Raw genomic sequence first — 120,481 nt, 5'->3', positions numbered from 1 at the left:
AATGTGAGAATTCGAACTCTCACTAACAAGGTGAAAATACAGGTAGTCAACCAATTGAGCTACTAAGTCCCTACAATACTGAGAATCTTAGGTACCACTAGAGCTCTTGAATAAATCTTTGTAAAGACCAGAGGAAATAGGGGTCAGCAAGCCTCACATATATTGGAAATACCTTAGCCATCAAGAGATCGTGCAATATTAAAACCAAACAAAGTTAATTATGGAGCTCTTCCATCAAGTAAATTGCATTAACAAAGTTTTGATAACGGAAACCCCAATTAACCAAATACTCCGTAATATTTATTTATTTTCTTCATCTGTCAGAATATCAAAGAAACAAGCAAACCATTAAATTTAACTGCCAGTATTAATAATATAAAATAACTATTTTTTTTTAGGGATAAGGCATTGAAACACACCTAAACTATGGTGAAATTGCCGGCCAACTATACACCTAAACTATTTGGGGGTCATCTGACCCCCCCGAATTTATTTTTTCGTATTATTTACCATCGTTCCTCGAAATATTTCACATTACCCCATATATTGGAAGAATATATTATGTTTTTGTCTTACTTCTACTAAACAGTAACGCATCAACAAGGTCTTATTCACCCAGCTATCTTCTACGTTGCATAGATTACTAAATGCTTGAACGGTGTGTTCAGCAAAATCCAGAGAAGCATATAAGATGGGAAGCAAATAACTAGTATTACATATACTAGATAAAAATTGGAAGGCAATATACTTCAATTAATACCCGAAAGTGCTACCTTAAGTATAAGGCCGAAGAAGCTCATCTATGAGTCACACAAACATTAGGGAAACTAAGAAAGGTAAACCTGCAAATCTGAATACCATAATATTGGAATTTCTTAATCCCACGGAATCTTCAAGGAGACTAAACTTTCCACATACAAAGTATTGTTGCCCAAATTTTGCGGAATTTCTTTCAGGTTAAATTCAGTGTATTCATTTTTCAGTGCATTGTACTCAATAAATCGATCACCATGCTTTCTCCATAATACATTTCTGTTCTTCTTAATACACATGATGTTACCTATGTTTCGGTACTCCTTAACAAATATGGCGTCACCTGAGTACAGACGCTTTGCGATCACTGTGCCTAAAACGGGAAACTTCGTTATGTCATTCTCGAGCGACCAAATCGAAATTTCCTTGCCAACAGTCCCCATTAAACAGACGCGATTACCAAAAAGCATGTAATTTCAAATGTTTCCCACATTCACTTGGGACTGGCGTTACAATAAATTTTTCATCTGATAGGTGGAAGGATATAACCGAGTGTTCAAATTCCGCTCCGTTGCCTTCACCTGAAATTGCCATTATGTAAATGGCACCGTTTAATAAAATTGGATCGTTGAGCGAGCACAATGGAAAATCAGTGGGAACGGGAAAAATGTTGTCAATTGTTCTCCAAGATTGATTTTTAACCGAGTATATTTCAACAAAGTAACGTGGATACGTCTTACCGAGATCATGTACACATAAGATCTTGTAATCCTCGGCCAAAAAATCATAAGCAAGACCAAAAGTTGAATGCATAACCAAACCAGGTTGCTGTTGTGACAGATAAGGCTTTGGAATCATTTTGTATTTTTCGAATTGCAGGATTCATAATATCATACTGTCGCCAAGATGGTAAATAAAGACCAAGCCACAGCACGAACACACTTGTAAATAATGAACTTTACCATAGAATCCTGCGATATTGGGCTGATCCAGCGACACAACTTTGGAATCAGCACTAATTGATGCTTCTGTTGATAGGACTTTAAATGAAAAATTGTGACGTATCTTTCCTTCAACAACAATTAAAAAGAGAAATTTTTGACGACTAATATCAGTAGATGACTTATGTAGATGCAACTTCATAAACTCGGGGTCAGCGATGGAACAACACCATGATTTGCAGCAACTTTTAAACCGTAAAAGGGATTTCACAGGAAGCTATGGAGTTAAAAATATCTTCAGGCAAATTGGGATTTTTTGTGCGGCTACCCATTGGATATTAGGGTGTGTTCAGTATGGAGGAAAATGTTTTCCTAGAAAATAAGTGAATTTTCACTTATTTTCTCATGTTCGTTTGGGTAGTAGAAAATAAGTGAATTTCGTCTTTTTCGTGCACGTTCGTTTGGTTGATAAACGTTTTCCGGAAAATACTCATCCAAGCCTCACCAAATCCAACCCAACCCTATACCCCCACCCCACCCCCCTCCAAAAAAATTTTCTTTTGATTTTTTTGTTTTGTTTTTGCACCTCCACCCCAACCCTCACCAACTCCAACCCAATCCCGCCCACCCCTCACCCCCCCACCCCCTCCCACACACCCACCCACCCCTACGCCCACACCCCCCTCCATTTTTTTTGCACCCCCCACCCCCCAACCACTCACGTAACCCATACACCACTCCCTTCCCCCGCACCCACCCACTCCCTCACAACATTTTTTTTGAAGTTTTTATTTTTTTTTCAAAATTTTCTACCCGACCACATCCCCTATCACCCCCTCCCCTTGCGTGGAACTCCATACCACACCGCGCACCCCCCCCCCCCCCCCAAAAAAAAAACCCCAACATTTTTTTTGAAGTTTTTTATTGTCTTTTGCGGGTCTCTACACCCCAGACACCCCCTACCCCAAAAAAAAAAAAATCTTTTCACCATCCACCCCCACCCCCCCAAATACCCTATCACCTCCTCCAAAAGTCTTAATTTTTAACCACGCAAACATTCAATTTTTATAATTGTCAACTTTTTTTCAATTTTTTTTGGACGGGGGTGGGGTGGCATGGGGTGCAAAAAACCAAAACAAATGTCAAAACTTTTTTTTTCAAAAAAAATATTTTTTTGGGGGGGGGGGGGTGTATAGGGTGCGGGGTAGGGATAGGGGTAGGGGGGTGCAAAAACTAAAAAAAATGCCAAAACTATTTTTTCAAAAATATTAATATTTATTACGGGGGGGGGGTGGTAGGGGTGCGGGGTGGGGTGGGGGTGCAAAAAAATGTCAAAACTTTTTTTTTGAAAAAATAATAATTTTTTTTGTGTGTGGGGGGGGGGGGGGTAGGGGTGCGGGTAGGGGTGCGGGGGTGGAGGGGTAGGGGTGCGGGGTGGGGTGGGGGTTGGGGGTGCAAAAAATAAAAAAAAATGTCAACTCTTTTTTAAAAAAAAAATAATTTTTTTGTGGGGGGGGGGGGGGGGGGGTAGGGGTGCGGGGTGGGGGTCGGCTGCTGGGTGGGGTGGGGTGGGGGTTGGGGGTGCAAAAAACCAAAAAAAAATGTCAAAACTTTTTTTTTCAAAAAAAATAATTTTTTTGTTGGGGAGGGGAGTAGGGTGCGGGCTTTGCTTGGGGGTGGGGTAGGGGGGGGTGGGGTGGGGCAAAAACCAAAACAAATGTCAAAACTTTTTTTTCAAAAAAATATTTTGGAGGGGAGTGTCTTTGGGTGGGGTGGGGGTAGTGGTGTTGGGTGGAGTGGGGGTAGGGTGCAGGGTGGGGTGGGGGTTGGGGGTGCAAAAAACCAAAAAAAAAATGTCAATTTTTTTTTTCAAAAATATTAATTTTTTTTTGTGGTGCGTGGGGTAGGGGTGCGGGAGTGGGGGAGGGGTAGGGTGTGGGGTGGGGTGGGGGTGCAAAAAAAAAGTCAAAACTTTTTTTTTCAAAAAAAAAATAATTTTTTTGTGGGTGGGGGAGGGGGTAGGGTGCGGGGTTTGGGTGGGGGGGGGGTGCAAAAAGCCAAAAATAATGTCAAAACTTTTTATTTAAAAAAAAAAATTATTTTTGGGCGGGGTGGGGGAGGGATGGGGTGGTGGGTGGGGGTGGGGTGGGGTGGATGGGGGTGTTGGGTGTGGTTGGTGGAATGAACTTGTGAATTTGTTTTCCCTAATTTTATTAGGGAAGTCATTTTCCCCAATTTTAGGGAAAATGTTTTCCAAAAGAAAATGTTTTTCAAAAAAAAAAATTTTTTTAAAATTTTTGACCAAACAAACATGAGAAAGTTGAAAAATATTTTCCTCTATACCGAACACACCCTTAGTGTCTGCTACTTTAGGTTTTCTTTGGGTTGTTTCTGAGATTTAGTGATGCTATATAAATAACCATGTGCTAATAAGATTTAATCCTAATTCTACTCGGTTACAATTAAATGGAACACTTAAAAAATAAACAAAATTAGAAAATATGTGGAAAGAATAGCGGATTGAAAATAACCGGAAAACTTCTTGAATACTACTCCCTCCGTTTAAAAAAAGGGGTCTTTTTTTTTTTTAAACATATTTGACCATTTGGCCAAAAAAAAATTACAACGCTAGTCAATATATAAAAATATACATTAATTATGTATAAAATAAGTATTATAGAAGATATACATTTGCTGCCTATTATTTTAAGGGGAAATTTCAATTATGTACAATCCAACATAAGAAAATACATCCACGTAGCCATATTTTTAAGGGAAAATGCTAAAATTTGCAATCGAACTATCCGAATGTTACACCTCGTGAATTTTCGAGTCGTCGTAAGCAAACTAGCGTGAGTTTAGAGAGGCTATGATACCCCTATAAGGTCAAGGAAGACTTTTAATAAGTGTTAGACAAGTATTTAAAGGTTTCGGGATCAAGCGAATCGAAGAAATTAGGTTCGTTGAAAATTTGGAAAAACTTGGCGGAATTTTGGACAGAAATTTTGGTCCAACTTGAGAGCGGTATATCTCCTAGAATATGAGGAGTTACGGAATCCATAACCTATGTAAATTGAAGTTCAGCGAGTCTTCTTTTCAATGCAACTGATAGATCGCATTTCCGTGAAGTACGGAGGAAAGTACGGCCCGTACAATAAAGTACGTCTCGTACTTTTTGGGCGTATTTTTGCAAAAATTTCCAGAAAGTTAAAAAATTTGCCTCCAAAGTACGGGATGAACAGTATAACATACTTTGAAGTACGTGATGAACAGTAACACGTACTTTTCCTGAGATTTCTAGAAATTTGAGGTGGTGGAATTTTTTTCCCAAGCTTTTAAATACCCATTTCCACGACTTGGGCCTCATTTTCCGCCCAAAATCAATCCCTAATTTCTCTCTAAGCTCCCTTTAACACCCATAAACACACCAAATCATTCCAAATCAAGTCAAGAGAAGATCAACATTGCAGACCTAGTTAATTTATGTAAGTTGGATGTTCTTGCTTTCACTTAGTGTTGTGGTGAACTTGGCCTTGGAATAAGTTGTGTGAGTTGAAGTTCTTCAAATACAAGGTATGTTCTTCACCCTATTTGTATAGTTGAGTTGATTTAAAAGTTTAATACCCTTTAGAAGGGAAAAGAATTAAAGTGGAGAAACTATGAATGTTGTAGTGAAGAAGGTGACTATGAGGTGAACTCAAAAAGAGGAATTGGTTAAATTTGAGACTAATTCAAATGTAACTTCTTGATTATGATATTATGGATGATGTTATTGTTGTTTGGGGGTTGTTTTGCAATATGGTGGAAGTTGATAAAATAGGGGGAGTGCTGCCCAAATTTCGTTAGTTCGTAATTATGTTAGTTTGAACTTAAGAAGATTTTCAAGACCTAACCTTAGTGTAAATCCTCTTAAATGTAGTTTTCGCGGATGTTGGAGGAGAACGTTAAGTAAATAGAAGCCGTAAAGGTATATAAGGCTACCCTTTTCTTTCAAAAGGCATGAATCCTATGTTATGATCCCCTATATGCTATCTATGTTACCTTTACTCCTAGAAGTTCTAGTGAACTTTAACTATCAAGAGTCTTATGATATGATTGAGCTTACCATGAAATTCTTGACTACGCTCATAATAGTTGGTCTCATCTTATGTTGTTATTCCCTCAAAGCAAGACAAGATGGTGATGATGCTTATGATGATGATTTCCGTCCTAGAAAGGCTAAAGCTTAAAGTTCTCAATGTTTTCATGATACTAATGAGTTTGTCACATGTTTATTGATTTTATTCATTATTGATGATCTCACCTTATGATCATTGTTCCTCGAGGTGAGATGTAGCGACGATTAATGTTCCATAATATAATCGGAGGTTACTGATCTTACGTCACTCCGATAGAGTTGTAGCTTTTAATTGGGCTCTCATGCATGCTTATTTTTATATATGATTACACCAGGCCTAGTTGGCCGGTCAGACACCACTTCGGTGGGTGGCTTATGGATGATGATATTTACATCGTGCCTAGTTGGCTGGGCAGTCACCACTAGTGGGCGGCGTGAGATGATCACCCCGGACGCGGGCTAGTGATGATATTATGTTATGTATGTATGAAAAATGTTTTCTTAAACGGGCTAAGCATGCATGGTATTAGCCTTAAGAGGCAGTTTGATATACATGTTATCTCTTTCCCTCATGTTTCCTTATTGCTTTATTACATTATTGTTCATGCTTTACATACTCAGTACATTGTTTGTACTAACGTCCTTTCTTTTGTGGACGCTGCGTTCATGCCCACAGGTAGACAGGGAGACGAACCTGATCCCGAGGAGCTTTATCAGCAGAGTTAAGGAGCACTCCACTACTTCAGAGTCGCGGTCTATTGGTACCCTTCTTTTGTGTATATATTGGGCATGGCGGGGTCCTGTCCCGTCCTTATGATTACAGTACTCCAGCTAGAGGCTCGTAGATACATATGTGTGGGTAATAGATGTTATGTGACCTCCTTAATGTACGTTTTGTACATCATTTTTGTAGCCTTATGGGCCTATGTTTATATATATGTTTTCGGGAGGAATTTAGTGATCATTCATAGTAATTCTTGATTTGAGAAATTATATATATATATATATATATATATGTGTGTGTGTGTGTTCAGGTTGGGTATGATAGTTAGCATTATGAGTGGTGCTCGGTAGCCAGCTCCGTGTACTCGTCATGGCCCACTAGTTGGGTCGTGACACCGAAAAAGCTCATTAATGCGATTCGTTAATAGTTGGGCTAAAAAATGTCACGCATTACCATTTTGGGTACTCTATCAGATTTGGCCACGTGACATTATCTAAACCTTTCATTTTACGAGTGACATATATGAGTCATTTATGAATCTAATCTTATTCTTTATCATTCACACTTTTCAAGTACTTATGACTATTTAAAAAGATCTAAAAAAAAAAACATTAATTTGTTTAGGAAAAAAATAGAGACGAGTTTAAAAGAGAGTACACTAATGAGATGGGTATGAAGAGTTGTATTATGAGCGAAATTTGGCGTGTTAATAGTTGTTGGGAGAAGACTCAAACTTGTCACACTCATATGTATTTTTCATACCCAACCTATCTCACCTCATTAGTGTACTCTTTTTTAACCCGTCTCTGCTTTTTCTTAAATGAATTTATGTTTTTTAAGATCTTTTTAAAGAATCATAAAGAACATGAAAAGTGTGAATGATATAGAATAAGATTATATTCATAATATAACTAAACAAGAGCATATATAGTTTTTCATTGTAAAATAATAATATTATTAGTATAAGAGATAAACTTGTTACATAAAAATTAGAAAAGATGGAGATATAGGAATTAGGAAAAGGCTCAAATATGTCATTGAACTACAAAATGACTCATCTATGCCACTCGTAAAATGAAGGGTTTAGATAATGCCACATGACAAAATATGATAGTAGTAGAGTTCTGTTAGTGAGTAATGGCATATACGACCCAAAATGGTGATTAATGGTGGTGGCATTTTTTAGCCCAACTATTAACGAGTGACATGAATGAGCCTTTTCTAATAGTTTGATGTCATATTTGAGCCTTTTTTCCTATTTTTAATTTACATTCCCGTAGCCACTTTTTCACGGTATATTATAATATACAGAAATATATAACTTTATAGACCTACTGTAGACAATGTCTCAACCTTGTATAAAAGTGTGTAACAATGTATAAGAGGTGTTTATACACACCTTTGAACTGGTATATAATATTATACAAACAAATACAAGAGGTGTTTATTCACACTTTTATGTTGTGTAAAATTGTATAATAATGGAGATCATGTCGAGATCTGGCGGTACATGGTAGAGGATGAAGGAGACGACCTCTCCGGTGGAGATCTGGTGGTACATGGGAGAGGATGAAGGAGACGACCTCGCCGGTGGAGATCCGGTGGTACAACGAAGAGGATGAAGGTGACGACTCTCCAGTGACCTCTCTACCGGCTACAACGGGTAAAAAAATTTGGTTAAAACGGGTAATTGTTTTACCCTAATTGGTATAGAGTGTAAAAATCCCTTATTTTAATGGGCCGCTATACAGTGATTATGATTTTAATGGGTTTCAATTTTATTTGGAATGGGTTTTAATTTTATTTGGGCTGGTCTTATTTGGCGACATGGACCTCTAATTGGAGGCCACATGTCAAATATGATTTTATGAAAATCAGTCATTTGAGTTGTTAACGGCAGGTGGCATGAATGAGTCATTTCTAACACGGCAATGGCATAAATGAGCCCAACTATTAACGAGTGGCATAAATGAGCCATTTCGAAAAGTTGAATGGCTTATTTGAGCTTTTTCCCTATTAAAATTAAACCAAGGGATCTGTTTGTATTTTGGAATAGCAGGATTCCATAAGATCATACGTATATGATTTTTCATAAAGACCAAGCCATCGCACGAACACATTTTAAAAAAAGGAGCACGCAACGCCTTCGAGGAATCATGGATTGGGATAGGCGGGTCGAGCAACGTAACTTTGGAATCAACGTTAATTGATGCTTCTGTTGATAGGCGGAAGCAAGTCATGTCCAACTGTTGGTGTTTCTTCATAAGTGACAGAGAAATTTTTGAAGACTAAATACTGGCATGTGATTTATGTAGATGCGCCTTTATAAACTCAGGATCATCGATGGAATGACACCATGATTTGCAGCTACTTTTGAACCGTAAAGGAGACTTATAGGCAGCTCTAACAGGATGGAGTTAAGGATATCTTAAGGCAAACTAGGGATTTTTCAGCAGAGTTCCATTGAATAACAAGGGTGGTCTATGCAACTTAGGTTTTTAAGGTTTCTCATGTCAATTAACTCTAAACTAAATGAAAGGAACACAAATAATTCTTGAAATACTAATGGACCTTTACGGTACTTTTGGTTAATTTTATCTAACTGTGAACAAAATCAGCATCTACTCAATTAAATTATACAATTAAAAACTTATTGTTGTTAATTTATAAATAAGAAGCATATTCAGTAAAAGAGATGGAAAATTCCAACAATGCAAAATATGATAACATTTTACCAAATGTAGGGATCTTAGTAGCTCAGTTGGTTGGTTGTGGACTTCCACCTAGTTGGTGAGGGTTCTGATAAAACCTATGCATCCGCCAGGTTGTCTACCGCCTTCCCTCAGACGGTGCAGTAAATAAATAACACGGATATTCACGTGGAAAACTTCTTGCGCAAGGGATTAAAAATCACGACCTACCACGTAGGATTTCAACTCCACTACACTAAGTAACTTCAGATTACAATCTGTTGCAATCTAGGAATTAAACCCTTAGTCCCTCACCTTTACAATAACCCTATTGTAAGCTACACGCTACGACTAACTCTAGCCATGCACTCAATTAAGTTTAACCACCTCTAGCCAAACCAACTAGCACACCTAGACTAACTATAGCCAAGGGTACCACTCAATAGATTGAATAGGTAAACTGCCTACAAACAACTACTGAGAATTTAAGCTGCCTACAACAGCTTCTTTAAAGAAGAGTAGGTTTACAAGTTAAAGAACATAAACAAAGCTCAAAACAAACTAAGAGACATTGACATCTTCAGTTGTTGGGATTTGGTCCTTCAGTTTGTGGTCAGCTTTATTTTGAACACTTGGAGAATCTCGGGACGGCGGCACTATAAAGTGATTCTAGGTTTTCCAATTGATACTTAATGTGTTGTAACATGTTGTATATATATGGGGGAGCATGTGGGATGAGATAGAGACCACTCATCCTACGTTTGACTTAAAGCACGGCCGCAGAAGCTCTGTTATAGTTGTGTGCAGTGAGCAGTGCAGTTTTACAGCTGTTGTTATTGACTGTACGATGTACAGAGAGAACACATAGTAGACCAGGTCCCTCTCTGGTTCTCCAACTGTTTGACAAATCATCAAAACATAGAATGTAATACAACTTATCAATTTTCCCTTTTTGATGATGACAAACGCAGAATTGATGTCCCCCCTCCCCTCCCGAGAACCAATTCCCCTTGCAAAACAGACCATTTTAAAGCAAGTAACATGTTATCAAACAACGCATTTATTTCATCTTCCCCTTACATATGACACATATCGTCTTCCCTTTACATATGACGCATATCATCTTCCCCCTTACACTTATCATCTTCCCTTTCCTTTACACATCATCTACCCTCCTCCGACCATCCTCATTTTCCCCTTTTTGGCATCATCAAAAAGAAATAAAGTTGACAAGTAAAAAGAAGTTCAATAGCATTAACTCAAAGCCACTTGGGCAACACGACATGAACAGTTTATGAACAAGCAAGCAAGTAACACTTCACAAGCCAGAGTAACTCCCAAAACAACAGAGATGGTAAACAAGAGATAGCAGTCAGATTAATATAGTGCATAAAAATTAAATTGTACAGTGCCAAATCATACAGAAGAGAAAAGAAGACAGATAGCATAAAGGCTGGCTTAAGGAAGAGAGAGAATCGGTTTTTTAAAATCAAGAAGGAGAGGGTGATGAGAATGGAGGGATAAAAGCCTTCAGGAGTTTATCAATGCACTCATTATTGGTGCGCTCATCTTGCATCATTTGGTCACGAATGGCATCAAACTTCTACTTAAGCCATTAATTTACGGCCTTCAATCGCACAATTTCAGCGTTGGTAGCCTCCAAAGCACTAGAAGAGCTAGACTCCTATGGTATTTCAGATAGCTTGGCTTTGAGAAGATCGTTTTCAGCAGTAACCTAAGAATTGAGCTTCAAGAAGCGTAGAGATGGTAGAGATGTCACCAACACCCTCTTTCTTCGGCACATATTCGCATTCCTCTAAGGTTGCTGCTGTGAACATGTGCTTTTTAGACCCCTTGGTGACCTTGCCATGCTAAATGTGGAAATGCGCCATGTTTTTGGTCAAGAGGAAACTATAAAGGAGCCCATGTTGCCCTTCCCGTGCATTTAACATCTTGATAATATGCTTGATCATGATGGCTGGAAAATAGATGAGCTGAAAGGTGAACAGAGCTTCAAGAAGAACTAGATCTATTACTGATGTAATAGTGCGACCTTCAGATCGCGGTAGAAGCACTTTGTTGACTAATTCGAACCCAAGCTGGTACTCAGGTTTTAGCTCTTTCTTGTGAAATCTCGCCATTGGCATACCGTCTGCTCGTTTGGTGACTATACCTTTGAAGCTATCTAATGCCTCTTCTTCAGCTATGAACTTAATCCCTTCGGTAGGAACCCCCAGTATTTTGCCAAGTGTCTCCTCATCAAGCTCGAAAGCAGAATCATTTACTGATGCAATTCGTGTGCGATCATCAGTGTAGCACAGATTTGCATAAAACTCAGCCACATCAGCCTCGGATACAGCAGGTACAGGTGGAACAAATAGGTGACTCCGTATCTGGAAGTCAACTACCTCAAGCAACTCCTTCATACCATATTGATCAGTAATAGCAGGATCAAATACACTTCCTAACAATACCTTTTGACCCCTTAAATTTTCTTTTCGTTCCCTTTCAAGTTGAGTAGCACTTTTGCCACTTCGTTAGTGCTTAGAGAGACCCAATTCCCTTCAACTGCTACTTGTTCTGTTCAGTGAGGAACGAGGTCTAGTAACTCGTGGCTCGATGATGAGTGAGTCGTTGTCATTTTCAGTAGGTCTCCCCGTACTTTTTGTTTTCTGTGACTTCCTTTTCAGAAGCACACCTTCAACAATATCATCACCGTCAGAAATCTCAATATCTTCATCCAACACGATGTCTCCATCATCCACCCTATGAGACACAATTTGTCATTTAGTATGCCTAGTACCCTTAGCTTTATTGGCCTTTAGAGCATTGTACAAGGCAAGTTCGACTGCCAGTCTGCTTTGCCTGGTTCTCGATGCTTTGGTAGGGATGCTATTTACAATGGTGGGCAAGCTCTGTCCTTAGGCATCTCATGCGTATGAGTTCTTTTTCTCCGAAAGATTATACGTATGTCATCTCCCTCGGACTCAATAGTGTGACTAAAGGACCCAAGTTCTTTCTCAGGAGACATGTCACCCAAAGGTACAATAATCATGGATATAGGTTCAAGGTTGACCACGAATTCGAAATCTACCTTTGAGGAACCAAGTGTTGCATCCCAGATGGAAGGCATACTGAGTGCAGGAGACTCAGATTCCTCTTGGGCCGAGGGATCTGGTCCCTCTTTCGAGTCCCTTGTTACTTCACAGACCCAAACTTCAAATTACCGATGACACTCTCACGTTTTTCATAGCTTGCAAGGTTTGTGCAAAATCAGCCAAAATCTCAGCTTCGCTGAGTAGGATATTTGATCCACCCTTTTTCTTCATAGAAATACACCCATCTAACTTTATGGACGAGTCATCTATTCCCTTGTTACTTGCAAAGGAAAGTGAATTACCTCGAGATGCTGTGGAAACAAGGCCATCCTTGTTCACTAGTTTGTCCATTTCAACTCTGTCAGACTCACCTTCTTTCATATTGATAGCAACTCTATTTGCGGCTTCCTGACCTTGTACTTCAGTCTCTTTGGCAGGGTGACTCGTAACCTCGAGTTCACTATCTCTTTCCTCCAATTTATCTGTGTTTTTGAAAAACTTTGAGACTGACATAGTATGCTCACTACCAATAAAGTCGAGCTGTTAAAAATGGTCAGAAATTGGCAAGAAGGCTACAATTTTTCTTGGAGTTTGATTCTTATGAATTCTAGAGGGTCCAGAGATTTAGGATCTTGGGGAGGAAACATGTAGGTTGTTGTCTGTAGAGCTTGGAGATTTGGTCGCAGGGGTAGAAGATGTGGATATGATGGTGTTGAAGTGCAGAAAGTTTTAGCCATGATGGACATACTTGATTCTGGATTATTTATGGAGAATTCAGTGTTGAAGACGAATTTAGAGTGATGGAGAGAGAGCTATTGAAGACGAATCTAGAGTGATGGAGAGAGAGAGAGGAGGGGAGTAAAGTAGGTTTGTAGACTTGAGCAAGGAGAGAGAAATGAAGAACATGAATTTATGGGAAGATTTAAGCAATTGAGTGGGTCGATTCAGAGATGACATGGCACTATAACAATTTCAAATTTATACATGCATTGAAAAGAATACTAAGCTGAGTCACGAGGAGCAGGTCCCTTGACTTTTTTATGGAAGGCTTCGGCAGAGACTCTGGGATCTGCACTGTCACATATGTTTGTGTTGTTTTTTGAGACTGTCATGCGTGTATACTTGTAACAGTATGAGATGAGTTAGATGCCATCGAAAATCACTTTATTACATTGTAACTTTTCTCTTAACATAGCCAATTTATAAAGGAAAATCAGTTAGGCTTGATCAAGCCTAACTCTAGACGATTTCTTTCAAAATGCTCCCTGCTCAAAGCCTTTATGAAGATATCAACAACTTGGTCTTTTGTCTTGCATAAATTCATGCATACTAGATCTTTTTCAACGTTATCCCTTAGGAAATGGTGTCTGACATCAATGTGCTTGGTTCTTTTGTGATGCACTAGATTCTTTGCCATGTTGAGTGCACTTTTATTGTCACATAGCAAGGGTATACAATCAGTGAGAACACCAAAATCTTCAAGTTTTTGCTTGATCCATAGCAATTGAGCACCACAAGAAGCAGTAGCAACATATTCAGCTTCGGCAGTAGAGAGAGCCACTGAGTTTTGTTTCTTCGTATCCCAAGATATCAGGCATGATCCCAGAAAATGTGTCATTATAGATGTGCTCTTTCTATCAAACAAATAACCAGCATAGTTAGCATCTGCATATCCAACCAAATCAAAATTGTCTCCTGATAGATAATAAAGGACTAAGTCTAGAGTCCCCTTGAGATATCTCAAGATTTTTTTGCAGCCTTCAAGTGAGATTCTTTGGGACATGATTGAAATCTCGCACACAACCTGACACTAAAAACTATATCAGGCCTGCCAGCCGTTAAGTACAATAGAGATCCTATGATGCCCCTAACATGGTCTCATTTACTAGAGCACCAGGTTCGTCCATGTCAAGTCGAGTGGCAGTAGCTATAGGAGTATCAATAGGCTTAGAATTTTCCATTTCGAATCTCTTGAGTAGCTTCTTGATGTACATCTGTTGACTGATCATAGTGCCCTTTGAGGATCGTTTTATTTGCAAACCAAGGAAGAAGTTTAGGCTCCTCATTATTTTATTTCGAATTCGCCACCTAATTGATTTTAGGGTGAATTTGCAAATTCTTCACACCGTGAATCATTCATGGCACTAAAGATGATATCATCAACATAAACTTAGGGTTCTATAATCCTAAAGGGAAGGGATTTCTTTCCTTTTCCGTTAAAATAAAGTGTTGTCGATCTTTAAGGTTAAAGCCATTTTCAAGAAATTTTTTTAACAATCTTTCATATCATGCTCGAGGAGCTTATTTTAGATCATATAAGGCTTGGTCAAGCTTGAACACATGCTCTGGATGTTCATAATTCTCAAAGCTAGGGTTTGCTTGACAAAGACTTCCTCCTTGAGATACTCATTCAAGAAAAGCACTTTTGATGTCCATTTGGAACAATTTGAATTCCATATGAGATGCAAAGGATATAAGAATCTTGATTGCCTCCTTTCTAGCCACAAGAGAAAACGTGTCATCATAACATATTCCTTCTTCTTGATTGTACCCTTAAACTACGAACCTAGCCTTATTTCTGGTGGTGTTGCCCAGCTCATCAAGTTTGTTACGAAAAACCCATCTAGTCCCTATTACTGTTCTATCTGATGGTCTGGGGACCAGGTGCCACACCTTGTTTCTTTCAATTTAGTGAAGCTCTTCTTGTATATCAGTTATCCAGTCAGCATCCTTCAAGGCTTTTTTGATATTTTTCGGCTTAATTTGGGATAGGAAGGTGAAAAGTGTAAACATATTTCTCGCCTTAAATCTGGTTTGAATACCTGAGTCCAAGGAAGTAATCACATTGTGAAGAGGATGAGATCCTCTGTGCTTCCAGTTAGAGGCTTGAATCGCAGAAGTGGACGGACCACTTTCCTTAGTGTTGCATACATCATTAGCATTGACTGATACATGGCTTCCACCTCCTTGATCAGCTTCAGGAGCACCTGAGACAACATCTGCCACTCTATGTTCTTCTTCAAGCTTATTCACTTAAACACTGTAGTAATCCGAGAATCTAATGGTTTCTCCGCACCTTGAACAAAAGGACTATCAACATCTTCTTCATCAACTTGTTTAATTTGATTCATCAACTCCGTCTTTCTATTTGAGATCTCAATGGCTTCATTTGATACTTTTGGAAAGACTCCATCTTTATCTTCATCATTTGGAGCCCTGTCATTTCCTTAGGAATTTGACTCATAGAAGATCACGTGCACATTTTCCCCTACACATTGGGTCCTTTTGTTGTAGACTTTGTATGCTTTGTTTTGGGATGAGTAACCAAGGAAGATACCTTCATCACTTTTAGCATCAAATTTTTCCAGTGGCTTCAGATGAAGAGACACTCGCCGTTGTTTAGGACAAACATTTGCGCCCAAATGCTCGTAATGTATGTACAACACCTTTCTTCCATTTAACTGATCATAAGGAGTCTTTTCAAGTAGAGACCTAATCATGCATTTGTTTAGTACATGACAAGCTGTGTTGACGACACACCACTCGCTATTAACATTGTTCAGGCCATATCTTCAAGCGTTCTCTTTTTCCGCTCCACAACACTATTTTGTTAAGGTGTTCTAGAGGCAGAAAAGTTGTGAGTGATACCATTTTTAGCACAAAGCTCTTCAAAGTTAGTATTTGCGAATTCAGTACCTTGATCAGATCTAATACTTACAATGTGCGTGCCAAGTTTTACTTGGATCTGTTTTACTAAGGCATAAAAAACATGGAATGTTTCATCCTTGCTTTTCAAGAACAGAATCCATGTAAATTTTGAAATAGTCATCCACAATCACAAAAATGTATTTCTTTCCTCCTCTGCTCTGTATTCTCATCGGTCCACACATATCCCTGTGAAGAAGTTCGAGTGGCCTTAAGGTACTTACTTCTTTCTTTGGTTTGAAGGAAGATCTCACTTGTTTCCCTTTTATGCAAGAGTCACAAGTCTTGTGATCTTTAAATTTTTCTTTTGGTAGTCCACGAATGGGATAGGAAGGGTGAAAAGTTGTTCACATCGATCAAGTTTGTTTAGTAATGAAAAGCTTGCAGATGGGAGAATTGTTCCGTACCAAAGCTCGCAGTCATCCTCCATCGCACTTAGACAAATCCGAACTTGTGTGTGTCATTTTCATTTTGAGAGCTAAAGTCTATAACATATACATTCTTGAATCTTTTAACAAGTCGAGCTTACCACATTTCACCATTATGAGGAATTTATGCACATTTTCTAGGTGCAAGAGTATGATAGGAACTTTACTTCATTCCCTTTGTCACAGGTTTGGGACACACTTAACAAGCTATATTTCAGAACATTTACGTAGTACACATTTTCAATAGCATGAGAAAGTGTCTTTCCTATTAACATTTTACCATAAAGCTCTTCTCTAAGAAAAAACGATTTTGTTTGTGTTCCAAAGGGCACACTAAGAAAACAAGATTTTGAGTGAAAGAAAATTATCCTTTTTACATTGGTCCACGATAAAAAGACGATCAAGGAAACATAAATTTTGAAATAGTCATCCACTTTTAAAATGCCTCCGTTCACCTCTTACTTCATTATTTTGTTCATTGTCTTTACCATCTGCATCAAAGTTGTTCACAGTGGGGAATGAAAGTCTGTACCAAAGGATTGACTCATATTCATTTCATTTGATCATTTTGAAAAGAGAAGACATATACTTTCCGGAGCGAAGAAGTTCTTCTCGGAAGTTTCCGATTATTTTAACCATCCTTTGGAATCTGGGAGTAAGCTATTCTATGTTTGGTTCATCATTGCCTGATGCACACCATCTACAATACTTTCCACTAGCCACGATCCTAATTTTGAATCGATTGTCCTTCAACGAACTTAAGCTATGAGTGCAAGGAACTCATATTTATGATTTGAATGACTTTTCTAGGTGTTAACCTTTTACAAGGCACCTACTCGATTCGCAAACAATATACTTGGTCTTGTAAGTGTTGTCTAAGCGTGGAACAATATTATCCCTATGCGAAGGTAAACGATTGCTGATTAAGTAAATAACATAGATATTCACGCGGAAAACTCCCTGTTCAAGGATTAAAAATCATGACCTATCACGATGATAATAATAATAATAATAACAAGGATTTCAACTCCACTACACCTAATAATTATAGTTTAGATTACAACCTGTTATAACCTAGGAATTAAACCCTTAATCTCTCACCCTTACAATAACCCTATTGTAAGCTACACACTATGACTAACTTTTGCCACGCACTCAACTAAGTTTGACTACCTCTAGCCAAACCAACACCTTGACTAACTCTAGCCAAGGGCACTATTCAATAGATTGAATAGGAACTGTCAACAACTACTGAGAATTTAAGCTACCTACAACAACTTTCTTCGAGTTGGTTTAGTAGTTAAAGAACATAAACAAAGCTTCAAAAAAATCGTACTAAGAGACGTTGATCATCTTGAATGATCTGGTCCTTCAATTTGTGGTCAGCTTTGTTTTGAACACTTAGAGAATCTCGTGACGGTTGCACTTTAAAGTGATTCTAGGTTTTGCAAGTGATACTTAATGCGTTGTAACATGCTGTATATATATATTTGGGAGCATGTGGGATGAGATAGAGACCACTCGTCCCACAAGGTAGCCTTATTTGGTGGTGACTCATCAAGTTTGTTACGAAAATTCCATCTCGTCGACAATGTACAAGAGAGAGAACACATAGTCTTTCAAAGTCCCTCTTAGGTTATAAATTCGTTTGACAAAATCATCAAAACATAAAATGTAACACGTGTTCCAATCCCCTCCCCCATTCTCCCCTACCCCCCATGCAATAATTTAAAAAAAAAAGATTTAACCAAATTTTGGCTCGATCTCTTTCCATATTTATTAAAGTTGAAAATTGAAACTCAATAAAAAAAAAATCAGTTCATTTCATTTTTTTTTTCGTTTCAGTGCAATATGATTATTTCAAAGAATTTTTACAGGATAGCTTTCTTAAGTACTGTTGTTTAACTTTTAACTCTACTTAAAAAAATTGTGCAAATATAAATTTCCATTAGGACTTCTCCACCTTTTTCTCATTCTTCTTTTTCCAATAATTTACAAACACAGAACTAAAATTGAAAAAGAATGAGATATGTGATGTAGAAAATTGAAGACTTATTGTTTATTTGTGATTTTGTGGTTGGACATGAGTGGGTTCAAATGAATTTAAGTTGTCTATTCCTAATTAATGATTCAGATTAATTTGTTGAAGAAAATTGAAAACGACCATTTTTGGGTTTTGTTGAACTTGAAAAAATTTGTTGAAGAAGTGGGTTTATTAATTTTTGAATGTTGGGCTTGAATGATGAATCTTACTTTTGAAAATTGTTGGGATAGGTATTAGAAGCTTGGATATCAAATTCGGAAAAGGCTCAAAACATGTCATCAAATTATCGAAAATGGCTCATTTATGTCACTTATCAATAGTTTGGCTCATTTAGGTACTTACTTCAAAATGCTCATCCATGCCATTTTTTTATCAACGTCCGCTTATCTTTTAGATATAACTTTTTGGTAGTCGAATTAGAGGTTCAAGTTTGTTTAATTAAACAAACCCAATTATAAATGAATAAAGCTCACCCAACCCATTTTCAAATTTTGAGACAATAATCTATTTCCATCTACATTCGTTCATTATACGATTAAAAAATAGACCTCTTAGAGTTTTTTTTAATCGTATAATGACGAATGCATGAGAGAAATACGATTATGGTTTGTTAAAAGGTTTGGGACACACTTCAAGGATTTTTTAATTAACGTTGGGATTTAAAATTGGGTCAAGAAGTCTTTGAATTAAACAAGAATGGACCTAATTCTTTCCAAAGGCCACGTGTCGCATCGGTATTGTAAAATTGGCGTTAATGAAAAATTGCATGAACGAGTCATTTTGATAACGACGATAGCATAAACAAGCCAAACTATTGATGAGTGGCATAAATAAGCCATTTTCGATAGTTCGATGACATATTTAAGCCTTTTCCGTATCAAATTTGAAGTCATTTGAATTTGATTTGGATCAATTTCACAAAACCATCCTGGGTGAAAATGGAAATGCTATTCTATGGGATTTGTGGCAATCGGGCAATTGGTCACAAATTTCCAAATTCGGTGGTTCGTCATGATATGCGACAAGTTTTGCCTATAATTTGAAATCCGTTCGGTTTTGTGGAAGACTCTGGTGATCCATCAGATTCGGGTGGCCAATCTGTTCGGATTTTTGGCCAAATTCTAGCGATCTGTGAGAAATATCTAGGTGGTCCGTCATGATTTGTGACAAGACCAAGCTTTGCCCATAAATTAATTCCAGAATGTCCTAGAGAATTCACACAATCCATCCCGAACTGGTGGTTAAACTCCTCTGCCGGTGTTATTGGAGGGCGAAAAATAGTTTCGACGCAAGATGGCAAAATAACACCTCTCATTTTTATTACTTTTTCAATATGAAAACGAAAAAAAAATGAAAAATCAAAAGGTCGTTTTATTCAAAACGCCAATCGTGACATCCCTTCTCTCCCACTTCACACCTTTAACGTGAAATTCCTGAGGACCCCGTATATACAATTCATCACGATTTGGATGGTGAATCTGTTAGAATTTGTGAACAATGCAATTTATTGATAAATTTGAAAATATGGCTATTTGTCAGGATATTTACTTGTCGAGAATCTATTTTTGCAAAATTCAAAACATAAAAGTAGACAAAATTTAAACGTGGTGACACTAATACCCCCCATACAATATAGTTTTCCAAATTTTGATCCGATCTAAATTGGGTCTATGAAATAATATAACTTCAAAATTATAGAAATTGTACATTTAGATGTTTTATAGCTCCAAAGGTCATATTGTTGTTTAATATATTGGTGGCCTTGTTGTTTATTTTGAGCTCTTGATACTTTACTGTTAGCCTTACCGGCTTTATGATATACGTTATGTTGTGGCGCCTTGTCGGTCCGCATATGAACATATGTGCTGAATGATCGGATATTCACTATGTCGTTAGGCCTTTCTCGTACGCAGTGTTCTTTGAGTTATGGTTTATAATGTTCAAAGTAACATATAAGTCGAGGTAGCCCCGGTTACGGGGTGTTCCCGCCATACTCTGTAGGGTGTGACATACACTCCCCAACTTTGGTTTGAAAATCAAACTCCCCCCTCAACTTTGAAGAATAGACACTCTCCCCCCTTTATCCTATGCATGCAATGACTATTTCACCCTTATTTTTTTTCAATCCTCCATTTATGTAATACATTTTTATTTATATATAATATTTATTTATTTATTTATTTAATCTAGGTATTTATAGATTCTTATTTTAAGTTTATTAACATTATAAGTAGAATAATACTTTTATGAATTTGTAACAAAAATATAATGCTATTTTTTATGATTGTTATTTCAATATTATATGCAGTAAGTATGTATGTATATGCATGTATGTATATTTAAGTTTCACTTCTCTCTTATTCTCTATTATTTATATAAATAAACAAGTTTTGGTTGTCTCCAATGGAATATTTCTTAAATTATAATAAAATTCATTTACAGTATAAATAAATAAATTTTAAAAATTTACCTCTATTTTTTTAATTGTTTTTTGCATTACCTATATAGAAATATATTTATAAAGTTATTATGACCTGTTATATTTCATTTGTATAAATAAATATTAAAGTTTTGATTATTTTTAATAAAATTAATTTTTTTTTATTCTGCTAATTTATTTTATTATAGAACATCATTAACTTACATACTCAATTAATATTTCTCAATTTTTACTTCGCGTAGAAGATAATATTAAGTTTTTATAATAAATTTGTTACATAAATTAAAAAATAAAAAATAACATAATTTTAAAGAAGTAAAAAAAGAAAACATAAGTTAATATTGTAAGGATAAAATAGGCATTTTAAAAAGTCAATTAGAATAAAGGGGGGAAGAATGTCTATTGTTCAAAGTTAATGGGGGAGTTTGGTTTTTAAAGCAAAGTTAGGGGCGTAAATGATTTTCACCCATATAATATATCATTCATTCAAACCAAACCAGATTATCAAAATCTATAATATATAATTCAATCAAACCAAACCAGATTATCATAATCTTACTGGTCAAATGTTTGAGACAGATAAGCAAGCTGGAGCCATCCACGAGGTGTATATATATAGTACTAATATGGAAGAGAAAAAAACCTAAAACCCTAAAACCCAAAGCAAACACAAAGTCCAATGAGTTATCACTTAAGAAAAAACTCCAACTCCTTCCTCAATTTGGCTGATGATGTGATCACTCACATCCTGTCAAAACTCCCAGTTGAATCTCTTCAACGTTTTAAAATTGTATGCAAACGTTGGTGTTCAACCATAAAGGACCCTAAATTCATCAAGTCTCAAATCGACGAATCGTCGTCCAATATTAATCATCAAAAAATTCTCTTGATTTCATCGAAAATAGCTCCATCGCCTTGTTTGGAGTATAACATGTTGGCGTTTAACATCGGTTCGACATATGCATCATCGCTTAGCATTAATTCTCAAGTTGTTTCTCTCCAACCACCAAGCTTTTTTATGTCCCAAGATGTTTCTTATCCATCGGTGAGTTCTTGTAACGGCTTGTTATGTATGGTGTATAGCTTCAAAATATTTTTATGGAATCCCGTGATCGGGAAATATAAAATTGTTGACAAGCCCGATCATTACGTGTTGAAACGTGTTAATTGTTACGAATCAGCGCTATATGGTTTTGCGTATGATTCTGTTACTGATGATTATAAGATAGCCGCTACATTTGTGATTAAAGCAAAGAATAGCCGTTACATTGTTGGAATATACTCAGTGAATAGTGAGTCTTGGAAAAAGATTCGCACTATTCCTGCTGGCTATCGCTTGTTCGATCAAAATCCAGTCTCATTAGATGGTACTATTAACATGATGGCAACTAGAAATGATGGTAGCGCATTTGATAAGTTTGCGATTATTTCTTTATTGGTGTCTGATGAGAAATTTGTTGTAACGCCCGTCCCATTGCAATACTGTGGGAATCATATGAAATTGTCTAATTTTGCTAATCATCTCTATCTTTCGGTGTTTGTTGAGATGGATTTTTTGGTGTGTTCCTTGGAGAAAGAAGGAGAATGGTGGACATGGACTAATGTCATGAAAATTCCTACATTAGGCTCACTCATTGGAATTGGAAATCACAATTGCTACTTGGATGATATTATATGTTTGAAGGAAAATGGAAATATCTTATGGAGGAAAACGGATGGTGGTTTTCTGGAGTACAATGTGCAGAATGAAGAAGTAACTGAGTTTACCCTGAATCAAATTCCGCCAACTACTGATGTATCCATCTTGTTCACTGAAAGTTTTGCTTCCTTGAAAGTTCCGTGGGACTAGAAAATTTGACTATCAAACTATATTTTGTTGTATTAAATTTGCATTGTATTACCCTGATTTTTGCGTGATCATTAATGAGATTCTTATGCTCTCTGACGCTCGGATTGTTGTGTTGCAGTTAGTAATTTTTGTTGTGGTTTGTTAAAGTTATACATTTGACTGTAGCCCCTTTCCATTATCGAATGATTATGTTATCTTGTCAAATGGTGTTAATTATTAGAAATGTTGCAACTTTTCAAGAAAGGATGTCTCTTTTGGCAAAAGAAGACCCGTCAAGAATGGGCACCTTTAATTTGTTGCTCTATAAACAGGAGGACCAGCTGAAATTTTCAATATGACATTGAAAAAAGAGTTTACCTAATATCGTTTTCAGATTTACAAAGTGAATTCCGAACTTAGAATGAGAGTTCTAAGGAATTCTGCAATATTACTAGTTGTGGAATTCACAAAGCTTTTCGGTATTCTGGAGAGTGTTTGCTATTAACTTGATAACAGCAAACATTGTGTGGAATAAATAGTTCTCTGAGGATAGCAATTCATTTGCGCCCTCAAAGACCTACCTATCTTGTACTTCTATTAGTTCATTACACTGGTATGTTGTTGTTGCCGTTGTTGTTGCTGCTTTTTCTATCAAGATTCTATCAGAAACTTTTCTTGGAAGGTTATACAACTCAAGAGTATGGTCTTATTTTACCAATTCATTTGGTTTAAGACTATATTTCAGTAAACTCAACGGACTCTCATATATGGAACTGGTGGAGAAAAACCAGGCTACTAATAATACAATGTGGTCCCTTCTTATTAGGATTTTTATTCCTGGGAGCTATGGAAAAAAACGGTGTAGTCAAGTATGAAACAGTAGCTAATGTTTTTTAAAGGCGGAATGGCTTGGTAGGCCCTGTACTTGTTCATTTTTGTCATTCCAATGTCCGTACTTACGACCTTGCCAACCAAACATTCTACCCTTTAAAACTAAGCATTTTAAACTCTTTTTCGGCCAGGTCATGGTGCGTGTAATACAACCGTTTACACGTCTTTTTAAAACGCCACATAGAAATTCCAATTTTTTTTTTTTTTTTAAAAGGAAAAGGTTGGCATCTTCAAATCAGTATTTTCCGGTGGTATTGTACCCTTGTCGCCTCCCTTATTATGTCCGTTCTCTTCGTCAACTAGCTTGTATGTTTCCTACATTCTCATCTCAAAAGTTCGTCTTTTTAATTGATTTACTGATTGAAATGACTGTAAAAAGAAATGGATTTAAAGGATTCATGTAGTCGGCGTAGAAGGGTTTAGTTGGCAAATTTGTACGTACGAACACCAGATGACAAAAATGGACAAGTACAGGGGCCTACCAAGCTATTCCGTTTTATCTAAATTAATATTCATAGCTAGGTTATACCTGTTTCACGTGTATTATAATACACAGTTTAAAAATACAGTCAATTAAATTCAACTATATTTTACCTGCTTCGCGTATATTCAGGTGTATTCAAAAACATAATTTTTCCTTCAGAAACACAAAAAACAAGCGAATAAAAAATATACACTGTATTTACACTCAAAATATGAAGAAACGGCCAAATCCGGCCAAATATCCAAAGAAAATACAAAATAAATTGTATTTAAAAATGGAGAATACAATCAAATCCGATCGAATCTCCGGCGAAATATAAAATACATTGTATTTAAACTAAAAAATAGAGAATACACTCAAATCCATTTAAGAATACACTGTATTTACTGGAAAAAATTATATACAAACAACAAAATTTCATATGGACTGGCCTTTAATTTTTGGCCCTCAAGTGGTGGCCTTTAATTTTTGTCACTACTTCTTATTTAATGATAACTTGTGGGACAAAGTATCCTTATTCGCTGGTCAATGGAACCAGAGATTCCAGTTCGAACCCCAGCAGAGGTACAAAAATTGCACAGAATTTCGTAGCAAATTAGGCCTAGTCGTGCAAAAATTATGCTTTAAGGCCTGACGTCTGTAGAATCCTATAGAACTATGCTGGACAAGAGGTAAAGTTATGCCTTAAGGCAAGGCATACCTTCTATGTAGAAACTATGCCTTAAGTCATATTTCTGTAGGATAACTTAATTTCTACAAAAACTATGCCTTAAGGCATAACTTTACCCCGAATAGGCATAGTTTGCTATGGAACCTTGCCTTATGAATTATTATTTTTACTCTACTAGGTTTCTACAGAAGTTAGTCATAATTTGCTACGAAATTCTGTCTTGCAACTTTTTTTTATACTCTGCTGGAGTTCAAACCCAGAATCTCAAGGGTATTTTTGGCCACTTAAAGTGTCGATGGGCTAAAATTGAAGACCGGTAATTTGAGGGGCAAAACTAAAGACCACCCGAAATAGGGCATTTGTGTGAAGGATCCTATAAAAATCCAATCAAGAAGCTACTTATTGTGGAAAAAGAGTTCAAGAATGAATTCAAAAATTATGGTGAAAGATGGGCTAAGTGCTACACATATTTTAAGGTTCAAGCCCATAAAAGCTGAAAATCAAGCCAAGGAGGGGCTAAGATCGCGCCCAAAAGGGCTGAATTTTTTATTTTATTTTTTTGTTCAAAGAAAGTCCACTGTCATGAAACTGACTTGCGATATTATATTACTTTATGTTAACATTTTCATGATTTAATGAAATATTGGTGTTTTTTAGGGAAAGAACGTTGCTGTCCTTGAAAAAACAAAATTCGTTAGGATTTGTGGCCGAATTTTGGGGAGGCCAAATCCCGGTGGAATCTTGGCAATTCGTTAGTATTTTGCCGCAAGTCTAATTTAGCAAAACTTTTTAAAATGAGGTCAAAATTTAAAGGATGGAACTCAAAAATCCTATTTTGTGCAAAATTCCCAACAAATGAAGTCATTTCACCGGGGGGAAAAACAAATAATGTTGATTCTGTTTTTTTTAAGCATTTAAATAACTTTAAATTAATAACTCAAGCTCGGTTAGTGAATTTGAATGGATGGCTCAACTTAATTTATGGCAAAAAGAAAATAATTAATGAATTTGACAAGAACTATTTCATTCTAAATTTTGCCATCACGGGTCACGTCAGGTCAAAGCACTACGAGTTCTATTGGGATTGAGCTGAAAAGTCTCAATCAGTACTCAGAAACCCTTGGTAACATATTATTAAAAAAATCATTACTCAGAAACCCATGGTAACATATTATTAAAAAATCATTACTCATAAACCCTTGGTAACATATTATTACCTAACTCAATGGCTCGCCGCGCGAAAATCCCCACCTTGCCTGACGATATTGTTGATTCCATTCTGTTAGAGTTGCCAGTGAAATCTCTTTTACGGTTCAAAAGAATTTGCAAATCATGGTGTCGTTCCATCGATGATCCCGAGTTTGTAAAGTCACATCTACATAAGTCATTTGTTGATACTAATCGTCAAAAAATTCTCTTTATTAGTTTTGAAAAATTTAAACCCTTGGGGTTTACGGCTAAAATCCGATCAACAGAAACATCACTTGGTGTTGATTCCAAATTTACTTTGCTCGACCCACCCATCCCAGGATTCCTCAATGATACTTATCTTGGTTTAAAAGTGTCTTTGTGCAATGGCTTGGTCTTTTTGAAAAATTATACAAGCATGATGTTATGGAATCCTGCAATTCGAAAATACAAACTGATCCCTAGTTATGATATGCCGCCACTTTGTTGGACATACTCGCTATTTGGTATTGCCTATGATTCTGTGGCTGAGGATTACATGATAGTACATGTAAAGGTGACCGATGAAATTAATCGGGACCATATCATTGAAATATATTCAGTTATTAATCAATCTTGGAGAAGGATGGAGGATATTAGGGTTCCCGTTGGATTCCGTTCCATCTACCAACATCCAGTTTCATTAAACGGTACCATTAACCTTATTGCCACTTCAACTCGAGACAAATCTGAATGCTTTGTTATATCTTTCTACTTAGCGGACGAAAAATTTATTGTAACTCCATTCCCGAGAAAGGACTGGAAATTTTTTAGTTGGAGATTGCGTACTTTTGCCAATCGTGTCTGTATTTCCGCGACTTTTGAGGAGAAATTTTCGATGTGGGCACTGGAGAAAGATGGGAAAACTGGCTTATTGACCTGGAATAACATCACGGCGATTCTAGCTTCAGACTCATCGATTCACAAATTCCCCGGGGGCCTTCTTGACTTCATATGTGTTAAGGAGAACGGAAATATATTGTGGAGATATTGTAACGACGAAAAAGGTCATTTTATTGAGTACGATGTGCGGAGAAAAGAAGTCACTGAATTTAAGTTAGAATTAGAAATTCTACTAAATAGACATTTACCACTTTTGCATGTGGAAAGTTTAGTTTCCTCGAAGTGGGATTAACAAGTCCCTATTTAATGATATTCAAGAGTTTCATTTTTCCTTTTTTTTTTTTTTTTTTTTAGCTCCCCCTAATCGTTTTGGATTTTTTTGAGGATATGCTAAGTCTTTGTCTAATTCGATTGTTTTCTGATTATTCCAGAAATAATTTTTGTTACGCTAGTTTCTTTTTAAATTTAGCCACTTCGTTTGGTGAAAGTATTGTCATTTTGTTGAAGTAGCTTAATTTGTCCAGTTGCGCATACCTTTGTTTTCAATTGATTTGTGAATAAGGTTTCTTGTAGTTATGACCATTGACTACTTAAAAAGGTGATTAATCCTACAGGTTTTAGATGTTTGAAGGGTAATTAAACTGTGTTCATCAATTTGAAAATTGCATATTTAATTTGTGTACAATGGGATGTGTGCTTACATTCTTTTACCCTACTTGTTACTGTTATAAGCAACGCTGAATTACTTCTTCAATTTGGGGTGGTTGGTAGAACCGTAGTTATCTGGAAGTGCCCCAAAAAGACCGCACTAATCACATATATTCTTGTGTTATCGAACAGAACACACCCTTAGTTTCAATATTTTGGTGAAACTCAATTCTTTCAACAATAAGATCGCTCTGGTCATGAAGGCACTCAATCTCCACACATATCGTGCTTCTGCTTCTCCATCATCACCTTCCTCATTTAGAACTTTACCAATGGTAATTTCATCCATTCATCGCTCGTATCTTTGCATATTTTTTTCCATACAGTTGAGCAGTTTTGTGCTTAGGAAAGAATCTTTGATATACTTGGAATCATGCGGCTTTATTCTCACTCTCATGATTGACAATTCTTATCACTGTCTTCGACGTTTTAATGCCATATGTCTCATTGTATATGCTGTGTAGTTTGTCCTTGGAGAGAGCGTTAAGAGTTCCTATCTTCCCTCTAATATCCAACTAAGGTGCAAATTTATAGCTCAATCTCCTTCGGTAAAATAGCATGCTTACTATTTTTCACTACAAGGAAAATACTTACTCGCAAGTCGCAACCAATGTTTACAGAAACCAAGCAACCTAACTTTAGTAGTAACGTGAAAATACATAGCTTAACCATACTAAGAAACTCATAAATTTTTCAATTGAAGTGGTTTTAATTAGTTCGATCTGCATAAATGAACTAAAGTGGTTTTAGTTGGCGAAAATACATAGCTTTCACCATACAAAGAAAACCAAGGAGACAACTTTATCGACAACCAGAAGACAAAACCTAAGACATGAAATGTCTAAGACCATATATCTGCCGTTAAATAAGCTAAAAATTCTAGAAAACACTATTATGAATTTCCACCGGTCGAACCTAAGAAATTAATTTCCGGAGCAATATTTTCAAATCTCTGATCATCGAGACGCACTAGACAACAAATAAAAGGCACACAAGTGCTCATCAGTCACCAACAATAACAAACAATAGTAAACCGCTCTTTTTTATCTGATGAAACAAAAGAATAGTTAACTACAATGAATAAAAACAAACAGAAAAATAACTTAAACTTCCAATATAGTAGCATCCGGATAGACTAAAGTCTCTGCATATGTATGATCGATGAAAAGTGAAACTTGAGGCCCAACAAATTTAAATTCTTTCAGCTTTCGTTTTGCTTCAATCCCATCAGCAACTTCATTAAACTCTCGTGTTTTGGAATCATAAACGACGTATTCATTCTTATCCCTCCTATAAAACATAAAATCTAAATTACCTTTCTTACCCTTCTTAAGGAACACAGGCCCCTGTTCTTCGATTTCCAACATTTTTCCCCACTATCCATTTTTCTTTAAACTCTGAACTTCCAAACCGTATATCTGATTACAAGGTGTATCTGTAAAAGGGACTATCAAAGGTTTAGCCTTATAAATGCGTTCTCCTAGATTAACTTGTATCGTATTTGATATCGGACAAGGGATTTTTGTTGATTCGCTGAGGTCCTCGGGGTTCCAAAAAACAATTTTGTCGGACAATGGTAAAGCTAGAAGAACTAAACCGTTGATGGGAGTATTCAAAAAATTTGAGCATAATTGATGACTTATTACTGAAGGAGGTTTAATAATTGGATCGTCAATGGAGCAGACAATGGCCTTTTCGAGGGCCTGTAAGATTTGGTTAAGGTAATAGTGGTTCTTGACAAATTGAGGATCTTCAATTAGAGAACGCCATGATTTGCAAACGCTTTTGAATTTGAGAAGTGATTTTTGTGGAAGATTTAGCAGTATATCAATGGTGATATCGTTGGGTAAGTTATTAGTATTAGACATTATGATGGTTTTTTGGCTTTGAGCTGACGTTTTTTGAGAGAATGTTTAAGGACGTAGGGTTTAATATCACTGAAGCAAATTCAAGAAAGGAAAAAAAAAAAAAAAAAAGGCAGAGTTTGTATGGGAAAAGGATTTATAAGAAACTGACCTCTTATAGTCTTAACTCTTAAGTCGTTTGGTTTGGGTAGAAAAAGTTTGGTTGGAATTTGGTTTAGAGGGATTTTAAGGTATTACGCCAATAATTAATCCTATCACAGAAATCTCACATAACATAATTCAATATTTTGTTAGCACTATTGAATGATACCCATATTTATTTTCTATTTGGATAATAAACCCACTGCTAAATTTCTTTAATTTATGGTCGTTGGTAGAACCGCCGAATTAGTGATTTAGCGGCAGTTACTTGGAAAAAAAAAAAACGCTAAGTACATACTAGGTTTTTTTTTTTTTTTGTAGTGGATTGAACCAAAATGATTTTTAGGTTTGTTTCTTCCGTATGAACCAATAACTGGACCGAATAATTTCATATAAAGAATCGAAAAAGTATTGAACCCAACCTACTTAATATTTATTTATAAAAGTATCAAACATGTACATTCAATTAGTTATTTATATGGATGACATAAATATTATCATAATTTATTCAAGCTTTCTCAAAACAAAGTGAACACATGGAACTTAACTTCACAGCATCCACAATAAAGTATGGTACACCATGACATTTTGCAGCAGGCAAGCAACTGTGAAGACCGAGATGTGTTAACATATATTCAGAATTTAAAGAATCAATAGATTATATCTCAATTCCAAATTAGTTAGAGATCAACTATATAAATTATTTGCATTCATTAAAAAAAAAAAAAATCATCAGCTAATAGTATAGCTAGCTAGACTTCCCCAATTTCATTAGCTTCTAATTTTGAGGTGAAAGCCTGGCTCGATGGCTTTAATAAGGAAAAAATGCAATTGGGCGGCCCTGAGACCAGGCATTGCCACAAGAATCAAAATGGAGTAGCAGACTTACTAACGAAAGAAGAAGCAACAACAACTTTTTGATAAGATACATCTACTAGCAGTTCCTCCCATGTTTGTTAGTACAGCCGTATGGTTAGACATATTACTCCTTTTGTACGTAATATATCAGCTAGTTTGTAGTAATCTTATAACTGTGATAGCAATGTACATAGCTTGTGATTCCACTGTCCACGACCACGAGGACCCTACGTTTTGTAATGATGCACTTTAGTTATATATAATATATTACTCCCTCCGGATCAAAAAAAAATTAAAACTTTCTTACACCCTTTAAGAAAATACTAACTCCTAAACAAAAATAGGTAATTTGACTAAACTACCCCTAATTAAATAGGCATTGGGATTTGATCACTACCCCTAATTAAATAGGCATTGGGATTTGATCACATAACACTTAATAGGGGCAAATATGAAAAAACAAGGTTAATTCTTTCTTGATTTGCTAAGTGGACTCTTTTTTTATCTAAGAAAAAAAAGACTAAGTGGACTCTTTTTTTTTATCCGGAGAGAGTATCCTTTTAAACCAAAAAAAAAAAAAATGGGGACTTACCAATTATTAATGCTCAGCTGTTATGAAGAAACCCTCAACTGCAATATTCTAACTTATGCTTCTAATCAAAGTCACTAAGAGAAGTAAACTTCTATAGCAGGAGTTCAATATACTGTTTAATCTTCTAGCTTAACATCTCCAAATTATAAGATTCCCCTGGATTTGTTACATTATCTATCAAAGTGCTTCAGAAATAAATATGAAACCAAAACTATAAAGAACAGATTCAGAGTGCAATCTCTGTTTTCTCTGCAACGAAGTTCACTAAACTAATTAGGTCTATATTATTACATGAACCAAAGTACTAACAATCACATCACTTGTACAAGACACATTCAAAATAGTGTTGTATTGAAATTGAGCTAATTGTCCCAAGGAAACTAAACTTTCAACATGCAAAACTGATAAATCTACAAATCGCGGAACTTGGTCGAGGTTATACCTTGTGAGTTCATCTTTCCGCACATTGTACTCTAAAACATGATCACGTTGTATATCAAAACTTACATATAATATATTTCCATTCTCCGTAACGCATAAGAAGTCACCACTTCTTCTCCGTGCCCAAATCAAAATTTTATGCTCTGCAAGCAATAATGAGCCTGAAGTTGGAATGTCCATGATGTTGTTCCAAGTCATTAAGCCAGTTTCCCCGTCTTTCTCTAATGCCCAAATCGAAAATTTCCCCTCGATAATCCTAGAAAGGCATACACGATTAGCATATGTGCACAATTTCATACGACTCCCGTTGTTACTTGGAACTGGCGTTACAATAAATTTTTCATCCGCTAAGAATAATGATACAACTAAGTACTCCTTTCCTCTTTTTACCAGAATGTTAATTTTTCCGTTTAATGAAACTAGATTTTGCTAGGACATAGCAAAACCAAAGGGAACAGGAATATTGTCAATTGTTGTCCAAGATTGATTAATAACTGAGAATATTCTACCAATTACATGCTCTTTATTAATCCTCTTTAGACATACTACTTTGCAATCATCAGCCACAAAATCATAAGCGAAACCAATTAGTGATTTTCTCCAACTGGACCCTGATTGCGACATATCAGGCTTGGGGATCAGTTTGTATTTTCGAGTTGCAGGATTCCATAAGATCATTCTGCTATTATTGTATATCAATACCAAGCCATTGCATGAATGCACGTTTATAAAAGCACCATCGTCGCGGTAGAATTCTGGGAAGGACGGGTCAAGCAACGTAACTTGGAATTAACATTAAGTGATCCTTCTGTTGATAGGAATTTAGCATGACCTAGAGTTTTTTGAGTACCAACGAGAGGATCTTTTGACGGCTTATATCGATAGATGCAACTTGACGAACATGGGGTCATTGATGGAACAACACCATGATTTGCACGTACTTTTGAACCTTAAAAGAGATTTTATTGGAAGCTTTAAGAGGATGGATTGACAATATCTTCAGGTACGATGACAGTTCTTGAGAAGCAACGTCCCATTGAAAATCACGCTACTTAAGGTTTTGTCGTTGTCTTACTTGACTTATTTATAAATAAGACGGAAAAGAGTCAATATGCCCTTAAAGCACGTGAAATTGAGTAGTTATACCCTTCGCAAGCTCACTAATGCCCTTACAGTTCAATAGTTGATCCAAACATGCCTTTAATTTAACTAGAGCCCTCAATTAACCTAATTAGCTCATTAATAAGCGAAGAAGGGCCATAAGAGCCTTGAACTATCGGAAATAAATCACTTATACCCTCCGTTATGTTGTGGTATCAAAATTACCCTCGCGTCCTTGGAATTAACCAAGTTAAAAAATATAGTTTTTTCGCTTGCATGGAGCTATCCAGCTTGGACAACCCCCTCCCAACTCCTCATTCTTTATAACAGCATTTCTCCGCTGAAAAAACTACTCTTGAGGATCGTTGTTATTCTGGAAAAGCTCATAATTCATTCTCTATTATTATTCATTCTCTATTAACTTGAAAGCAATTGAATACTATGAAAAATGAAAGTAACCAATAAGTTCTACTTTCAAATTAACTTGAATTACAACACTAATAAAACCCTTGTTATTTATAAATAAATAGAACTAATTTGTCTTGGATAATTGATAATACCAAAAATTGATTGCGAACAAATTATGAACAAGTACTAAAAGACGTATAGTAACATTACCCACCTAACTAAAAAACAATATTGTCTAGACAATAAGTTTTAATAAATCTCTGTAAATCCTAAGTATCTCTTTCCCCTCTTCTTGAACTCATTTCAGTTTTTTAAAATCTAAAACCAACAAGAGTTGATGGGGGCTATGCTAAGACCCCTTACTACGATCCTGGATAGCCCGTTATCTAGCAAGCCATTGACTCACTTCAAGTCCAAGAACGTCCAACGAATGCATGCTAGTGAATTGAATAATCTTCAAGAATATATAATTAACTAAAAGGTGTTTAGAGAGTCATCAAAACTTTGATGATTCATGCAGCAAAAAAACTTGGAGATTGTGAAGATCAAGCTAGTTACACTACAGAAAAGGTTGGAGAGCAAAAGGTGCTAGAAATGGTTTAAGAGGGATATAAATTAAAAAGCTAAAGAACACTTTCCTGGGAGCACACAATTGTGCACATTTGACAAACACATTTTCTTAGTTGAGCTAGTGTAGGATTATTTTTCTTCGGAGATTAGGAAACTCATAAGAGAGAATTGGGACCTCATGGTTCACATTCAACTTTAGATTACATTTTTTTCGACAATTGGAACTCTGGACGGTAATCTTGTTCTTTAGTTTTTATTTTTATTTTTTTTCTTTTTTTTAATCTCGAGTTCTATTTTATCGTTCCTTGGAGGCGATCAAACTCGTAAGTCAATAGTAGCGTAAGACATGACATTCATCTAGGTATCTAGATTCTTCTGGTTAACATCATATAGACAAAAAAGAAATAACCATATTTACTAAGGAATGGAAAATTTGTTGGTAAATATCCGACGAATTACCAACAGAACTTTTTCGTAACTAAAATTGCTATTGATTATAAAGATTTTTTTACGACATTTACCACCAGACTACCACGGAATATGAATGATGAAGAACCAAATGTACTAATCCATTTTTTATCCGTTAGTAAATTTACCGAGTCCGGAGCCAAAATGGCTTATTTTTGCAGCCATTAGACAAAAATGGTATGCTTTTTTTTTTTAAGACCAAAATGGGTATTTCGTTGGATAACCAACGAAATACCCACACAGCTCTTGTTCATGGCCGAATCAATTTCAATCAATTTTTTTTTTTTTTTTTTTTTTGCATTTCATGAAATTACTTAACGAAATAGCATTAATTTTTTTTTTTTTAATTTGGTTCATAAAAAAACGAAATTAAAAAAATTAAAATTTTTGTCCTATTTCGTTGGTAGATACAAAAATGAAATAGGAAAATATAATAATTTTTTTTTTGTTTTTGTAGTTCGTGATACTACTAACGAAATAGCATTAAAAAAAAAAAAAATTTATTTGGCTCATACAAAAAACGAAATTAAAAAAATTAAAAATTTTGCACTATTTCGTTGGTAGTCCAACGAAATAGGGCAAAATTTTTAATTTTTTTAATTTCGTTTTTTTGTATAAACGAAATATTTTTTTTTTATTTCGTTTATATAAAAACGAAATAGGAAAATATAATATATTTTTTTTTGCATTTCGTTTATATTCATCGTATTCGATTATCTAAATCTCAAACTAACTAACTTCATTAATGTCTAAAAAACCTTTTTTCAGCGGATGGTTTTAAAAAAAACATAAAGGAGAGGGGAGTTGGACTACGACACTGTGAACTGTGGGGCTTGAACTACGACGCTCTCGGATGGGAGGGGGGAAATCGCTCACTCGATAATGAAGATGGACGAGATGGAGAGGAAGATGAAGATGAATACGATAGCATTAGCGTCATTCCTGAGACTGACGAAGATTAGAATATTTACATTAATAAGATATTGTTTATATTTTTAATGAAGTCGGATTTATTAAGTGGAAATTCAAATTAAAATAACATTGAAAAATGAAAAAGGTACAAATACAACACTTAACTAGCCGACATAACAACAGAAAATGCTTATGGAAAATCATCTTCATCGGACATTTCGCGATCCGAGTTCCAATCGTGGGTAACATATAACCAATCTGTGTCCCTCCAAACGCAACCATCGCAAACGCATCCTATTATTTTCTTCGCGAATGCGGTTCAAAGCAAGATTCAATTCTTGGGGTGATGTGAGCGGCATGCCTATTGCACGGCGTTTTAATTTGGACGATGTAGGCCACGACTTCTTAAATCGGTCTCAATATTATGAGCTTCATCCAGGCGGTAGTTCCATTCTCTCCTCATCTTGCTAATGTATTGTCTATTGTAGCGCTCGCTCGGATTAAGCGAGTACTCAAATTCACGTTCCAAAACCCATTTCCTACCCATTGACTCAAAAATGTCACCTGGGTGATATGTCATTGGGCCGCGTTGCCAGAAGAATGGATTCCACGATGACATTTTGAAAGAGTTTGTTTTAGCGTAGTGAGATGAATGAGGTATTATGGAAGACTATTTATAGAAAAATACATGGTGCAGAAAGGTCTAAACCCCACATGCAATTTTCGTATTTATTAAAAAAACAATTCATATAGAAGTCTAATTAGTCGAAAAACACCATAATTCATATTGATGAGAATATATGTCGCTATAGTAAGTCATATATAAGTCTAAATAGTCATAGATACACAATAAATATTTTTCTTCATTTCTATTGGTTCAATCAGTTTCAGACGAGCATCGAATAGTTGTCAAAATAATATCTTTTACATTTCGTGACTTAATTTGCGAAATTTTTTACATTTCTCCGTTTATAAATATTGTCCTATCTTTACCTATGGTATATCCTTCGTCTTTCAATTTTCTTTTATCCATCTCATATCTTTCATCTATTGTTTTTCTCTTATCCGTTTCATATCCTTCAACTTTTATTTTTTCTCTCATATATTTCATAAAAGATGACGGAAACTCATGTTAAAGTGTATTTATTTTGGGGTGGTGAAGTTGTGTATGAAGCAGGTTCGGTTAGATACAGCCGTGGTCCTGAAATAGGACAAAGGTTTCCAATTTCCCTAAAATATGATCGTCTGCAACGCGTCTTAAGGAGTAAAATGTTCGTAAATGATCCTGAACTATCGGTGGTTATAACCGGACGATGTCCAAGTTCATTTATACCGATGGTTCACCAATTTATGGTGAGATGCCAATTACGGACGATGAATCTTTATCGTCATTTCTTCGTTGTCCCGAGATTTTTAAAAATCACATATGCATAGCGGCGCTTGACATGTACGCCGCGGTTCAACGCTCTACCTGTGTCGAAGTACCGACCGACAATGAGTTCGATTTTGGAGGTACTACCTATCTCCCAAGTTTGAATATTGGTTTTTCAAGGGGTGTAGTTCAACAACAAACAATTGTAGGATTTGGTAGTCAGTCAAATGATACAACTAATTATGGTACACAAGATGATGGTATGGCTTCAACGCACGATCATAACTTTGATTGGAGTGGACGGAATTGTGAGACGGGTGGACAAATAATGCTACTACGCGATTGCATAATTTGAATTGTAATGTACGACACTCTTCACATCCTGGCCCAAGTGAATTGGACAGTGATAGGTAAATATAATCATATTTTATTCACTTTATTCATGGATTGTATAATTGTATTTGACTTGTAAATTCTATGAATTTTTCTTATTTATAGGCATAACAATTTTGAAGATAACCCCACGTTGACTCAGCTCACACAAATTGTGAGCAATAATGATTTAGCTAATGATATAATAAATGAGTCGGATAGCGATAGTCCATTAGATCATGAAGGGACGGACGATGATCAATCGTCTGCTGACGGTGACGATTCTGATGAAGATGTTGCGGCCCCCAGTAATGTTTAGTGTAAATTATCATTCAAACGTGATCCCATATTTGGATAATACAGAAGAAGTAGAACCGGAAGATTTTGCATACATGAGATTAGAACATTCAAGCAATTTCCTTCCTTCTAAATACACAAAATTTCTTCATTTCCAAATCGTGCAAATGAAGAATCAAAAATACTCAATAGTAGAAAGTGTATCATGACCAAATCCTTGCTAGAAGCACTTTCTTTTTTATTCAGTTCCAAAGCATAACAAGAACATGCTACAATGGATTTTGATGGAAATAAAAACAAAATAAAATAGTTTAGTAACCTTCTAGCCATTAAAACAAACCTAGACAAAATACTAATTATGCTAAAAGAAGAAAAGCTAATAAAAAATATCACAACCGGTAGCAAGTTGTAGCAAATTAGCTATAACAAATTAAAACAAAATCAACCCATTATCACAATACGAGTTAGCAAAAAATGAACAAATCTATAAAAACTCTATTGTTGTTATATTTTTCACATTTCTTATCAAAAAAAATTAAAAGGAAAAATACCTGATCATCAGTTAGGTTGTCTAAAACATCTCTACAAATTACTAGCACAGCTCGTGCCTCGCTTTCACGAACTCCACGCCGAGTCCACTTCTGCGCAAATACAATATCTCGTTCGTTTATTCTTGGAGGACGAAGTAATGGCTGCATCGGGATTATTCGCTCCCAAGCCCAAACCTGTATAAGTAAATTTAAATATATAAATATTTTTTGAATTAAATAAAATAACCCAAAAAATACACATGAAAATTGTGTTGTTATGGTTGGGTTCCGAGAATGCTCTAATATTGTCGTGCAAGCCATTCGACAATATTATAATTTTTAATGATTTATTATACAAATTATAACACTAGAAAATCTAAAATATTATTTAAAAGATAGCAGAGAAGTTGACTATATAAACGTGTATCAAGCAATACTTTTAAATTGTTAGCGTGATAACTCAAGGAAATATGGTTAGCTGACATTTATATATATATATACAAATATTAATAATCCAGATTGCATTATGTATAGTGGTACATTTAGTGTTTATAATAAAGCTCAACTTTCGGTTCCTAATTTCATTTTTCAAAATTTGGGTAATGGTGGTTATAAGAATCTTCGCTTGATCTCTTATTTCTACTGAAGTAGAGCAATATAATATTGAAATTCACGTACCTGTAACAAAGCAATAAATTCACAAACATCACGGCTATTAGACATCGAAGCACGGCATAGACAACTGTACAAGTATGATAATGCAGCTGCTCCCCAAGCTTTACCGCCTATTGCATCAAGGTCTACTATGTCAAGCAAAAAGTGTAAACTAAGCTTTGAACCAGAATTATCAGGGAATATAGAGCCACCACTCAACCAAAGCAGGTACAACCTGACCCTCTTTTGTACCTCAGCCTCATCAGTGTGTTCATCAATAATATCATTCCCGGCAATCAAGGTTTCCAAATGATTAGATAATTGTGTTATTACCAACAAGCTATTACCTAAAATTGCTTCTTCTCCGGCAACCAACTTGAAGGTCGTACATCAATTCCCGCCACGCTCGATTTAGTTATATTTTTAACATTACTCGCACCAATGGGTGGCCATCCACGGGAATGCCATATAACACCTCGACATCTGCAAGTGTGATGATACATTCGCCGATCCCGCATATGAAATGTATGCGTCTCCGGACGCCATCTCTCAATAAGTGCGGGATGATTCCTTCATCATACTGCACATTACCTACTGCTAAAACTCCCCCAAATCCACACCTCTCAAAGTAATTAAGGATGCGATTATGTAAAGGGTATTGCCTCACGTGATTCCAGAATTCATGATCCGCACGACGTATAATTAAACACGCGTTCCGTCCAGTCAATGTTCCATCCCACACCCTGGGATCGATGTTGTTCTTCGGAGTGTTAATAAATCATAGTTTTCGGACTGGATGTACGGTGACTACTGTGGCGATCCATATCTATAACATTGCAACACCAAGCCACTACTGTTAGAATAATTGACAACACCTTACACAATTTTTTACTATATATTCAATAGGAAAGTCAACAAAGGTCAAACTATAACATATATTATCACGTGAGAAAAGAAAAAAAATTAATAAGAGTACAACTGTCAAAAAATAATTGCATTTCCCTATGGGGTCAACGAAATGTAATTAAACTTTTGGTTAAGCTCATAATTAATTTCCATAATAGTATTCATCTTACATATAACTACTTCTTTTCTATTTAAAACAAACCATATGACTGGAGAGGGGATGCAAGGACAATTAAATTTTTTTTTACCGGATCAGAACAGTATTTCGTTAGTTATCCAACGAAATACCCATTTTGGTATTAAAAAAAAAAAAAGTCATGCTATTTTTCTCTATTATCTTCATAAACAAGTCCAACTTCCTCACGTTTCTTGATCTTATACTTTTAATTTGAAAAGTAAAAATTCTTCATGCTTATCACAAAGAAATAATCTCCAACGACTAATTACAATTTGAACATAGAAAATGACCCAACAAATGATACAAATATCTTTATGTTATATTTAACAATCTTACTTTCCTCACAATTTCTTTATCTTTTTTTTAACTGTTGTTCTATGAAAATGACTAACTAAAAGAACATTTTATAATATAAATTTATACCTTTTTAATCAGTAACTTCGACGATATTTTTAGTATTTTAATTGTAGTTCGTTGACCAATAAACTCTACTAACATTTTTTAAAGCTTTTTTTAATTGAAGCAACGACTGAAATTACCAATTATTGATTAATTAAACTTGTAACTTTTGTTTTCTTTATTATAGTCTACTACACTAAGTACTAAATCAAAAAATATATGTAAAAACTTATAAAATTAAGAAATTACCTCAATTTGAAGAAGATTATAGAGCAAAAGTTGAGGAATCCTTGTGATAGGATTAGTAGAAAAAGAAGAAAAGAATGAAGAACGGAAGAAGAGAAAGAATGGAGGAAGAGGAAGAAGGGAGAATGGAGAATGGAGAAGGTCAATGAACAAAATATAAAAAACCTTAGCTTCCGTATGCAATGTATACAAAAGTGCAAAGTATGCAACGAAATATATGCAACGAAATATAAAAGAAGAAAATCAATTTTTTAGCTTTGCATTTCGCAAAGTATGCAACGAAATATTAAAGTGCAACAATGCTTCTTCCAAGTCAAAAAAAAATTGAAAGCTATTCACTAGCTTCTTTTTTAGCTTCTGACTTGGAAGCAATTCTTTTGACAAGATTCCTGAAAATAATTGAAAGCTATTGTCTCTATAAAAAACAGTGAACAATGGAATTCGTTTCCACCAATTTTTTAACTTTGCATTTCGCAAAGTATGCAACGAAATATTAAAGTGCAACAATGCTTCTTCCAAGTCAAAAAAAAAAATTGAAAGCTATTCACTAGCTTCTTTTTTAGCTTCTGACTTGGAAGCAATTCTTCTGACAAGATTCTTAAAAATAATTGAAAGCTATTGTCCCTATAAAAAACAGTGAACAATGGAATCCGTTTCCACCAATTTTTTAACTTTGCATTTCGCAAAGTATGCAGCGAAATATAAAAGTGCAACAATGCTTCTTCCAAGTCAAAAAAAAAATTGAAAGTTAGTTAGTTTGAGATTTAGATAATCGAATACGATGAATATAAACGAAATGCAAAAAAAAAAAAAAAAATTATTTTCCTATTTCGTTTTTATATAAACGAAATACAAAAAAAAAAAAATATTTTCCTATTTCGTTTTTGTATAAACGAAATAAAAAAAAAATTATTTCGTTTACACAAAAAACGAAATAAAAAAAATTGATTGAAATTGATTCGGTCATGAACAGTAAGCTGTTTGGGTATTTCGTTGGTTATCCAACGAAATACCCATTTTGGTCTTAAAAAAAAAAAAGCATACCATTTTTGTCTAATGGCTGCAAAAATAAGTCATTTTGGCTCCGGGCTCTAAATTTACCAATGGAATTATAGAGCCAAGTTTCAAAAATTACCTTTGGAGTTTACCAACCAGGTTTTAGTTTGTAATTTTACAAACGAATTCAAATTTGTTGGTAAAACTTACCAACGAGCCTTTTAGCTAAGGATCAATAGTCATTGGTTATACGTTGGCAACTTATTTGCGACCGGATTTACCAACGAATTTTTTTATTGGTAATTCCCTTTTTTTGTAGTGATCTACTAAAATAATTAATTCCTAACCGAAGATAGAGGAATGTAAGGCTAACTATACCTGTCAAAAAAGCAGAAGAGTCAACAAAAGGTTTATTTTTCCTTTCAGTTGTGCCCATTTTCCATAGATGAATATAATAGGCAATGCAAAACGTACAGGAAAATATACACTTGTATAAATTGGACAGAAGAATAGCTAATCCTATATAGCATTAGGAGAGATTAGTGTCTCAACATATGGTACAGCACGATGGATGAGAAGTGGTGCTTGAGGCCAAACAATTTTTAATTGTTTCAACTTTCTTCTCGCTTCGAGACCTTTGACCTCACAAACTTTAAATTCTTCAAACTTTTGACTTTTGAAATCGTAACACATGTATCCACCTTTATCCCAACTGAAAAACAACATATCTTCATCCGCCCTAAAACTCACAGGCCCAGGCTCAGTAATAGCCAATATTTTACTCCAACTCATTAATCCATCCTTTTTCAAACACCAAACCTCGAAATCAACAATATTCTCGAAATCAACAACATTCTCTTTAAAAAATTTGGTCCAAAACATAGCCAAAAGGCTTTCTCCTACAGCATACAAAGATACATTTTCCGCTACTAGATCCGAATGTGGAAACAATATTTCCTCAAAATTTTCATTTTTCGAACACAGACATATAATCATGCTCCTACTAGAAGACCAGGTGGGTGGCTGCCGTGGCTGCCGAAGGATAATATAAGCAATTCCATCAGCTACAACTATGCGTCCAATAGAAGCCTCAATGTTTAGAGGTAACTTGCCTACCAATTTCCACGAGTCACTCTTTGTCGAAAATATTTGAACAGGATGGCGACAGTAACCTACCCTAACTATTTTGTAATCGTTCAAAGAAGAAACGTAGCCTAAACCATATTTAGAATAGGACCTGTAGTTGCCCTCAATAGGGATCGGACGAGGGATTATTCTTGATTCTCTGAGGGCCGGGTTCCACAGAACGATTTTGCTAGTTTCTCTCAGGGCGGGGTAGTACAGAAAATTATGGTTTTTAGGAGGGAAAACAAGAAGAAATAAACCGTTGCAAGAATTAACGAATTTACTAATGAACAAATGATTGAATCCTGGAGGAGGTTCAATAGGAGAGACAGCGGAATCATGTTGAAGTGGAGCGTCTATAGAGTAGTATCGGTCCTTCCAGCATGCCAGAAAGATTTTTTAGTAATATTGTTGCTTGATGAATTGCGGATCTTCAGTTAGAGAACACCATGATGTGCAAACGCTTTTGAATCTGAGAAGTGATTTGACAGGAAGTTTTAGCAGTATATCAATGACGATATCATGGGGAAAGTTATTAGGCATTGTTTCGGATATCTAAAAGATTTTGGGTTTGAGCTTTTGTTTCTGCTTCTGCTATGAAAGAATTAATACCTAGGGTTAGGGTTTAATATATGTGAAGCAAGCAAACTATTTTTGTCATGCTGCCTATCATTGTGCAAATATTTCTTCTCACTGAAATCTGAAACAGTTGCTGATTTTATTTCGTAATTTGCTTTAATAGGACAGAAAGTTATCAAAAATATCACAGGAAATAATCATGAAGATATCAAAAATATTACTATATGATAATTTATTCAAACTTTGTCGAAACAAAATGTCACGTTTTGAGACTGTTAGGAGTTTTAATTATTTACATAAAAGTCCCTTAGGTTCTAGAATTGCTAATTAACTCCTTTAGTGGGTTAGTTGTCTTTATATTTCAGTAGCAAAGGTAATCTTGTATGCTATGTTGAATGAGAAATATCTTTACTTCTTTCTCTTTCTCCCTCTCTTCTTCTTTCTCTAATTTCCCCATTGCTGAGCTCACTAGAGCTCTTCATATCGTTACACAAAAGTAAAAATGGAACTTCACTCAAGTATGGTGCATCTCGACTTCAATGCATTGAGGGGCTGTTTGGCTTCAGAGGGATTAAGTGAATTATCCCGTGATATAAACTTAGGACTAAATCTATCCTATGTTTGGTTTAGACTTGAGGGTATTAGCTAAAACCAGAATAAATTTTATACTACAATCATTGGACCCATATAAAAGGTGGGTTAATTTATCCTAGTTATAATCCAAAATTATAATCACTAGATAATCTGGTTTTGAACCAAAACGACCCCTTTACTTCTCTAGCAGGCACGCAAACATGAAAACATACAAGATATGTGTTAATAAGTATGCAGAAGTTGCAGAACATTTAATCAATACTACATCACATTTCCAAATTAGTTGAGTCCCTTAAATAATTTTTTTGTATTTATTACGTTTTATTTAAACCAAATTCACATAAATGATATTGATAATACAGCTTGAAAAAATGCAAAAGTGGACAATTTGAGGAGCATCAGAAACTATTAAAGATATCTTTCCATTATAATTTTGTACAGCATTTAATGCATTGACAATTTTTTTTGGCATGAAATACATGGTGGTAGTTCTGCTTTCTTCGACCCTAGAAGCATATTGATCTACATTTTAACTGCTATGTTAAAAAAAAATACAACATTTGTATAATTACATATAGCACTTATATCACTTCAGAAATTCACGAATTCTTACTGGTCTCTTGACTGCATTGGTGTACCCCTGCACAGAATGAAAAAAACAAAATGCTGAAATCAATTGACATTCACTTTCTTCACTATCCAAAAGTCAAGTCTATCGTGTTCGTGTATATGATCATATAGTAGCATTGCTAAAGCTAGATGGCAGCAGTACAAGTTAAGAGGAGATACTCTATTTGAGCTCAAGGATATGAAAAGAATGGTACCATGTTTTAGGTTCACAACAGTAAATTTAGATTGATTAAATACCTCGTTAAATTTAAACAACAAAGGCCGTGAATCCCTCTCCTCCAAGTTTTGTCCAGGTTTAGCATTGTTGTTATCTTGAGCATCTTTGCCACTTGGCTTCCTAAACCTGATTAACAGAAAATCATCATGAGTAGATGCATTTACCGATCAATGAAATGCCAGAACATGCTTCTCAGCTGACTCTATAGTTTCCCAAAAGCTCATCAAGTAGAATGAGGAGGGAGCATTGTTCCTCAGCAGTTAACGAGTACTCAAAGCAAAGACATAAATCTCAATTCACAAAAAAGAAAAAGAAAAAAGGAAAAAAACATTTGCAAATAATGACCATGAGATACTGTGAACTAAGGATAAGACAAACATGAGATGAATCAAAACACACTGAAGTTAGGCATAACATATTGCAAAAGATATTGATCCTTTAAGCTCTCCGTTGCGCAGGTGAAGAGACCAACCACAGCACATAAATTAGCAAAAGGTTTTAAGAACAGACTTTCATGATTTTCCATGTGTAAGCAAGCTAGACATGATAGATATTCCCAACTCTGTCCACACAATTAAGACTTGCCTCCTCTTATCCTTCTATCCGAATTTCCAAAGGTACTGAGGCTTTGCTTTTTAATAATAATTATTGACTTGAATACTTCTGCATCATTCTGATTGATTCTCCTTCTTTACACAGCATATGAGGTAATCGAAAGAAGACGAGTTTGGTGACCAATGAGTGACTATTTTTAGGAATCACATGCTTAGGCAATGAGCTTCACTTGGGATTTTGGGTCAGATATTCGCTTAAATAGGATCTTTCTATGTGGTTTTTATTGTTTTCCACTCTAAATGTGTTAGTTTAACTACTTGATTGATTTTGTTCTTTAAAAACCCGTGTGAAACAGAAACAACAAGGAGAGCCTATCCTGCCTCGAATTTACCGTAACATAATTGATTCCAACAGACGATAGAGGAATGTAAGGCTAGCTAACGCTAACAATACCTGTCAAAAAAGGAACGAGAATCGACAAACGGTTTCTTCTTTCTTTCAGGCAAGCCCATTTTCCCGCTAGCTGTGGTACCTCCACCAGATCTTTTATTCTGACTAGAAGAGCTAGGCAAGTCATATTGCTTTTGTCTAGAGGTATCTCTGAAATGTATTGTTTTATCTGAAGAAGCCGATGCTTTAGACAGTGTACTGCTATTCTCGCACCTCAAAATGTCCTGGCTTTCCACACCAGTGGATGGTGAGCGAAGGTAGCTACTTCCTTGCAAAATTTTTTGCTTTTCCGCCTAAAATAATGTTTGACATACATGAACATATGACATGAAAAAGTTCCCATAATGCACCACAAAGCAACATAATCTAGAAATAGGATCTTTGGAGAATCACACGGGAATGCCAGTGACAACGAAGAAAGTCACATGGAAACTAGATAGGCACACATGCACATACATCCAAAAGAGGGAGAGGGTGACAAAAAAAAAATACGACAAGGTTGAGGGTTCGCTCGGCGAGTGCCAGGCTCGTCGGTGCTAGTCACAGACCACTAATTCAAGTCGTGACAAAGCCATCCAACGACTATTTAATGCTGACAATCTCCAGCACACCACAAAGAAAATGACACACCACGTGTAAACGTTGGTGTCCACCTGTGTGTGTAAGTATGTGTGTTATATACATTTTTGAGACATAATATAAATTAAATAATTAAAATTGTGCTCTCCATGACAGGTTATAACATGTTAAGCTTTCTGATGAGATGGTCAAACACTTTAATACACACACATATATATGAACTCCTCCCTAAAGATCCAACCAATGTTCACTAATGCAGGACTAGTTTGGGTTCTATATACGTGCCTAAAGTGAATCAACTTGGTTTTGTTTTTCAGCAACAGAGTGCATTAAAATTCACAAGCAAAGAGTTGAGTGCTCCTCTACTTACCTCATGTACCAAGAACACTTTCACAGCCGATGCCAGAACAAGATGACAGGAATCATAACCCTGCCCAAAAGCATCAAGTCAAAGCGAATAGATGAAATCTTCAGTTCATATCAGTTTGATACGATGATAGGATATATAGACTATTCAGATCTAATTTCCTTCCGTGGGTGCAGTTGACCATGCTAACCTTGAAGTTTATAAATTGACCAATTGGGGGATCCAATGAAAGCATTGATGCATCTGAAGCACCATGTTGCATACCCAGTAAAGGATCAGATTTTATGTTCTTGTACGTCATGGCATAGGACACCATTGTATTTACTAACTGAGCCAAATCAGCTTTTTCTTTCTCTGAGAGCATATGCAATGCTACCTGCAAAAGGAAGAATACATTTCCAATTATCACCAATAGGTGAACCCAAGTTCTCACAGCAACATTCGCAAAGGATTAACCAACTTAGCCTAGATTCAATACTAACACCAGCCTAAGCATAACTAAAAAAGATTAAGCAGAAGAATAGTGACCCAAAAGAGGCAGTAACCGCAAAATCATTTCTAATGAGTAAAACGTTTTCTTTCCCAATATGGTGAATATCTTTTCAGAACTCAAATTCACTAGGTTTATACACTTGCAACCTTTACAAATGATAAGTAGACAGAGCCTGGGTGAAATTCTTTTCCAAAGATGCATAATTGGACAAAACTCTAGACAACACAATCTGGTAGTCCAAGCCAAAAGTGATTTATGTGTAATTAAAACGCTAAAGGAAACCTGAATGCAACTAAACCAACAGATAATTCAACAAGAATTACCGGTTTCAGTGTTGATGGGGACAGAATATGTAGGAATGGAGAAATCAAGTCTTCCACAAAGGATTTAGTTGAGAGATGCCTAGAGATGCAGGGTGATATCTTGTTCTTCCATGAGTGTAAGATTTCCTTCTTTTCTATTGACATTGTTCGATATCTGCAATTTGTGGTGAGAAGAACCAACAGTCACCACTGTTAATATTCAGAATGAGTATCCAGGAATTTAGCACTACCTTTGGAAAGACTTAGGCCATTCAATATTTGGTTTTCCAATTTGAGCTATGAGCCCATGTATAGATATTGCAAGAGGAGGCTGATAAACTGCAGTAAGAAAAAATATAGAATAATGCTTAGAAAAATATTAAGTTTCAAGCAAGTAGATGGTATCATTTCATTTACCTTGAAGGGAGAGATGTTGAGTGCGCATGGTGTATTGATGAAATATATCCGAGCAACCAAGAATCTCTAAGCATTTGACCTTCAAGAGTAATTAGAATATGAGATACTGCCCAAACTAGACGCGGAAGATCAGATGAAGTAAAAAAGAAGAAGGAAAAACAATTGCGGTGCTCGATGAACTTACTGTCTTTTGCATCACAGGGTCCGTATAATGGAGTTGCAAAAAGTTCTCATGGATCCCATCCAAAATTAAGTCATAGTCACCACTGAAGAATCATCAAAGATTAAACTAGATAATCCAGAACTTCAAACAAAAGTATTCCAATTTTTCACGTACCGATGAGATATTAGAGAGTGCAGTGTCTCAAAGTCACTGGACATACTGCTGAAGCAATTAAAAGATTTCTTTGTCTGCTTTACTTTCCTCTTTTGCAAAACCTTCAAATATCAAACAATAGTAATAAGCAGAGAGAGGGTGAAAAGAAGGATCATGAAGAAGAAAAGACAAAAATAATATAGCTAGAAGTTAGATAGAAGTAGAACTTGAAGATATCGGCAGTTTGCTTACTTCTTTCCAAATATCAAAAGCACTTCTTGCTGCATCCTTCCGCCCAACAACTTGAGAACTGAGCTCCAACTTTAGAAAGAATGTATCATTCATCAAACCAGAGGAAATAGAAGGATGCACAAAAGAAAAGCTTGTATAACACATAAGGGACTATGTCCCTAAGACCCCAACTACAGTGAAATTCATCTTAAGTCAATTGCAAATTTCAGTCATGATATAATGTAACTGGTCCGTCTTGAAAGTATAACTTGTTTTCTAATAGAATTTGACATTTTTTTCAGAAGTTGAATGCACCTGCAGCAAAACAAATTATACTCTACAAAAGTCTTTAAAGATATCACAATGGCTCCATAGAAATTAAATAATGGCAGTGGATGAACCATGAACTAGTATTCCTAGAATTCACATGATAAGTGAAGGGTTGGATAAGTCAAAAAACAAACAGATCCAGATTTAGACAGTTAGCAGTTGTTACACGTCGTTCACACGATGTGACTCAGGGATGGTAGAGGCAATATTTTATCTGATAAGCACTTTCAACCGCTTGACGGAAAGATAGTTGCAAGCAAACTGATCTTACAAATCATAATACTAGACTTTTGACGAATTCTCGAATTCTCAACCGTTTTCCTCTATTGGACTAATACCACAAAAAGAAATGTATGATAACTATAAATCCATACCACATTAAGAGTCTCCATCTTCTTGTTAAGAAACTGAAGGGTGTTCAGGCACGATCTTATGTCACATTCTGGAAAAATAATTTCAGAAAACAAATTCAGGTTACTGATTAACAGGAAAACATACTTAGCAAGATGTAACAATTGAAAGCACAAAAAAAGGAAAAATGCTGGACATTGGATAAATAAGCAATTAGAGCAGCTGAATAAAGATCCAACAAGAAACTTGTCACTGATACGAAAAAAGCTTTGCAGTCTATATCATTTCCCCCTCAAGAACAACAAATTATTTTTATGATATGATCAGTAAAGTAAGAATACTGTCTGTAGAGCGAGAACCAAGATGATGCATAGCAAGGTAACAAAGGTTAAGAAGGAATATGCAACAAACGGCAAAAACTAAGGTGTGCTAGAAATTGCAAAAGCTCTTCAACCTTGCTGGACTTTCTTCCATACATCAAGAGGTGTATTTAAGTATTTGGTGTCAGCATGCGTCTGGTGTCTTCACATTTTCAGAGGACAATTCTATCATAAAATATGGTGAGGCACGGGTTCCCTAATCTTTGATTTATCAACTCCCATCAAATAAATCATCTCATATGGGTGGTATAATCCACTGAATCCCAAAAAATATAGAAAATAAACCAGGGTCCTTTACACCATTTAGGAGGGCAAAAAGACGCAACTGAACAGACTCCCTGCTCATTGCCTTTACCAAACTGCATGTTCCCTCCCATCTAACTGGAGCTTATATCAAAGTGTGAACAAGCACAATCTGTGTGGATTATAATCATTACTAGCTATGCTAGAGACATCTGCAGTCACTGTCATTACTGTTGGACATAACTGCAGATCAAGGCATTATTCTCAACAAATTAAAATTTCTGCAGGAAACGTCTCTTAAAAAGATTGCCAGTCCAGAGATCACCACAAAACTTAACAAAGCAGCCATCCTAAAAGAAGGATGGCAGACTTAGGTTCCTCCTCCCGTTATCCACCTTTCTCATGAGCCAACCACCTTAACCATTTTCCCAGAAAATATTGAGTTGGTTTCTTCAGATCCTTCATACCAAAGCCACACTGGCTGATAGGTTTAAATATATAATTCCCTCCTCACTTTATCAAGTCTCCAATAACTGATGTAGGTAGTGTAAAAAGAGAGGAAGTAGCAATACTGCTGAGAGCACTGCTAATGTGAGTGATTATGCCTCCTTTAGAAGCCACCGTCTCTTCCACTAATCTTTCTCAAACTAATTAACATCAAACATACAAATTTAATCCCTGAATACAGACCCAAAAAGGTTGGCCCAAATAGGTATATTTACGATAGTGCATGCAGGTACTTGTTTACATGAGTAAGCAAGTGTATACATCACTTCAATAGTCCTTTTGGCAGCCTCTCCACTTGCAATAATTTATCATGCATCAGGTACTCCAAAAAGCTTTTTGTTTCAAAGGTTTTAATGACAATCGGACTTTTTCTTGCCACAGCTACACGATATTTATAGTTCCGGAGGCCGGCCAATAGGCAGGTAAAAGTGCTGAAGTGCCCTGACAATCAGTAAGCTAAATGCTTGGTTCTAGCACTTTATACATGTTACTTTTGCATGTTTTGACTCAATATATAAATATCAATCATAAGTTACATGGCTTACATTGTTCCTTTTAACAGATTTTCGGTGACAAAGCAAATGAAATATTTTACTAACAGTTCCTATACTACTACTAAAATTTCAAGTAACTTCTCAAATAAATTTAGATTCAGATGAATCGAAGGAATGGCACTCACCAGTATACTCTGCTAGAGCAGTAAGAGCGATGGAGCTTGTCTTAACTCTTTCTTTGTTACAAATGTATTTGAGCCTACAATTGCGCAGTAAATTAGGTTTGTTAGACTTAGAAATATCTTGTGAAGATACTAGCACTGCTAATAAACAGATTGTTCTATGATAGATCTAAATTAATGCAAGGTCCTAACAACTGAAAATTGGAACAAGTTTCCTGCTTCTTACCAATATGTGCATACTTCTTAAAACACAAAGGATTCATGGAGTACATGAAAGTGTCAATACTTTTTGAGGTGTAATATGGAAATGCCAATCACCCATTTGATCATATCCAAGAAAAAAGAAGACAAAACAAAAGTGAATTGCCGGAATGTGTTTGATGCTTTATCAGATTATGTCAATCACCTTGTCTTTTTTCTTTTTCTTTTTTTTCTTTTTTTTTATGTCAATCACGTTGTCAGCCAAGATATAACTTTCCAATAGTATCAACTGGAAGAGTTGTACAAGTCATTATATAGCATGACTTTGAGAGAACTACACCAAATAGAGTTCTCATTTTTCAATACGATAGGCTAAGAAGCCCTCGGAAATATAGCACTCTCAAAATAAAACTTGTAAACTCTACATGTTTGATAATAGCATACATATAGCAGAAAACATTCTGAATTGGTATCTTAAACTCCATTCGAGTGAAACTTGAAATCCTTTTATAAGCCTTAAAATTCAATAAGATGCAAATCCTTTTGTTAATGTCTAAGATTTTTGTAATGATAATCTATACATTCAAATACCCTCAATTTTAACTGACTCAAAATCCTTCTTTTTTGTGACTGTGACTAACAGTCATTGAATTTAATTATTTTATCTGGTCAACTTGGACAAACTATTACACTTTGGTAAGATAAAAGTTACAAAATCTCCAGGATTTGAAATCACTCAATCCACTTGAAGCTTTGCATTACTTAAATCTGAAAGATGGCTTATGTTTGGAGGTTAATCCAGTATCCATGTGGGTTTTCCTTATACTCTACCAAACAGTTAATCATGCAAAAAATGGAAAACATATTTTTGAGGATTCATCTGATAATTTAGTAGTAAGTACCTGTTAACAACACGACTTACAGTTGGTTGGACAAAGATATGAACCCTGCAATTCCAACCACATAAACAAGTACTTCGTTAGTTGTGTGATTATATATAATATAGAGAAATGTGTGAAATTGTCCAACAGAAAATTATTAACATTTGCTAAAAAGGGAATCCGGATCATTCACAAATAGACTTCATCCATTACCAGAAGAACTGAAAGGATCACATACAACAACAACAACATACCTAGTGTGATCCCACAATTGTGAAAAGATCACACAAGGTCTATAAAGTTACACCAGGAGAAGCCCTAATTGCCCAACATAGATTGCTGGTCCAGATGTGAAGCAAAAAAGGAGAAAAGTAGCAATAAGAATTTGATGATGGACATTAAAAGGTAAGAACCAAAAGCATTTAACGACAAACTATTGAAGGCACCATATGGGAGTTACAAGCTAGCACAGATACCTAGGGGAATGAAATAATGAGTTGCACTAAGAAAATAACAAGTGAAGCTCTAAGCATGTCTAAAACCTATGACTTCGACCACGAAAAATCATGGTTGTGGAATGAGAAGGAGCAACAAGCTATCAAAGCAAAATGGGAGTGGACAGTAAGTTATCATCAGCAGAAGATAAAAAGCTTTTGAATAGTATAAGAGAACAAAGAGAGGAGCTAAGCAGACTATTAACAAAACTAGAGACAAAGCCTTACACAACCTGTACCAAAAGTTAGGACGCAGATAGGAAAAAAGAAATGTTTAAGCTATTCGAGCGAAGAGAGAAGAGGAGTAAATACGTGAACCAAGTCAACTGAACTAAAGATCTCCACAAGTTTAAGAGATAGTGAGATCAAAGAGAGATGGAGATGCTACTTCAATCAATTGCTTAACACAAATCACAAAGGTAACTACATAGATCTTCATACATCCACAACAGACAAAAAACTTTGCTGCACACGTGAAATTAGGAGGGTGTTTGGATTGGCTTATTTTAAGTGCTTTTTGGCTTTTAAGCTCTTTATTATGATTGGGAAAAATAAAAAGTGCTTTTAGGCACTTACTTTTAGGCCAAAAAAGTACAAAAATAAGCTAAAAGCCAAAAGTTGAGTATTCCTAACTTATGGCTTTTAGCTTTTAGCTTATAAGCTATTTTTGAAAAGCCAATCCAAACACCCACTAGGTACAGTGAAATAAAAGTTACTGCAAAGAATATGAGTTACAAAGATTATTCCGCAGATAATATCCCAATAGAAGTTTGGATGTACCTTGAAGAGGTAGAAGTGGTATGGCTAACCAAACTAATCCATTTAAGAAGTGAACAGATTCCAATGTATAAGAATAAATGTGACATTCAAAAGCGAACTATTGTGGATGTATTAAACTTAGTCAAGCATGAAATTCTAGGAAAGAGTGGTAGAGTATAGACTCTCATCACAAGGTTGACACAGAACCAACTGGATTTATGCCTGGTAGATCTACGACAAAGGCTCTCCCATTTTATTCATCTACCTAGAGAAGGCATATAACAACTGGGTAAGTAAAGTCTTTGGATGCTTGAGAAGAAAGAGTTCATCTCAAATATACAAATAAAATAAAAGGATATTTATGAGGGAGTGGGCACACGTGTGAAAACAATGGCCAGAGATACCACATGAGTTCTCTATAACTATGGGGTAACACTAACAATCGAGCTTGACCTACACTTCTTTCCCTAGTTAAGGATGAGTTCACCACTAGTATACAGGCTGAGGTTAAATTCTGCTTTCCACTTGCAGAGTGTTAATTGATGAAACAAACAACCAAAAGATGGAAATACTAAGAAACAGCTCTATAGAGTAAAAGTTTTAGAAAAAGTAGAAGCAAGAACACAACGCAGATTTACACGCCGCATAAGAAGAACAAAGTTGAACAGAGATTAAACAAGTGTGTGTGACTAAACTTAGACAATTCAGATATCTATGTTAAGTTGTTCAGGAGTATGGAATGATAGATGAAGATTTAACATAGAACTAGAATAGGACAACTGAAGGTAAGCACGAGAATGCAAGGCAATAAGAACCCTATCAAACTCAAAATCAAGTTCTATAGAATCATCGTGAGACCAGCAAATGTCATATGAAAATGATTGTTGAGTCTATGGCTTTCTTCATGGACCTAGCATTAAGATCTCTAGATGCTAATCTATGTACTTCAATCTGATGTCTTGCAAAATTTAAGCAATACTTACTTTGCTACCTGACGCAAAGGCCTTAAGGCAGGAGCATAAAGGTCATTACAAATGCAAATAACCTGCGAATGAAACACACAAGTTGAGATTTGAGAATGACATGCCTAGTTAATATACAAATGAACATATTTAGACAAATTCACTCTTACAGGTCTTAGCAAAGATGCTTTTTGATGCCTCTTTTTTGATGACTTCTGCCCAGCATTTCCTCCCTCGGATTCATTTTCTTTGCCTGCACGCAATTTTCTGTCAGCAGAAACCTGCATTGCTAAAGCACACATTGTTATTCTATCAGAAACATACATACTGTCAAGAAAAAAGATATAGGTCCAACCAAAGGTTGAAATTCACTTCATAATTACTATGAAAAATATATGGTGCCACAAAGTACTCCATATTACTGATATTATCTTTCCCTCAAGTTCCTGCAGACCAACTAATTTACTAAGCAAGTACCAAGTGCAAGTTTTTTCAAAGGTCTTTAAGAATGTCCGGCCCTTCCCCGGACACCGCGCATAGCGGGAGCTTAGTGCACCAGGCTGCCCTTTTTTTTTAAGGATTTGTGAGTCATAAGCTGCATTAACTAATAAAGCTAGGGCTAGAAATCTTACATTTCAATAAATTTGTTTATCTTTGAAGGTGCACCCAAAACAAAAAGGATGGCTCGACTCCCAACAACTTACTGTAGTAAGCAAGTACCAAGTGCAAGTTTTTTCAAAGACCTTCAATGATTTACGAGTCATAATCTGCATTAACTAATAAAGCTAGTGCTAGAAATCTTACATGTCAATGAATTGCTTTATCTTTGAAGACCAAAAATAAAATCAGATGGCTCGACTCCCCACTTTTGGAGTGACTAGTTGATTTATAAAGTTGAACATATATGTATTATTCAAGCTGTAAAGTAGAAAGCTAGCAAAATATACACTCCATTGAAAATTAATCAGCAGTAGGTACAGACGGCCTTAAAATCAATCTGTGCATGTCCAAATTAAAATTCTTCACAAATCTTAAGTTCTTTTTACTTCTCGTTTATGAGACAAGCAAGAGGGGTGCGAGGTGCTGAAATGGCACAAATGACTCTTCAGGAGCCAGTACATAAAGTTTTCTTACAGCCATAAGTTATTACCCGTCATAATGGGATTACTAAAATTACCAGGGCGAAACAAATCAAAAGCAAATATGTATATTACCAATTTTAGGATGACCTCAACAGCTCCCTTTCCATCATTAAGAGCACCATCTATTTCATCAATAACCTAGAACGGCAAAAAATGAACCAAGGTTCACAAATAAAATCGTAAGTTCTGCTGAAAAAGATTTAAAACTGAAATCACAACTATATTCTGACTAAATATTTGGGCTTTGAATCATCAGAGGAAGATTAAAAACAAAAATTTAGAACTTAAAACTGACCAAACATTTGGGCTTTGAATCAGCATTTATAGAGTTCATTTGAACCACATCATGTATTTTAGCTTCAATGCTGGAGGATGATCGATCATCACTTGCATTAATCTGCAAAGGAAACATTTCAATCAACAGATAAACAGACATCTATTACTCCACATTAATTTTATCCAGAGGATATTCAGGATTGGAGGTAGGTATAAAGGCATTTTGAGATTGTGTAGCTCATATTCAGCAGGGAAATCAAATTTTGTCATCAACTTATCCATGAAACTTGAGAAAAGCCAAGCATACACTAGAATGTTGGCACAGCAGAGGGCGTCCGTCCGTTTCGGGCTTCTAATATGTAGGTCGAGTTGAATTGCACATGCTTTTTTTCATCTGAACTGATTTAAAGAAAATACAATTCCCGGAAAATTTCTTATTCAAAATAAGAGACATAAACCACTAGCACCCAGGGATTAGACATATGTAGAATTTAAGTGTGGAGTCAAGTATACTTGTTATTCTAGCACATACTAAACAACAACACCATAACCAGTATAATCCCACAAAGTGATTCTAGCACATACTAAAGAGTAGAATAAATTAAATAACTTTTTCAAATCCTTCATGGTAACAAAATAATTCATAATGTGACTTGCAATGTGCTAACAATCTCTTGCCAGATCTCTTTCACAATGATTGCGATAATAAGATAAAAAGGAGATAAAAGTTTAAATGAACAACTATATGGGACTGTTTGAAATGAGTAGGTTACAAGACCTCAACCACTCGATACCCACAATGCTGAGCAGCAACATGTGCAAGTGTTGTTTTCCCTAGCCCCGGAGGACCACAAAGCAAAAGAATCTGCAAGCAATTGGGTTCTCACAATTTAGTAAAATTAGAATAAAAATGAGAAAGAAATAAGGAACTAATAAACAGAGGACAAACAGGTGATAAGTATAAAACTTACATTATTTCTATATATGCAATATGTACCATAGAGGATTGGTGAGAACAGTGATCAACTTCACATAATAGGGATATGACCAGAGATGCAAAATGATGGAAGTCCATAATGAGGTATAATCTGGCATCCGGACCACTAATCTAGGACTGCATTGAGAAGTAGATGGTAGAGGAAGACTATTCAAGGCTTTCAAGCACCATTGTCTGCCTTCTCAAAAATAGCAGTCTTGGTCCATACTAATCCATAATAACAGTCTTGGTCCAGATTTTTTTACGGCCTGGTTTAACATTATCATCACTCTAGAACCAGTGGTTATAATGGTGAAATCATAATTGTTTCTAAGATCATTGTCCAAAGTAGCTGAGTAGTATGAGCAAATATGACTTGGCATGGCTGACATACAAACATCAAATATGACGCCAGTCTTTTACAACCCCAAGTGCTTCTTATTTCATTATTCATCCATTCATTCCTTTATGTAACAAAATATATTATGGATTTTGTTCGTTATTCTCTTCATAGGTAGTCTAGCAGCCACATGCTATTCACTCCTTTCAAAATTATAAATGTTTGACATATATAGTTTTCTCTTCATCTGATTCCTTGAATCTACCTTATCATTGCTCTAAGAATAACTATACTTGTTATAATAACAAGTAGTCACAAGGCTTAATGGAAGAAAAAAATTTAGAGGAAATGTTGAGAAAATTATCACACATCCAGATACCTAAGGATATTTAAGAATCAAAAAACTAATCACAGGAAAAAATCCTGACTCCTATAGACAAACACAACCAAACACATGGCAAAAAGAAACAAACAGTTGGTGAGTCCAAATATATGAATATTTCAGTTGATTAGGCAGACTATGACTTCAGACTCAGCTGAGCTTGATTTGATCACAAACTGTTGGACCACCTACCTCAAAACTAGAGCAGAGCCATGATGATAGGAGGAGCACAGCTGTCAGACTATCGATGTTCATGGTAAGTAGGGTAAGGTTTTGAAAACTTCAGTTAGGTAATGTCGGTTTTCAGTTTTTAAAAAATGTACCATCACCATACCAAATTAGTTTGTATGGTTCAGTACTTCTAAGTTCAGTTTCGGTTTGTGTGGGACGGCGGTAACCACTGTTTGTCAGATTTCAACTTACATACATTGGAGAATTATGACTTCGATAACGGTGGGAACTCTTTCATGCTTGAACTGAATGAAAATTGTCCAGTGTTGGCGGGAAACTACACACATTTTTGAGTAATCTATATTGTATATGACCATACGTAATTAAGTATCTAGTTTATATATAGTAATAGAAACTTTTAGCTGAAGAATTTTCAGATTTTGGTCTTTTATTAGTTTATATTTAGATTAATTAAATTATTACATGTATAATGATATAATTTATATGGATTGTATATGTAATTAAGTATTTCGGTATTTTTTCTATACATTCCAATGCCATACCAATACCAATATTTTAAAAATGCATACCAAATACCGTTGTACCAAGACCGAATTGCAAAAAAATTTGGTTTCGATACAGTAATTCGGTATTTACCAACGTATGCACATGCCTAGTCAAAATCAAGAAAATGACATGATAGACTGCAAAGTAAAGAGAGGCAATCACCAATCATAGTGCAGAAGCAATGGCTGATCCCTTCTTAACAAGTATAAAAGGGAAGTACCACCTACTTGTAAAGTCTCATTGAAAAAGAGGAAAAAGCCAGCAGTTCAATAAATGGCAGGAGTGATTTCCGTGGGGGGGCAACTTTTGGTGTTAGCTCATTATTTATCTTATAGTTTAGGGGTTTTATCCATCCTCAGTTTCATTGTCGTGTTATAGCTTAAGGGTTTTACCATCCTTGGTTTCATTGTTTGTTGACTGCATCATATAGTTACTACTATTTGAGAAGATGAATATTTCAAAAGAAAACAGATAAACAGTGCCTACAATAACATTGTGAAACATGAAAAACAAAAAAAAACAAAAAAGAAGATTAGTATCATCACTTTCATCACGTGTGAATAAAAGATCAGATCAAGACAAGCAATAAAGCACACCAGCTTAGGGTCTTTCAGAACAATCTATAAGATTGACAAGGGACAGATAGCCTAGTAGTAAGGGCCATCCACCTCAAACTACAAAGTTAGAGGTTCGAGCACCAGTGGAACAAAGTGGGAAAAGGGCCAATTTGACTGACCTTTTGTTCTGGAGGACCACCTTTTCTTTGCTTCTTGTCCCAAAGGTCCTTAATTCTGTCTGAATCACTATTCTCTAGATGCATATCATTATGAGCTCTCTCATTGTCTATTCTGGGCTCTCTGCTATTTCCAAAAGAACTCCTAGAAGAACGTCTTGGATGTTGAACAGCCAACGAATGCCGTTTCAGAGAAGACAAGACATCATCTGTAGTACTCTTAATTTCAACCCCAAAAACACAGGAATCCCATTGCTTCAACCACATTAGTACCTACAGGAGAGTGACCAGAAGTCAAGACCCCAAAGCAGAATCTCTAAGAAAACACCTAAAAAAAACTGATAGGTGAAAACACCTTAAAATTTAAAACGAAATACTAAGTAGAAACCATTATAAGAATAAACAAATTGTTAATATATGTAGTACCTGACGATTTGTTTGCTCATCACTGAGAAGCTCTGTAAACGAACTAGGAGCATACTTATCCACCCAAAGTTGCTCATTCACCACAGTTCCTATTGGAAGATTTGCTTCATTTAGATCTTCAGAACTAGCTTCCAGAGCCTTCATGACAAAGGAGGAAAGTTTTCAAGGAGGAACAAAGATCTTATACATAAGAAAACATGTATAAAATTGTTGGAAACTTTATCTACAAAGGTCAATGCTTCATTTCACAAAATCTCCAATTCATCCAATTGAAAACTAGGGAGGGGAAATGAGGTACAGAGACAACTACTGAACCGACCAACATACTATCCCTCCTACTGAAAAAGGAGCATGGGGAATTAACATATTTTCTTCAAAAGCCAAGTCGGATAAAATGAGGAAGTACTATTAGTATATTTAGTACACTAACTGTCAAATTCGACGGGCAGAAAGAAAGAGCAGAAAATAAAAAAGTCCCAGGAGAACAAATACAACAACATACCCAGTTGAATCCCATAGTGTGGGGTCTGGGGAGGGTTAAGTGTACGCAGACCTTACCCCCACCTTGGAAGGTAGGGAGGTTGTTTCCGAAAGACCCTCGGCTCAAAAGAAAACAAGGGAAAAGAGTCAGATACAGACAAGCAAATCGAAGCAATGCAGCTGGGTATCTGGACAAATGAAAGAAGGAAATAATGCAGGACTTCAAAAAGAACTATCTGGACAAGATAGGATAGTTACCTCCTTTTCGTCCTCTTAAAAGGAGCTTATAGCTGATAATTCTTTTCCTATTTTCCTCCATTTTAATGTGCAAGACAGTTCAGAATTGTAGCAACATTTTCAGAGATTCGGGAACCTTACTCAAAATCTCAACTCTTTTTTTTTTTTTTTCGGTAAAGCTTACTCAAAATCTCAACTCTTGTGAACTGATCGTGTTCCTTTTCTATTTGATAATACTACTTGTTATTACTTATTCCATTGATAAGTATGAATTGATTGTGTTCTAATCATGGGCTTCAGAGGATTCCGTAAATATCAAAGAGAATTTCAAAATACTTTTCCTCTTATCTTTCTTCTGTTTCAATTTGATAGGATCATTCAGAGAAAATTTAGCTTTATAGTGGAGAATGAATTGAGGCATAATTGTTAATTGATTAAATGACTGACAGAATGATAGTGAGCATGGATGGTCTAATAGAAACCGCACCTTTGTGAATTGATCGTGTTCCACTCTTTGCATTAGGACCCTAACAGGTTCCTGAATAAGACCTGCATATCATCTGCACTTACTTAGATATTCAGTGTAAATTGGAGATTTGAGCAAACAAAAGATGGAAAAACAGCACAGAGCATGTCAACAAAATGTAGAGGATAAATTATTAAGCAGAGCACAAAGATGATTTGGAGTATTACTTTCACATTCGTAATCTTTTAGAGTAGATACTGGAATGCTTGATTAACTCCAACTAAATCATATGAGAATTTCCTTTATGCCTGATATTCAAGAGGACGGTTATTTGGTTTCGCTCAATGCACTTCAAGATCACCTATACAGGTAGTTAGGAATCTTTTACCCCTGTGCTTCCTATCTCTCTCTCTCTCTCTCTCTCTCTCTCTCTCTCTCTCTCTCTCCAGTGTGCATCTCTCCCACACTATTCTTGTCTCTGCCTCAGTCCATAAATGATGATTCAAAACATATAGATTGTGCTTAGTTCACTATGATCAAAGACCTCACAGTTGAAGTAGACTAATACAACCGACTACTTAAAAAGAAAGTTTATATGGTCATACGCAAAAACAGCACTACAAAAAGAGTAAATATGGTCATATACAAAAACAGTAACATACAGCAACCCCTTAACTTTAAGCATTTACAATCATCCAATTACACTAGTATAACCACGAAGGAATCGGGAAAAGAGTTAAAGCAGGAAAAAATAAGCACAAAAGAGAATATGTGAAGGAAAATCCATCTATTTGCACTTCAATTCCCTTTCCTTTTCATAAAAATTCTGACCATAATCAAAATTCACTTATTCACACTTTCTTTTTGTGTTGGCATCTCTCTTTGCTTACTCCCTCACAAACCTACAGAAGAAACTTTAACCCGAAAATGTATGCTTCTTTAATCATTCTACTAACACTGGGTCAACATCCAACAATCACAACCCTCTGTAATCCATGGGATCCTAATAATCCATTAATTAGCTATTTCCTAGTGCAAGGAGCATAAAAACAAAGTGAATAGCTAACAACAACAACATACCCAGTGTATTCCCACAGGTGAGATCTAGGGAGGGTAGAGTGTAAGCACACCTTACCCCTACCTCGTCGAGATAGGGAGGTTGTTTCCGAGAGACGCTCGGCTCAGGACAAAACAGAAGCAAAAAGGCATAGCAGATAAGACATAGCAAATAATAGAGAAAGCGTAACATAGCATTCAGGGCAAAATAAAGCGATAATCGAAGCACAAGAAACAAAAGGTAGTACCAGAAATCTAAGGACGAGAAACTATGACAATAATGCTAATACTATCTACCCACCAAGCCTATCCCGCGGGAGAGCGAGACAACACTCAACTACCTTCTACCCTAATCCGCGGCCTACATTGCCCTCCTATATAAACTCATGTTCTCCACAGTTGTTGATTTATTGATTGGATAGGTAGGTGCATCCAATCCATTCTAACTAGGAAAAAATGGAAAATTTAACTTATCATATGTGCATGATATGGTATAAAGGAAAATGCCACATTTACCAATACAACAACATAGCCAATGTAATCCCACAAAGCGGGGTCTGGGTAGGGTAGTGTGTACGCAAACCTTACCCCTAAATCGTGGAGGTAGAGAGGTTGTTTCTGAAAGAACCTCTGGGTCAAGTAACACATATCAAAGCAGTTTTAAAAATAAAATACAGAAAGTAAAGCAGACATAACAAATACTAGATAAAACATCACATGATAGTATTCACAAAAAAATGGAATAAAATAATGTGATAACCGAAGAAAAAAAAAACAGGTAGTAACAAAAATTGAATAACTAACTGACCAGTAGAATATCCCTTTAGCTCCAATTTCTTAACCCTTTCATTTTCAACTCTAGATATCTTAGCATAAACCCTCTCACCATCATCCAAACCAGTAACAGGTATACAATCCCCATCAATCTCCGAAGCATACTTAGCCAGTATCTTCTCTCCCTCTTCCTCTTCCTCTTCCTGTTCCAATACAATTTGAAATTCTTAGTATAGATGTACAACAACAAACCAAAAGTGGGGTCTGGAGAGGGTAGCACCTACTACCTTGGGAGGTAGAGAGGTTGTTTCTAGTTGAGACTCAGCACAAAGACAAGCAATTGAAAGTATCTACTATATGTAAATCTAACTGATTAGGAATAATAAGTGCAAAGAATGTAGAAAGAAGTAAATGACCACCATTGGTTCCTCCTCCTCATCAGGCTGCTTCGGAGGCGAATAGCGTAGCCAATCCTCATCATTATCCTCAACTCTACTCCTCTTCTCCTCCGTAATTACTACATCCGACGACTCAGGATCGTCGGGTAGGACCCTTTTCTTAGCGTTGATCTGCGAGGGTTTAGGGGGAAGTGAGAGAGTGGGTTTCGGGTCGGATCCGGGTTCTGATTGAGGAAATTCGAGATCGAGGTCGTATTCTTCTTCGTCTTCAGGGTAAGTAGTAGTGTTGGCTTCGAGCCATTCGAGTTCTGCTGCATCAGGAAACTCTTCCATATCCTCCAATTGATTGATTCTCCGATTTCTCTCTCTCTCTCTAAAATGTCTTTTTTGTTATGTTTGGCGGGAAATGAGAAGTGAAAAGGGCGGCAAGGGAGTATAGATCAATTTCCATAATTACCCTCCATTGTTGGGGAATAAAGTTATCTCGGTATTAATTATTCATTTATTGCGCACTTGTTATCTCATACTCAAGGTGAGAGATTAAAATCTATATCTATATAAATATAAAAACGGGATATAAGACCGGTGACGTGGCACTCTCCTATGCCAAGTTTACTATTTATCTTTTTTCTTAGAATTTTGAGTTTTTCTCCTAATTATACACCTTTTATGTTTCAAAAAACACGGCTTAAGTTAAAGCGATGCTTTGGTGAAAAAAGCCGAAACATCGCCTCCTTTAGGAAAACGACAAGTCTCATAACAGACCACAAAAAAGTCTCTAGAACCACAGCAGTTCCAAAAACAATTTCAAGAGTAGATAAGTCTTATTATTATTGTCGTCAAGAGTTATAACGAGTCTCGTATTCCAAGAGTGGATGGTAAGATTATGGCAAAAATATTCAGTCCCCTCTTAGTCCGACGAAGATGGGTGGGTTTGACCCCAAGTTATCGGTTCATGGTCGCATAAGCCAAAAACATGTTTATCTTTTCATTAATTACATTAATTTATTTTGCTACATTTACCATAGACTATCTCTGCTGCCTGTCTCTTTGCTTTTCCTAATGTTACACTTTATTTTGATGCCTTCTTAATGCCATGTCTAAGAAGGTTTTCCAGGAAGTACTGAGATTCTCCAGCAACATCTGTCGTTTGCCAGCAGTAAGTTTTTACCATTCCTTTCGCCCTTCTCCCTTTCCCTTATTAATTTTCCTTTAGTAAAAGATAATTTTTGAATTCTTATAACAGTTGTCGGATGAAATTAAAGCATGGCAGCATGAAACACAGAAGCAGAGAGGTTGACGAATTAATTACAACATTTTGCTGACTCTTATACTTCAACGAGGTTACAAAATGGTGCTTTGAAAGATCCAATCATAATTCTTTTGTAATCTTAATCAATTATATATTTTTCATAGGACACTAAATATAACCTGCAGAGAGAACTCTTGAGCCGAGGGTCTTTCGGAAATAGCCTCCCTATCTCCCAAGGTGGGGGTAAGGTCTGCGTATACTTTACCCTCCCCAGACCCCACATTATGAGATTTCACTAGGTATATTGTTGTTGTTGTAGAGTTTACTTTGGTAATAGTAAGGACACACAATATTTCACATATTCTTTTATTAAAGAGGAATAAAATCATCCCACATAGGTGTGGTATGCTTTTCTTAAGTGAACAAATAAATGGAATTCCATGGAAAAGCTTGGTAAGTAGTGTAGATTTTACCCTCTTTTTTTTGTGAAGATTGCGATGTATTTCTATGATTGACAGGTTTAGAAAGTGAAAGATTTTTCGATGGTTGCTGAACTAAAGCCAAACCAGCAGCACAACGCAAGCGATGCTCATGCCGAGGCAACAATTGAGAAGATTGAAATTGAAGCAGTTGAAAAAATTTCACTTTTGTTGCAAGAGTTTTTTGAAAATATTTGCTATTTTTGTGTTTTAGTTTTTACTACTTTCTATAAGAAGAAAAACCATACTTCTCATTTTCTTATCCACTGTAATTTTGTACTATTGTCAAAGAAAACACTACTCTCATGAGAAATTGTCCAAACATGTTATTTTCAAAAGTTGTTAGTATTTTCATTGTATAATATGTACTCATCTGTTTTATTCTAAATTAAACTATTTCTACAATAGAGTTTAGGAAAAGAACTTTTAAAGTTGTTATGTATATTTCGTTGTATAATATGTACACCTTGAATTTTATTTTTATATAAACCTGTTTAGTTGCACACAAATTTTAAGAATAATACATCAATATTATATTAAAAAAATCACTGTTAACAGAAGTATATCAATAATAATACATTGTTACATTGTAGTAACTCATGGTAAAATCATTAAGGATTTTTTTATTAGTAAATTATCGTTTATAAATTTCAGAGCATTATCTATTTTGCTACATTTTGTTTATTCTTTATTTTTATGACCGCGCGAAGCGCGGGTGAATTGACTAGTTACTACTATATATAAGAGACAACCAAAGGGCCTTTGTAGTCCTCACAAAAGTTTTCAATAAAATGGCAAACTTTTCAATTAATTACTTTTAGGTCTTGATCCTATTTTTTAAAGTCAAATTTATTTTTTATTCTTATGGTCTACTTTTCAAAAGTTATTGAACCTCCTACCGTGTTTTTCTTTTTTTTTTTTTTTTTTTTTTTTGTTTCCTATCCAACCGATGTCACCGGAGCTCGATTAATCCGGATTCGCTTCGCGTAGGGTCTATCCGGGGAAAGCGCTCCCCATAAAAAAATATTCATACCCAGGCTTGAACCCGAGACCCCTGGTTAAGGAAGGAACAACCCTATTCGTTGCATTTTATTTTCTCTGTTACTTTCTTCTATTGATCTTATCTATTAACCTAAAAAAATAGTAATTTGTACGCTAGATTCTTGCTTCTTGTTGCTCTCTGGTTTTCTCCTTTTTCATTTGTTGCTTATTATATATTTTTACATGCAGACATTACTTTTACTTTATATTTGTATTATGAAATTTGAGAATTTCTGAAAGTTCTTTTACTTACATGTAGGCAATTCTTTTACTTTATGTTTATACTTTAGTGAGCTCAGGTGTGTTTAAAAAGATTTTTACTAAAATGATTTTCAGATAGTTTTAAAAATCATTATATGATGCTATATAGTCTAGAAATGAAAACAATGTTATCAGTGAAGATCATGTTATCTGTAAAATACCCTGCTTGGTTAACTATAATTAATCTTTTAAACACAAAATAAGTTTGAAGCAGGGCTAAGTTAGAGTGTCGACTGCGGATATGGTCGGGTTCGGTAGCGCTTGGGTTCAATTATGTATTTGTCTTAAAAGTCTATTAAATATGTATAGATTATTAATTTAGAAATAAATAACTTCAAAAATCATGATTGAGAAATCATAAACTTCAAATTCTGGCTCCGCATATGATTTGAAGTAAATAATTTTATCAAACCGGAAATTAAAATATTAAAGCACTGAAATGATAGTTTTGCTTTTATATATTGAAAATAGACTTATTTGAAATTTAATTATTACTAAAATCAACTATACTTCTTTAATTAAAATATCTACTTTTATATCTTGAGTGCCTCGTGGAACTAGTAGGGAAAATAATACTAAATATTTACCCCAAATTGACTATATTTCTAATATTATCCGAAATGGTCATTTTACACATTATTATACATTACTAGACTAAGTTTAAAAACTGTCTACAGTAAGTGTATAATTTTATTTTATTAAAAAAATATTATTATTACATGGGGGGTAGGGGAAGGGGATTACAACTTGGGGTTTCGAACCCTCACCAATAGGGTGAAAGTTCAGGTAGCCAACCAACTGAACTACTAGATCCCTACCGGTAAGTGTATAGTGTTGTATACCGTGTGTAGAAACACAGTTGCAAAAATTACACACCATGTCTATTTGGAGAAAATATTTACCTCTAATACTACCCGCAATGGTCATTTTATACATTATTATACTAAGTCTATAAATTGTCTATAGTAAGTATAAAATATGGCTACGCCAATGTAATATTTTATGATAGATTGTTTATTACTGAAATTCTCTCATACTAATAACACTACAATCCCGATATTAGATATCCTATAACTTTAATTATTTCAACCAAATGTGCGATAAACTCATCCCAAATTTAACTTCGGGATTAATTATCCCTTATCCCTCATACCTAAGTAGTCCTGAGTTCAAGTGTTTGCTATGAGTATTTTACTCAATTTTAGATATATTATATATATTTATGCGGCTTTTATCTGGATATGTCAAATTATATAAATGTTTATTCGGTTTAGCAATTTAATTTTTTGCAACAAGAGGGAGAGATTTTTTATAAAATATATACAAGGGAAAGGCTCAAATATGCCATCAAACTATCACAAAAGGTTTATTCATGCCACTCGTTAATAGTTGGGCTCAAAAATTAATGTCACTCGTTAAATAAAGGTTTTAGATAACGTCACGTGACAAAATATGGTAGTAGTAGAGTTCTGTTAGTGAGTGATGGCATATATGACCCAAAATGGTAACGGCGGTGGCATTTTTTAGCCCAACTATTAATGGGTAGCATGAATGAACCTTTCGTGATAGTTCGATGGTATATTTGAGCATTTTCCCTATATACAATCCTGTCAAAACATGCAACTTGCATACAACTATTTTTTGTACAATCCGGTCAAAATATATAAATATATAACCTACATACAATTTGTATACAAATTATGTGGTTGTATGTATTTTGTTTATCGTGCGTATGTCGCATTATGTCCAGTGATACATTGGACATACAAGTAACATATACCTGAAATATGAAATACAAAACAACATTATTCTTCTCTCGAGTTTCAACTTTAAATCTGAAATTCTAACAAAAACCAACTCAAAATTGACATATAAACTCCAAATGAAATTCTCAATCGTTTACCGTTACGTCAATCCAAATAAATAACAAGGTGGAAAAATTCAATTTCTAATTTAAAGCTTTAATAATTTTTAGTGGCTATTTAGTGAAGTTTTTCTCGGATTGGGTGTGCTTGGTGAGAAAGAGAAGGAGAAAGAGAAAAAATGTGGAAGATTATAGCTTTAAATGGAGAAAACTAGAGCCTAATGTCTTGCATTTACTATAATTGATAAACGTGTTGTTATATTTTGTAATTGAATAAAACTACACCTTATTGATTATGAATCTTGAAGTAGCTTTCCGATGTAAAAATTTATATATTTGTGTCTATACTAGTAAAATGAAATGATCCAACAAGAGCGAAGTAAGATACCAGGGATTGGTTTTACTTCAATCAAATTAAAGGGTTTTTCCTTCTTCTAATTTCTCACTCGATGTATGATATTTATAATTGAGTTCGATTAAATCAGAACTCGCACAGATAGAATAATAAATAAATAAATAAATAAAGTTAGAGGCTACCATATAGTTGTGGCGTTGATGTTTCATGAGCAATATTGCGATTTCTTTTAGCAGAGGACCCTCTTACGTATATCTATATATAAATACTGAATTATCAAAAAAAAAAAAACACTTTGAATATAATAGTTGGTCAATAATCAAAGATGACTTAGAACCTATAGTTTGTTATCAACATAATTACTTTTTGAAAATTAAAAAGCAATCGCCAGATGAACAATCGTTTTTGGGGATACGCAGGTGAAATGTATTGTATTGGATTGACTATTTGTGGATTTACAAAAAAATATTTATACCTGGTAATTATATTAATTCCATAAACACATGACACATATTTTTACATATATTAATATCATCTATAAATCATAATTAATTAGGGAAGCAATTGGGGATTTGGGTTTACTGGGTCTGGCTGGATGTAAAATAGGTATGATTCAACAGTAGATTTCAGGCAAACTGGGAAGAAAGTAAATTAAAAAAGAAAAAGATGGAAAAAAAGAAAGAGCAAAGAGTCAAGTCTCGATCGGTTACAAAGTAAGCACACGGTATCATGTCAAGGTACCATATTTCATGTTGTAATTATTGTATTGGATTAAAAGTAGAACTCTTTGCTTTTTAATGAAGAAATAAAAGAAAAATACAAGTCAAAGTTGATATTCTACTCCCACAAAAAATAATGTGAAGTCATTTGATTATCACAGAAAAAGTCCTCCCCAATCAGAGTCATAGTTGACCCGCTCTTTTAGATCTTGCTTTTATGAGCCAAATCATGCTCTTTTAGATCTTGCTTTTATGAGCCAAATCATTCTTCTCGACTTGCTTATATTAAACCCAAATCAAAAATCAATTGCTCAAACAAAAAATCATCAGAATGCTAATAATAACCTTTCCCGTGATATCGCCATCCTTATACTTGCTTCTAAAATTTCCCGGGAAATCGCTTTTATGGTTCAAATGTGTTTGCAAATCATGGCGTTCTCTAATTGAAGATCCCTAACTCATCAAGTTTCGCAGCGATATGTCAAAAATGACGTGAATCGTCAGAAAATCTTCTTTTTTGTTGTGAAGGTGGCAACAAGAGCGATTATTTCTACTCCGTAGACGCTCCACTTCAACATGATTTCGTTGCCTCCCTTCTCAAGCTTCCAATTACAGGAATTAATCAATTGAGTAGAGTATGTTTTACTAGTTCTTACAGTAATGTATATTTCTTTTAGTTTTCCCTTGCGATTTAATCGTTTTGTGGAACCTGGCCATGAAAGAATCAGGAAAATCCCTAGTCCAATCATTAAAAAAGGGAAGGGAAGTGGTTCCTTGCCATTTATGGTTTTGACTACATTTCCTCTACCGATGATTATAAATTTGTTAGAGTATGAAAAACATTATGTTAATCAAAGCAATACACCACATTACAATACAATACGATATATCATTATGGGTGTGTTCGGCGGAGGAAAATGTGTTCTTGAAAAATAAGTGAATTTCTACTTATTTTCCCATATTCGGTTGAGTGGTGAAAAATAAGTGAATTTCTTATTTATTTTCTCATGTTCGTTTGGTTGGTAGAAAACATTTTCGGAAAATACCACCCATGCCCCACCACCCCATACTACACCAACCCCCGCCCTCACCACTCACCACCTACCCGGAGCACCCATCCACCACCCTCCAACCACTTTATCTTCACCCACCCCTATCTGATGCAGGTCGAGCTCATCAAAGCTTTCCACACAAAGCCAAGCTAAGAAGCTTGAGGACCTTCAAGGCTTATGCGTGAGGATGGAGAATTGAGAGCGAGCTTTGGGGATATTTGAGGGATTCAACCTACTTGAAGACAAAGAAGCTCAAGTAGTTAAAGAAGAGAAGTACGAGATCGAATAAGACAGGGTCGATCAAGGGTGGAATAGAGAAGAAGATGGTTATTTATCCAAAGATGTTGTTCATTAAATAGAAGCCATCATCCACAAGGAAGACCAAGCAAGGCCCTTATTTTATTAAGGGTATTTTTGTAATAAGCCTTAGTCTTTTACTCTTAGCCTAGCTTAGTATAAAAGTAACCTTATGTCATTTTAGAGTTAGATTTTGATGAATGTTGTTATAGTTTCTCTGGAGAGAGATTGTGAGAGGCTTTTGGTAAAGCTCTTGTTGAACCTTGTTTGGAAAACTGAGTTGCTAGGGATTGTACTACAATTCCCTTGATGTCCATTTAATAGGTTTAGGTGCTTTGGCATGGTTAATTCAATTGAGGTATTAGCTTTAACATAGCTTCGGTTGCTTTTGATTCCATCTTTTGTATCTACCTTATATCCTTTATTTTATTGTTCTTAGTTTCTTGTTTCCGCGTCTTTAATATTGTATCCAACCCACCACCACCCACTATCCCTCGCAACCACCCGTCCCACACCAAATTTAACCACACAAACTTTCCATTTTTATAAAGATAAAATTTAATATGAAGTAGAAAATTCGGGAGCGAGTAAAGGGTGGATGTAAAAAGTCAATTTTTTTTTTTTCAAAACTGTTTTAAACAAAATTGCCTTTTACGGAAGGGTGTTGGGGAGGGGGGGGGGTAGAAAACCAAAATAAATAAAAAAGCTTGTCATAACCCTTTTTTTGTTTAAAATGACTTTTTGGAGGGTGGTGGGGCGGGGGGGGGGGGGGGGGGAGGTGTCGTAGAAAACCAAACTAAAAAAAACCATTCAAAACTTTAAAAAATAAAATAAAAAATGGAGGGGTAGTGGTGTGTTTGGGGGGGGGGGAGGGATAGGTGATGTAGATAACCCAAAAATAATAAATTTAGAAACAAAAAAAGAAAAAAGAAATATTGGGGTTGGGGTGGTAGGTGGAGAGGTGTGTGGGGGTTGTGTGAGTTGTTGGGGTTTGGTGATGGGACTGGGGTGGGTGGTGGTAGGGTGATTAGTGAAATGCTGACTAGCTTTAATTAGGGAAGATAATTTTTTACATTTTTAAAGAACTTGTTTTTCTAAGTAGGCGTTTGGCCATGAAAACGAAATATTTTTCACTTTACTTGATATTTCGGAGTTGGAGTTGAAGATGAAGTTGTGTTTAGTTATAGTTTTTGCAAAGAATATTTAGTTGTTTGAATGTATTGAAAGTGGAAAAAAGTAAAAAGTTTGTTGGTGTTTTCTAAATTCTAAATATAATTTCAAGTTATATTTAAAATTTTCATGATCAAATATTTATTTTTAAATAAAGTAAAAATATTTTCCAAAAAAAATAATATTATTTTTTAACCAAACAAACTGAGAAAATTGAAACAACATACGTGACAACCATCCAAACAAAATGTTAAGGAAATGGAGAAAATAATTAGCCTAAAAAGCAAAAGGTAAAACAAAAAAAGAAAAGAAAAGTGGGGCCCAAACTGGAGCTTAGCAGAGGTAAATCGAAGATGCTCAAAATTAAGCTCAAAACAGTCCAAATTATAATCATCTTAGAGGGTGTTTGGATGAGCTTATTTATAAAATTTGTTTGCGAAAAAAAATTTAAAAAAATAAGTTGGGGTAGTTAACTTATTTTTTGAACATATGTTGTTTTCGAACTTTAATGTTCGCTTTTTAGATAATTTAAATCAAACGCCTAATTATTTTTTGAAGCTTTTTTAAGCTGATGAAAATGATTTTTGTTTAAAACCAAACATCAAAAACGCAAAAAAAAAGTGAAAAAACATAAAAAACAACTTAAAGCCCAATCCAAACGGGCTCTTAGTTCCTAAAGATTGTGTGTTTCGATTTGTTCAAATTCAGTCCAGATCTGGATGGTACATCTGAAAGGTATGTTCTTGAAACACCCCCTTTTGAGCTTAGATCCAATGATTGTCGCAATGAAATTGGAGGTGATTCTACTCTTGGACTTCATTGCCCATTGTAGCAGAGCCAATATTTACACTGGGTTCAAAATATGAAAGAAGTAAACATGAGAAAAGGCTAAAGGTTCACATATATACATAAATAATAATTTTCAGTGTTATTTTTCATCGAAAACCCCTAGGCCCAACTTGGCTCCGCCCCGTGTCATATGCTATGTTAAAAATTTCTTCTTTTTTTGTTTTCCCTAGTTAGATGTCTGAATATCAGCTATTCTGACTTTGTTCTTATGCTTCTTTTCACTGGGAAATAAGCTCTATGTTTCATTAAACTCAGTTATTAAATGGAACTTTCAGGTAGTACTGCTGTTTTTGTGTATGAATGACCATCTAAGCCAGCAAAATGCTGGAAACGAAAAAACAAGCAAAATCAGCGAAAACATTAAAAAGAGAATCAAGCATGGCTTCAGGCTCTAACACATTTGCCATAGCCATGTTGCACCAAAACTAATCAAGAATACATGGTTTTTTATTTGAGCTTAATTATATTGTCATTTCTGTTAAAAAGTTCTAGCTTTCCTTTCCTTCCACAACGAGAGAGAGAGGCCTTAGCAATTCCTTCTAGAAGAGAGCTAGGACAAGCCTACAAGGGGAAAAAAGCTACTAGTTGGCTAGAAAATTTGGCAGTGTAACAACAAATGGTTGATCTTCTTTACAAATAATGCATCTACTGCAAAGGTGAAGGCCTTTCTTTTGAAGGTTTTTGAGAGTGAGGCACTATCCAAATAAAGCATTTGACTTTGTAAGGAGCTTTGCTTCTCTAGACAGTTTTCCAGTTACAAGAGAGGGTGGGATGGGGGAGGAATAGTGAGCGAGAGATAGCACTTTTTACTGAAAAAATTCCCCCGGTATCGAGAATCCATTTGACATAGTCAGGCTTGGAGCTGAAAAGCAAGGCCGTTGTTAAGGAGCTGAAGCAACTGAAGATATCTTTCAATTTCCTGGCCATTAAGATTTCTTCTAAAAGGGATGTTCCAGTCATTAGCTTGCCTAGATAACCCCTTCTCGAAGGGTGGCACAGTTGCAAAGTATTCTCAACTATAGACTACTTTTTAAGAAGATGAAAAAGATGTATCTGTCCTATCCTGTCAATCTATAAACCTTTCTGTGCTTTCTTTCTGCCCATCTATTTTGAGGGTTAGTGTACTACTTAATATACTAATAGTACTTCCTCATTTCATCTTAGTTGGATTTTGAAGAAATTAACTCAGTTTCCCATGCTCCATTCTCTTAATAGGAAGGATAACATCTTTGTCGCTTCACTGGTTGTCTCGATGCCCCACTCCCCCTCTAGCTCCTTTGGATGAATTGGAGAGTTGGTGAAAGTTAAACTTTAACCTTTGTAACTAAAGTTCCCAACAATGTTATATGTGTCTTTTATGTATGAGATCTTGGTTCCTCCTTGAAAACTTACCTCCTTTGTCTTGAGGGCTATGGAAGCTAGTTCTGAAGATCTATACGAAGCAAATCTTCCAATAGGAATTGGGGTGGTGAGAAACTTTGTGGGTGGTGTTGGTGGTGGTGGTGGTGGTGTGGGGGGTAAATATGCTCTGAGTTCGTTTACTCAGAGCTTCTCAGTAATGAGCAAGCAAATCGTCAGGTGCTGCGTATCTTAGTAATTCATTTATTCTTCTAATGAATAATGATTTCTAGTTTGTATAATTTGAGTTAAAATTTGAGGTTCTCTTTTGGAGATATTCTACTTTGGAGTCTTGACTTTGTGGTTACTTTCCTGTGGGTACTAATGTGGTTGATGCAATGGGATTCCTGTGTTTATGGGTTTGAAATAATGTATACTACAAATATCTTCTTGTCTTCTCCTGAAACGACATCTGCTGGTTGTTCAATGTCTAGGACATTCAGTTAGGAGCTCTTTTAATAGCAGAGAACCCAGAGTAGACAATGATGAATGCAAACCATTATGAGCTCATGACAAATGACTATTCTATGGATGCAAACCTTTTTTTTTTTTTTTTTTTTTTTTTTGATGAAGTAAGTTGTTATATTCATATTCAAAAGCATCAAGCAGATGCAAAACTTTACAAAGAAAAGGTTAAAAACTCCAGACACTGCAAAAGAAAAACTATTAAGAGCTGGGAGTTTAAAACCATGAGCAAAAGACTCAAGGATACTAAGCCACTGAGAGGGAGCCAATGAAATCTAAAAGGGGGATAACATCATTCACAGGGGATAGATTGCTCCAACTAAAAAGGTTAACTAAGCACTTTGATTTTAGAGAACAGATAGGAGTTGAAGTCCCATCAAAGCATCTGCTGTTCCTCTCTGTCCATAAACACCAAAAAATACATGCAGGTATCATTTGCCAGATCTTGTTGATGGTTTCGTTCACTTTCCATAAGCTTCAACTTTCAACTGTTCCTTTTAAGCAACATGGGGTTGTCCAACTGATTCCAAAAATTGCTGTAAACATGTGCCAGAGATCTGCTGCAACAGGGTAGTGCAAAAAAAGATGGTTTACTGACTCTGACTCTTTTTGGCACATATAGCATCTGTTCACCAAATGGATCTTCTTCTTTTTTAAATTATCCAGAGTTAGTGTGGCATTTTTGAGGGCTGTCCAAGTAAAACACTTGATTTTGGTGGGTAATTCTGTCTTCCATATCAATTTCCAAGGCCAAGGATCAGTCAAAACATTGATAATATTCATCCTATAATAACTCGTCTTCACTGAGAACACCCCTTTCTTGATTCTTCCCATTTCAGGCTATCTGGTGTTTGTGAATTCACTGGAAACCCTTCCAAAGATTTAAACAGGTCAAAGATCTCTCCCAGTTCCCAGTCTTGCAAATTTCTTCTAAAACGGATATCCCAAATGTTTCCATCCCTGCTGCTTGCAACTGTGGAGTCTGGTTCTGTTGCTATTAGGAAGAGTCTAGGATGAGAGTCTTTCAGGGGAATATTAAGCAACCACTTATCTTTCTAAAACTTACAGGGGTGCCATTTCCAATCCTGGATGCAAACCATTATGAGCAGCTGTACTCTAATTAATCACTACTACTTCTTTTTAGAACTTTTCTCATAATGGTTTGCATCCAGAGAATGGTAATTTGAAAGGAATTAAGGACTTTTCTCATCATGGCTATGCTCCAGCTTTTGAGGTAGGTTGTCCAACAAATTATGATCAAATCAAGCTCAGCTAAATCTGGAGATAATCTGCCTAATCAACTGAAATTTTCCTATTTGTGATTCTCCAACAATTATCTCCTTCTTCCCATGTGCTTGGTTGTCATTGTTTGTAAGGGTTTCTAGGGAACCTTTCCTATTTTTAGTTTTTCTATATATATATATATATATATTCGTCTGATACCAAAGCGATCCTGGGTCTGCTTTAGTTTTTCTATATATATATATATATTCGTCTGATACCAAAGCGATAGGGGGTTTATATTTATTGTTTCAATAGAAATTTTTTGGCTAATATTTTAAACAATCCTACTCGGTACTTCCTCACCCCTTGATTTCTCTTATCATGTAGGTGTATTTCTTATTTTCTGCCTATTCTCCCAATTTTTCGTTTTTTTTAACGTTTTTTTACGTTTTTTTTTAACTTTGTTCAGTTATGAATCTTATTCTTATTACACTGTTCATCTCTTTCTCTTAATCTTGGTTCTAACCACACCTAGGATTACCGCCAACATCGTCCTTATCATTTTGGACATTAAAACGTCTTTCAAACACCAGGTATTTCTGAGTTAATCCATCGAAAGATATTAAGAAATTAAGAGAATAACTATATACTAAGAGTAATAGATTCATAATAAGTAAGTAATTACTCAAACATTATCAACATAATTTTTTAATTAAACATGAAATAATTTACATAGTAGGGAGATTGGTACGTAAAAACATAGATAAAAACTTACATGACTTGAAAATGGAGAGAGATTTCCCTTTCGGGGAACCCGAAAACTATTTCACACTAATAGAAAATTACTTGAAGGCTTAATACTATTTTACAAGGAAATTATATTACAAAAGGTTTTCTTAGGAAAAGGAGTTGAGGCATTGTGAAAGGGAAGAGGAATATGGAGAGGTTTTTTGAGAGAAGTGTCAGAAGTTTTCTTCTTTCTTGACAATTTTTCTCGATGATCTGCTCTTCCACAAACGCTGCTATTTATAGGAGTTTGGTGACTTCAATCATGGACTTCAAATTTTGCGAAGAATCTCGGTTCGGTCCGTCTTTCTTGGGCCCCATCGACACGCGAAACTTTTCAAAGGATACTTTATAATTTTGTCCGTTTGCTGAGCTGTCCCATTATTTTATAAAGCTACTACTTTATTAAAGATACTTTAATAAAGTCTGGTCTTCTTTTTCTGAATTGTCCTTCTCAGCTTTCCACCAAAAGTCTTCCTTCTTTAATGTCATTGTCTCATCTTCCTTTATCTTTCTGAGAAATGATGCCAAAATGTCTTCAAATGTCATTGTCTCTTCTTTAATGTCATTGTCTTCCTTTTCCTTTCTTTTTCTTTCCTGAAAAGTTCTCTTATTACTTTTTTCTTTTGTCTTTTTGCTAACCAATGTCTTCAATTGTCTTCTTTCACTTAGGCTCTATTATTTTCTTTACTAACTGACCTAAGTGTCTCAGATTACAGTAGAGAATTAGTCAAAACTCATCCGCGTCTACATCATTTGGATCTTGGCAGTCTTAAAAATCGTTACGAAAATTAATATCATCTCCTTCGAAATCTGAACTATGGACAGGTGACATACCTTGACTTGGAGATAATTTTCGGACTAGGATTTTTGACTGTATGTTTATCTTATTCTTTTGCCTGGAAATTTTTTTCTAGTGTCTCTTTTGCTATATTTTCTATTTTTTCATTCTTTTTCTTTTTTGCAAGTATGCTTTTCTTTGTAGAAGTTGCTCCTTGCGTAAGTGTCTTTGGTAGTCTCCGTCTTGTTTGGAGAGATGAACATTTCTCATCTTCACTTTTTGGCAAAGTGACAGCCATCAACGGATTTGATGAGTCTTTACTGCAATCGTTTGAAGGCCGACTAATTGTATCCTTACCCGATACAGTGGGTCTAACTGCATTCATTGGGGAATGCACACCCATCTCATCCATTTTTGTCTGAGATGAAGAACTCTGAGATTGCACCAATTCAAACTTAACCGCTTGCATTCTTTGTTCTAATATCTTCACTTGATCCAAAAGTTTCATTTTTTCTTGAACCAATGTCTCTTTCTGCTGGTTTAGTCTCTTGACTACTTGATCATAAGTAACAGTTGATCACAAAAAATTATCTTTGTCGTGTCTTTTTGCACGTTAATCTTGAGGGTTTTGTTTGTTTGGATTTTGTCCGAGTATGGGGAAATATAGTAGTTTGGACCCAACACTCTTTAAAGATAGCCTAATGCCTCAAAGAAATCATTAAAGCCTTTAAAAAGAGGTTTTCTTATATCTTTAATAGAATCTAAAACTTCTATCCAGGTCTGAAAAATATCATTAGTCCTACCATGGATTACAACATAAAATTGAAATTTCTTATCTGTAAAATACTGATAAAGTGCATTTAGAGTGGCTACAAAATGGCTAGCGTCTTTTTTATTATGTGATATCCATAAATTATCTACTAAACTAAACATGTCTGTTGTTTGTCTATTACATATTCTTGTAATACCTTAAAAGTTAAATTAGATGGTGGAAAAAATACTAAATTATTGGTTCCGAAATGTATTCTTTCTATAGTATTTCTCTCTAATGAAGAGGTAGGTCTAAAATGAAGGTTACCTAGATCTTGTCCGTCCGTATGTGTGTCTTGGGCCGAGGCTATGCTTTTTCCCCTTGTCTCGCTTTTCGAGAACTGGAAGGTCTCGTCGTTCAAATAAAAAATCGATTAGCGTAATCTTTAGTCTACTTAATTGTCGCTAAATTATTATCTTTTCCTTTTATATGTTCAAATTTTAAATTATAAATTGAAATGGTATCTAAGAAATTTAGCCATCGTCTCTACTACTATTTTTATCATTTATCTTTTGATAAAATTTAACTATAGCTTCATCCGTTCTAACTAGTATTTCTGGTTTATTTAGGATATATAGTCTAAAACTATTTAATCCATATATTACAGCTAAAATCTCTGCATCTATACTACTCATATTTCCTTTTTCTTTATACTTACCACTTTGATAAGCACATATCTTTTCTTCATTTTTATTACTATATTTATTGGGTTTTGCTTTTAGTACTGCTCCCCATCCTTCAAAACTACCGTCTGTTTCTATAATTAAATAGTCTGTTTCTAGAGGCATGTTTAAATCGGGAATGTTTTTATTTTTTCTTTTATTTTTTATACTAATTTAATGTCTTCAGTATTAAAGTGTTTTTTATCATTGGATCCAGTCTTTGAATATAATTGTCCTGCTATTTTTCCTAAATCTTTTATAAAATTTCTAACCTTATTTAGACAGAAATAGGCATGTAAGAAAATATCGAACAGAAAGGAATTATAAAAATAAACTAGAATGCTTTATTTGTGAAAGTGTAGAACACTTAGCAAATACATATCCAAAAAGAATAAATAATAAGACAAGAAATTCTTAGCTAATTGAAGATTTTCAAGAAACATTAATAAATGTAGACGAATATATGTCAGATACGGAAAGTATATATTCTATAGTAAATATAGACACTGAAGAAAAAATCAAAACACAAGTCGCACTCGGAAGTTTAAGAATTAATCAATGAAATAGATTAGAAAATCTAGACTTAGAAGCAATAGATAATCTAGCAAATATATGGAAGACTCTAACCATGAGTTCGAAAGAAATAAGTGGATTGATAGTAATGCACGTTTCTTTGTAAACGTATCCTAGTAGAGACAAAAGAGCTAAATTTAAAAATTGTTATATAGAAGGATGTACAATGTGTATAGAAAAAGAGTAGTACTAAATTAGGAGTACTTTTGGCTATATGAGGTTGTAACTTTATTTTACTTTCTCCTAGTACTACTCCTAAAAAGTTTATATAGTTTTTACATAATTACAATTTTTTCTTACTAATTATTATTCCATTTTCTACAAATAGTCTAAATACCGTTTGTAGGTGTCCTAAGTGTTCTTTAATATTTCGACTAAATACTAGTATATCATCTACATATACTAATACAAACCGTTTATGTTCTTCAAATATACTATCCATTTTTCTTTGAAAGAAAAATTGGCGGAGCTGTCTTTAATCCAAATGGCATTACTAACCATTCGAAATGTCCTTCAGGACAGGTGAATGCGGTCCATTCTATATTTTCTTCATGCATTCGTACCTGTCAATATCCAGATTTACAATCAAATTTGCTAAATATTTTCTTTCCTTGTATTCTATTTATTAATTCTGTTTTGTCTGGTAACTTATATCCATCTGTCCTAGTATTATCATTAAGTCATGTTCATCTCTCCAAACAAGACGGAGACTACCAAAGACACATACGCAAGGAGCAACTTCTACAAAGAAAAGCATACTTGCAAAAATGAAAAATAGAAAATATAGTAGAAGAGACACTAGAAAAATTTTTCCAGGCAAAAGAACAAGATAAACATACAGTTAAAAATCCTAATCAGAAATTATCTCCAAGTCAAGGGATGTCACCAGTCCATAGTTCAGATTTCGAAGGAGATGATATTAATTCTCAGGACAATGCATTTTAAGACTCTCAAGATCCAAATGATGTAGACGCAGGCATGAGTTTTGACTCAATTGCTCTACACAATCTAGACACTTAGATCAGTTAATAAAGAAAATAATAGAGCCTAAGTGAAAGAAGACGATTGAAGACATTGGTTAGCAAAAAGACAAAAGAAAAAAGTAATACAGATAATTTTTCAGGAAAGAAAAAGAAAGGAAAAGGAAGACAATGACATTAAAGAAGAGACAATGACATTTGAAGACATTTTGGCATCATTTCTCAGAAAGATAAAGGAAGATGAGACAATGGCATTAAAGAAGGAAGACTTTTGGTGGAAAGCTGAGAAGGACAATTCAGAAAAAGAAGACCAGACTTTATTAAAGAAATTTTTAATAAAGTAGTAGCTTCATAAATAATGTATTGTACCAAAGAACAGACAAAATTATAAAGTATCCTTTGAAAAGTTTCACGTGTCGATGGGGCCCCAAGAGCACCCGACTGAACTCAAGAGATTCTTCACAAATTTGAAGTCCGCAGTTGAAGTCCGCCAAACTCCTATAAATAGCAGCATTTGTGGAAGAGCAGATCATCGAGAAAAATTGAGCTGCAGCCATGCAAATGGATGGAACACATAACATATATAGACATTATGTTCATGCGCCTACATTAGCTTTATAAATACATGTTCAGAATTTTATAAACCAAGCTATAACATGGACAAGATATGAAAGTAGACCTTAATATAAATGTAGATTTTGTCAGATTAGACTTTATGTTACATAATAATGACAATCGTACGATTACAAGAAAGATTCGGAGAATTTTCTTAAAAAATATTACTCATACACCAAGATAAGTCCTTAAGATCGAAACTAGAATCCGTCATAAGAAGATCCCTACCATAGACCGAATCAACCTGCAAAAGGAAAAACAAAGTTGTTGTAAAGATTCCTCCATTGTTTGTCATGTCTACTTCTGTTAGTCCAATTATTGATTTTTTCATGTCTGACCATCTATCCTCATAAATTACTATTAAAACTTTTGTTCCTAAATTCTTTCTAGTTAATCCTTTTAATCCTGCTACTATTAATCCCATATGCATTAAACTTCTTCCAGTATTTTTTATTTGTCTTATAGCCTCTGGGTCTATTAAACTTATTGTAGTAACTTTAGTTCCTATGGCTGATAATTGTTCTTCTCTATAATGTCTATATAATTGTGTTGTACTTGAGAACTGTCCTATGTTGTATTGGTTTTGTTGAAAAATTTGTCTATCTCTATCTACGTCTATTACCTCACTTAGCTGTTGATTGTTTTCTTCTGGTCTTCTCCTATTTAGAATTCTTGATAAAAGATTATTACCTATTCTATTGTCTGAAAAACTTACTCTAGGCATTCTTTTCCCTGATGGTTTAACATTGTCTAAGGGTTCTCCTGCTGTTCTAAAAACTTTTCTTCTTGGTACATTTCCTGTACTAGTATCTACAGTGTATTGTTCTCCAGTTGTTCTTTAAAATGGACTAGAACTAGACGCGCTAGATTCCATTAATTCTTTTTGACTTATAATCGAGTCTATCTCTATTTCGTCATCACTATATTGCATATCTTTTAATATCTTATCGAATTCGTCTGATTTCTTTTGGTATATATGTTCTACTCTATATCTCCAGTTATCAGTTCGAGCTTCACATAATTTAAAATGACTTATGGTTTCTTCTATTGTTAGTTCTCCTAACTTACACCCTTTACATCTAAAAAGTATATTTTTGTTATTTTTGTGGAGTCTTTTTGCTTCTTCTATAGCTATGTCTACCGTAAACTCGTCTTGTATTAGTTCTATATTCATAAAATTTGATTGTGTAATTTCATTTTCGTCTAAAGTACTTTCTTCTTCTATGTCTTTTTGTGGCGTATAATTATAATTAGTAAAACGTATAGATGTCTCTCCCCTAGAATTAGTGTACATTAGGTGAGATTCTGGCTGTAGAATCTTTTTTCTAGTAAAATCTTTTAGATTTCATTCCATCCCTGCATATTCCTCAGGATTTATCTTTATGGGTTTTATTAGTCTTATTCCTCTATTTCCCATTACTTCTACTACATCTTCTACTTTAATTTTAAATTTTGTATTTCTATTATTAGTCACTTTTTCCTAGAAATCCTACGCATATTAATAAATTATTACCGTCACACATCTCTTCATATCCCTTGCTCTGTATTCCTATTTTTATGTGCTTTCCAAATTCTGCTAAATTCATTATAAAATCCGAACTAATATAAAAGATTCCTCCATTGTTTATCATGTCTACTTCTGTTAGTCCAATTATTGATTTTTTCATGTCTGACCATCTATCGTCATAAATTACTATTAAAACTTTAGTTCCTAAGTTCTTTCTAGTTAATCCTACTACTATTAATCCCATATGCATTAAACTTCTTCCAGTATTTTTTATTTGTCTTATAGCCGCTGGGTCTATTAAACTTATTGTAGTAACTTTAGTTCCTATGGTTGATAATTGTTCTTCTCTATAATGTCTATATAATTGTGCTGTACTTGAGAACTGTCCTATGTTGTATAAAGTTTTTGGATTTAATAGTTTTAATTGGTTTTATTGGAAAATTTGTATATCTCTATCTATGTCTATTACCTCACTTAGCTGTTGATTGTTTTCTTCTGGTCTTCTCCTATTTAGAATTCTTGATAAAAGATTATTACCTATTCTATTGTCTGAAAAACTTACTCTAGGTCGTTCTTGTCCTTGCCTTTCTAGTCCTCCTTCGTTTCTTGGTCTAGTTGAAAGAAAGTCTATTTTTGTGGTTTTCTAATTAGTTTAACTTTCTCTTTCTGAGGTGTTATTTCTGCCTTTTTTAATTGGTCTATTAATTCCTCAACTTCTTTATTCTTAGAGGTCTCTTTATTGTTCTCTTTTTGTTGTTCACTTAACAACCGAACGCGCTCACTTATTAATTCTAACCTTGGTACTATTATTTCTATTTTGTTTATTAGTTCTAATATTAATGAAATTATTGTAATATTCTATTGTAATGTTATTTAATCCGATTTAGCGTTAGGTATATAATATTTATAGTCTGCTGGTAAAGGTATAGACTTCTCTATTAATTTTGAGGCTTCTTCTTGAGCTAAGGTGGGTCTACTCATGAAAGAGTAATTTGTTTTAGTTCTTTTACTGTCTTTTTTAATTCTTTAATATCACTAGTTAAAACTTCTACCCGTTGCGTTATTTTAGAAACTATTTGGGTTGTCTTTAGTTCTATCTCTTTTGATTTTCCTGTAATAACTTTAACTAACTTTTCTATTTTCGTCTTTGTAAGTAGTTTTTCTAGATTAAATTTGTTAACTAAGAACTGAATTTTTCTTTCTAATTGTAATTCTTGCGTTTTTAAGTAATCGAAATTTTGCTCGAATTTTTCTAGCTTCTTCTTTTGATTAGTCTGAGAAACTTCTATGACTTCTAATATTCTAGTAATATCTTTATTACTTTCTTGAGTCTTTTCACTAAAATTTATGACTAAATCAACTAGTGGATTAAATTGTTTGTCTTCACTATGTAATATATGTTCTTTTAATGCTCTATAATGCTGTAATATACGTTACTAAAATTACACTTTATAATGCTATGATCTTTTAATGCTCTATATTTCTTTTCTGGATATATTCTTAAGTCTAAGTATTTTAGATTCTTTAGTGTATCTATTTTTCTAGCTTTATTTTTTACCCTAACGGAATCTTTATTTTACAAACTTTTTTCTGGTACTCTATATTAATTGTAAGTCTTTCTATATCTTTTCTTATATCGTGTAATTCTCACGTTGTGGCAGAGATTGTTTCTTCGTTAATCTGACTTTGTATTATCATTAAGTCTTTTATTGTTTATTATCATTCTAGCTTTTCATCTTACTATTAGTGTCCTCTTACTATTAGTGTCTAACAAAGGGTAGTGTTTTCATAAAAATAACTAGTATGGCTTAAATCGTTCCTGGGTCTGCTTTTGAGAGTATTTCCTAGATCGTATGGTTCCGAAATGTATTATATATATATATATATAAAGGCAGGACATGAGGCTGGTGACATGGCACTCTCCTAAGTCAAGAATCATATTTCTCTTCTTTGTCAGATTTTTGGCATTTTTATTCAATTCTTTCATTTAAAACTGCTACATTAAAAAAAAAAAAAAAAAAAAAAAAACCGCTACTATTTTAACTGCTGAGATTGAAACAACACTATTCAAGAAACGATGCCCCCACGGTTAAAAGGCCTTGACTTCTGTGATGTATTCATCTTCCAATCTCAAAGTAGACTTGCAACTTTTGCAAGTTGAATTTCAATCTAAATAAGTTTTTACTTCCTGGAAGTTTTCATCTTTACTCCACAACACTTTGCCGTAATATCACCATCCTATTTTCACCATTACGCTCACGGGCACAGTAACCTCCTCCGTCATTCACTGCCGCTTGCCACCATTTTCTACGGTACATTCTCCTCATATTCCTCAACATTTATAGGTGTACGTCAATTTGTGCGGGTGTGAATTACATTGATATTAACATTGATTATAGCAATGTGCAACTGATGATCGTCATTCAATTGCAAAAATTATTTCCAAATATATCTTTTTTTCACTGTTCCTCTGTTTTCTTCTCTAGAATGTATTGCTCGAATGTTTCTCGAAACTTACTGTTACGGAGTCGTTTCAGTTTTCCCTGTTCAAAGGATAAGGAATTAGTGTGGACCATTTGGTTGTTAGAGAAAGATATTATGTGGTAGTTAAATCCATGGATCAATTATATCCTTTTAAGCAGTATACTTGTAAGAAATCGATGCTCAGTTGGTTCTGTTATTCGTGGTTGGCACAAGCATAATAACAAAATTATAAGTCTCCAATATATCTGAATAGTAGTGACAATATGATCTAAACAGAGGGACACTAGCCACTCGACACAAAGAATTGAAGCAGGAAATTTCAGCAGCAGTATCTTACCCCACGCTTAGGATTAAGAGGAGGATTGATATAGGCGAAAAGATACTTGAAAAATTTGTCAAGATGAGAACCTCTCCGATGGAAAATATTGAGCATCTTAAGGTGAGACTATCTATAATACCCTGTCATCTACCCTTTGTCATTTTATCAATGGGCTTATTATTAATCTTCCAGCATATATGTTGGGCATGCGGTTGTTGTCAATTTCGTTGTCCATTCTCATTACGTGATTGCAAGTCATGCTTTGCTGCTGAGTTCGCTTAAGATTTTGTAAAATTCATTCTGCAATGAATTTATCTTCCCTTAACATATTAGTATTACGTAATTTTTTGTCTCTCAAGCTTCAGTGCAAACACAATAACAGAAAATGACTAAAGCATGAAGAGCTTAAAGGTAACGAAGCTAACATCCTATTCCATTGTTTAATAAACTTAGTAGCAAAGCTGGAATCACGTATAATGCTTCCAATTTTAAAATGCATTTTATTTACTTTGTGACAATTATATCTGATACAAATTACACGCCCCTTTTTGTTGTCACAGTGGAGAGTTGAGGGCATAGGCTTGATACTAAGTGGAAGTTTTTGTACCAACCACAAGTAAGTTTTATTTTATCTCTATTATGTTATACCCCATGTTGTTTAACAAATTTATGTTTCTTAATATATGTAATGCGATGATGGTTAGATATATCAATGAGATGTATCTTTAGGCCAAGGATCATATTTTTTTCCTCCTTTTTTTAATTTTTTTTTGATCTTATAATTGACACACAACTCACACTTGTTTATTTATATAACTACTAGTCTACCACTTACTACTTTGTTTCTCCTTAATACTTACTATATACGAAGTATTAAGTTTATATGATAAGACAAAACACTGGAATATGAGAAATATTGTTTTCGGTGACACTTTTTGTGCCCCATTAATTTAGTCGCCACATTACCTAAGGGAGTTTGCCCATTTTATGGTCACAATATTAATATCCCAAATCATTGCCTAAAAAGATATGCAACCCCATATCAAGAACATAATTGATGAAGTTATATTCGATTCAACTGTGTAAGACTATCTTCAAGGCACAAGCCATTAAGCGTACTCACATTAGCGAACAAGTAAAAACTAGAGGTGAATTTATGTATAGAATTTGGGTCACGTGAACACATGGTCACTCGACTAAACTTAATGTATTATGTGTATAAATTCTGAAAATATATCTAATATTAACTGAAGGAACACACGGTCAAACTAGGCCGAGTGGAGCACTGGTTAGGGCCTGTGTTTATTTCCCCAAGGTCTCGGTATCGAACCCGAGCTCCCGTAGGTTTTATGCTTTTTTTTTTTTTTTTTTTTTTTAAATTACATCTAATGATTTTCTTCCCCTTTATTTCTAATTACCCAAGTCCAAAAGACAAAAGAAATCAAAAAACCCCAAAGATGCTAAACTGCAATGAACCAAAGGCAAAAGAATAAAAAATTCCCATAGCTAATGGTGAACTTATCCTCTTAAAATCCTGAATTCGCCTCTGGTAACAACAATAATACTTCGGCTAATATCGTAAATAAAAAGCTAATACCAAATGTTGTGTTGTAAAATGCAGACAATGAAGCTTATTTTCATTTTTTTCCCTGCACATCTGTTGTTATATTGTGTCAAAATACCTTCTAATTACTTTGGCATGGAATATGATTTGTTTGTAGTAGATCCAGTGAAACTCTTAAAGAGAGATCAAAAGCATATCAGTGAATATCTTAAAAGGGCCAAACCATGTTTTTGAAAATAAGAACAAAGTATTTTAAAAGTAAATTATATCTTAAGTAACCTAATATTTATTTTGCAACTAATTACTTGATTATAACTATTTATATATTTTTGGGAACAGTTTATACACCAACATTATAAACTAATCAGGATAAAGTAATCATTCAATATATTAACTTTTTTTGTGCATATAGTTGGTAACTCTTACTGAGTCAGGAATCCACACTTGATTTTTACACGCTAAAAATTTCAAGACTTTTCTTTTCCTTTTTTTTTTGGGGCGGGGGGGCGGGGAGGTGGGGGGTTTCTCTATATTCACTTTTTCTATTTTCTCTTTTCTGTTTAAATAAAAGTGAGGTGATGCTTTAACATGATTTGACTTTTAGTTTAGCTTTTGAAAATTTAAGTTTTATAAAATACATATGGATTAAAGTTATAAAGTTGCATGTTTAGATTATCTTTTGAGTGAGAAACGAATGATAACTTTAAGTTTCTCAAAATATGCTTTGTGATTAGTTTAATTTCGACAATAAAAATAAATTAAAATATAAATTTAAGAAGGTCTTTTATGACAGCGCAAAGCGCGGGCAAATTTTCTAGTTCTTGAATATTCTTAAGGGTATCTGGATATGTCTGATACTATTCCCGACATTCAGTGTCCTTTGAAATTGTTTGTGCATTTAATTAGCCCTTTGGCTACTTGTCATTATAACAAGTGGAGTAATGCTTCTAGCAACAAGAAGGTAGACTCAAGGAATCAGATGAAGAGAAAACTAGAGATGAAACATGCATACTTTTGAAAGATGTATTCCTATCTAAACATGTATGCTTTTGAATTGCACTAAGTACGTGAAAACAAATCATCTTCTACATTTTGTGACATGATCTTTGGAATCAGATGAAGAAAAAACTAGACATGAAACATGTATACTTTTGAAAGATGTATTCATATCTAAGCATGTATGCTTTTGAATTCATGTTACCTTCTCAAAAAAAAAAAAAAAAAAAAAAAACATGTATGCTTTTGAATTGCACTAAGTACGTGAAAACAAATCATCTTCTGCATTTTGTGACATGCTCTTTGGAATCAGATGAAGAAAAAACCAGACATGAAACATGTATACTTTTGAAAGATGTATTCATATCTAAACATATATGCTTTTGAATTGCACTAAGTACGTGAAAACAAATCTTCCTCTACATTTTGTGACACGCTCTGTGCTGTTTTTACCATCATTTGTTTACTGAAATCTCCAAATTTACGGCTGGTTGTCTAAGCAAGTGCAAATGTATTGATAGGATCTTCTCATGCATTATTAATAGGGACTTCACCAATTGTTGCAATATCATGGAGAACCTCACCAACAGACTGGTCCACAACTGTTGGAACAGAATAATCCGAACCAGAACTGGATTCTCCAGCTTGTGGTCTAACTCTTAACTGAGCGTGAGTGTGCGCAAAGAAGCAGGGAGTTCTGGTGCATCTATCATTGCCACACCACCTGGTACGATAGTTATCAGGATGTAAGCTACGCTCATAAAGGCCGTGTGCGAACCAACACCCCTCGCCTCGTCCACATGAGTTGGGGAGTCCCGTGAAGAAACGACATGGGATGGACGAGTGAAGTCGTGGGTCTCTCAGCCTAGCCCCCTCGCCATGATGTCTGTATGGACAAGATGCCCATGTGTGATACCAGTTGAATGGACAGTCGTGGACCTTGTAGGTAAACATCCAGAATTTCTCGTCCCTGTTGTGGAATCCAATAAACAGTTAAGTTGCCGTAGCAAATGACAAAACGAACAGAGGAAAGCTGGGTAGAAAGCACAGACAAGCAAGCAGTTGGTGTAACAGAGAGCATTTACGTTATTTGGCAAGAAAGGAACGGAAGCAGAGAAGCCCCAAGTTGATTAGTAGTAGACTGATCAAGTAATTAGTAGCAGAGAAGCCCCAAGTCCATTTGTGGAAGTGCTGTGAAGCCTAAGCTAGCAAGTAGAATTAGACAAATGAATTTCTGTCTGGTGGCTAGATGACTTAAAGCTATAAAGTTTCCTATTGATGACTTGGGGCTTATGTCCAAGAGTCAGGATAATATTCTTTTTTTTGGGTAAAAGAGATTTTTGTACTTATTTCTATTTAGTAATTAAATGTTACGAGTTGATCATCAATTTTTTTTTTTTTTTTTACGAACCTCTCATTCTAGTGTCAACAAGAAAACTGGATGAGGCACTATTTTATTTGGCAAATGGACTTTATCTGGTCCCACCCCGATTATTTTATTTGGCAAATGGACTTTCCGGTCTCGCTCAAGGCAATAAAAAAAAAATGCAACAGTAAGTCTATTCCTGTGATTCTCAACATAACTAGGACTTTGGCATGAAGTTTTTTCACATTTTTTCAAAAAAAAAAAAATAATAAAAAAAATTCCTACTTTATTTGAAAATCAGCAAATGATCATGAAAATTCCTAATACAACTTGAATATAACTTGAAGTTGTATTTGAAATTTAAAAAATACCTAAAATCATGTTTTTGCTTTTTCACTTTCAATACATTCAAACAATCAAATATTCTTTGCGAAAATCATAACCAAACACACTCATCTTCAACTTCAAAATTACAAATAAAGTAAAAAATATTAGAATAGAAAATAAGAAAGGAAAAGAAAAAAAAAAAAAAAGATAAAAACTATTACATGCAGAGTAAAATTTCACCTAAAAAAAAAATAGTACATTAATTTACCTATCGTTGAGTAAGCTTTTAGGCCCCAAAATGTCATTCCATTCAGCCATTGTTCAAAGATTCCAAGTTCTTGGAAGATTACCGTTTCTTGAAAGCAATGTGAAAGAATTACCGTTTCTTAAAAGCAATGTGGAAGAATGAAGCGGGAAATATTAGTTTGATTTTTACCCTGAGCCGTTGGGAGATTACTATAAAGTATATATAGTTGTGTTCATTTCCGTTTATGATAGTTTGTTTTAGTTGATTAAGACTTTAGGGGTCGTTTGGTTTGAAGACAAGTAATGCTGGGATAAGTACTTCTGGGGTTAGTTGTATTGTTATTAGTTATCCTGGTATTATTTTGTATCCACTGTTTGGTATGTTGTATTAGAAATAACACGCATTGCCTAATTTTTAAGAAGTCTGTTTACAAAAATACCCTCCACCCTATTTAGCCTAAAATGCCTAAATTTGCTCTCAGGGCTATTTTAGTCAATTTTCCTGTTTTATTCTGAGATAAGTTATCCTAAGATTATTATTCCACCCTTTGATGGGTATAATTTATCCCGGTTCTATTTTTAATGCTAGAATAACTTATTTCAGGATTAGCAACCAAACAAGGGATAAAGAGGTACTAAATTTTTATTCCAGGACTATTTTTGCTTATAGTTCATACCAAATGTTCCCTTATAGTTTTGGGATAAATTGTGGATATTTTATCTCATATTTGGTATTATAATTTTTTATTTTGGGATTAGCAATTTTGAAATTATCAAAACACATCTCGAAATTTTTCTCGTGTTCCCAGTGCGAATGCATTATGCCCGGTATAATCAGTTACACCAGCTAACATAACAACACTCAACACTCCAAGTGGCATAGCCACGCGAAGATTGGTTAAGGTCTCATAAGATAGAGTGACCCATGCACAACGACTTGTGTTTTAAACCATTGCAAGCAACCTTCAAAACCTCTTACACATGGTGTTAGCTTACAACAGGTATTTCAAAAAGTGGTGGAAACAACCTGCAATTGTATATATGAAGCCTTTATATCAAGCATTGCCCTCTGTAATTGTCTGGGAGCTATGAATGAGGAGAAAGAAAATAAGATTTGGAAGACCCGAGGCTGGGGTGGGGGGTGGGGGTTGTGACGGGGGGAACGACAAATGTTCTTTGGAATGACTGAGCATAAAGGGCATGTAGGCGGTGAATCGGGTCAAAAGTGAAAAATGCTAAAAACTGTCGAAATGCTTTCGAAACCATTCATTTGAGCGAGACAGAGGAGAGTGGAATTTCGTGTGTACTATAGTCAAACTTGTTATATCCCGCATTTTCAGAGCATGAGCGTGGTACGTGCTTCCTCAAAAGAAATTGAATTGACAATCATGTTGTTGTTACATAATTTAAACTCACGTTGATAGTGTTGTATCCCGTATTTTTGAGCGTCGGATTATTTGTAAGCTGAGGTGGGGCCCATACATCGAGATTTTTTTTGAAACATCTGAAAAGTCATATGAATCACATATGTGAAGTTGAACACAACTCAAGAAGGACCCTTGGGCCAAATCAAAGTAGAAGCCCTCCAAACGAATATTTTTAAGAAAACGTTTTCGGGTGACCTGACTTCGAGGGGCAAAAACGGTATTATAAGTTTGGAATGTGGAAAAATATCAAGAAATAGAAGTTGTATATAATTGAATTAGCTTTCCAACCATAGGTCGTGGGCCAATAGGTGATATCGGAATAAGGAGATATGGACATTTTAAGGCAGAAAGGTCGAGATGAACAGTGAATTCGGCCCAACCCGATTTCAATTCGGGTCAGGCCCATTTCTATTGTCATATAATGAAAAATTTCGGTCTTCTCTCCACATTTCAGACCAAAACACACCCATAAAATTTCAGAACATTCTAGAGAGAGAAAGGGAGGAGAAATTTAGAGAGAAATCAATTTTGACCAAAATCTAAGCCCCGAATCGCGAAGCTCATGAAGAGAAAAGTGTTGTACGTCGCGTTGCCTTCAATTTGAGCTAAAAATCAGCCAAGAAGAAGATTGTTGAAGTGGTTGCTGCATACTTTAGGTAAGAATAAGGTCCCTTTTTCATTGTTAACAAGTTTATTTAGAGTTTTAACGGATTAGAGCGGAGAAAATAGCGTTATAAACTTGTTGTTGTTTTGTTGGGATTTATGGATTAAGGGGCTGTTTTAGGTGGATTAAATGGATGAAGTTAGTTGAGTTATGATGTATAATAATTGTTGATATTGTTGTTGATGTTTTTGATAAGTTGTTGTTCTTGAATTTGGGAGAATAAAGTGTATAAAGATATTGTATACAAAGTGTATATCGGGCTGTTTTCTGACAATATTTTGGGGCTGTTTTATGTAATTTTCGTGGGTGTTTTATGACTATATTTTGGGGCTATTTTATGTAATTTTCGTGGCTAATTTGTGACTATATTTTGGAGCTGTTTGGTATAATATTTGTGGCTGTTTTGCGATAATGTTTTGGGGACTGTTTTATGGTTGTTATGGACTGTTTTGTGAGCTGGAAGATCAGAGGATTGGCTGTAGTTGTTGTTGTTATATTATGGATATACGAAAATAAAGAAGTGTATACAAGCATTGGCAGCATGTATATTGGGCTGTTTTGGAAAGTAATTTAAGAATGGATTTAATTCTAGTTTGATATGAAATTGTTGGTATTGTTGTTGGTATGGTTGTTGATATTTTGGCCGAGTTAAAATCTCGGGGATGTTGTATGTATAGGGGAGATGTTGCCCAAATTTTTGTAGACAAGTATTGGTTAAGGTTGAACTCTTAAAGCCTTATAATTAATATTTGGTAAATGTGACCAATTGTAGATTTTGGAGAAAACGGGATTTGAAATTGGACAAGCGTAAAAGGCAAATAAGGTACGTGAAGCTTTACCTTTCCTTCTCTTGGCATGTCCTAGGTGTACTAGGTTTGGATTCGAGCCTCGGGGACGACTCTACTCTTCGGAATCTACGTTCAAATTTGCCCCTTTTTTTCATTCAGTAGAATTGAATTAAATATTCTATGAATAATTGGAAAAATTATCTAAATGTCTAGAACCTGCGCAAATAGGACCCGACTACCTTAAAACTTGCATAAGTGACGCCATGAAGTTCAACATACGTAATTTGTGTACGCCACCTCGTTTGACCCGAGGTGGGCCCACTATTCCCGGACTTTTCTTTATTATACCGTTTGACTTGTTTTTAAGTAAAAATCCAAAGAACACTCCTGGCTACTCTTCTAACTACTATATGACAGTCGTTTTAATTATTTTATTGAATCTCGTAATATGTTTGAAATATGAAAACGATTTCAGAAAGATTATTTTGACACAAACCGTTCCGACTTCCGAAGGGCATACACTATGATTATCGCTCAATTTCTTTTATATGATTTGTCATCTGAATTATGCTATCGAGTTTCTGTAAATGTTTTGTATTTTGATATGTACAAATAATCCCAGAAGTTTTAATTTGATATAATCCCTCACGACATCCAAAAGGTACGTACTATGACTATCGTCTGATTTCTTTTCTAAATGACCTGTCGTTCGGATTATTCTATCGAGTCTTTGTAAATATTTTATGATGCATATAGTTTCTCACTACTCCACTCATGGATGCCTCAATGCTTCCTTCACTGAGCCCGGGCCAGGATATGTTATCACGCGTATTCCACTGCATTGTTCGTCGTGCCCCGATGTGAGGGGGCAGGTATACATGTACATGGGTTGTGGAGTATCTTTGTGCCATGTACACTTACTCGATATGCTATGATATGATATGATATGGCCATCGATATGCTATGATATGTGCACGCTCCCCGATATGATATGATATGTTACGGAGCTATTCCCTACTCCGGAGTATGATGTGTTGTGGCGGCAGTGTCGGGGTGGCGACCACGTTCTGTTCACCGAGTCCCATAATGGGGGCCGGATATGGCATATGTTCTGACATGCATTATCTCTGCTCTATGAGTAAGCGTTTTGATTTTCCGGTTATTGTACTTACTTTCTGTACATCTGACTTTGGTTATGATTCTGTCTGTTATATTTCTGAACTTCTGGTCCTAATTATGATTAAGCTTATTGTACTTTATGCTCTACATACTCAGTACATATTTCGTACTGACCCCCTGTTCTTCGGGGGCTGCGTTTCATGCCGCGCAGGTACACCCAGATGAGTACAAGCTATTATAGGAGATGTTCCAGCGGCGTTGGCAAGCTCCATTTGTTCCTGGAGTGCTGCCGAGTCAGATTATGCAGGCTATGTGTTCAGGTTATTTGTTAGAGACTATGCAGACAGAGTCGTGGGTTCTGAGTGTCAGTTTTGTAAGCCGCTCCATCAGCCGACAAGTCATTCTGCATTATGCCATAAACTCCATATGATTACAAATTCTGTCGAATTGTAAACTGCAAAAGATTATTTCCAAAAATATTTACTGTATGTGTCATTTTTGCCTAATTAAGAGTCCGAAAGATTAGGTTTGTAATAAGAGTCTGCGGGTTCGCTCGGCTCCGAATATGGAGTCGGGTGCCCATCACACCCTAGTAAGATTAGGGTGTGACAAAACTCAAGAAACTTATGAAGGGAAATAGGAAATTAGGAACAGGGAATTCTAAAGCCACTTTTAAATAATCAGGGATAAAATTTTATAGGACCTTATTGGGTTATCATTTTAATCGTTAAGTAAACTCAAAGAACTATATTCGAACTGATAGGCCAATATAAGAAAAACAAAAAACCGTTAAACAGATAAACTAATTGCATTTTTTCATTTCAGTATATTGATTAAACCGAAATTTGCACACCCTATCTGTAAAAAGTATTTTTTACACTATCATTATAGTCCAGCATCTAATAGCAGATTATTTACTATTTTTACCGATATATTTATTAATTAATATTTATCATAAAGAGTTACTTTTTATTAATGAATGCGTTTTTCTTTCAAATTCTATTGACAAGTGCTTACTCAAAAAATGTCCACTCCACCTATTTGCTTTCTCGCTTTGCAACTATACTTACTAAAAAAGAACTTTCGAGTTCACAGGAATAAACAGATACAAACTGCACGAACACTTCTATCTGACAATTAGCTGGAACAGTTCTAAGGCTATTTATAATATACTTCTAATCTTTGTTCTTATCCCTTTCGTGGAATTCATGTTTTTAATCAAGCATAAGCTTAGAGTAATAATTTCATTTGTTGCTTTTGTCGACAATTATTTTGCCTATAATTTTTGTTGCGTAAGATGTGGCTAAATAACAGTAAAAATTTATTCGCATCCAGTATTTATTCCAAACTCATAAGTTTAAGGTACTATCTTGCATATACATATTTATCACTTAATTATGTGATCTCTTTATTTTTTAACTAATAAAGTTAAACTGTCTGGTATAGTTAACCACCCTGTGTGCGGGTAAATAACATAAATAACATTTGGAAAGATTTGATAGGAAACAATGAATTGGAAAAATGATAGCAGTATTCTACTGAACAAACAATTAAAATAATACAATTCGAACAATTCCCAAAAGGAGAAAAGTAAGACGACCTGATCCTTTTCAATGTTTTGCATCATCACACCCTTCATTAACTTCTGAAACTTGAACTTCCACCTTAACGAATTTGCTATTTTCTTCAGGATGATCAACACAGTACTTCATGTCCTCTTAATTTTGGCTAACAACAAGAAGGGATTGATTGACTAATTCGGAAACAATTGTTAAGTAGCTTATACAAAAGATAAGGTACATGAAGAATATAATAGGCAAACTTAGCTACCCAAAGTTTACATGGAGTAATTACCATTTTCATCCTTTTGTTTGGTTTATTTTCAAAATTTCAACCCATTGAGATATGTGTTCTTTTTCTGTACTCGTGCATTCATCTTTTTGAAATTCTGTATCCATGCCTGTTTAGGAGAAAACAAACTTTCTGCATATGATACAAGCCAATTGAAATAAAGTGGTCCCTCAAGCCCAACGACTTCAACTACTTCGAATTCATGTCTATTTGAATTATAGACCTCGAAATAACCTTTATTCCTCATAAACACTATGTCTCCGTTGGTCTTTGTAAAGCTCACAGGCCTCAAGCAACGGCCGCTGTGCATCGATGGAATCGTCAAGATCTTACTCCATGGGTTGCTCATTAATCCATCCTTTTTCATACACCAAACTTCAAAATCCCGACTCGAGTTATCGTGCAACCTAGTCAAACACAGGTTTTCTCCTAAAACATACAAAACAGGATCTTGGAACCTTTGAACCCGATCCGGAAACAATACTTCTTGAAATTGTTCCGCCTCCAAACAAAAACTTAATATAGTACATTCATTCATAGACCAATATGTCATCGCTCTCATATAAACAATCCCATCTACTGTAACAATGTCTCCTTCAAAGAAAAAGTTATTCGGAGGAAACTTGCCGATCAATTTCCACGAGTCAGTTCTCGTGGAAAACAGATCGACCTCATAATAACCGGCTGAGGTATCTTTTTTTCCTACTCTAACAATTTTATAATCGTCGGTAGAGGAAACGTAGCCAAAACCATAAATTGCAGGGAACCGCTTCCGTAGCCTCTTTTTAAGGATTGGACTAGGGATTTTTCTTGATTCTCTGATGGACGGGTTCCACAAAACGATTAAATCGTAAGGGAAAACTAGAAGTATTATACCATTACTGCAAGAACTAGTAAAACATACTCTACTTAATTGATTGATTCCTGGAATTGGAGGTTCCAGAAGAGAGGCAACGGAATCATGTTGAAGTGGAACGTCTAAGGAGTAGAAATAGTCGTCCTTGTTGTCACATTCACCACCAATCAAGAAGATTTTGTGACGATGCATGTCATTTTTGGACATATCGCCATGAAACTTGATGAATTGGGGATCTTCAATTAGAGAACGCCATAATTTGCAAACGCATTTGAACCGTAAAAGTGATATGACGGGAAGTTTTAGAAGTATATTAATGGTGATATCATAGGGCATCCTGATGATTTTTGGCTTGATCAACTGATTTTTTATTTCCATGTCCTGACTAATGTACGGGTTTATATAAGCAAGCAACGTAACTGCAGTATTTTTGTGGGAAAAGGATTCTTAAAGTTGACCTTTTTCTTGTCGGAGTAGGATATCAATTTCAACTTGCATTTTTCTTTTATTTTCTTCGTCAAAAAGCAATAAATTCGACTTTTAATTCAATCGAATTACAATAACTAATACTGCATGAAACGCAAAAATTAGCAGTCATTAACTCGAATTCTTTCTTTGCTAAACCAGACACCTGATAAGTATACATGTTAAATGATGTGGAATCTATATTTATATTATATATAATATAAAGTTAGGCATATACAAGATGATGTGACATCTCTCTGTAACCAGCATTTATAGTTATCTTTTATCTCATTTTTTAAAACATTTTTCTCTATTTTCTCCTTATTATCTAATTAAAGAATGAACATATTCTAACCTATTTATTGAGTTTCATTAAATTCTGTAACAACCATATTAATACAAAGAAAATAAAGATCAATTCATTAATTTTCGTAATTGGCCTTTGGACTCTCTTGCTCTTCCTACTCCAGGCGTTCAGCCAATTAATAGCATTTACTCTTCCTTTATTTTTTTCCGTTCCTCATTAGTTCCTTATTTTCTTTTTAAAATCTACTCAAATTCAAGATATATTTACTCCACGATTACAATACATTTTGTGTTCTAACCCCTCCCTGACATCCTTATATTTTCCTCAGATCTCTCCTTCTCTTCTTCTGCAAATGACTTCCTACCAATCTGAGTGCATTGATAGTTTCTCTGAAGCGAAAATTACAAAGGTCATCTGGGAGCTGTTAATACTTTTGTTGTCTCTCCGGCCAAAAATAAACGCAGCAACGGCCACATAGAAACAAAAAGACAATGCATGCTTGAGGTCTGTTTTCTGAAATGTACACTAGTTTTCTGTCGTATTGTTCTGTCCTCATCTCTTCTCTCATAATTGTGTATTTATTATTTATTTACTAGATATAAGGCTTAAACGTACTAATATAAGTGATTCTACATATGCTTTAACCACTACACTACAAAGAGAATAGGAATTAGAGACGGATAAATTATGTAAGCTAAATAGCAAAATCCGTCAATAATCCTATTTAGCAACGGATTGTCAAAATTCTGCTAGCTATGAGCAATTTAGCGATGAATTAGCGACGGCGTTTGTAGCCAACTAATTTTTTTTTTTTTTTTGCTATATATAGAATTAAATCAATATTCCCTTATTGATTTAATTCTATTTTTTTAATTAAATAGAATTAAATCAATATTCCCTTATTGATTTAATTAAATATAGAATTATCTACTTTAATTGTGCTTACTAATCAAGCCTATGTGTTGTCGTATGATTTCGTGAGTTAGTATATTTTGGGTTGTAGTATGTTGTTCCAAAAGAATAATAGTTCTGTAATTAGAGTCCGGAGCCTAAAGGGTATAAAAATACACGGTATTTACCAAAAGGGGATGCCCAAAAATTTATATACCAAAAGGGTTATATCGTGGGCTGATCCACGATATACCCCAAAGTTTTTTTTTAAATTTGTCGAGCCAATCAACTAAAAATTTAAAAAAAAAAAAAATTGAACGTATAACGTGGACTGATCCACGTTATACAATATATTTTGTATAACGTGGATCAGTCCACGTTTTACCTCTAAAGTTTTTTTTGTTTTGTTTTGTTTTTTTTTTTTTTTTTTTTTTTTTGCGAGAGCACAAAAAAAAAAAATTGGTAAACTTTTTTTTTTTTTTTTTTTTTGCAACACTTAGTGTGTTTTTTCATATTTTGATCAATGATTAATCGTGTGTGAAGACTCAAACGTCAATATTTTATATAGAACTCGATATTTTTTTTAAGTACAATAATGTAGGCTCAATACATCAAGGATACGTAGACGTTCGGATCGTCATTTTAGGGGTTGAAAAGGTGCCCGAAGTAAGTTTTGTTTGAAAAAAACTTAGTGTTTGACTTTAAGGTTATTTTAGTCAACTTTATATGTCGAGAAAATTAATCGAAACTTTATTTTCAAAAATTGAAACCGCGAAGTGAAATTGACATTCACGGATACATTACCCCGTGATTTTTACGTTGAAATCTATTGCGTATCATCATCTTATAAGTAAATAAAACTGAAAATTTCACGCCAATTTGGGGGAAAATCGAAATTGAATGGGATAAAACGAGTTTTTTTAAAAATCGGCTCGGCCAAACCGCCTTGCGGCCGTTTGTTCGCAAGAAAGTTCGAAAAAATACGCAAGTTCAAAAAAAAAAACGCGTAAAACGGACGTTCGAGCACAAAGTTATGACCATCTAAAGTTTGACCACTTTACAACTAGTTTTTCTCCCTATATCTTTTAGAATTATATTTATATTCAAAATAATATTTTGTCGTGATTAAAAAATAACACACTTAAATCAAAACCTTAAAAAACAAAACACTTAAACCTTAAACAAAACTTACTTCGGGTACCTTTTCAACCCCTAAAATGACTATCCGAACGTCTACGTATCCTTGATGTATTGAGCCTATATTATTGTACGCAGAAAAAATATCAAGTTCTATATAAAATATTGACGTTTCGGAGTCTTCACACACAACTAATCATTGGATAAAGTATGAAAAAACACTAAGTTTTTTCAAACAAAACTTACTTCGGGCACCTTTTCAACCCCTAAAATGACGATCCGAACGTCTACGTATCCTTGATGTATTGAGCCTACATTATTGTACGCAGAAAAAAATATCAGGTTCTATATAAAATATTGACGTTTCGGAGTCTTCACACACGATTAATCATTGATCAAAATATGAAAAAACACACTAAGTGTTGCAAAAAAAAAAAAAAAAAAAAAAGTTTACCAATTTTTTTTTTTTGTGCAAAAAAAAAAAAAAAAAAAAAAAAAAAAAAACTTTAGAGGTAAACGTGAATCGGTCCACGTTTTACAAAATATATTTGTAAAACGTGGATCGATCCACGTTATACAAAATATATTGTATAAGGTGGATCAGTCCACGTTATACGTTCAATTTTTTTTTTTTTTTTTAATTTTTCGTTGATTGGCTCTGACAGCCGAAAAAAAACTTTGGGGTATATCGTGGATCAGCCCACGATATACGTTCAATTTTTTTTTTTTTTTAATTTTTCGTTGATTGGCTCTGACAGCCGAAAAAAAACTTTGGGGTATATCGTGGATCAGCCCACGATATACCCCTTTTGGTATATAAATTTTTGGGCATCCCCTTTTGGTAAATACCGTGTATTTTTATACCCTTTAGGCTCCGGACTCTCTGTAATTACATCAGATTACTCTTCACCTACAAAGTTGAGTCATTTGTATTTATTAAGGTCCTTTTTCTTGCATTTTTCTTCATAGGAAAAGGGCCAAATAAACCCCTGTACTATTGGAAAAGGACCAAATGAACCCTATACTATTGGAAAAGGGCCAAATATATTCCTCGTTATACTTTGGGTCCAATATACCCTTATCGTTATACTTTGGGCACAAATATACCCCTCCACCGTTAAAGTTGTCCACCTTGGGCATCCTATCCTACATGGCAATGATATTTGATGAGGTGGATGCCACGTGGCATTGCCACCTCATCACCCCTAACTCTTTTTATTTCTCCCATCTTCCACCACTAAAATTTCCACCCCTCCACCACCATTACCACCGTATAGTCAGAGCTCTAGAAACTTTTTATCCATTCTGCCTAGTATAAATAGTAATTTATTTATACTGGTCTGTTATATTATATTATTTGAATATATGGTACCTAATTCTTTAACCATATATATGTTGAATAATGATTAATATACATAATGATTTTCAGAGTATATTAAATTATAATTAATTGTTACGTTATTTTATTGAATATGTGACGAATACTATTAAAATAGGTAATTTAAGTGGACTTTTGATTGCCTGAGTCGACTGGATCTGGTTGAGAATTATGAAGCAGTGGCGGCTCAATGGTGTTTTTAGGAGGTTGGTTGCTAACGATGCAAAACTGCTAATGATCCACAACCATTATTCCTTAAGCCTCACCTCGGATTTTTCATATACCCTTACTAGGGATGGAAATTTTAGTGTTGGAAGATGGGAGGAGTAAAATGGGATAGGGCTGACGAGGTGACAATGTCACGTGGCATCCACCTCATCAAATATCATTATCACGTAGGATAGGATGCTCAAGGTGGACAATTTTAACGGTGGAGGGGTATATTTGTGCCCAAAGTTCGACGGTAAAGGTGTATTTGGACCAAAGTATAACGAGGGATATATATTTGACCCTTTTCCAATAGTACAGGGGTATATTTGGCCCTTTTCCGTTTCCTCATATTTGAACTCGCTCATCTTCTATTTAAAATGTTTATATAGTAACTGTTAAACTTTAATAGAATGATGTACATTTTCACGCAATTGACAAAATTAAATTAAATGAGGCAAGTTGAAGGAGTAACAGACAGGGATAGAAAGGAAATCAAGAAGAAAATATTATAAGGGAAGTGACAATATAAAAGAGGGGGGAAAAGGGAAGGAAGAAAACTATAATAGAGGAGTGACGGGAAGATATTCAATTTAATATTTCTCATTGAAACAAAAAAATAATAGATGAATGCAATTTTATAAAGTTCTTCGTCTTCCATCTCAGAGTAAATTTACCCCGAAAAATTAATTTAGGCTTAATGCATATGCGTCCCCCTAAAATTGCCCTTTTTTTTCATTTTGGCACCTCAATTAAGTGTTGTTCCTATTGAACCCTGAACTCATCCTCAAATGTATCTATCAAACCCCCTAAATCTGATTTTTATTAGAAGCAGGATTAAATTGGGAAAATGAACGTGGAGTAATACTTTAGACATGTGATAAGTTATTCTTTAGGTTATGGATGTGTCGGTTTATTGCCGCTTTTTCAACGTCGCTTAATTAAGAGCTACTCTTTTTTTCCCTCTCAATTGTTGCTAATCTTAGCTAAAAGATGACATAATTAAATAAGAACATATATTAGCATGTTGTTACATTGAAGATGGAATACTAAGTAAGTCGGATTGTGTCTGATAGATACACTTGAAGACGAGTTCAGAGATTCAATAGGAAGAACATTTATTTGAGGCGCCAAAATGAAAAAAAGGGACAAGTTTAGGAGTCGCATATGCATTAAGCCATTAATTTATAAGTTCACTTGAATTTTTCATGAAATAACCGTGCGAATCGAGGACCATTTTACTAGTATTCCTATACTCCTATGTGCTTACGTTTTAACCTAGCTCCTCATTACTTCTTAATCATTTATTAGAAGTATATTAAAATAATTTTTCTAAATTGATATTTTAGTTTCAAATTCAAACAAGTTAGACTTATTAGAGATTTTAATATCTAATATTTATGGTACATTCGTTCATGTCGAAAGAAAAGTAAAATCAACAAAAGGAATAGTTTTTCATAAGTCAAAACTTTAGGCCTTTTAAGCTCGATTAAATGATATAGAACTTTTAAAATTAGGTTGTATATTATTCCTAAATTGCCTTGTTTGTAAATGAATAAAACTTGGTTCTTTGCTCTTTCTTCTTTTCCATCTTTTTTTTTTTTAGTTTACTTTTTTTCTATCCTGAAAACCATAATCGAATTCCCCCACTTTAAAGTTTCCTTTTCCTTTTTCTTCTTGTTTTCTTTTCTTTCCTTTTTGGTAAATCCTACCTATTTTACCTCCAGCCAGACCCAGTCAACCCATATTCCCCATTCCCCTCCTAATTAATTATGATTCAGTAATAAAAATGTAAATACGGGTGCAAATAAGTTTTTTTTTTCCCCTCAAAATCGCCTATAGTTGGTCCAATATACAGCACATTTCGCGCGCGTGGCCGGGGGCAGCGCCAAGTAATTATATTTTGACGAAACAGTTTATTTTTTTTTTCCTAAAAAAAAAAAGAAAAAAAGAAATGAAGAGAATATGCAACAAGGCTATGTCTTTAGTTGCCTTTTATGTTAAATAGGAATTAAAAAAATAAAAATAAATAAAGAGTTGAAAAGTAAAGGAATTGCGTAAAAATAATAAGCCTAAAAAGCAATTATAGAATGCATGATCGTGAATGGGAAAGAAATTAGAAAACTGACTAAATCCACTCTCTGCGAGGAAATTGAAAGTGTGGCCATCACAATTGTAGGTGAACCTATTGTTCGACGCGGGCAATTTCTGAAGGCATTGCGAGGCAATGCTGTTGAAATTATCCGTGAACTCGGTGTATTCAGCCAAAACCACCGTTCCTCGGGCAACGAAACTATAGATCCAAGTAAAGCAACAAAATCCCGGAAACACATCCAAAGGACAGACTTCTCAAACTATCATCAAGCAGCCAACTGAGACCAATAAAAATCAAAAGAACAAGCTACAGGAAGTCACCAACAAAAATGATGGAAAAAAGAAAAATCAGCAACACAATAATGTGGACAGTGGGGCTATTAACAGAAACAATGATAATGAGCAACACCAGCCGAGGAACCAGCAAAACTAGCAGAAGAACTTGACCAAAAATAAGACTAGAGCCAACTATCAAGAAGCTGATCATACATCCTAGTCAAAACCAATTACTCAGAACCAAGAGATTAAGAATGCTGACAAAACAAAGATAAGGGCAACAAGGATAAATCAAAGGAGACAGTTAACGATCAGGTGACAAAGATCTTGACCAAAAGGCAAGAAAAACAACATCGTAAGAGCCAGGAACAAAGCAGGAAGGACAAAAATATTGCTCAAAAGGAGGATGTACCTGAACAGGTTCCAGACCCTCCAGATAAGGAAATACAAAGAGAAAACCAGCATATCAGTACAAGTGAAAGAAATGAAGACTATGTTGACAATAATGAAGATCTTGTAGCTAATTCTCAATCAGAGATAGAGCATGGAGATTCTAACTATGACTCTGCTACTACGTCAGAAGATGAATCTGAGGAGTATCAGTCTTATAGTGAGGATGATGATAGTGATAAAGTGGTTGATACATTATCTGAGGCCTTAACAGGTTAATACAAAGAGGACGACATAGCCAAAGCCTTCGGAGCCATCACTGAAAAAATAAACCTTTCTCCTAGAGCAGAACCTTCAACTAGAGGTGGAAGGACATCTTGTAGGGGAAGAGGAGAAAGAACACACTATCAAACATTTAACACAACCACAAGGAGCAAGGGATTCACTGCACCATCATCTAAATGATTAGTGCCTTATCATGGAACATTAGGGGCATCAATTCCAATGGTGCCTTTGACGAACTCAAATACCTCAAAAGACAACACAATTTACCTTTCATTGCAGTACAAGAACCTTTGGTCAATAACAATAATTGACAGATATAAAAGGGGTTTGGGAACTCAGTTTGCATTTGCCAATTTCCAATAAGATATGGAGATTTTGTGATGAATTTCTAAAGTGTAATATTATTTTAGACACTTATCAATAGGTATCATGCACCATCAAGAACAATGATGACACTATCACTATTATCATAGTTTATGCCAAATGTGATGCTAATCTGAGGATGGATCTTTGGGATGATATTAGAAATATTGCCACTAACTGTCACAATCCCTGGAATGGTCATTAAAGATTTCAACTGTATCCTCGATTCTGATGAGAAGAAGGGAGGAAATGTTGATAATACCTCTGAAAGTATTCCTTTCTTGAACTGCATGCAAGACTGTGATATCATGGATATGGGATACACTGGTTCTAAATATACTTGGTGCAATGGTTAGGCTCCAAGACAAAGAATCTGGAAAATATTAGATAGAGGTTTGGCAACTCAACAATGGGTGCAGAGATTCAATGACCCTACTATCACCCATTTAGTCAGAACTGGGTCTAACCATGCACCTCTACTAGTTTCTATTGCTTCCACCAGTAATACTAATGCTAAATACTTTAGGTTTCTTATCTTTTGGGCTGAGCAGCCTGGTTTCCAAGAGGTTGTCAAACAAGCCTGGCAAATCCCAACAAATGGATCACCAATGTGGAAATTTCATCTAAAACTAAAAAATACTTGTAAGCAACTATCTTGGCGGTCTAGAAATTACTTGGGGGATATTTTCAACAACACTAAAGTTAAGGAAAGCATTGTTGCTGATATGGAAGAGAAATGTCAACAGGATAATAATGAGATCAACAGAATGAATCTCAATGAAGCTAATGCCAAACTTGTCAAACAATACAAGATTGAAGAGTCCTTCTGGAAACAGAAATCTAGTGTCAAATGGCACAAAGAAAGAGACCTAAATACTAAGTTTTTTCATTCGGTTATGGCGTCTAAGAGAAGAAGGCTTATTCTAAAAAAGATCAAGGATGACACTGGCTAGTGGATTAAAGGTGAACAAGTGATAATCGATAAAGCTATTTCCTTTTTTTGAAAAACGCTTCTCAAAAGACACTGATCTCAGTGATCTATCTCTGATAAGATGCTTACTAAAGGTTATTGACGATGATGATAATTATGAACTTTGCAAAATACCATCCATCCACGAAGTAAATGATGTGGCCTTTAGCATGAATTCTGATAGCTCTCTAGGACCAGATGGGGTTAATGGCACTTCTATAAACATTGTTCGGATATTATAGTTGAGGATCTATATGCCATGATTCTTAGCTCCTATACTGGTAATTCCCTCCCAAGATCTATTTCCCATTCTTATCTAATCCTAATTCCCAAAGTGGATCAACCTCAACAATTTACTGAGCTCAGGCCCATCAATCTCAGTAATTTCTCCTGTAAGATTATTTCTAAACTCCTGAATAATCGACTGAATTCTTTGATGCACAAGATAGTGTCTCCTAATCAGACTGGCTTTATAAAAGGAAGGTCAATCACTGATAACATTATTATGACTCAAGAAATGGTCCGCAATATGAAAGGTAAAAATCCCAATGCCAATGTGATCTTGAAGCTTGACATGGCAAAGGCCTATAATAGAGTATCATGTGAGTATCATTGTGAGGCGTTAAGATAAATGGGTTTTAGTGAGGATTGGGTCAGATGATGTGTAGATTAATGTCCAATAACTGGTATCCTATAAATGTCAATGGTGCTAGGCACGGTTTATTCAAGTCCACTAGAGGTTTAAAACAAGGTGATCCTCTGTCCCCCTCTTTATTTGTGATTGGAGCTGAGCTGCTTACTCAGATGCTGACAACCTCCTGGGATGTCATTTCATTCCTTTCCAGACAGACAAGAAGGGTCCCATTATCACACACATGTGTTCTGCTGATGATACCATACTTTTCTCTTATGGTGATCTCTTGTCCTTAACTATGATGATGGACACTCTGAGACTTTATGAAAAGGTGTCTAGCCAGATGGTGAACAAGAATAAATCTAGTTTTATGGTTCATCCTAGGGCATCTAGTCACTTCAAAGATGGTATCAGGGCTATTACACGCTTCCCACATACCAGATTCCCTATGGAATACTTAGGAAGTCTTATCTTCCTTGGTAAGAAAAAAAATTGTTATTTTAGTGATTTGGTGGTTAGAATGGCGAAGAAAGTCATCACTTGGCGGACTAAAAATCTCTCTGCAGGTGGTAAAGCAGTATTGCTTAAAGCTATCCTATCTGCACTCCCTTTTCATATATGCTCAGTGAATCAACCTACCAAAGGCACATTTAAACAAATTGATAGCCTGATGGTTAACTTTTTTTAGGGTGAAGCTGATGGAAAGAAAAAGCACCACTAGATTGCATGGGACGATCTATGCTATCCCAATTCAGAGGGTAGTATTGGTATTAGAAAGATCCAGAGCTTTTGTGACTCATTTTTTGTTAAGAATTGGTGGAATTTCAGGACTAACAAATCCCTTCACAGAGATTTTCTTGGGGCCAAATGCTGCAAAAGGCTTCATCCTGTTGCCAGAAAGGGTGGTTATGATCAATCTCACACATGGAGAAGGCTCATGAATATTAAAGAACTCTGTGAACCAAATATCTTATGGAGAATTAGTGAGGGAAAGGTGTCCTTCTGGTGGGATAATTAGACTGGTCTGGGACCTTTAGCCAAAATTACTACTTAAGGAAGGAAATCAAAAAACATTATGGTGGCTGAATTTAGTCAGGATGGAAATTGGAAAGAAGATGCTATCAGGGCTACCATTCCCAACAAATTCATCCATAACCTTTTCTAGATCCATATTCATAAGGGGCAGAAGGATAGAGCTATCTGGACACCTGCTCAAAATGGTGAATTCAGTTGCAAATCAGCATGGTCTATAATCAGGAAGTCTAAATTGCCTTCTCTTAGTGCTAGAAATACTTGGCATTCTAAAATTCCTTTTAAAGTTTCCTTTTTTATGATGAAAGTACTTAAAAAAGGTATTGCTACTGATGAGAGGGTCAAGAAGTTTAGAGTGACAGGCCTATCCAAATGCAACTATTGTAGAGATGGACATGAAGAGAATGTTGAACACCTATTTGCTCAAAGTGATATTGCACAACTTTGGCACTTTTTTGGAAGCAACTTGGGCATCAAAATTCAACCTGGATTACTCAAATCTACTACCATGCAATAGTGGCTGATTAAGGCAAAAAATGAGATTCAATCCTTGATGATTCAATGCCTTCCTCTAATCCTATCTTGGGAAATATGGAAAAGCAGATGTTCTGCTGGATTTGATGGTATTCTTGTGTCTATGTTCAGGATTAAAGAGAGGGTCACTTGGTTGATGACTTTAGTTCTTAATAGCCAGTTTCAATGTTTGAATTTTAAAGGAAATTGGTTTGATATGTACATTAAGGTAGAGAAGGCCACTCCTAGTCTACATACCAAATTCATCACTTGGCAAAAACCTAGCACTAATTGGTATAAACTCAACACTGATGGTTGTTGTAAGGCCAATCCCGGAGAAGCTGCAGGTGGTGGTGTTCTGAGAGATCACATTGGAAATATGAGAATGGCTTTTTACTCATATTTTAGGATTTCTACCAATAATAAAGCCGAGGCCAATGCCATCCTTAAAGGACTCCAGTGGTGTGCGACAAATCACATTGATAATGTCACCATAGAAACTGACTCCATGATTTTGGTCAATCTGATCAAAGGAAAAATTAAAGGGCCATGGGCTATCAGAACTGAAATGGAGCAGATCATCAACCTATTAGCAAAAGGAACTTATAAGGTAAAACATTGTTATAGAGAAGCTAATTGTGTTGCTGACACTTTGGCTAATATTGGAGCAATTGAGAAAACTGAGATTTTCTTCACTGAGGAAAAAGTTATTCCAAGACAAGTCAAAGCCATCTTGAATATTGATCAAGATCAACTCCCTAATCTTATGATCAAAGTCAAGAAGAAGGAGTTTATATTCAATAATGATTAACAGGCAGTTTTTCCTTTTTGCTCTGGCCTGCTGGCTATGTACATGAACACTAACTCTCCTTTTGTTATCTTTACATGTAGATCCTGTCATATCACAGTCCTGAGCTATAAAGGACACAATTTATACAAGGAGGACCTATTTATCCTTTGTACTCCACATAGAGGCAAGGATAAGATTCCTCCTATTTGAATGTCTTTCCCTTTGGTTGATATATATAGGTTGGGGTCTGTTTAAAAGGCCTAAAGTTAGAGTGAGTAAATACTCAAAATACCCCCCAACGTTTGACCAAAATTTTAACTACACACCTAACTTTTGCGTTGGTCCTATTACCCCCTGGACAAAATTTTTCAGTATTAAAATGCCTCTTTTTTGCTGATGTGGCAGTCCAATATGCCAACCCCCAATTATTAAATGGCGCTTGTCCACACGCGCCTGGCCCACGTGCCACATCTTTAATTTCCTCCCATTTTTGACTCGTAACCTGACCCGTAACCCTAAATTAAATCAGCCTCAATTCTCATATTTACAAAAAACTAGCACCTATCCCAAATTTCACGATAAACACCATTTTCAACCCCAATCATTGTCAACATATTATCACGTACATATTTTCGTTTCTGCTCATTGTTCATCTAGTAAAGGTTAGTTTCCTTACATTTTTTTCTTTCAAAAAATGATACTAAGATTTTGTGCATAATGTTTGAAATTTGAACTTTAAAGAACAAATTTTCATAGCTCCTCAACTGTAATCAGCATATTTATTATCATATTGTGCATATTGTTTGATTTTTTTCTTCAAAAAAATGATGTAGTCTAGGGTTTTCGCCATTACTGTGCATATGCTTATCATTTTTTTGATTCCATTTGACATTAAGTTGAATTACTTGTTATTCTTTGTTTTTTTATGTATTTAGGTAGTACATGGCTGATTTTGTGTATGTAACCTTAAGATGGTACCATGGAGGTGTGTTACACTTAAATAATGGGGAGCCAATATATGAAGGTAGGGAAGTTACTGATATATTCAATGTCGATGTTGATATGTTATTTTTTTTTGAGTTGAGAGACTTTATTAAAGAATTAGGATATACAACTACTTACACATTTAGTATTAAGCCACCTCATAGTGGCATTTTGGTAGATGTTGATAGTGATGAGGTTATTTTAAATGTGACTGTGGGTTTGAATGATGATGATACTGTGGAGGTTTTTTGTCAAGCACATGGTTGATGAAGCAGTTATTGACCCACCTTTATTAGAATATGTTAGTCATGGGGATAGGAAGGAATCTTGTTCCCTTTTTAATAAAAGGGCTGATGACATACGGCCTGATGAAAGATGTAGCAATGAAAGGGTTGTTGAGGAGCCCTTAAATTGTCCTAATACACCTTTGTCCTTTTCTACTCAAACTTGTGAAAAAACACCATCTCTTACCTCCTATACACCTGCTGCTACTGCTAAAAACACACTACCCCATTCCTCTTTTACTTCAAATTTTTTTGTTTGTAAAAAACACCTCCTACCTATCCTACACCTGCTGTTGCTCTTCAAGAAACAACAGCTCATTCCTCTTTTCCTTGTGCTGACACTACTGCTGAAAATACAGCAGGCCCTTCCTCTTCTACACCTACAACTTCAGTTGAAAATAATCTACCCCATTGTTCTTTTACTTGTGCTGCTAGTACTGCTAAAAATACAACAGGTCTTTTATCTTCTACACTTGCTGTTCATGAAGATCTTGAAGATGTAGGTCCAGTTGGATCTGATTCCTTAGATGAGGGTTCTGATTCCTTAGATGAGGGTTCTGATTTCTCAACTGATGATAATGAACAATCTGTAGATGACATAGAAGGAGAAGGTGAGGATGAATATGCAAGTGATCAGCCTGATGAGGTAAAAGAGTTGAGGGCTGAAAGGAGGATTGAATTTCAGAGGAGAAAAAGAAGTGAGAGGGCAAAACCTCATAGTGAAGAGGTTTCAGCAATTGAAGCTAGTGTGGATCTAGGATTTGATGAAACTATAACAGGTAAGGTTAGTCTTGAGGGTAGGTTAGGAGGTGATGAACCTTACATTGATTGTTCTGCTGATGATAGCTTTGAAATAGATGAGGATGACGGTTGGGATGATGAAGAGGACATTGAATCTGTTGGGTTAAATCTGCCAAGAAGACAAAGGTTTACAAGACGGAAGAATGATAAGAATAAAATCATTCATGACCCCATTGCCAAGAAAATTGTATGGCAGTGGGTATGGTCTTTAAAGATATTGATGAGTTTAGGAGAGCAGTAATAAAATATCTTTGTTAAGAAAAGGGTTAAAGTAGAAAAGTGGGTGAATGAGCCTATAAAGGTTAGGGTGAGGTGCAAGGATGGTTGTCCATAGATATTGTATGCTAGGCTTGATAAAACTACAAATGATTTTCAAATTAAAACTTACATTCCAAAGCATACTTGCCTCCAAACTACCAGAAACTACTTGTGTAATGCCAAGTTTATTGTTGAGACCTATAGAAAGAGAATAAGTGCGACCAAACATTAAAGTTGTTCAGTTGCAAAAGCTAATTAGGATAAAGTTTAATCTTCATGTTGGTAAGACCACAGTTAGAAGAGCAAGAGCAAAAGTACTGAAAGAAATCATGGGATATCACATTCAGGAGTTTGGAAAAATCCTTTACTACAGGGATGAATTGTTAAGGACCAATCCTGGTCCCACTTGTGTAGTTAAACTTGCTGAACCAAATGCTGATAGTAGGCCTGTTTTTCAAAGCTTTTATATATGTTTTGATGCTTTGAAGAAAGCATTTCAGCACTGTAGAAAATGTATTGGTTTAGATGGTTGTTTTTACGAAAGGGGTTTGTAGAGGACAGTTGTTGCTAGCTGTGTGTGAAGATGGTAATAACCAAATGTTGCCTCTGGCATGGGCTGTGGTGGAGTATGAAAAGAAGAGCACTTGGACTTGGTTTATTAGAATTTTGAAGCAAGATTTGGCACTTGGAGGTGTGACAGATTTAACATTGATAACAGATATACAGAAGGTATGTTTCCTTGATTTTTGTTGCAATTTTTTTCATGAAAACTCATGTGTATTCATCTACACTAGTTGTTAATGTTTCAGGGACTAGTTGTTGCTATTCAAGATCTTTTACCTGCTATTGAACATAGAAAGTGTGTAGGCACATCTTGGCTAACTTCAGCAAAGACTGGAGAGGGCTACAAAGAAGACAGCAGTTTTGGAGAATTGCCAAAAGCACCTTTGAGTCTCAACTAAGGAGAAATATTGAGCTGATGAAGTTGCTTAGTCCAACGAAAATGATGGACAAACTAATGTATTACAACATAGATTATTGGTGTAAGGTCTATTTCAACACTAATGTAAAAGTAGATTCTGTAGATAACACTATAGCTGAGTGTTTTAATGCTTGGATCTTGGCTGCTAGGTATGAGTAATGCATGTTTACCTTGCTGTGTGTTTGTTTTTACAAACTGTTTGTAGATAACAATATGACTGTTTGTTTATTGGCTAATTGGTAGGCACAAAACTATAATAACAATGCTTGAGGAGATTAGGGTAAAAATGATGGCTAGGATTGGAACATTGAGGGAGTTTGTAAACACTTGGAGATGTAACTACTCTCCAATGTGTACGAAGGTGTTAAAGAAAAATACTACACTTTCAATGCAATGTAACATTGAGTTTAATGGAGTTCTTTGGTTTTGAAATTAGGGAAGGACTATGTCAACATATTGTGGATATTTCTAGAAGGCGATGCGAGTTTGTAGGGTGTGGCTAAAAGGCATTCCATGTCCACATCGTTGTATTTGCAATTCGATTCAAAAGGTATGATCCACTTGGCTACATTGACCATTGCTATAGCAAAGAGACTTACATAAGAACATATGAGCATGTTCTTCAACCAGTCACAAACATGGAAATGTGGCCTGTCTCTACCTACCCTAGTGTGGCTCCACGAGATGTAAAAAGCATGCCTGGTAAGCCTTAAAAGGCCAGAAGGAAGGAGGCAGGTGAAATTCCAAAGTCTAGGAAGATGCCAAGAGCGGAATGGCCATGACTTGTAGAATCGCCATAATAGAGGCCACGACAAGAGAGGGTGTCCAACAAAAGACTCAGCAGCATGGACAGAACCAGAAAGTTCTAGCAGGGGAAGGGCCAACACATCACAACCACCATTTTCAAGCAAGGTCATGGGGAGACCAAAGAAACCACCAACAAAACTAGTACCTGTTGAAAACAGGCCAAGAGAAAGACCTAGGAAAACTGCCCAAGTAGTAAGAAATAGTCTGCGCGGTTCGAAGTTCATGTTTCATGTTCGCCCCCGCAAAGAACTAGTGCATGACCTTTGCTAAAGAGAAAGAGGAAGTGGTACTAGTGCACCATATACAAGGCCTAGAGTAACGGGAATGGGTGTTTTCCAGGCAGAAAATGGGTTCAAAGCTGTTAATGTGAGCGCCTTAATAAGCACAAGTGTTATTTTATGTGTTGTTTCCATTACTAAGTGTTATTTTATGTGTTGTTTCCATTACTAACTCCTTGTTATTATTTGTGTGAATAGCCTGACATCTCAAGCAGCAGGATTGTGTCAACTAGTAAAGCAAAGGTGACCAGATCAGCACAGGTAACTGGTGACATTGGCTACAAACAAGTGCAAATAGTAAGCTGAAATGGAGAGGCAATGAAGCAATCACAACCAGGAAACTACAAGAGATACAGGAGAAAAAGACAAAAGGTAGAGGTAAATCAGCAAACCAAGCCAAGAAAGCACATTCACGACCCAAGCGACCATGGAAAATCTAATTATAATGAAAAGCTTCTCAGCAGTTCTTAAATGTACACATTTATCGATTGACATTTTAGTATTTTGTCTTGTTCGTTTAATCAAAACAACATTACAGTACATAGCTGTTTAACGTGTTCCAATTCCATTTCAGTTTGACATAGCTGTTAAACGTGTACAAATTCAGCAAAGGACATGAATTTAAAATTGTCAACAAAGGTAATTTAAGGCACTAAATTCGATATGGTCAAGGACCATTAAATGGAACTCAATCCAACATGGTCAAAGACCATTAAATGGCCTATTAATTCGGCTGTAACCCATCTATATAACACAACATACACACACCATATCACACATTCACTACACTAAACTACAACAACAACATTAACGTGCAACCAGCAGCAAGCACAACAAACACAACAACATACCAGCAGCAAGCACAACAAACACAACAACATATAACATCTACATCATACCAAAAGAAGATGCTAGCTTTCTTTACGAAAAAGTTAAACGTTCTTACGTGCAAACCGATGATTTTGTAAGTTTTTTTATATTTGTTATTATTATTTGATTTACGTGAAAACCAATGATGTAAACTTTCTTTTTGTTTATTGAAGATACTTCCACATGAACATCATGACATTTTTCCAACGAGAACAACACATGCCGTGTTAAAGTATCAAGATGACACCGTTCACAAGATGACGTTCAGAATTGAAAAAAAAAACTCGTTTATGCTAAGGGTGGAAGGCATTTATAGATTCAAAAGGTTTGAAAGAGGGAGACACACTAGAGATTTGGGTGTGTAATGTTATACCCTATTTTAACCGGAGTCAAAATAGTTTACAACATTCTGGTAATTCCGGGGTTAATTAAAGTTAGTAGTCGCCACCTAATTAATTATGGTGGATTAGGACACCTAAAGTTCATTACAGTTATTTTTTAAAGTTAACTCCGTTTTAAGGTCTACTAACCTAAGATTCTAGGTAAGGGTTCAATTAATCTAAAGGGAAGGTGTTAGGCATCCTTTAAGATCCATTAATAATGGTTAACCGACCGGACTGAGTAAATTAAAAAGGCCAAGTGTTTGAGAAACAAGCAGGCAAGCACTTAACTTATAAACATTTACAAACCTCAAATGAATTAAGAAGAGGATGACTATCAGAACACTGTTTCGATTCAAGAATGTAAGATTAAAATATATAAAGTGAAATTAAGACAACATTTGATATAAAATGGACATACATAAGTTGGCCTTTGACTTTTTTAAAAAATGTTGGACTCACAACTTACTTTAGAAGTATATAAAGAAAGCATTTTAAGAAAATAGTTGGTAGAAACATTATTTTTTGACATGGCTGAAACTAAATTCCAAAGAAAACTTTACTTGTTTTCATTTGAAGGATACAAAACTATTTTTTTAAGAAAATGAATTCGAGTTCTATTCCGATTACGCAGTTCAGGTTGCTTCCAAGTAAAATTAATCCAGCCAGACTCTTTGCAAAACCGATTTTTGATTAACCATAAAGATAACACTAAAGCTTCCTATATCAGTATCCCAGCAGCTCCCCTAAAGATTCTGAATGTTCGAAGGTCGGTCCTCTATATGGGAAATCAAAATATGGAAACAAAACAGTTAGCACGTCATGACAGAATATTTAACATATATAAAGATGCAACAACAGTTGCGATGGTTCTCTGGAGAGGGAGAGATTAACGAAGACGCTGATGCATATTTTGGATTTCTTCTTGAGATCTTTCCATTTTCTGTTTGGATGAGCTTTGAGGGAGGGCGAGAGAAATGGATGAGGACTGTAAATGCGAGTTCCAGTCTAGCAATGACGTCGAGTCTCGAAATGAGACTCTTCGGCTCCATTGTTCATGCAAGGCAAAATAAGGAATAAAAAGTGAATTAGCAAGGGGTAATCTGCCATTATCAATACAAAGGAATGACACGGAAATAATTTCAAATAATCAACACATGACCGGAATTTTAAGAATACTTCTATGTAACATCATAACAAGGGGGCAAGCCAATAATCCGTAGGTAATACTTCCAGCTTATTCAACGGTCGTTAGATGGATCTTTCTTATAAAAAAACATGCGAGTGATAACAAAATTCCATGAGTTAGCACATAGACAGTATATATGGGCACAAACAGTTAGCATCAAATGATTTTGGCATGCAAAAAATATCTTAACATATGATTCTTGCTAACAAACAGTTCTTATTTAGACTCCAATCTAAGTTTGAGTTTCAAATACTCATAAGAATGATATTTTTATTAAAGACTACCTATATTGGAATAAACTAAAGATGCTTTGTCGCTAAAAGCTTTCAAGTTACCGGAAGAACTCAACAACCATTTAAAGTTATGCTGCAATGATTAAATTAGCATATCAAATAATGTTTCAAAGGAAAAACAGAGTTTAGAACAACACTCAAAGTCAAAACTTCGTGGCAGATTTTATTTAATAAGATAAACCAATAAAAAATGTTTTTTAATACATGAAAACACTACACCAAGCGCAACATGTTGACAAACAAACCTCCGATTGAGGATAAGTTGACTGAAGCATGAACTTTTGAACACTCTCACTGATTTCATTAAAGAGAAATTATCAGAAATGAGATCGGATTTACCTCTTATGGGTGCAGCGAACGGGACGTCGGGCCTCGAATCTACTCTCTCGTTATGAACAGATTCGAAACCAGACACAAATGAGTTTTAAAATCTCTATCACGGTTTAAGTCCGACAGAAAGAGGAACTCCAGAAATTTAAGGTTCTTAGAGTTCAAAATATGTAGAGATTGTATTTGGTGTGTTGGTGTTCACTGATGTTAAAGAACGTTCTCCTTGCTGTGAATTTAAGAGATGTATTTATAGATTAGAGGTTCTGGCTATAGTTTGTGAGTTTCAAAATTTTCATAGGAAGATTCATGGTTGTCATTTTCTAACTGAACAAAGTAGTGACAGCTTTGTTGATGCTGATGTTGAACGTTAGACAAAGAGAAAGTAAGAGAAAGGGGGAAGCTTTTGATTTTTTCAATTCTCACGTGAAGGAAAGGGTCAAAGCAGCTGACTGGATTCAAATGAGGGGTGCTTTTGGTATTTTATTTGTTTGAGAAAGACCTAAAATACATATACATGGGCTGTTATGTCTTGGGCTATTTTGGGTTTACTTTGGATAGATTTGGGTTGCATTTTGGGCTGGTCGTTTGGTCCATCTGATTGGATTTAATCCTTCCTCCCTATTCATTCCATGTGCTTCTTTATATTATAAAAATACTAGGATAACAAATTTAATAACTAGAGTAAGGATGATATAATTTAGTATTATAATCTTACTAGTAATAATAATAATAGTGTCGTCTGAGTTATAATTTTTTGATTAGCAATTGATAAACTAGTAATGATATGAGATCAATAGTAAAATAATTATAGATGGCATAATAAAATAAAGATGTCTATTAATAGTAAAAGTAGCAATAAAAATAGTAGTGAAAATAAGGTATTTAGTTCGTTAATAAATTTAGAAGCCCAAGGAAATAAATTGGAATAGAGGAGGGACAAAATTGGGTGTCAACATGTAAATGTGAGTGTGGAGATTGCATAAGGTTTCATGTATTTAAAAAAGAGATAGAGGTCATAAATATTGATTAGTAGATCTCTATTATTCAATTGTCTATGTTTAACATCTCCATGTATGCTACTATTTTGATTAAGACAATGATTAATGTTATGTGGATGTGATTTTGATTTTAATTTTGGATAAACACTTCAAAACAACATCAAACTTCTTCATTCATACATGATAAAATAGATGTATATGTTACAAAATTTGCCATAATAAAAGGCAAACAAAACATAACATAGCTGAGACACTACCACCACTACCACTATCTATGGCAATTTGATTTTTTCATTGTTTGAATTGCCACTACGGAATACAAAACTTATGAACACAACAACAACACAAACAACAAAACAAAAAACAAAATTCCTATGGAACCTACACCCTTTAGTCTTCCTTGTGTCTTCTTTTTTTTTTTGGTCCATCAACCTCGACCAAACCCATGTCAACACTAACCGAATTATTATCGTTAGTAGTGATCTCATCCAATTCCATCTTCAAACTCCGATATTGCAACAATTCCTTCTCTAAATCTCTAATTTTGTTAACCAATTTTGGGAGGATAAATTTTGATCTTGGATCAACTTCATCTCTGTCCCTCCAACGAAAAAACTTGCATTTTTTAGCCTGAAAAATAGCAAAATAGAGCATAATTTTTCAAATTTAATTTTTCAATAAATCAAAAAATAGGAGCAAGACCATACACCATAATAGGGACAAGACCAATATCTTCTTCCAGGGTTGTTTTTAGACCAAGAAGTTTGCTTTTGCAATAAATTCCCGTGTTGACATTGGACCACGGTTCTAACCATAGGATCACTCTCATCCATAGACAATCGACCAAGGTCAATTTTTTCCATAACAAACCCTAAGAAATGAAAAATGACTAAATATGAGCAAGAATTACTCAAGAAATTTAAAACAATAAATTTCACATGAACCAATTTAAAGAGAAATAAATGAGAAATAAACCCTAACTAATGAACCTCTTTCTAACGATTGGAGCGATTAAGGTGTTGATTTTTGGAGCTATAACGATTGGAGTGGTTGAAGTTGTGGAGTTGTTTACTTTTTTGACAAAAAATGGAGATGGGTATTAAATGGGGTGAAGAAGAAGATGAAGTAGCCGTTTGGGTGTAAAAATGGAAGGAGTTTAAATTCATCTATGTGGCATCTATGTGGCAGTCCATTTGGCGCTCCAAAACACGTCAGATGTTGTTTTTTAAAGGCTATAACGCTCACTGAGCGGTGTATTCACGCTCTTGTCCACATCAGCAAAAAAAGGGGCATTTTAATACTGAAAAAATTTGTCCGGGGGGTAATAGAACCAACGCAAAGGTTAGGTGTATAGTTGGGATTTTGGTCAAACGTTGGGAGGTATTTTGAGTATTTTCTCCCTAAAGTTACGAAAACCAAAGTAACAGTAGAACTTATTAGTTACTCCCTCCATTCCATAATAAGTGGTGTTTTTATCTTATGAACACCCCTTAAGAAATTGCTTACTCTTAGAAAATTATGAGTGTTTTAACTAACTTACCCTAATTAATGCCTAGAAAAAAAGAAGCTATTTAATGATTCTTGATTATAAATACGGGTAAGTTTAGAAGAATAAGATCAATTTCTTTTTGAAATCCTAAACATCCCTTATTTTGAAACAAAATAAAAAACCTAAAATACCACTTATTAAGGAATTGAAAAAAATAAAGAAAAAATGCAAGTTAATAATTTAGACGTAGAAGTTATTGGTTATTTTCTTGTTTCATTTAGTAATTACTAGTTTTAGCGTATGCGCCTGTCCTCATATTAGTAAGAATAAGCTTTTAAGAACAACATAAATATTATTTAAATGATATGTTTGCATTTTACTATAAAAAGTAGCAAGTTCTAAAATAATCATTATTTCTAATGATTAATATGTTAAAACTCCAGACATACAAAAAAGACTTCTAAACCTAAGCAAATTTCGAAGTGTCCGAAAGGCTCCAAATCTTAATTTAGAAGTTATAACTGGCAATATCGATATAATTTTCAAACACCTTTTTTATATTTTTGAAAAAAATATTTGGAAAACATCTTGCTAAGAACTACGTTCATAATAAATCATTAAAACGCCATCTAACCTTTTCAGAACTAAATATTCAGTTAGTAGTTCAGTCTTGGACGAAGTCAATGGTCTTAATTTATTGCATTTTAATTCCGTTTGTTAAATTACTTTGAATAAGTAAACTTCTTATTACCTGTTGAGAAAGAAATTTTCTTAAATTGTTAATCGTCACACATTCGTTTGCCAAATCTATTTCAATTGTCATTGCAAGTGTATATGGAATCACGTGCGCACCCGTTTTAAAACAGACAGGACAGTAAAATCATATAAATAGATAAAAATATTTGAAAATTTATTTAAAAGAAATATTCAATTCAACCCATAATAACAATCGAACAGATTAAAACAAAATTATAGTAAACTGCAGAAATCATGAGTAACAAAAAAATTAAAAGTGCAAGCTAAAATTGATGAACAATCAGCTTATTCAAATGACTTCTTTGTTGAGCGACAAATGATTATATATTGTCTGAACCTGCAAAATCAACAACAAAAGCCAAAGAACATCCTTGCAGTTCGCAGTTTTGTATGCCTTTATTAAGCCTCTTCGAATTACTAAAACTTTAATCGCTCAATCAGTTACAGATTTCTTCAACTTACTAATAGGTATATTTTTCCTAGCTCTTCTTCGCTTTCCATCTTCATTTATCGTATAGTAGCTCCGAGGTAGATCCAAGAACAGTCTACAATTGAAATGTAAGAACGATTTTTTGCTATGTAACTATACCCTTAAGAATTTGAACAGCCAACTACAATATATAGGTGTAGCACATGAGTAATGTGCACATCAATAATTTTGTGATTTGATTGGAAAGACGAGCAACTTCAAATGGCAATGTATATTTTTTTAATCAAATATATAAATGGCAATTTTTAATAATTAACTACAAAAATTTGATAGGAAGTAAATCTCGAAAACTAATAACTAAATGTGTAAATCTCGTAAACTAATAACTAAATGATGCTTCATTGAACTGTATTTACAAAAAAAAATCTAGCAGTCACTTATATAGGCATTTGGCAGTTAACACATAAATTGATCAAAACTTCTTGTCATTGCTCAACTCTGTTCCTCCTCCCTCTTTTTGTTTCCTCCTCAATCTAAAAGACTTTTTGGTTAAAAAGTTTTCAAATTTCAAATAATCTAAATTCTTTGCCTATACCTTCTCATGTTCGTCCACGCTACACATCGAATGTAGAGACAAATAGTTAGAGTTTTAGCTACAGGTTCGATAAAATTTAATAGTTTTAGCTAAAAATTTATATTTTGTGTTAATAAATTCACTTAATATATGTAAATTAATTATTCAAAACTCAATAAGCTACTTTTTCTAGAACTCAGCAAACTCAAAATTCTAGATCCGCCTCTAATTACATACTCTTTCAACTTATTTCTAACCCCAATCATTACGCTTCTCCTGTTATGAGAGCTTCTACCATTGAAATAAATATTTTTTTCAAGACAACAATTTTTAATCAAAGAGAAACAAACAAATCTCAAGAGTCAATTCAAACTATAATAATACAAAAACAAAAACCAAAACTTAAAACATTCATACCTTCTATTCAACCCTATTCACCTCACATTAATCCACATATATATGCAAAAATAGTGGAAAGGAATATGCAGTAATTAGTGACATGTCCTTGTTCAATATGTGAAATACATCGGCAACGGATATTTTCTGGCCTATGATGGCTTTCAGTAATGCAAATTACTTCTATAAAGCTATAGTATAATGCTCATGCGGTGTAAAAGCTATTATTAAAGAATTCGATGAGGCAACGAATTGCCTTTCATATAGTGGTATATGAAACATTATAAACAAGAATCACAGCTAACAACTTCTCAATTAGAAGATTGTCTATCAAAATACATGATTGTCTATTATCATATAACTTCAGCAACAGATTAAAAATTTAGAAAGCTTACCTCAAATGACACGCAAATTTATTTCTGCAGGCATAGACACTATCAAGATTTAAAGAATATGGAATGGAGAAGCACATATAAGAGCTTTGTCGGATCAAATAAAATTGTAGCTTCAAGAACAAGTTAAATATTTAGAAAGCTTCCCTCAAATCAAAAGCAAATTTGTTTCAGCCGTCATAGACACTTTCAAGAATTGTAAATAAGTCAATTTTAAAGTATTAATTTTATATGAAATATTATAAACAAAAATCACAACTGACAACTTCTCAATTAGCGATTGTCTATCAAAAATATACGATCATATATTATCGTATAATTTCAAGAACAAATTAAAAATTTAGAAAGCTTACCTCAAATCACAACAAACGTGTTTCTACATTCACATACATATCAAGATTTTATGCTAAAGAATATGAAACAAAGAAGCAAATATATGAGCTTTGCCAAATCAAACATAATTGTAACTTCAAGAACAGATTAAAAATTTAGAAAGCTTACCTCAAATCACAAGCAAATTTATTTCTGCCGTTATAGACACTATCAAGAATTGTAAATAAGTCAATTTCAAATTATTAATTGCATGTGAAATATTATAAACAAAAATCACAACTGATAACTTCTCAATCAGTGATTGTCTATCAAAATTTTAGGGACTCTTAAATGGTCCAAATAAATAAAGATTTTAATAGTTTTAAAGTCCTAAATATTAGAAAATGGTAAATGATTATTTTATCTATTGTAGAGTCTTTTAATGAAGGGCAAAAAGTTCAAACAATATTTCTAAGGCCCTTTGTGCTTTTAATATAGTATAGATAAAGTTCGTATAGAATTCTCATGGAATAAAATTATAATTACAATTAAATATTTAATTTCTAATGAACAAATTTAAAGAATTTGAATTAAGATAAATAAATTATTTCCATTGGTATTGCGAACAAATACTTATAATTTTGAGTTAAATAATTAGCAAAAGAATCTAATTTATACTTTTATTTATTTTCAACTTGACAAAAAATTGAAGTATATAAATTTGTTAAATAAGAAAAATATTAATAGCGAAAGAAATTAGAAACAAAGAAAAATCAATTATTGTATAATGTTAAATGTCACATTGGTCAAATGCAAATGAAATAACAAGTATGAGATA

At 34.8% G+C, this 120,481-nt stretch overlaps 5 protein-coding genes and 1 long non-coding RNA gene across 12 annotated transcripts; 3 read left to right on the top strand and 3 right to left on the bottom strand.

Moving 5' to 3' along the window:
- The first annotated feature begins 21,606 nt into the window (after positions 1-21,606).
- LOC132068355 (F-box/kelch-repeat protein At3g23880-like) lies at positions 21,607-22,941 on the top strand. The gene has a single exon (XM_059461932.1). The coding sequence runs from the start codon at positions 21,620-21,622 to the stop codon at positions 22,787-22,789; it is 1,170 nt and encodes a 389-aa protein (XP_059317915.1). The 5' UTR covers positions 21,607-21,619; the 3' UTR covers positions 22,790-22,941.
- A 3,097-nt stretch (positions 22,942-26,038) lies between these two features.
- LOC132061784 (F-box protein CPR1-like) lies at positions 26,039-27,175 on the top strand. Its single transcript, XM_059454430.1, has one exon. It carries the CDS (start codon positions 26,039-26,041, stop codon positions 27,173-27,175), a length of 1,137 nt encoding a protein of 378 aa, XP_059310413.1.
- A 14,241-nt stretch (positions 27,176-41,416) lies between these two features.
- LOC132061768 (F-box protein CPR1-like) lies at positions 41,417-42,565 on the bottom strand. The gene is made up of 2 exons (XM_059454429.1): positions 42,485-42,565; positions 41,417-42,397 (listed from the first exon to the last, which is right to left on the bottom strand). Exons 1-2 carry the CDS (start codon positions 42,563-42,565, stop codon positions 41,417-41,419), a joined length of 1,062 nt encoding a protein of 353 aa, XP_059310412.1.
- Positions 42,566-43,589: 1,024 nt separating this feature from the next.
- LOC132046460 (uncharacterized) lies at positions 43,590-62,332 on the bottom strand. Of its 5 annotated transcripts, none has more exons than XM_059437096.1 (24): positions 61,979-62,332; positions 61,597-61,765; positions 59,754-59,815; positions 58,550-58,687; positions 58,127-58,396; positions 55,733-55,819; positions 54,974-55,075; positions 54,751-54,816; positions 53,707-53,817; positions 53,558-53,619; positions 51,343-51,387; positions 50,243-50,316; positions 48,457-48,524; positions 47,774-47,842; positions 47,543-47,643; positions 47,390-47,471; positions 47,206-47,284; positions 47,040-47,127; positions 46,810-46,963; positions 46,184-46,369; positions 45,997-46,056; positions 45,051-45,340; positions 44,063-44,168; positions 43,590-43,835 (listed from the first exon to the last, which is right to left on the bottom strand). In XM_059437096.1, the coding sequence occupies exons 1-24, from the start codon at positions 62,291-62,293 to the stop codon at positions 43,782-43,784; spliced, it is 2,838 nt and encodes a 945-aa protein (XP_059293079.1). In that variant the 5' UTR covers positions 62,294-62,332; the 3' UTR covers positions 43,590-43,781. The 5 variants fall into 5 exon arrangements, with proteins under 5 accessions (XP_059293079.1, XP_059293095.1, XP_059293110.1 ...); XM_059437112.1 differs by having other exon boundaries at positions 61,597-61,759; XM_059437127.1 differs by having other exon boundaries at positions 61,597-61,753.
- A 20,641-nt stretch (positions 62,333-82,973) lies between these two features.
- On the top strand, positions 82,974-87,602 carry LOC132068343 (uncharacterized). 3 transcript variants are annotated; one of them, XR_009417380.1, is made up of 3 exons: positions 82,974-84,315; positions 84,465-84,520; positions 87,010-87,602. It is a non-coding gene; the product is annotated as an uncharacterized LOC132068343 (long non-coding RNA). The 3 variants fall into 3 exon arrangements; XR_009417379.1 differs by having other exon boundaries at positions 86,986-87,602; XR_009417378.1 differs by having other exon boundaries at positions 82,976-84,315; positions 87,411-87,602.
- Positions 87,603-94,283: 6,681 nt separating this feature from the next.
- Positions 94,284-95,444, bottom strand: LOC132061751 (putative F-box protein At3g16210). Its single transcript, XM_059454428.1, has one exon. It carries the CDS (start codon positions 95,442-95,444, stop codon positions 94,284-94,286), a length of 1,161 nt encoding a protein of 386 aa, XP_059310411.1.
- Positions 95,445-120,481: the final 25,037 nt, after the last annotated feature.

This window comes from Lycium ferocissimum, chromosome 1 (genome assembly GCF_029784015.1).
Source record: "Lycium ferocissimum isolate CSIRO_LF1 chromosome 1, AGI_CSIRO_Lferr_CH_V1, whole genome shotgun sequence".
NCBI lineage: Eukaryota > Viridiplantae > Streptophyta > Magnoliopsida > Solanales > Solanaceae > Lycium > Lycium ferocissimum.
This window is presented reverse-complemented; position numbering and strand designations above follow the sequence as displayed.

Coding starts and splice junctions, on each gene's coding strand:
- LOC132068355 (XM_059461932.1), top strand. CDS start 21,620: ATGAGTTATCACTTAAGAAAAAACTCCAACTCCTTCCTCAATTTGGCT.
- LOC132061784 (XM_059454430.1), top strand. CDS start 26,039: ATGGCTCGCCGCGCGAAAATCCCCACCTTGCCTGACGATATTGTTGAT.
- LOC132061768 (XM_059454429.1), bottom strand. CDS start 42,565: ATGCCTAATAACTTTCCCCATGATATCGTCATTGATATACTGCTAAAA. Junction 42,398..42,484: donor CACTTCTCAGATTCAAAAGC/GTTTGCACATCA, acceptor GCATGCTGGAAG/GACCGATACTACTCTATAGA.
- LOC132046460 (XM_059437096.1), bottom strand. CDS start 62,293: ATGGAAGAGTTTCCTGATGCAGCAGAACTCGAATGGCTCGAAGCCAAC. Junction 47,128..47,205: donor TCAACATCTCTCCCTTCAAG/GTAAATGAAATG, acceptor TTCTTACTGCAG/TTTATCAGCCTCCTCTTGCA. Junction 43,836..44,062: donor TGTTGTTTAAATTTAACGAG/GTATTTAATCAA, acceptor CATTCTGTGCAG/GGGTACACCAATGCAGTCAA.
- LOC132061751 (XM_059454428.1), bottom strand. CDS start 95,444: ATGCCCTATGATATCACCATTAATATACTTCTAAAACTTCCCGTCATA.